Source organism: Elgaria multicarinata, chromosome 23, assembly GCF_023053635.1.
Source record: "Elgaria multicarinata webbii isolate HBS135686 ecotype San Diego chromosome 23, rElgMul1.1.pri, whole genome shotgun sequence".
Lineage (NCBI taxonomy): Eukaryota > Metazoa > Chordata > Lepidosauria > Squamata > Anguidae > Elgaria > Elgaria multicarinata.
The window spans coordinates 8,679,560-8,823,738 of NC_086193.1; the positions used below are offsets into that span (position 1 = coordinate 8,679,560).

The 144,179-nt window shown below is 46.3% G+C and overlaps 2 protein-coding genes across 10 annotated transcripts; one reads left to right on the top strand and one right to left on the bottom strand.

Moving 5' to 3' along the window:
- The first annotated feature begins 3,105 nt into the window (after window positions 1–3,105).
- Window positions 3,106–107,013, top strand: CELF5 (CUGBP Elav-like family member 5). Of its 9 annotated transcripts, XM_063147218.1 has the most exons (13): window positions 3,106–3,361; window positions 43,985–44,067; window positions 63,352–63,406; window positions 69,183–69,209; window positions 75,908–76,036; window positions 77,227–77,306; window positions 86,522–86,668; window positions 93,226–93,367; window positions 95,501–95,647; window positions 97,248–97,310; window positions 99,431–99,514; window positions 101,513–101,595; window positions 106,885–107,013. In XM_063147218.1, exons 1-13 carry the CDS (start codon window positions 3,106–3,108, stop codon window positions 107,011–107,013), a joined length of 1,425 nt encoding a protein of 474 aa, XP_063003288.1. The 9 variants fall into 9 exon arrangements, with proteins under 9 accessions (XP_063003288.1, XP_063003291.1, XP_063003285.1 ...); XM_063147221.1 differs by lacking the exon at window positions 101,513–101,595 and having other exon boundaries at window positions 106,886–107,013; XM_063147215.1 differs by lacking the exon at window positions 69,183–69,209 and having other exon boundaries at window positions 63,352–63,403; window positions 101,513–101,656; window positions 106,886–107,013.
- Window positions 107,014–117,301: 10,288 nt separating this feature from the next.
- LOC134413206 (repulsive guidance molecule A-like) lies at window positions 117,302–134,539 on the bottom strand. Its single transcript, XM_063147336.1, has 4 exons — window positions 134,501–134,539; window positions 126,679–127,158; window positions 118,114–118,681; window positions 117,302–117,333 (listed from the first exon to the last, which is right to left on the bottom strand). The coding sequence occupies exons 1-4, from the start codon at window positions 134,537–134,539 to the stop codon at window positions 117,302–117,304; spliced, it is 1,119 nt and encodes a 372-aa protein (XP_063003406.1).
- Window positions 134,540–144,179: the final 9,640 nt, after the last annotated feature.

The window sequence follows — 144,179 nt, forward strand, 5'->3', positions numbered from 1 at the left end:
AGTATCTTGCATTTACCATTGTGGAAGACAGGGTATTTGATATTAGCACTGGAATTATACCTCTATCCCCGCTGCCTAATTTCCTAAGGGTACAATATTATGAATATTTAGTTGGGGGGGAAAGCCGTACAATTTCCAGCATTCCGCATCCAGCTGTAGGATCTTTCCCGCTGCCTAAACATCCTTAGGATCGTGCCCTAATTCTTCCAGACTTTGGCAAATGTTCTCCAAATGTGTGAACGTTCAGCAGACCTTCATGAAAAACCTGGCCGTGGGTATGTGACTGGGGCAAACAACTGGCGTGCAAGATCCAACTTTCATGAATGGATGGAGGTGAAAACCGAGGACACTGTCTTACACCATGTCAGGACATGAGTCTCAGTTTAGCTCCTGCTCAATGTGCCCCCTCCCTCCACTTTCTCATCATTGCTACCCTTTGCTCAACAGAAAGCTGGTGAGCTGCCTGTGCCAGAACGAGAAGCAGATGAACGAGCAGGTTTTAATGTTGAAAAGGAGCAGCGACTCCAGAGGGTTGTTGTCTGGGGGTCACAGAATCATAGAATAGCAGAGTTGGAAGGGGCCTACAAGGCCATCGAGTCCAACCCCCTGCTCAATGCAGGAATCCACCCTGCATTGGTCCCTGCTGGGAGTGTGAGCCCTTCGCAGGTGCCTGACTATGCCCACCCATGAGTCAAGCCCTGGCTCTAATGCTGTGCCGCCTTCACCTAAAAATAAGTAAGGTTCCAGTCCTCATGGTTTTGAATGAAGGGCTGAACTTAAATAGGAAGATTGGAAGCTGCTTTGACGCAGGGCTCGTCCACACAGGTGCTTTGCGCCTGGATTGCTTCGGAGTGGAGGCACGTGATCTACACGACACAGCCGCTACTCCGAAGGGATCCAGGGGCAAAGCCCAAAGCTCCGCTCTAAAAAAGTTGGGGACTTTCCCTGACTTCTTTAGCTTGGAGCAAGGCTCCGTGCCTCTGCAGAGCCTTGTTAAGAAAAGAAATAAATGGGGTTGGTGGAAATCCCAGTAGGGAGGGAGCACCCTTTCCTCCCCCTTTATTCCCCCACCCAAAACCACCCAGTCCTTCTTTTTAAAAAACAAATCTACCCTTCCAAGAGGGGGCGCCGATGCTCCCAGGCGCCCCCGGACTGGTGGTGTTAGTGCTCGTGTGGGTGAGCGCAGCGGTGGGAAAGCCCAGGCACAGCATTAGCGATGTCATGAAGATGAGGGCGCAGAGACAGGCTACTGGTCTCTTTAATTCAGTAGTAGTCAGTCACTGGCTGTGGCTTCCCAGCATCTCATACGGGAGTCTTTTTCAGCTTGACTGGGAGATGATGGACCAAACTGGGACCTTTTTGTACCATGTGCCTGACAGCTGAACTGCTTGGCCACTCCACTTCATTGCTCCCTAATCAAAACGTTCAAATACTGCTGCCATTAAAAAAGTAAAATCCTGATGCATTTTGGAATCTTCTAGTATTTTCTCTTGAGCTCTATTTGACATGATGGGAGCTAGGACCCCCACCCCAAGGGATGTAACTTCATGGGGTGGGGACGGGGACGGGCAAAGCTGGTAGTAGGCCCAGGCCAGATGGGAAATGTAGGCCCCATTTCAAACTGCTCATTAAGTATTTTTTAATCAGTTCTAAACACATATGAACTAGAACGATTTATAAAAAAGGTAATGGCAAGCGCTTTTATTCAAGATGTATATAAGACATCACTTCTTCACATTCAGAAATGCTTTACGTGCTTTTCTTTGGGCAAATTCATCAACAACAGAAGAATCAAGCAACTTTGCCTTGTCAATGTTAATGTTCAAAACTTTTAATCCATTCAAATGTTCTTGCACCATTGAGAAGACCCCCTCAAAATCATAGGCCCGTGGCAACTGCCCCCCCTTCTGCCCAGCCCTGAGTGGGGAAAATATGGCAGCCAGTGACTTTGCAGCTCCCCACCACCACCACCACACCTCACAAAGAACTGAACAGCTTGTAAATTCTTCCTTTCCCAGGCAGGCACCTGTCCTGCTCCCATTTGCTCCTGAGCCACTGTTTATCTAACATTTTCAATCTTTCTTAGGCCTCCTTCTACATTCCTGGCCCAGGATAATCAGCCACTGCCTTGTGTTTCTCCCCTCCCCCCAGGGTTGCAGGGGGGGGGTGAGGGAAGAGACCCCCTCTACATCCCCACACTTTGCCCTTATGACTACTTGAGACTCTTTTTCGGCTGTGGCAGCAAGCTCAATGAAACCTCTGTGGGCAGTGATTGTAAACCTCAGAACCACCAAGGGGGCAGCCAAACCCCCTTTATGGGCTTCCTGTTTATGTGCTTGAGCTACTTTAGGAACCAAAACACTGCACTAGCTGGACCCTTTATCTGATCCAGCAAAAGTATCCTTATATTCCACACACCCCAACCATCATTTACATATATATAGCTTGTCATGTGCACCACCTGTAGGGTGACCTTATGAAAATGAGGACAGCTGCATAGAAAAGGGAATTTCTGCAGGTGTCATTTGTATGCCTGCAACACCTGGTGGAATCCCTGCTTCATCACAATGGTTAAAGCTGCAGGAGCCCTGTCATCTTTTGTATCTGGTCAAGAGGGCAGGGCTCCTGCAGCTTTTAACTGTTGTGATGAAGAGGGGATTTTACCAGGTGCTACCTGCATACAAAGAACACCTGCAGAAATTCCCTTTTCTACACAACTGTTGAAGATACAGGAGCCCTGTTCTCCTTTCCATATGCTCACCTTAACCACTTGGATATGTTTTTAGTGATGAATACTCGGGTGAATACTTCACCCCTGCCTAGTCCGGAGTCTACTTCCCCTCCCCCCCGCCCCGCACTCGCTCTTCTTTCTTCCTCCCTCCCTCCCCGCCCCCCAGATTCCGCCACACACCCCGAGGCCCCCTCCGCGCGCTCCCTACTTCTGCCCTCATCCCGCAGTTCCCGCTCCTGGCCAGGCGGCGTCGCTGCAGAGCAGCCGCCTTTTGTGGTCCTGATGCTGCGCTCGCCATTTCCCCCCAGCTGCACCTCGCCTTCCTCGCTGCTCAGCATCCCTGCGCCGCTCCGCCTGCGCCGGGGGCTCGGGGGATGGCCAGACTGCCGGCGAACGAGCCCAGGCGGCAGCCACAAGCCCAGCAGCCGCCCCGCGCCTCCCCCATGAGCAGCGGCAGCGGCGGCGGCAGCTCGGAGCCCGAGGGCATGAAGGATCTGGACGCGATCAAGCTTTTTGTGGGCCAGATCCCCCGCAACCTCGAGGAGAAGGATCTGAAGCCCCTCTTCGAGCAGTTCGGCCAAATCTACGAGCTCACGGTGCTCAAAGATCGCTACACCGGCATGCACAAGGGTGAGGCGGCTTCTCTCCCCCACCCCTCGTTTCTACCCATCCTTTGCCCCACCTCCCTCGGAGCCCCATGTCCCCGTCTTCCTCCCTCTCTCCTTGCTCATCCCGCTTTTAGTCCATCTTTCTAAGCATTCTCCCCCGCACCCACCCACCCGCGGCGCCCGTACACACATCCCCTCAGCTATGTTTCCACCCATCTGTCCATTCCTTCATGCCTCTTTCCTGTTATTTTTAATCCCCTCCTCCTCCTCCTCGCATTTCCTCCCTGCCTCCATTTATCACTCCCTTCCCCCATTTTAAACACCTTTCGGGGGGGCTCCCCTTCCCCCCTTCGTTCTTCACGTCCAGCCTATTTCGCACCCCCCCTCCTGCACGCTTCCCTCCAATTTTGCTGCTGTCCAGCCTATCAGCCTATTTTAATTTCATACCCCTGTTCCCTCTCTGCTGCCCCATTAACCGCCCTTCCCTTTCATCATTCCAGCCCCCTTCCCCATCCCCATACGCCCTGGTGGCATGGGGGCAGGGCTGCTCCACCCCCACCCAGGCCCAGGGTACCAATCTTTGCTGCCATCCTCTCCTTGTTCAGGCATCCAAAAAAGACTGGAAGCATGTGAAGAAAACCTCCCGCTATTCTGCTCCACCTCATTTGTAGGTTACAATGTGGGGTGTGAGTGGGTGTTCCAGCCAGGGGTCCTAGAGCTGGTATTGGTTCCCCTTTCTTGCTTTCCATCAGTATTGATTCCTCTGTTTCGGTTCCCTCCGCACCCCATTTTCTGTTTCTCTCCACATTTCCCCCCTTTTTCCTTCCCCCACCCCAGCGCTTCTCAATCCTTTATTTTATTTTTCTGGCCTTCAGCTCATTCTCCCCCCCCCCTCCAATTCATTTTTAAGGCTTTTGACAGAAGCATACATGGCAGATTTCACTCCCTATGAATGTAATTGCATTTTAATATATGTGTATGTATTTAAAAATCTACCAAAGCTAACCAAAATGGCTTTTGACCTGCTTTTCCTGTGTTGAGTGCAATGGCTCCCAGGAGATTTCTAGCCCTTGAGACTCATTTGGAGAAGCCCTGCCTGTGATCTCTGTGTGTGTGTGTGTGTTGGGCTCTTTCAGAGCACTGTTTAAGCGTTAAGTGTGTGTGTGTGTGTGTGTGTAACATGTGTGTAGGACACATACTCAGAAAGATGGCTGTCAGGCAGAGATGGGGCTTCCTGTTGAAGGGACATGCTCAGGTACGTGGCTGCTGTGTGGTGTCCGAAAATAGTCTGTACAGGACTTAAAAACATGCAATGATAGTAGTGGGTGCTTAGCACTACACTCAAAAGGCTGATTTTCTGTCTTTCCCTCCTTAAGAGTGTGTGTGTGTGTGTAAAGAAAGATGACATGGTGAGAACACCAAGGAGGGTTGCAAAGGCAAGATGCTAAAATGAGAGGTCCTGGTTCTCCTCTATTGGGCACTGGTTAGGCCTCAGCTTGAGTACTGTGTCCATTTCTGGGCACCACACTTCAAAAAGGATGCAGACAAGGAGGGCAACTGGGATGATCAAGGGTCTGGAAACAAAGCCCTATGAGGAGAGACTGAAAGAACTGGGCATGTTTAGCCTTGAGAAGGGAAGATTGAGGGGAGACATGAGAGCACTCTTCAAATACTTGAAAGGTTGTGACACAGAGGAGGGCCAGGATCTCTTCTCGATCATCCCAGAGTGCAGGACACAGAATAAGTGGCTCAAGTTACAGGAAGCCAGATTCCGGCTGGACATCAGGAAAAACTTCCTGACTGTCAAAGCAGTACAACAATGGAACCAATTACCTACCTTACCTAGGGAGTTCACACTAGAGGCCTTCAAGAGGCAGCTGGACAACCATCTGTCAGGTATGCTTTAAGGTGGATTCCTGCATTGAGCAGGGGGTTGGACTCGATGGATTTAGAGGCCCCTTCCAACTCTACTATTCTATGATCTTGAATCCTTTTAATAATGTCAGGGATTACCTGTTCAAAGCCTCTCCTGGAAGCACCCAGTGTGCACCTAAATCTGTCCAATGCTATGATGTGTGTCCAATTCTAGGTGCCACACTTTAAGAAGGGTCTATAGACCATTGGAATGGGCTCAGAGGAAGGCAGTGGAGATGGTCCTGGGGTATGGAAAATGAGGCCAATGAAGACAGGTTGCGGTTATGATTAGCCTTGACTAAAGAGACTGGAAGGAGGGACCAGGCGATTGGCTATGTGTGTGTGTGGACATAGTGGACTTCTTCAAAGCCCTGAAGAGGGCAGAGACTAGTCCTATATTGCTACCATGGAGAGCAGCAGATCTAATGGCCTTAAGTTGCAGGAGGGTAGATTTCAGTTGGACAGCAGGAAAAACCTCTTGATGGTAAGAGAAATTGGACAATAGACCCAATTACTGGTGTGGAGTTGAGGTTTCCCTCCTGCCTGAAGATCTTCAAGCAGAGGCTGGTTCCCTGCAGCAAGCAGGGGCTGGACTAGATGGCCTCCAAGTGCCCCCTCCACCTCTGTGATTCTATGTCTTCACTGCTGAGAACTTGAGCTGGTTTTATTGAGGAAAACAACCTGTTTTTCTCATAGATGTTTTGCCTGGAGGTAGAACCCTCAAATCTGCTATTAACCTTTGTTTAACTAAACCCCCAGAGGTGTGTATTTATTTTTAAAAAAAACATGAAACACCTTCATGGGGCTATTTATTCTTTATTGACCATGTTTAGATCCTCCCTACATCTCTGTGAGAACATGCCCAGGGCAGTGAACAGCCATCACAACAAATCATTTGTGATGTTAAAAGAACAGCCTTAAAAAGTGTAAATGTGGTGGGGGAGGGCTGCTTTTCCTACCATGAACCCCCGCCATTCTTAGGTGAACAAAATGAGCCATTTTTGTGTATGGGGGTGGGTGGGGGCACTCAAAGATGCTGCATGTGCAAATACATTTGGAGGACTCTTTCCTGGAATTTCTGTATACGCTCTTAAGAAGTTTACCCCAAACTGTTGGACTGCAATTCCCATCATCCTCAGCAAGGGAATTGTAGTTCAACACATCTGGAAGACACTGGGTTGGGGAAGGCTGTTCGTGAGACATGTCCTAGTTGTTACTGAGAAATGGTGTGTGTGAGTGTGAAATGAGGAAAACTGATGATTAATACAAGCCCAAGGGGCTGGAAGTATATGTAACCCCCTCCTTCTAGGCGTTTTTACACACATGCACACGCCCCTCAACCAGAAATCGTAACTTTTATTTATTGGGTGTTTGAACAGGGTCACCTTAGTAAAGAGGATGGTTCCCTGCCCCAAGCCGCTTCCACAGTTGACAGTGTGAAAGAGATCGTTGCACAAGTTGGAGATACGTGCATCTCGGCTCAAGCTTCCTCGAGTGCCATTTTTACTTAGAAAGGTGGGGTACATATCAAATCAGTTAATCAATAACTGCATAAAAAGTGATCATTAGAACATCAGAGGAGTCCAGCTGGATCAGACCAAAAGCCGCCCGGTCCAGAGTTCTGTTCCCACAGTGGCCAGCCAGCTGCCTCTGTGAAGCCCCGAAGTGGGACACAAGGGCAGCAGAGAACTCCTGTGCTCGTTCCTCAGCCGCTAGTCCTCAGAGGCCGGCAGGCTCCGATTCAGGAGGTAGCGGGTAGCCATTGCAACCCACCATTTGGCAGCTTGCATCCAAGGAAGCTGATTTTTTGGAAGGGCGAATCTCTCCCCTAGCAAATGGTAGGGCAATATGTCCCCTCCCACACCACTGCCAGCAACTGTCTTTCACTGATGGGTAATCAATTTGGCTATGGTCCTTCTCATGAGAAGAACAAGGCTGGCACTGATATGACCAAAAAACCCAGCCACATAAGCCATGTTGGTCCGTTAAAAATTTGAATAAAATCCAAACAGTTTGGGCAATACTGACCAGATGAAAATGCATGAAATCGTGGGCCAGCTTTCATCACCTTCAGATTTCTTCATCATGTAAGATGTTACAAAAAGTGGGTGGGATGGGGGGGTGGAGAGGAGAGGAGAGAGCGAGGGAAAGGGCCGAGTTGATGCCTGGTGTGGAGAATGTGGATAGGGAGACGTGTTTCTCTTAAAATACTAGAACCCACTGGGGTCATCCCATGAAGCTGATTGATGGGAGATCCAGAACAAATAAAAGGAAGGACTTCTTCACACAGCGCAGAGTTAAATTATGGAACTCACTACCACAAGATGTAGTGATGGCCACCAATCTGGATGGCTTCAAAAGGGGGTTGGATCAATTCCTGGAGGCGAAGGCTATCCATGGCTACCAGTCCTGATGGTTATGTGCTACATCCAGTATTCGAGGCAGTAAGCCTGTGTGCACCAGTTGCTGGGGAACATGGGTGGGAGGGTGCTGTTGCACCATGTCCTGCCTTGTTGGTCCCTGGCCAATGGCTGGTTGGCCTCTGTGTGACCAGAGTGCTGGACTAGATGGACTCTTGGTCTGATCCAGCATCAGGGCTCTTATGAATTCTGCCTGGTCAATGTCTTTTAAGATGGAGTGGAGGAAGCTCTCCAGATGTTTTGGACTACAACTCCCATCAGCCCACACCATTGGCTATACTGGGTAGGGATTTCTCAGCCAACAGATCTGGAATGTTACAAGTTGCCCTCCCCCAGCCTTCCCCAACCTGGTGCCCTCCACACATATTGTATTACAACTCCCATCATTCCTCATCCATCATGGCAATTGGACATGATGGGAGTTGTAGTCCAAGACATCTGGAGGACCCTGGATTAGGCTATATAAGGTGTCGTGTGTGATGTTAATATGGAGAATTGATCCAACAGTGCTAGGTGGAACCTGAAATCTGATGATAGATTTTGGAATGATACACCAGTGTCTCTTTATTTTAATTTCTGAAATTTTGGGGTGGGGAAATGTCTCCCCCATGTACTTTCTGATCAAGTCACCATGAACCCCAGTTCTAAAACTGACTACTCACATGTATCCGTCTGTCTCCCCAACATCACCCTACTCCAAAACGTGGTACAGGTGTTGATCTGAGTTGATATGTCAAGTGACAGTAAGAGTGTGTTTGTGGTGGGAGGTCAGGGGAATTGCTAAGTCCTTAAGAGAGCAATCCTACGCATGATTAGATGCAAAAAAGTCCTACAACTCCCAGTATGCCCCAGCCAGCTATGTATGTCTAAACTAGGGATGTGCTTTAAAAGGGGGTTGGATAAATTCCTGGAGGCGAAGGCTATCCATGGCTACCAGCCCTGATGGTTATGTGCTACATCCAGTATTCGAGGCAGTAAGAACCGGAGAAGCAGGAGCGGAGCAGGGGGCTTCGCCTACCCTTAAGGCGGAGGCGAAGAGGATTGGGGGGCCGGCAGAGCATGGCGAAGAAGATCGAGGTGAAGGCGGATCCTTCGCCTCGATCCGGAGCTCCGCCAGAAATGTAAGTGCGGTTTACCGGGCCCTGCCGCTGTTGCTGTCGCCCATGCGGCGACAGCAGCAGGGCCCGGTAAACCCCCCCTCCCTCCTCTCCCTTACCTGCGTCCGACCGCGGTCCATCGGCTTCTTCAATGGAGCCCGCAGCTCAAAAAGGAAGTCTAGGCCGCACGGCCCAGACTTCCTGGTTGAGCCACGGGCTCCATTGAAGAAGCCGAGGGACCGCGGACAGACGCAGGTAAGGCCCCCCTCCCCCTTGGTCTCTGCAGGTAAGGGAGAGGAGGAAGGGGGCCTTACCTGGCACCACTCCCCTCCACTGCGGAGCTCCAATTCGGAGCTGGAGCTCCGCGGCGAAGAGGAGCGGACTATGGGTGGAGCAGCACGGAGCAGAGCGGGCCGATCCAAAATTTTTGGATCGGGCCGCGGGGCGGATCAGGGGGTCCGTGCACACCCCTAGTCTAAACATGTATAGGATTGTGCCCTAAAAGATTCAGGTCCCAGGCCCATAGGTTATAAATCTGCATAAAATTTGCATATGCTGATTTCCATTAATATGCAAATGGTATCAATATGTAAATTGCTAGGATTTATTTAAATGTTGCAGAAGGCAAAGCCTGCCAACTCATTTCTCATCCAAATAATCTCAAAAACAATTCTTTCATTTGCACTCCGACCCAAATCAGTAATTCCTCTTCTGTTACAATCTGCAGGTTTCTTGTGCCTCATCCCCACTTCCCTCTCTCCCCTCCCCACCACTTCTCTGCCTTTACCTCCTCGAGGAATATTGCCCCCACCCCATGCAATGAAGCTTAAAAGAAAATCTTCCATGGGCCTCAGTAAGCATTGGGGCCTTTGGGGAATAGATCTGTGGTGGTGGTGGTGGTGGGTATTCCTCTTCACACACACACACACACACTCTGTTCTATCCTAGATAAGCCTGCCAGTTGCACTAAGCTAGTAACATTTAGCAGTGTTTTATTTGTTTATTATTTGCTTTAATAAGCTCTCTATAAAACAGGTTCTCTAGACATTAGAGAATTATTATTATTATTTTTAAAAAAGGAGCAACCGTAAAATGCAGACAAAAGATCTGGAAATATAACAATGCAAAACCAGCACATTAAAAATACAGTGGCAGAAGCCAACCTGATTTTTTTTAAAAAATGCAATACAAAGTCAACCTGATGAAATACGTTTAAAAAAAAATCTTAAAACTGACCGAGACCTAAAATGTGTGCTAAAACCACCAGCAAATAATGGAGATTAAAGTAGCAAAGATTTTAAAAGATTTTACATGCCCTTGTCATCATTATCACAACTACCCTGTAAGATAGGAATAATAACAATAATAATAATAATAACAATAACAATAACAATAATAATAATAATAATAATAATAATAATAATAATAATTAATGAGAAATATGCACCACTGCTATGGCAACTATGGCAACAGGAAAAGGACACAATTATTCCGTTAGTCACATCAGTCACTGGCATCACATCAAAAAACTATACATAAAACCTTCAGAAACTGGGTCTACCAAGATACATCCACACCAACACCCAGAAAGCATTCATACTTAAAACATGCTCAATTGTCAGGACATTCCTGAATCAGTAAAAGACAGCATGGCTTGGCAAAGCCTGTCATGTCCATCTAGAAAAACTGCCATAAGCGTGAAAGGAGAGATAATAAAAAAACAATTCTTTCTTCTTTTGACTATTCTGCATATTTCCATCACTGCTTCTCCCCCTCCCCACACACACACATACACACTTACCACAAAAAACAATTAAAACCCCCATTAGGGACAGTTAAATAACCCTCACATAACCCTCGATTTGTAATAGGGCTGTGCAAGAGTTATTTAACCCTCAAATAACTCACAGTGGCCAGGTTCATCTGACACGGCAACCCCCACCCACCCCGATTAAGGGTTGTGTATTCGAAACATCACCCGGCACACCCTATGGCTCATCGTGAGCTAAACAACCCCGGATGAGCCGTTGTGTCACGTGATACTATGATACTGCCTCTGAGTATGAAGGCCCCAGTCCTAAGTATTACAACGAATAGCCATTGATGGACATTCTGAATTTTGTTTTCTTCCCCCTACCCCCCCTTTTCCCCTCAATGAGTTGAGAGAGGTATGCTGAATGGTCGCAGACTTGAGATGGTACCAACACCTGTATTCCCCAACCGAATGTGCCTGCTCAATGCAAAGAAATAGGCCTGAGAATATTTGAGATTTAGGAGAACTGAATGACGCTCCACCAGTGGAGGCTGGTGGCTCTGATTTTGGCGGGGGCTGTGCATTCATTATGGGTTTTAGTCAGAACCAGCCAAAACTCTGAAGGAGCTATCCAAAGTGCTGAACCCAATCCCCAAATTAGGTCCAGCACTTTGGAGAGCTCCTTTAGAGTTCTGGCTGGTCATCACTGAAACCCAGACTGGATTCACTGCCCCACCAAAATCAGAGCCACCAGCCTCCACTGCTCTCCCATCCCACCCCCCACTGTACACAGATATACACTCTGTTCCTGAAGGTGTCCAAATAGCAGGTTTATATTTCCCATTTCTTCCCCCACCCCCACCCAGCAAAGAGGAAATGCATTGCCAAAAAAGGGAGGCCATCAATTTGTGTTTGCAAATGTAGAGATGGAAAATTAGGACTAACTATTCTAATTTAAATAGAAATGAAGTGCATCTCATCCATTAGTTTTAAATGTTTTAATCAATTGTGTGTATTTTATGGCGTTTGCATTTGTGTTGTACCCCGCCTCGATCCGGAGGAAGAGGCGGGTAACTATTATTATTATTATTATTATTATTATTATTATTATTATTATTATTATTATTATTATTATTATCCCTAGTGTGACCACATGAGCTGAGCAGAACCTGCTGTCCAGCTGCAAACTAGTGATGGGTATTAGCTCTTATGCTTCCTTATCTTCAACCTGGCCTTTGACAGGAGAGTCCTTCAAATAGAGGACTGCACTCTGTAAAGAAGGCCACCCTACCTCTGTAGTCTTATTTCCCCCTCCATGTGATCCTCACAATAACCTTGTCAGGTAGGCTTGGCTAAGGGGGAGTAACTGGTTTTAGGTCCTCAGTGTGCTTCGGGGCCGAACAGGGATTTGATCAGTGGAGGCTGGTGGTTCTGATATCAATGGGGCAGTGAATCCTGCCTGGGTTTCAGCCAGCACTCTAAAGGAGTCAGCCAATGTGCTGAACCCATTTTGGGGACAGGGTTCAGCACTTTGGATGGCTCCTTCAGAGTTCTGGTTGGTTCTGACTGAAACCCGGGGTGGATTCACTGCCCGACTGGCATAGGAGCCGCCAGCCTCCACTGGATTTGAACATGACTCTTCCCACATCATGGAGTAAGATGCTCTAACTAGAACACCATACTATTGGCAATTATAGCATCTTGTGGCAATAATATATACGTTGGCCCCAAGCATATACTTGGGTGGGGGTGGGGGTAGAGGGATGCTGTTATTCCTAAAGTTGCAGTTTTTATCTGTTACCCCTCCCCTTTAAGTCCTAAATGTATAATACAGTCCTAGCAACCCACCAACTGGAACTGCAACTCTTAGGCAAACCTGTCGCGGATGCTGCCTGCCTGGGATTGGTTGAGCAGCTGGAAAACTGTGATCTGTAGTAAGAGGGTTGAATTTAGTAGGGCTGTGCACCCCCTACCCAAACCACTTTGGAACCTGATCTGGACCCAAACCGGTTCGGGTTGATCTGAACCTGCCCCGATCCGCTCCGGAACCAGATCCGAAACGAGATCCGGAGGTCCAGATTGATATTCGGCCCCCATTTTGCCCCCCCTTCCCCACTTACTTGCCTCTGTGGCGGATGGCGGAGGCAGGTACGTGGGGAAGGGGGACAAAATGGGGGCCGAATAAGCCCCCCTCCCCCCTTACCTGGCTCCGCTGTCCGCCACCCGCCCTCCCCCAACCCCCACTTACCTGGCTCTGAAGCTTCGGAACAGTCCAAATCACTTCAGACCATTCTGAACCACTTCGAGCCGATCCAGATCTCCCCTGATTCGCTCCAGAACCAGGCTTCGGAGGTCCGGATCAGCCTGCTCTGGATCCGGGGATTCGTAACGGAGTGGAGCACACCCTTAGAATTTAGCTCAGAGGAATCCCATGTTCTGCAGGCATGATTGTGGGGATCACATGGGTGTTTCCCCTTTTATGAGTAAATCATGTGTATTTTCTCCTCTATGAGTATTTTCCCCACTATAAGTAAAAGCATGAGTTATCTGTTCCTCAATGAGTAAAGCATGAGTATTCTTCTCTCTCTGAGTAAAGCATGACTATGTAATTTTTCCTCTAACGAATTCCTTTCTACTATTCATAGCTTCTTGTCTTGATTTATGGATGGGAGGCATTCCTGCTGCCTCCTTTCTCACACAAACCTGGGAGGATTTATAAATACAGGGACTGTTTCATGCATGGCTGTACCACCTTGATAGTCTGCTTCTGCTGACATAAATCATAGGATCATAGAATAGTAGTGTTGGAAGGGGCCTATAAAGCCATCGAGTCCAACCCCCTGCTCAATGCAGGAATCCACCCTAAAGCATCCCTGACAGAGGGTTGTCCAGCTGCCTCTTGAAGGCCTCTAGCGTGGGAGAGCCCACAACCTCCCTAGGTCACTGGTTCCATTGTCGTACTGCTCTAACAGTCAGGAAGTTTTTCCTGATGTCCAGGAGAATCTGGCTTCCTGTCACTTGAGCCCATGATTCCATGTCCTGCATTCCATGCAAAATGCGGAGATCCCTCAAGGGAGACCCACAATTTCTACCCCACCCTTTTCTGAGAGGACACGTCTAGCACCAATGAGTGGAAATTGCAGGGAATCAGATTTCAGCTGGACATTAGAAGAAACCTTAAAAGGTCTGGGAATAGGTTACTACTAGAATACTGTCTTCTTCCATTTGATGCTGCCCGTATGCTTAGGTCATCTTCAGGGGTTCTGCTCATTTGCCCACAGGTTAGGGAACCTAGATTGGCAAGTGCAGGAGGCAGGTTTTTCTCAGTGGTGGCCTCCCAATTCGCAAACTCCCTTCTTGTTGCTTTGTGCACCATAGGTGCAGGCTTCCAAGCAGGTGTCAAAAATGTGTTTGTTCAAACTGGTCTTTCCTGAGTAGATCACTAATATGTGAGTATTCTTGGCTCATCAACCTCAAACATGGCTTCATTTCTTCCATTCCAAGAGGGGTGTGGGCGTGTTTGAATAGTTATATGCACTGGTGACCAGCACTTTTATCTGCTTGTAACCTGCTATGTGAGGGTATATCTCTGTAATAAACAAACAAACAAACAAACTCCTAAATGGTAGGAGTTGTTCAACAGTGGAACAGAGTCGCCTCGTTTGGGATGTGGTGGTCTCTCCTTCATTGGAGGACTTCAGCATAGACCGGATTAGGCCTCTCTCATGGATGTTGGAGCAGCAAGATTCCTGCACTGAGCGTGGGTTGGACTAAATGATCCTGTGATTCCAGCTCTGTGATTCTCACATGCTTGAGGCAACAGGGTGGTGCTGACGGTAATGTTATCCTTCCCAATGGCATCTTTGAAGAAAAGGGCAACTAAAATGATCAAGGGGGCTGGAGCATCTCCCCTAGGAAGGGAAGTTACAACAGCTGGGATTGTTTAGCTTGGAGAAGAGGAGGCTGAGGGGAGACCTGATAGAGGTGTGCAAAATTGTGCAGGGTGTGGAGAATGTGGACAGAGAGACATTTTTCTCTGTCTCCCATAATACTAAAACCTGGGGTCATCCCATGAAGTGGATTAGTGGAAGATTCAGGTCAGTTAAAAGGAAGGACTTCTTCACACAGTGCAGTGTTAAACTATGGAATTCACTACCACAAGACGCACTGATGGCCACCAATTTGGGTGGCTTTGACAGATTCCTGGAGGACAAGGCGATTGATGGCCAGTAGTCCTAATTGCTGTATGCTATCACCAGTCAGGGATAGGCAAATTCCCCCTATCCCCGATGTATGGTTGGAGCCCTGCAGTTTCCCCCAGAGCCCTGGCACATACACTGGCATTTTTGGGAGGTCGCTCTCTATTCTTATAAAAGGCACGATAGACTAATGGTAGCTGCCATTAGACTATCAATGAAAAATGACAGCTGTAATTGGCGTATTTTACGTCATTTGCAGCTGTAAAGCTCTTATTTGTACGAAAATCCACCCGCCATTAGCCTATTGTGCCTTTCATAAAGATGGAGAGCTGCTCCACATGAAATCCAAGGACATGCAGATAAGAGGGGGCAGGGGGCTCCACTGCGGATGCTGGAGGTTGGATTCTTCAGAATACAGCCTCCTTGGGGGGCCACCGTGGATGTCTCCAGAACCCAGCATCAGGCACAGTATGCCTATGTACTCCACTTGCTGTACAACTGTATGGGAAACATTGGGGGTAGGGTGCTGTTGCATTGATATCCTGCTTGTGGGTTCCTGGCCAATAGCTGGTTGGCCACTGGTTGGCCACTGGTTGGCCATCTAGCAGGACTAGATGGACCCTTGGTCTGATCCAGCATGGCTATTCTTATGTTCTTTGTAGCCCTCGTACCATACAAGTGATTGGCATATCCATTCACTCTTGTACCTCAACTGCCCTGATCTTTGCCAGGAACCAACTCTGAAAATGCAAAATAGATCTCCTCCTCCTCCATGGGCTCTCCCACACTAGAGGCCTTCAAGATGCAGCTGGACAGCCATCTGTCAGGGATGCTTTAAGGTGGATTTCTGCACTGAGTGGGGGGTTGGACTCGATGGCCTTATAGGCCCCTTCCAACTCTACTATTCTATGATTCTTCTTCTTGGATCTCATTTTGGGGAAGCCTTCTTAAAATCATAGAGTTAGAAGAGATCTTGCAGATAATCTAATCCAGGCATAGGGAACCTTTATTAGACTGAGGGCTGAATGCCAACCTGGGACAGGTTTCAGGGGGCACACTCCATCTGTGGGTAGGTCCAAAGACAAAGCGGGCATGGCCAAAGGTGGCAGGGGGGCAAAATGTGCTTATCCTTTTTTAAGCTTATTCAGAAGTAAGTAGGACAAGACTCCTGCCTGTCTACTCACAAGTAAGCAGGACTGCATCCCTCAGCAGCTTCATGCCCAGGCCCTTCCCAATCTCCCAATCCCAATCCAAGTGTGGCATGACTAATGCAGAATAGAGCAGAACAAATACTTTCTGTGACCTGAGCACTACACTTCTGTGAATGCAGCATTATTAACAGCCTTTTCTGGATGTAACCCCACAACTTTGGTATTGATTTGTTTAAGGGATGTGTCCTCCCATATTACTGAAAGGGTCTCTAAGTTTCTCATGACCTCAATGCAAATTAGAAAAATAACGTTGCCATCCTCCTGAGAGAAGGAACTTCACCAAACTGTATTTTGTTTTTATGTCACTTCTTATCTATCCGTTGCATGTTTTATATTGATTTTGCTGGTCTGCGACCGTAATAAATAACAATTGAATTGCATTCACCCTTTTAGCAGTTGTAACACATTCCTGGCTCATATTCAACCTGTGATCCACAAAGACACTTCAGTCCTTTTCACATATCCTGCTGCCAAGCCAAGTTTCCATCCTTTACTTGTGTCTTTGACTTGTGTGTGTGTGTGTGTATCTAATTCAAAGACTTTACTGTTGACTTTTATCTTGTTAGTTTCAGTGTTCAACCTATCAAGACCTTTTTGAGTCTTGATTCTGCCTTCAACGATGTTGGCTATTCTCCCTGGCTTTGTGATATCTGTAAATGTTGACATGTGCTGCGACAGTTCTTATTCTTCAGGGCCTCCTGTCCTTGCATCACTGCAGCTGGTGCTCACACCCCTCGATGCCTGTGCATCCAGCGAGGTGCAGCTTGACACCTTGCATTCTGCAGCTACTGAGGTTTTTACTTTCAACTCTCAATAATGGATTGTGGGATGGCAATGGTGTTCTCTCTCTAGCAGAACTTTTTTTTTAACCCAGTGAACAAATGCTTTAAGGTGGATTTCTGCACTGAGTGGGGGGTTGGACTCTGTGGAGGACAAGCTGCTGTCGAGGAAATGAATGCAGTGTATAATAGATGGAGGGGCGTCTTCAGCACTCTGATGGCTTGGTGTGGAAGGGCAGCGATCCTTGCTTTGTCAAAGGTGGGGTTTTTTACACATGTGTCCCTATCATGACCAACTCTACCATTAGGTAGAGTGAGGTGGCCACCACAAGTGGTGAATACTGTGGGATTTGACAGTAGTGTGACCACACTTCGAATACTGTGTACAGTTCTGGTCGTCGCACCTAAAGAAAAAATATTGTAGAGATGGGGGTTGGAGGATGAAGAAGAGGGCAACTAAAATGATTGAAGGGTTGGAGCAACTCCCTGTGAAGGAAGGTTACAACAGTTGGGCATCGTTTAGCTTAGAAATAAGGCAAGTAAGAGAAAAACATGATGGAGGTGTACAAAATTATACAACCTGATTCTATAACCTAGTTGAGACCCCTCAGGAATTAGAAGCCCAGATGATGACAGACAGGTGGGAAGCTGATTTGAACCGAGTCTTTCAGAAGGACTGAGACTCGTAATTTTTCCACAGATAAAATTCCCTCAACTGGATGAAACGGAGCCTTGAGTAATTGCTCCCTCTGAGGTAAGAAGCCAAAAGGAAGCTGCCTTAAACTGAATCGTACCAGCCTGCCTAGCTCAGTGTCATCTCCCAGGGCGGCAACAGGACGCCCATGGTCACCAGTGACCCCCAAGCAGCTTCCTTGGCACTCGCCAAATTGCCCTATCACTCCTACTCCCCACTTTTAATTAAGAGCAGATTGGACCACTTTGAAGCAAAGCAAGGGGCTCCAGCTTCATTTCCCATCAATGCCTCTGGGTTACATGAAAAGGGGGGAAATATATTGTAGAGTTGGGAAAAGTGTAGGAAAGAGCAACTAAAATGGTCAAGGGGCTAGAGCCCCTCTGAGGAAAACTGGGACTCTTTAGGTTAGAAAAACTGAGAGAGAGGAGAGAGCTGTACAAAATTATGCATCTTGTGGAGAATGTGGATATAGGGAGACATTTTTCTCCCTCTCCCATAATGCTAACACCCAAAGGGGTCATCCCATGAAGCTGATGGGTGGGAGATTCAGGACAAATAAAAGGAAGGACTTCTTCACACAGTGCAGAGTTAAATTATGGAATTTACTACCATAAGATGTGATTGCTGACAATTTGGATGGCTTTAAACGGAGTTGGATAAATTCATGGAGGATCAGGCTATCAATAGCTACTAGTCCTGATGGCTATGTGCTACCTCCAGTAGTAGAGGCGGTATGCCTATGTACATCAGTTGCTGGGGAACATGGGTAGGAGGCTGCTGTTGCACCCATGTCCTGCTTGTGGGCTTTCTATTGACAACTGTGTGAACAGAATGCTGGACTAGCATTGGTCTGATCAAGCAGGTCTCTTTCCATGACATAAGCTCCCCAACTGCTGGGTATTTTAATAGGGAAGATTATAAAAGCATTGTCATCACATTTGCTGCTTCTTTTTTCTTCTCCTCCCTCCCAATCCCCTTTCCTTTTGTGTCATGTTTTTTAGATTGTAAGCCTGTGTGCAGGGACTGTCTTAAGAAATATTTTTGTAAGCCGCCTTAAGAGCCTTTTTGGCTAAAGGGCGAGATAAAAGTGCTAAAATAAATAAATAAAATGTGTTGCTGTATGTAAAACTGTCATATGCAAAGAAACTATGGATCAGTAGAAAGCCACTGCCTACCATTTAGTATAGGCCAGGTTTCCCCAACTTGGGTTCTCCAAGTGTCATATATCTTGACTTCAGCAAAGCTTTTGACAAAGTACCACATGACATTCTGATCAGCAACTAGTTAAAAATGGGCTAGATGGAACAACTATTAAGTGGATCCACAGTTGGCTACAGAATCAGACTCAAAGAGTACTTATCAATGGAAGCTTCTCAAACTGGGGAGAGGCAATGAGTGGGGTACCGCAGGGCTCAGTCCTGGGCCCAGTGCTCTTCAACAATTTTATTAATGACTTGGATGAGGAGGTGCAGGGAATGCTTATCAGATTTGCACATAACACAAAAGTGGGTGGGATAGCTAATACCCTGGAAGACAGAAGCAAACTTCAAAGTGATCTTGATAGGCTGGAGCGCTAGGCTGAAAACAACAGAATAAAATTTTATAGGGATAGATGCCAAGTTCTACACCTAGGAAAAAGAAACCAAATGCACAGCTACAAGGTGGGGAACACTTGGCTCAATACTACAAGCAAGAAGGATCTTGGAACTGTTGTAGATCACAAGCTGAATATAAGCCAACAATGTGATGTGGCTGCAAAAAAGCAAATGCTATTTTGGGATGCATTAATAGAAGTATAGCTTCCAAATCACGCGAGGTACTGGTTCCCCTCTATTCGGCACTGGTTAGGCCTCATCTTGAGCATTGCGTCCAGTTCTGGGCACCACACTTCAAGAAGGATGCAGACAACTGGAGGGCAACGAGGATGAACAGTGGTCTGAAAACAAAGCCCTATGAGGAGAGACTGAAAGAACTGGGCATGTTTAGCCTTGAGAAGAGAAGACTGAGGGGAGACGTGATAGCACTCTTCAAATTCTTGAAAGGATGCGACACAGAGGAGGGCCGCGATCTCTTCTCAATCATCCCAGAGTGCAGGACACAGACTAATGGGCTCAAGTTACAGGAAGCTGGACATCAGGAAAAACTTCCTGACTGTTAGAGCAGTACAACAATGGAACCAGTTACCTAAGGAGGTTGTGGGCTCTCCCACACTAGAGGCATTCAAGAAGCATCTGTCAGGGATGCTTTAATGTGGATTCCTTATAGGCCCCTTCCAACTCTACTCTTCTTAAATTCTATGAATTGTAACCCAACTCTTTCAGAGAGCACCAGGCTGGGGAAAACTAGATTACATAATACTCCAGTAGGCAGACAAATGTGCAGAAAACATGGGAAGCTCCCTAGCTACTGTGGCCCAAAGTGTATTGGGGAAGAACTCACTGAGATCCAAATGCAAGGGCCCATCTTTTTATTTTTTGAAATTATTTTCAAACGCTTCGCTACCTTCCTGTTATTCAACAGTTCCAGGGTGCTTTATACTCATAAAATGCAATTTTAAAAAGCCATAAATCAATGAAATAGTTTGCTACTGTAATACAACGTGGGTGGAAACGTTGATTTAAAAATTCAATATAAATATTGATAAGGTCTTCAGGACAAAAGTTTCACATCTTGGTGTAAGTTCAGGTTGATGTGGGAGAAGATGTTCCCGCGAGTATCTTGGTCCCAAGCCCTGTAGGGCTTTGGAGTTTGATGGCAGCACTTTGAATTGTGCTCAGAAATACCGCTGAGGCCCTTTAAGCCCTGGCATGATGTATTCCCAATGCCTGGTACCAGTCAGTAGCCAAGCAGCCATCTGTTGCACTAATAGCAGTTTCCAGGCAGACATCAGAGGCAGCCCCACAGTTACTGCCTGGTAGTAGTCGGGCCTGCAGGTTACCAGAGCAATGATAATTATAGTTGTACTATCTCTATGCAACAGAGTGGTGTAGTATTGGCGGGTGTAATTGGGTCATCGACCCGACACTGTTTTGGGAACTGGGTCCCATCCACTTGCCTTGCATTGAGCCAGCAGGGGAGCGAGCGAGCCAGTCACTGGCCCAGCTTTTGTTGTCCTCCCTTGGCACCCCCCCGGCCCGCCCATCCTACCTGCTTGGCCAGCCGGTCCCTTACTTGGACGGGCTTTGCTCCTACTGGCCTAGTCACTGAGCAGATCAGAATGCAGCAATAGCTGCAGCTGCTTGGGAGCACCAAGCATGGCTTCCCTGCCGCTTGAAGATGGTGGCCTCAAGAGCCAGCTTCTGAGGGAGGATGGCGAGATTTTGGGGTAGTGGTTGTAGCCCATCTGGCTAGAAACCTGCTCATCAGTGTGTGGTGGTGGTGGTGGAGGAGATGAAGATGATGGAAAATGAGCCAAGAAGTGCGAAGGAGACTGAATTTCTCAGATGGGTGAGCAATATCACTTTTGGGAGGATGGAGGTTGGAGTGGAGCAAGTGGTAAAAGCAGCACAGTATCACTATAAATTAGTAGTAGTAGTAGTAGTAGTATTCCCAACCGTGTGGAGCCATTGGGCAGAATGAAGTGGTAGACTGAGAGGAGGTGATAGAATTTTTTTTTTGCTTGTCTTCTAAGCTGTGCATTACTTATCTATCCAGAAGTAAGCCCCAATGAATCAATGGGTCTTATTCCCAGGTAAGCGTGTATAAAATTGCAGCTTAAATTCCATTGTTTGCTAGCTCCTTTAAAATGCAGAATAATACAAGGCAATAGTCTTTTGATAGACACTGCTACCCTTTGCAAGCTTGTAAAAACCAGATGAAAAGGGCTTTTCATCATACACCTTTGCATGTGATGTTTAGTTCAGCCCCCGCATTGATAGAAGTTCAGAAATAAGAATGCTGTCCAACATTTTTATTCAGTCCTTTGGCGTATAATTTGGTCTGTTGCTAAAGGGTGTTTTTTTTAAAAAATGATTTTATTATTTCAAACATCATAGATATACATACCTCAAAGTCATTACATAAAATACAAACAGAAATACAAACATAAAATGCACACAGAAATACAATAAAAAAATCTAAGATTAAGGTGTACTTTCAGCTCACTTCATTATCAGAAATGCGAACTATCTTCTCTCATTCCTTAATTACATTTAACACAGAATCAAATTCATTTCTTCTTCCTGTCTTAACTATATCTCATATATCTCAGAGTTTTGGATTCTGGGACCACGGGCTACGCTACTTGGAACATGGACTGCTGACAAGGGATGGGTTGCACCTCACAAGGGCTGGAAAGAATGAGTTCGGCCACAGCATGAAGAACTTCATCAGGAGGGCTTTAAACTGAATCTTACGGGGGTGGGAGACGTAAATTTTGAGGCAACAATGGATGAAGGCCAATGCACCACAGTACAGAGAACAGCTCCAACAGTGCCCCGAAATAGTGTCTGCAACAAGGTAGGAACAAAGCCAGACTATAAAACACATGGTCTTCGATGTCTATATACTAATGCCCAGAGCATGGGAAACAAACAGAATGAACTTGAACTCTTCTTACATGAAGGCAAATACGACTTGATAGGTATAACTGAAACTTGGTGGGATGACTCCCATGACTGGAATATAGCAATTGAAGGATATAACTTGTTCAAAAAGAACAGAAGAAATAGAAAGGGAGGTGGAGTTGCACTATATGTTAACAATACCTATCCCTGCACAGAAATACAGGCGGATGAGATTGGGAGCCCCGTCGAGAGCGTCTGGATTAAAATAAATGGGGCTAGGAATAAAAAGAATATGATAATCGGAGTCTACTACCGATCACCCAATCAAGGAGAAGACGAGGACAAAACTTTTGAGAAACAAATTGCCAGTGTTTCAAGGAAGTGTGATGTAGTAGTGATGGGGGACTTCAATTACCCTGATATCTGTTGGGAGACCATTACTGCCAAAAGCGGCCCTTCCAAGAAATTCCTGACATGTATGGGTGATAACTTTCTCCTACAGAAAGTGGTGGAAGGAACTAGAGGATCGGCAATCCTTGACTTGTTATTGACCAATAAGGATGACTTAGTGGATAAAGTGGCAGTTACGGGAACTCTGGGGGAAAGTGACCATGTCATACTTATTATTATTATTTATTTATATAGCACCATCAGTGTACATGGTGCTGTACAGAGTTGAATTCTTGATTATGAAGGAGACAAAAGTTGAGTGTAGCCATACACGTACTCTGGATTTTAGGAAAGCTGATTTTAATAAACTCAGAACTATAATAAGTAAGGTCCCGTGGCAAGGGAGCCTAATGAGAAAAGGATTGCAGGATGGGTGGGAGTATCTAAAAATGAAATTTTAAAGGCACGGCTACAAACAATTCCAACAAGGAGAAAAGATAGAAGACAACAGAGGAGACCAATGTGGCTCCACAAAAAGCTTAGAGATGACCTGAAAACAAAAAGGGATACATATAGGAAGTGGAAGGAAGGCCAGGCTACAAAAGAAGAGTACAGACAAGTGGCGCAGAAGTGCCGAAATGGCGTCAGGAAGGCTAAAGCTCAGAATGAGCTGAGATTAGCGAGGGATGCTAAAAGCAATAAAAAGGCTTTCTTCAGATACGTGAGTAGTAAAAGACAGAGGAAAGAAATGGTGGTTCAACTGCTTAATGAGGATGGCAAATTGATAACAGACGACAAAGAAAAGGCTGAAGTGCTCAATTCCTACTTTGCCTCGGTCTTCTCCCAAAAGCGGGTCTATGACCCCCCCTGGAAAAAGTGAAGCAGAAGTTGAGGGGGCAGGATTGCAGTTTGAGATTGATAAACAAATGGTCAAAGAACACCTAGGCCATAGCTAGACCTAAGGTTTATCCCTGGATCTTCCAGGGGTCAAACCTGTTCACCTAGGTGACACACAGGGGATCCAATGCTCAGGCAGGGGTGAACCCTGGATGATCCCAGGATAAACCTTAGGTCTAGCTGTGGCCCTAATTTCCTTGAATGAGTTCAAATCTCCAGGGCCCGATGAACTGCATCCAAGAGTAATGAAGGAGCTAGCGGAAGAACTCTCAGAACCTTTGTCTATTATCTTTGCAAAATCATGGAAGACGGGTGAGGTGCCGGACGACTGGAGGAGGGCTAACGTAGTCCCTATCTTCAAAAAGGGCAAAAAGGAGGAACCTGGGAACTACAGACCAGTCAGTCTGACATCCATCCCTGGGAAAATTCTGGAGCAGATTATAAAGAATTCAATCTGTAAACACCTTGAAATCAAAGCAGTGATTACTAGAAGCCAACATGGATTTGTCAGGAACAAATCCTGTCAGACTAATTTGATCTCATTTTTTGATAGGATAACCTCCCTTGTGGACTGTGGGAATGCTGTGGATGTCATATATCTTGACTTCAGCAAAGCTTTTGACAAAGTACCACATGACATTCTGATTAACAAACTAGCTAAAAGTGGGCTAGATGGAACAACTATTAGGTGGATCCACAGTTGGCTACAGAATCGGACTCAAAGAGTACTTATCAATGGAACCTTCTCAAACTGGGGAGAGGCAATGAGTGGGGTGCCGCAGGGCTCAGTCCTGGGCCCAGTGCTCTTCAACATTTTTATTAATGATTTGGACGAGGAGGTGCAGGGAACGCTGATCAGGTTTGCAGATGACACAAAATTGGGTGGGATAGCTAATACCCTGGAAGACAGAAACAAACTTCAAAGTGATCTTGATAGGCTGGTGTGCTGGGCTGAAAACAACAGAATTAAATTTAATAGGGATAAATGCCAAGTTCTACATTTAGGGAATAGAAACCAAATGCACAGTTACAAGATGGGGGACACTTGGCTCAGCAATACTACAAACGAGAAAGATCTTGGAATTGTTGTAGATCACAAGCTGAATATAAGCCAACAGTGCGATATGACTGCAAGAAAGGCAAATGCTATTTTGGGCTGCATTAATAGAAGTATAGCTTCCAAATCACGTGAGGTACTGGTTCCTCTCTATTCGGCCCTGGTTAGGCCTCATCTAGAGTATTGCGTCCAGTTCTGGGCTCCACAATTCAAGAATGACGCAGACAAGCTGGAACGTGTTCAGAAGAGGGCAACCAGGATGATCAGAGGTCTAGAAACAAAGCCCTATGAAGAGAGACTGAAAGAACTGGGCCTGTTTAGCCTGGAGAAGAGAAGATTGAGGGGAGACATGATAGCACTCTTCAAATACTTAAAAGGTTGTCCCACAGAGGAGGGCCAGGATCTCTTCTCGATCCTCCCAGAGTGCAGGACACGGAATAATGGGCTCAAGTTAAAGGAAGCCAGATTCCGGCTGGACATCAGGAAAAACTTCCTGACTGTTAGAGCAGTGCGACGGTGGAATCAGCTACCTAGGGAGGTTGTGGGCTCTCCCACACTAGAGGCCTTCAAGAGGCAGCTGGACAGCCATCTGTCAGGGATGCTTTAGGGTGGCTTCCTGCATTGAGCAGGGGGTTGGACTTGATGGCCTTGTAGGTCCCTTCCAACTCTGCTATTCTATGATTCATCCATTGAATCCACAGCCAAATACATCGTTTCTCTCTGTTCCTTACCAAAAACATTTAACACAATAATCAGATTAATTTCTTCTTTCTGTCTTAACTATATCTCATACATTGAATCCACAGACAAATACATCATTTCTCTCTGTTTCTTGCAAAAATTCTATCAGAGGTTTCCATTCAGATATAAATGTGGATGTTGACCTTTCTCTCATTATCGATGTAAGTTTTGCCATGTCTGCCAATTCCAGCATCTTCAACATCCACTCGTCCATTGTTGGTGTTATTTCATTCTTCCATTTTTGTGCATACAACAGTCCCGCTGCCATTGTCATATACAGAAATAACGTTCCCCCCTTGCTGAAGGGTTTTTTAAATGTTTGACTGCTGTTCTTTTTTATTGCTGTGCTTTTTCTTTGTTTTTTGTTAGTGTATTTGTTTTTATGTTCTGTTTTAATTAATATTTTGATTTTTATTGAGCACCATTTTTTGGCAAAAGGTAGGATATAAATTAAACAATAAATACAATGGGGAGGAAATATACAGGCATTTTATGCTTTAGCAATCTGTGACTAGGTTCAGAAAACACAATAAAGAACGAGGGTTAAATAGTCAACGGTGGGATATCGTGTCATCTGTTGGGACTTTTCCACACCACGGCTGGTTATTCGGCCAAAATAACCAATGCAAATAACCAATGCTGTGCAGAGGTGATTATTTGAACAACTGTTGGTTATCGTTTCATGTGTCAGGCACCATTGACTATTTTGTCACACACTGTTGGTTATTTTCGGTGACTATGGAGCCCCTGGCAAGAGACCAATGCATGCGTAGACAGAAAAGAGCCCAACTCCAAGCACTGGAATTGTAGGACTTTTTTCTGTCTAAAGATGCATAGGAATGTACCCGTACACATCTAAATTAAACAACTCTTGCCTTATCTTCTAGCTGTGATAATTCAAACCTACAGACTGCTCTATTTGCCTTTAATAGTGGTGGGAGGAAGGAGAGTGTTGGCGTGCCAGCCAGCATTACCATTAGGCAGAGTGAAGGAATCACCTCAGGTGGCAGGTGCTGGAAGGCTGGGAAAAGGGCAGAAAAGGGCAACTAAAATAATCAAAAGGGAGAGGCAGATAACAAATAAATATATCATCATCATCATCATCATCACCATCACCATCACCATCACCACCATCAAGGTGACTAGAGCATCTCCCCTATAAAGGAAGGTTACAACAGCTGGGATTGTTCAGCTTGGGAAAAAGAAGGCTAAGGGGAGACCTGATAGAGGTGTACAAAATGATGCATGGTGTGGAGAATGTGGACAGGGAGACCTTTTTCTCCCTCTCTCAAAATACTAGAACCCGGAGTCATCCCACGAAGCTGATTGGTGGGAGATCCAGGACAGATGAAAGGAAGTACTTCTTCACATAGCACATAGTCAAACTATGGAATTCACAACTACAAGTTGTGGTGATGGGCCACCAATTTAGATGGCTTTAAAAGGGGGGTGGATAAGTTCCTGGACGTGGCAGCTATCAATGGTTACTAGTTGTGATGGCTGTGTGCGACCTCCAGTAGCAGAGGCAGTAAGCCTGTACACACCAGTTGCTGGGGAATATGGGTGGGAGGGTGCTGTTGCACCATGTCCTGCTTGTGGGTCCCAGGTTGACAGCTGGTGGGCCACTGTGTGATCAGAGTGTTGGACTAGATGGACCCTTGGTTTGATCCAGCATCAGGGCTCTTCTTATGTTCTTATGTAAGGTGGAAATGAAGTGCTGGAAGAGGTACCTGCGTGCCATGTGGCCTGCTCTGCACTTACTAAGTTAGGCTGCTGCCTTGAGGTGCAATGGAGGATGTTGTCCCACCGTCATAGAATCATAGAATAGCAGAGTTGGAAGGGGCCTACAAGGCCATCAATGGGTCTTATTTCTGAGTAACAGGCATAGGACACTGAAACAGAAGGTGGTGAAGTCACAACTAATTGCACTAACATAATTGGGCAAAATGAAGGCTTAGAGATAAAGTAAGTGACTGAAAGCTCATTTTTTATTGTATAATTTTACAAGGTTGCGCAGTCTCAGGAGGGTTTACGGCCGTGATTATCATGAAGGCTACTCCTGAATTTGACGCCATGCTTCTGATGCAGCAGGGGTCACAGCTAGTGCAGCAGGGCACTGTGGGCCACCGAGCTTTCAGCCATAAGAACGGAGGCTGGGAGCACCCCCAGGTTGCGGACTTGACCCTTTAGCACAGGGCTCTTGAACCTCTTTCAGCCAAGGGCCGCAATTCATTTTGAAGGAGTCTCGGGCCGTATCCCAGTGGTGGGTGGGGCTGGGCTGGGCATGATGGGATGTTGGCTTTGAGTGCCCCACGTCCGCTCCATTTACATATGAAGCCAAGGCTGAGTGGGATCTGATTTGTGTAAGGGAAGGTGCACATGGGTGAGGTGACTGAGTCGTTGCCCATTCCTCCTTTTCTCCCGGTCCAGCACTGATACTGGCAATGAACCACCCTGGGGAGAAACTCTGAATCTATTTGATTATTCTCGCCCCTTCCCTTTTATTCTCATGACAACCCTATGAGTCAGGTAAGGCTGAAAGAAGTTTCACTGGCCCAAAGTGACCTTGTAAGTGTCTCATCCCAAACATGAGATTTCAACCTGAGCCATCTTTTTTAGGCCTAATGTGTAATCCACTCTATAAATAGACTCACTCGTCCTACTTTAAAAACAAAATGGCTATTATGAAAACTTGTGGTAGTGAGTTCCACATGCAATGTATATGCTGGGACAGAAATGTGCATTTTTAAAATTTATTTTTATTTTTTGAAGCCCCAGCCTCTCTTAATCATGTGCAACTTTTTTCTTTTTTGGTCAAAATAAAAATCTTTGTGGGGTAGTCAAGTCAAGGACAACTGTCACTATCACATCAAGTTTTGCTTTTAAGAAAGAAAGAATTCAGGCTTCTGCGTTCATCATTGCTTACCGGTTCCTTCAGACCTACGTTTTGATCCTGGCCTTCCTCCAAGGAGGACACTCTAATCCAGCTTAGTCACACTGGCTGGGAATGATGGTAGTTGCAGTCTAAAACATCTGGAGAGCACTAGGTTGGGGAAGGCTGCTGTAACCACTAGGCCCTGCTGGCTCTCTGGGGCTTCCAACCCAGGGTGCAGCTGGGAAAAGCCTCTCCATTCCCCTCACCAGTAGCCATTTCTCTCCCTGCCTCCTCCCTTGGTTGCCACAGCCTCTCTCAACCATGCCTGTTCCAGCTGGTGAGTGGGCTGCATGCACCACAGATGGTCCTGGGGGGGGGGGGGAATCTTGTTCCATTTCTCATGTCCGCAAACCATCCCTTGTTCAGGAAATGGAAGGTGTGGGAGGAACTGGAGGAATGAAACTGAATCTTACGGGGGTGGGAGACGTAAACCTCGAGGCAACAATGGATGAAGGCCAAGGCACCACAGTACAGAGAACAGCTCCAATAGTGCCCCAAAATAGTGTCCGCAACAATGTAGGAACAAAGCCAGACTATAAAACACATGGTCTTCGATGTCTATATACCAATGCCCAGAGCATGGGAAACAAACAGAATGAACTTGAACTCTTATTACATGAAGGCAAATACGACTTGATAGGTATAACTGAAACTTGGTGGGATGACTCCCATGACTGGAATATAGCAATTGAAGGATATAACTTGTTCAAAAAGAACAGAAGAAATAGAAAGGGAGGTGGAGTTGCACTATATGTTAAAAATACCTATCCCTGCACAGAAATACAGGCGGATCAGACTGGGAGCCCCATCGAGAGCATCTGGATTAAAATAAATGGGGCTAGGAATAAAAAGAATATGATAATCGGAGTCTACTACCGACCACCCAGTCAAGGAGAAGACGAGGATGAAACTTTTCAGAAACAAATTGCCAGTGTTTCAAGGAAATGTGATGTAGTAGTGATGGGGGACTTCAATTACCCTGATATCTGTTGGGAGACCAATACTGCCAAAAGCAGCCCTTCCAAGAAATTCCTGACATGTGTGGGTGATAACTTTCTCCTACAGAAAGCGGTGGAAGGAACTAGAGGATTGGCAATCCTTGACTTGATATTGACCAACAGGGATGACTTAGTGGATAAAGTGGCAGTTACGGGAACTCTGGGGGAAAGTGACCACATCATACTTGAATTCTTGATTATGAAGGAGACAAAAGTTGAGTGTAGCCATACATACTCTGGATTTTAGGAAAGCTGATTTTAATAAACTCAGAACTATGATAAATAAGGTCCCGTGGCAAATGAGCCTAATGAGAAAAGGAGTGCAGGATGGGTGGGAGTATTTAAAAAAGGAAATTTTAAAGGCACAGTTACAAACAATTCCAACAAGGAGAAAAGATAGAAGACAACAGAGGAAACCAATGTGGCTCCACAAAAAGCTTAGAGATGACCTGAAAACAAAAAGGGATACATATAGGAAGTGGAAGGAAGGCCAGGCTACAAAAGAAGAGTACAGACATGTGGCGCAGAAGTGCCGAAATGGCGTCAGGAAGGCTAAAGCTCAGAATGAGCTGAGATTAGCGAGGGATGCTAGGAGCAATAAAAAGGCTTTCTTTAGATATGTGAGTAGTAAAAGACAGAGGAAAGAAATGGTGGTTCAACTGCTTAATGAGGATGGCAAATTGATAACAGATGACAAAGAAAAAGCTGAAGTGCTCAATTCCTACTTTGCCTCAGTCTTCTCCCAAAAGCGGGTCTATGACCCCCCTGGAAAAAGTGAAGCAGAAGTTGAGGGGGCAGGATTAGAGTTTGAGATTGAGAAACAAATGGTCAAAGAACACCTAATTTCCTTGAATGAGTTCAAATCTGCAGGGCCCGATGAACTGCATCCTAGAGTAATGAAGGAGCTAGCGGAAGAACTCTCAGAACCTTTGTCTATTATCTTTGCAAAATCATGGAAGACGGGTGAGGTGCCGGACGACTGGAGGAGGGCTAACGTTGTCCGTATCTTCAAAAAGGGCAAAAAGGAAGAACCTGGGAACTACAGACCAGTCAGTCTGACATCCATCCCTGGGAAAATTTTGGAGTAGATTATAAAGAAGTCAATCTGTAAACACCTTGAAATCAATGCAGTGATCACTAGAAGCCAACATGGATTTGTCAAGAACAAGTCCTGTCAGACAAATTTGATCTCATTTTTTGATAAGGTAACCTCCCTTGTGGACCGTGGGAATGCTGTGGACGTCATATATCTTGACAAAGTGCCCCATGACATTCTGATTAACAAACTAGCTAAAAGTGGGCTAGATGGAACAACTATTAGGTGGATTCACAGTTGGCTACAGAATCGGACTCAAAGAGTACTTATCAATGGAACCTTCTCAAACTGGGGAGAGGCAACGAGTGGGGTACCACAGGGCTCAGTCCTGGGCCCAGTGCTCTTCAACATTTTTATTAATGATTTGGACGAGGAAGTGCAGGGAACGCTGATCAAATTTGCAGATGACACAAAATTGAGTGGGATAGCTAATACCCTGGAAGACAGAAACAAACTTCAAAGTGATCTTGATAGGCTGGAGTGCTGGGCTGAAAACAACAGGATGAAATTTAATAGGGATAAATGCCAAGTCCTACATTTAGGAAATAGAAACCAAAGGCACAGTTACAAGATGGGGGATACTTGGCTCAGCAATACTACAAACGAGAAAGATCTTGGAATTGTTGTAGATTGCAAGCTGAATATGAGCCAACAGTGCGATATGGCTGCAAGAAAGGCAAATGCTATTTTGGGCTGCATTAATAGAAGTATAACTTACAAATCACGTGAGGTACTGGTTCCTCTCTATTCGGCCCTGGTTAGGCCTCATCTAGAGTATTGCGTCCAGTTCTGGGCTCCACAATTCAAGAAGGACGCAGACAAGCTGGAGCGTGTTCAGAGGAGGGCAACCAGGATGATCAGGGGTCTGGAAACAAAGCCCTATGAAGAGAGACTGAAAGAACTGGGCATGTTTAGCCTGGAGAAGAGAAGATTGAGGGGAGACATGATAGCACTCTTCAAATACTTAAAAGGTTGTCCCACAGAGGAGGGCCTGGATCTCTTCTCGACCCTCCCAGAGTGCAGGACACGGAATAATGGACTCAAGTTAAAGGAAGCCAGATTCCAGCTGGACATCAGGAAAAACTTCTTGTTAGAGCATTGCGACAATGGAATCAGTTACCTAAGGAGGTTGTGGGCTCTCCCACACTAGAGGCGTTCAAGAGGCAGCTGGACAACCATCTGTCAGGGCTGCTTTAGGGTGGATTCCTGCATTGAGCAGGAGGTTGGTCTTGATGGCCTTGTAGGCCCCTTCCAACTCTGCTATTCTATGATTCTATGATTCTATGATCTTGGGGGTAATTGGGAGGGGGGATATGAAGCTGGAAAAATTAGAAATTTGGGGGCAGGAGGAAAACCCATCTCTTAAAAAATGCATTGGAATGTGTTCTTCATTAGAATGAGGAGTAAAATACTTTTAAAAAGCAAAAGCAGTGTCTTATCGTAATATTGGGTGAAGCTAATTCATGCTGTTGCAGCTCTCTGTAACAGGGTGGGGCAACTTGTTCTCATGGCCTTATTTCAAAAGGCTTATGCAAATGATCAGCTTGGACCTCTAGCAAGAGCAGCCCGCCCCTCCCTAGGTGGTGGGAGGGGAGAGGGAGAAAAGCAGGAGGGATAGCAGAAGGGATGGGAGAAAAGCGGTGGCAGAAAGAGAGAAAATGAGAAAGAGAGAAAGTATGAGAGAGAGAGAGAATGAAATTGAATAGGGATAAATGCCAAGTTCTACACCTAGGAAAAAGAAACCAAATGCACAGTCTACAAGATGGGGCGACACTTGTCTCAGCAATACTACAAGCGAGAAGGATCTTGGAATTGTTGTAGATCACAAGCTGAATATGAGCCAGCAGTGCGATGTGGCTGCAAAAAAAGCAAATGCTATTTTGGGTGGCATTAATAGAAGTATAGCGTCCAAATCGTGCAAGGCCCTGGTTCCCCTCTATTCAGCCCTGGTTAGGCCTCACCTTGAGTATTGTGTCTAGTTCTGGGCACCACACTTCAAGAATGATGCAGACAAGCTGGAGGGGATTCAGAGGAAACAAAGATGATCAGGGCTCTGGAAACAAAGCCATATGATGAGAGATTGGGCATGTTTAGCCTTGAGAAGAGAGGCTGAGGGGAGACATGACAGCACTCTTCAAATATTCAATCATCCCAGACTGCAGGACACGGAATAATGGGCTCAAATTACAGGAAGCCAGATTCCGGCTGGACATCAGGGAAACTTTCTGTTAGAGCAGTACGAGAATGAAAGCAATGACCTAGGGAGGTCATGGGCTCTCCCACACTAGAGGCCTTCAGAGGCAGCTGGACAGCCATCTGTCAAGGATGCTTTAAGGTGGATTCTTGCATCAAGCAGGGGGTTGGACTTGATGGCCTTATAGACCCCTTCCAACTCTACTATTCTATGAATGTACAAAATGAAGAAATATGTGTGAAATCTACAAAGCTCTAAATAAAGTTCAGAATTTTTACATCAATGTACATTGATGGTGCTATATAAATAAAGAAGAAGAAGAAGCAGCAGCAGCTACAAGTCAGGTCTGCAGCAAAATGTTGTGGCATATCCTTTCCTAATAGGAGTGCTAATTTCCACCATATCAGCCATGTCCTCTTCTAGGAGGCTGTTCCATTCCTGCTCCCATCAGTTTTCCGCTTTTCTTTTCAAACTGATGCTTAATGTTCTGTGGTGACTGAGCATGCTCAGTTCTCATGGAGCCATCTTGGAGGGGGTTACCCCCTTAGATGAAATATATTTTGTTCTTCTGGAAACCCCAGGGTTTCCCGAGTGAGCTTACCAAACCACCCTCTTGTGTCCCAGTGGCCCCATTTTGGCTCCATTTCTGTTGGCCCTGACCAACCAAGTTTAGTATTAGAAGCAATGACGGAACAGGCACCAATTCTGATTGGACAAGTAAACTGTTTTTATTTCCTGGGAGAGAGCAGTTTGCAAAGCAAGGAGTCAAAATTGATCAGTAGTGTACAATAGCACTTCCTGTGTATGAGGGCAGAGTTTTAAAGCGAATTATGAAGTTTAACAATATCCACCATATTCTACATTTTAAGGAAGTTTTGTTTCAGAGGGGATTTTTTTAAGGAGTTTCTCTGTTTCTGCATGAAATACTTGAGATTTACATTATTCTTTGATTCCCAGCTAATTAAAAAAAAGCACCTTTTGTTCAGTGCAACGTTTGTGTTCAATTTATTCCCCCCCTCCCCTTTTCCCAACTGGAGTCTAAGATACGCTCAGGATGGAGCAGCTTACAACTCTATTTCTACATGGGTGTAAGCTTTTATCCTATACTAGCTGATATGCCCGGCGTTGCTCGGGTCCATGAATAATGTTTATAACATTGATAAATAATAAATTTCTCTGCAGCTTATTCATCTTTAGGTTGGTTGGTTTTCTTCAGTTTGGTTGAGTTAGTAAATTTCTACCCAGCATTGCTTGATTCCCAAAGATATATAAGCTTGTGAGGTAATCATCTTAAAGTAGCAGGCCCCTGTGAGTTAACCTTTAAACAAATTAAATTCATTTCTTTTTTCCCTCACAACAACCCTGCAAGGTAGGCCAGTGAGGTAACTTTAAAACAAATTAAATTAGTTTCTTCTCTCTCACACCCTCAACACCTGGCCAGGGCCACCTTGAATTCACGCTGTTGTATGTAATTATGATTTTAAAACCACACATCGCAAGTGGAAGGAGGCACCAGAAATGGATGCAGCTCATTTATGTGGGTTGTTTCCTTTTATGTGGAATTGGGTTGACTGACTTTAGGAATCACAATGGCCACCAAAAGCCAGTAAGTCTGGCCTCCCACCTAAGGCATGCTGGGAGTTCCTCCCAAGGCATGCTGGGAGTTGTAGGCATAAGCCTCATTTTTAAATTAAATTCTTTAAAAATATTTAAAACTCCAAAATTCATGTTTTTAGATTTTTCTGGTACATTGTTCAGCCAGACCTATCAGCGTGCCAAATTTCAAGTTTCTACCCAGTGTTGCTTGGGTCCCCTAAGATGTATATGTTTTTGAAGTAATCATTTTAAAGTAGCAGGCCTGTGCTAGGCCTGTGAGTTAACCTTTAAACAAATTAAATTCATTTCTTCTCCCCCCCTCTCTCCCTCACAACAATCCTGCAAGGTAGGCTAGTCCTAGGCCTGTGAGGTAACTTTAAAACAAATTAAGTGGGTTATTGTTTCCTTTTATGTCGAACTGGGTTGACTGACTTTAGGAATCACAATGGCCCCCAAAGGTCAGTAATTCTGGCCTCCCACCCAAGGCATGCTGGGAGTTCTGCCCAAGGCATGCTGGGAGTTGTAGGCGTAAACCTAGGTTTTTATTAAATTCTTTAAAAATACTTAAAACTCCAAAATTCATGTTTTTAGATTTTTTCTGATCCATGTACACGAAGACCTGTCTGGTGAACAGTATCTGTCAGGGATGCTTTAGGGTGCATTCCTGCATGGAGCAGGGGGTTGGACTCGATGGCCTTGTAGGTCCCTTCCAACTCTGCTATTCTATGATTCTATGATTAAGGCAGTACCATATGTGGGAGTGGGTAAACATTTCTGGACATACGTGACCCACACACACTTTCTGCTTTATAGGTAGAACTCATCCTCCGTGGGCTGATTTTTACATAACCAAACTGGCACCACCCATTGCACATCAGCATTTGTGAGGGAAATCCAATATTTGTAGAAGTACACACCTGCAAAGGGATGGGGCGATTAAACAGCCCAATGGGGACTAACATGAGTCCGTGGCAAGGCTTTTATTGTGCAATCACCCGACTGCAAAGATGGCATTTTATAAGGGGTCCCTTGGCCATTCTCTTTTACTTTACTTTTAAAACATTTCATGGCCGCCTTTCAGGGCAGAAGCCCTCACAAGGTGGCTTACATATAATAAAATACATAAACAGTTTAAAACATTAAAAGCAATAAAAACATACGCAATAAAATAGCAGTTAAAACTATAAAAGCTAACAATAAAATAATCAAGAACAATGGCAAAAGCAGAAACAGTACTCATCATGAGAAGGCCAAGTATTTTCAAGGACTTTTTAAAAGCCTCCAAGGATGATGCGTGGCGGACCTCTGATGGGAGTTTGTTCCAAAGGTGTGGGGCCACTGTAGAGAAGGCCCTCTCCCATGTGGACACCCACCTATTTTCTCTCACAGGTGGGCAAATGAGAAGTGTGAAGGACAAGGGGTGCAAACCTCTGAGTTGTTGCTATGTGATTTTGATGTCGGCCTTCCATGTATGCTCTATTGTGTTCAAAATCTGCTGTGCCACGCTCGGGTGGGAGGAAGGGAGCTGGTGGCTTTTGGCCAAGGTCGTTCCTTTCTAGAGCCTGTGCAACTCCCACCACAGCACTTAGAGGTTATCAGGGCGGTTGGGAAGCTAACTCATTTCAGCCGTGGGAAAAGAAGGTGGGGAGTCCCGGTGGGGAGGGGTCATCAGAAGGCCAGGAAGGGCACTGGTTGGTTAACAAGGGTCATGGGGCTTGGGGGCTAAAGAAGACATAAAAAGCCCCATGAAGAAGACCATCTTCCTTGGTGGTGTGTGCGTAAATCAAGTGGGAAGATCAAGGCAACCAGGAGAGGGTTGCTCGGAGTTAGAGAGGTTTTTTTATGTTTTAAAGTGTGTGGGTATCTTGGAGAAGGCCAGCTGCCGCTGCTGCTGGGTGTGGGGACGTTTGACTGTTTATTGGGGTAATGGCTAGTTGCTAGAACTTTTCCTCACCTTTCTACCTCACTCCCTTTTCCCAATTCCCCTTTCCCTTCTCCCCTTTCCCTTTTAAAGGCTTTTTACTGACCAAGGCCCTACGTGTTAGTTTTTAGTGATGGCAATAAATTTGCTTTGGTACCTAAATGTGTGTCTGTGTGTTATTCCATGAACATCTGGCTCGTCCCGGTTATGGACAGGGCTAGGGAGGTGGGTTGCCTGGGAGTTCAGGACATTTAGTCCAGGAGCCTACCTTGCAGGGCTGTCAGGTGGACCCTGACATCCTCTACAAGAAGGGCCTCTCTTTCTGAACTTAAAGTGTGAGCAGAAGTATGGGTGAAGGCGTTCCTTCAAGTAACTTGGTCCCAAACACTTTGCAACCCTCCTGTGTTTTCCATTGCTTTGCCTGTCTCTTTATTTTTATTTTTTGTTTTTCATACTGCAAAAAATCTGTGAAAGGGGAAAGCTAGAATAGCTCCATGCCATGATGCCTTTTCATTGGTAGTGCTGGTCCATCTGGAAGTGCCCGTGAAAAGGAGGCATAACTATTAACCTGAAAAGGAGCCCTCCATGCTGCAAGATTTTGTTGCATGGCCCCACGGTTACTTCAGTTTTACTTCACCTTGGTAATGGGTTTCTCCCATGGAGTGACAATAGCTTCAAAAGTTGCGTGGAGAAGGAGTTGGCAGACTTTAAAGCTTATGGGATCAGATCCCTGTCACCCACTTACGGTGGTGTGTGCGGATCCAGAATTTCTTTGCCCTGTTTCTTTACCTCCTTAGGGGAGTCCATGCCACGTAAGAATAGGAGGGCAGTGTTGACTGGGAAAGGGGAGAGTTCAGGGCTAGATTTAGGGGCAGACAATGCGGGCGACTGCAAGGTTTATTATATTGGAACTGCAACAAAATTTGTTTTGCTGCTAGAGCCCTCAGATACTCCAAGCGTAAAACAGAAGCCATGAGGATAGAGAGATATACTTAGAATGAAAGAGCAGGTGCCACTGAATGTGTGCTCTACTTTACAGAGGGTAGTCCTCTATTTGAAGCACTGCCTAGTCCTAGTCACGGACTCTAAGAAGGGAGAGCAGAACGTGAGCCTCGGAATAGTCTGTCCTCAGGTAGCAGCACCTGGACAGCAGACTGAACAGGCAGGTTCACCTGGTCACAGTCTTCTCCACGTGGGTAAGACATACTGTATTTCTATTTAAAATCATAGTCATGATTTGCCCATTTGCTTCTAATCATATACTGTAAATTAGCATATGCAAGTGATACACAAATCTGTGTCCTTTTGGGGGGTGGGCAATGCATTTCTTCATATTTGGTGCTGCATCTGTGGCTCGTTACCCCATGGCAAATCCATTTCTGGTTTTCCAGCACGTTCTGCAGCTTCATTTGTGGGGTGGGGAGGAAGTGAGGAGGGCCCTTTTTGTTGATACAGGATGGGAAGCAGGCAGTTTTTCCGATCTGTGAATCAGCCAGAGATCTTCCTGAAGATCAGCCTTCCTTCTGCCCATCCCTGGTGTAGCAGGCCTGGAGTACTCAGAGGAGAGAGAAGAAGCTGCATTCTCTCTCCTGCAGTGTAGCTCTTAGGGAGCTGTGTGGTGCAGTGGTTAGAGTGTCAGTCGAGACCCGGGAAGGCTCGGGTTCAAATTACAGCTCAGACATGAAACTTGCTGGTTGTTGGTGAAGATAAAATGTAGGCAAACTCCATGTTAGGCATTATAAGAAAAGGAATTGAGAATAAAATGGCCAGTATCGTACTGCCTTTATACAAATCGATGGTGTGACCACACTTCGAATACTGTGTACAGTTCTGGTCACCACACCTAAAAAAGGATATTATAGAGCAGGAAAAAGTGCAGAAAAGGGCAACTAAAACGATTAAGGGGCTGGAGCATCTCCCCTACGAGGGAAGGTTACAACAGCTGGGATTGTTTCGCTTGGAAAAAAGGAGGCTAAGGGGAGACATGACAGAAGTGTACAAAATTATGCATGGTATGGAGAATGTGGATAGGAAGACATTTTCTTCCCTCTCTCAAAATACTAGAACCCGGGGTCATCCCATGAAACTGATTGGTGGGAGATCCAGGACAAATAAAAGGAAGTACTTCTTCACACAGCACATAGTTAAATTATGGAACTCACTGCCACAAGATGTAGTGATGGCCACCAATCTGGATGGCTTTAAAAGGGGGTTGGATCAATTCCTGGAGGCAAAGGCTATCCATGGCTACTAGCCCTGATGTTTATGTGCTATCTCCAGTATTCAAGGCAATAAGCTTGTGTACAGCATTTGCTGGGGAACATGGGTGGGAGGGTGCTGTTGCATCATGTCCTGCTTGTTCATCCCTGGCTGATGGCTGGTTGACCACTGTGTGAACAGAGTGCTGGGCTAGACGGACCCTTGGTCTGATCCAGCATTAGGGCACTTTTTATGTTCTTAAGTACAGTCACTCATCATGAGAGTCCCCGAAGCCACACTCCCCAAAAATTCATGCAGTTGTGTTGATCTATATCAACAAACCAAAGCTAATAGGTCTTCATTGCCTATCACAAAATGCATACAACAGGAAAAGTGTATTGTTGTTGGGAAAAGTCAATGCTACTGTGAGGATTGCAGCTAAGCTCAGAAGGAGCAGGGAAAGCCCAGTGCGGTGGCAAATGACATTAGTGTCCCTCCGAAGTGATGTTGCCACCTCCTTGTGGGCCCTGACTCCACGACACCACTGTGTTGATGTATTTCTATTATTTGTGGGGAAATTTGCAACGGTGCTGCCTGCTCAACAAACAGTGTGCAGGCAGGGTGATTGTGATCAGGTCCAGGCATGCAAATCGATAGCCTTCTACGACAAATTCTTGGAGGAGAAAGTAGCGATGGTCACCAATTTGGATGGCTTTAAAAGGGGGTTGAATGAATTCGATGGCTACTAGCCCTGATGGCTAAGTGCTACTGCCAGTATCAGAGACAGTAATTATTATTATTATTATTATTATTATTATTTTATTTGTATCCCGCCTTTTGCCCAATACAGTAAGCCTGTATCCAGCAGTTGCTGGGAAGCATGGGCGGGAGGGTGCTGTTGCACTTGGGTCCTGCTGATGGATTTCCCGTGGGCAGCTGGTTGGTCACGGTGCAAACAGAAAGCTGGACTAGATAGGCCCTTGGTCTGATCTAGCAGGGCTCTTCTGATGTTCATATGTCAGGATGCAATCCATGTGTCACCATTGTGACATGGACTAGAAACGCAATCAAAAGAAAGAAGTGTTCAGAGGTGTTGAAGGGAAATGTCTGGGAAAGAGTAGCCAGATTCTGTATGTATTCAGTAATATATTTAGTACCTTTCTGTTGTTTGCATGCCCCCCCCGCCCCCCGCTTTTCCAAAGGCTAAATATGGGAGTGAGTGAGTGAGATGGCGAATGCTGATTCCACACACACACCCCAACTCTCTGTAGGGTTGCAAATGAAAGCAAATAGTGCTTACAGTAAAAAAGAGCCACCAGTTGCTTCAATGCTCAGTTGCTCCAGGGGTGGGGTGGGGCTATTAATTAGAATTAAAAATTTAAACCAGAGCACCGCCAGCATCTCTGTGGCACGAAGGTTAAATGGATGGCCGTGTACAAGGGGTGTGAGCCCAGCCCGTGCATGAATCAAAGAACTGAAGAGTTGGAAGGAATCTTTGAGGCCATCTAGTCCAACGCCGTGTTCAGTGCAGGGTCTGCATTCTCGGGAACAGCTGCAGAAGACTGCCCCAACCTGATGCTCTCCAGATGTATTGGATGTCAACTGCCAACAGCCTCAGCCAGCATGGTGAATAGTCTGGAACTTTGGGAATTGCAGTTCATAACATTTGGAGGGCATCAGGATAGGGAAAGTTGAGCTACAACATTACTGACAGAGGTTCATCTGGTTTCTGCTTATACACCTCCAGCGAAAGAGAAGCTTGTCACCTCCCAAGTTAGTCTGTTCTGCTATTGAACAACTTGTACATCATCATCATCATCATCATCATCATCGTTATTATTATTATTATTCCGCCTTTTCCCCAATACTGGGACTCAAGGCAGCTTTACAAATTAAAACATGTACAGTTAAAACAGAGATATACAAAAATTAAAGAATAATTAAACATGCTACAATATTAAAACATTTAAAAACATTTAAAATACAATTATTATTATTTTTTTAAAAATCCAATATATAAACAGCACATCAACAGAGGTCCAGACTAGACCCCAAAGGCCAGCTGGAACAGAAAAGTTTTAGCCTGCCTCCGAAACACACCAGGGAGGAAGCCAGTCTGGCTTCCCAGGGGAGGGAGTTCCAGAGCAGCCACTGAGCAGCCACCTAACATTTAGCTGAAATCTCCAATTCTCTGCAATTTTCACCCAGTGGTTCTAGTCTGGAGCCTGGTTCCTGCTTACAATTTTTGTGTGCTGTTGTTGGGGTATTCCAACTTGGGAAATACGGTTTTCATTAAATCTATTCTGTCTGTGTTTCACAGCATCTTTTGTTCCATTGTCTGCTCATTTACGGCATCAGGTTTTTTAAAGGGATGTTTAGTTCCACTTGCAATAATTTGCTCATGCACAAATCTGCCCCCCCCCCCAAGAGTAAAACAAAACAAAACAACAAGCCAGTCTGCTGTGGAATATGCAGTTCGGATTCATAGAAATCGGAATTCATGGTGGAGCTCTCTGACATACCTAATTCTAATCCCCTACTTACAGTTACTAGCTGGAACTGCTAAGAATGGAATTTACATATTTAATCATAGAATCATAGAATAGCAGAGTTGGAAGGGGCCTACAAGGCCATCGAGTCCAACCTCCTGCTCAATGCAGGAATCCACCCTAAAGCATCCCTGACAGATGGCTGTCCAGCTGCCTCTTGAAGGCCTCTAGTGTGGGAGAGCCCACAACCTCCCCAGGTAACTGGTTCCATTGTTGTATTTTTATTTTATTTATTTATTTATTTATTTATTACATTTTTATACCGCCCAATAGCCGAAGCTCTCTGGGCGGTTCACAAAAATTAAAACCATCATAAAACAACCAACAAGTTAAAAATACAAATACAAAATACAATATAAAAAGCACAACCAGGATAAAACCACGCAGCAAAATTGATATAAGGTTAAAATACAGAGTTAAAACAGTATAATTTAAATTTAAATTTAAATTAAGTGTTAAAATACTGAGTGAATAAAAAGGTCTTCAGCTGGCGACGAAAGGAGTACAGTGTAGGCGCCAGGCGGACCTCTCTGGGGAGCTCATTCCACAACCGGGGTGCCACAGTCGTACTGCTCTAACAGTCAGGAAGTTTTTCCTGATGTCCAGCCGGAATCTGGCTTCCTTTAACTTGAGCCCATTATTCCGTGTCCTGCACTCTGGGAGGATCGAGAAGAGATCCTGGCCCTCCTCTGTGGGACAACCTTTTAAGTATTTGAAGAGTGCTATCATGTCTCCCCTCAATCTTCTCTTCTCCAGGCTAAACATGCCCAGTTCTTTCAGTCTCTCTTCATAGGGCTTTGTTTCTAGACCTCTGATCATCCTCGTTGCCCTCTTCTGAACACGCGCCAGCTTGTCTGTGTCCTTCTTGAATTGTGGAGCCCAGAACTGGACACAATACTCTAGATGAGGCCTAACCAGGGCCGAATAGAGAGGAACCAGTACCTCACGTGATTTGGAAGCTATACTTCTATTAATGCAGCCCAAAATAGCATTTGCCTTTCTTGCAGCCATATCGCACTGTTGGCTCATATTCAGCTTGTGATCTACAACAATTCCAAGATCTTTCTCGTTTGTAGTATTGCTGAGCCAAGTGTCCCCCATCTTGTAACTGTGCATTTGGTTTCTATTCCCTAAATGTAGAACTTGGCATTTATCCCTATTAAATTTAATTCTGTTGTTTTCAGCCCAGCACTCCAGCCTATCAAGATCACTTTGAAGTTTGTTTCTGTCTTCCAGGGTATTAGCTATCCCACCCAATTTTGTGTCATCTGCAAATTTGATCAGCGTTCCCTGCACCTCCTCGTCCAAATCATTAATAAAAATGTTGAAGAGCACTGGGCCCAGGACTGAGCCCTGCGGCACCCCACTCGTTGCCTCTCCCCAGTTTGAGAAGGTTCCATTGATAAGTACTCTTTGAGTCCGATTCTGTAGCCAACTGTGGATCCACCTAATAGTTGTTCCATCTAGCCCACTTTTAGCTAGTTTGTTAATCAGAATGTCATGTGGTACTTTGTCAAAAGCTTTGCTGAAGTCAAGATATATGACATCCACAGCATTCCCACAGTCCACAAGGGAGGTTATCCTATCAAAAAATGAGATCAAATTAGTCTGACAGGATTTGTTCCTGACAAATCCATGTTGGCTTCTAGTGATCACTGCATTGATTTCAAGGTGTTTACAGATTGACTTCTTTATAATCTGCTCCAGAATTTTCCCAGGGATGGATGTCAGACTGACTGGTCTGTAGTTCCCAGGTTCCTCCTTTTTGCCCTTTTTGAAGATAGGAACAACGTTAGCCCTCCTCCAGTCGTCCGGCACCTCACCCGGCTTCCATGGTTTTGCAAAGATAATAGACAAAGGTTCTGAGAGTTCTTCCGCTAGCTCCTTCATTACTCTAGGATGCAGTTCATCGGGCCCTGGAGATTTGAACTCATTCAAGGAAATTAGGTGTTCTTTGACCATTTGTTTCTCAATCTCAAACTGCAATCCTGCCCCCTCAACTTCTGCAGTCCACCTGATTATTTAGTGGCAGTCCACCTGATTATTAGAATGTGTGGTGGAGGAAACAACAAAGAATGCTTTGTGTCTGTGGGTGTGTGCAAAAAGTGATGGAATACCAGCGGGCTTGTGTTATTGTTCCTTTTCCCTATCTCTTTTGGCAGCCTTCCCCAACCTGATACCCTAGAGATGTGTTGGATTCCTGACTCCCATCATCTCCAGCTTCATGGGAATGATGGGAGTTGTAGTCCAATTCATCTTGAAGGCCCTGGGTTGGTGGAAGGCTGTTCTAATTGGACAAAAGGATTGGCAAAATTCATGGAGGACAAGAATCATAGAATAGCAGAATTGGAAGGGGCCCATAAGGCCATTGAATCCAAGGCCCTGCTCAATGCAGGAATCCACCTTAAAGCATCCCAGACAAATGGATGTCCAGCTGCCTCTTGAAGGCCTCTAATGTGGGAGAGCCCACCACCTCCCTAGGTAACTTATTCCATTGTTGTACTGCTCTAACAGTCAGGAAGTTTTTCCTGATGTCCAGCTGGAATCTGGCTTCCTGTCACTTGAGCCCATTATTCCGTGTCCTGCATTCTGGAATGACTAAGAAGAGATCCTGGCCCTCCTCTGTGTGACAACCTTTCAAGTATTTGAAGAGTGGTCTCATGTCTCCCCTCAGCCTTCTCTTCTCCAGGCTAAACCTGCCCAGTTCTTTCAGTCTCTCCTCTTAGGGCTTTGTTTCCAGATGCCTGATCATCCTCGTTGCCCTCCTCTGAACCCTTTCAAGCTTGTCTGCATCCTTCTCGAAGTGTGGTGCCCAGTAATGGATAGCAATGTATACTAGGTTCAGGGGCAATCAACCATGGAACTGGTTAATTGTGAACCGCCCAGAGAGCTTCGACTATTGGGTGGTATAGAAATGTAATAAATAAACAAATAAACAAACAAACTCTGCACTCCTTACTTGGAGTTATCCAGCTGGATGCTGGGGGGTTGGGGGCAGATTCTGGACTTGATGGACATTTCTTTGATCTGATCCAGCATGGGCTCCTCTTATGGAGGCCTGTCATGATAGCAAAATGGAACCTCCCCACACAGGCGAAGTCCACCTCAGGTTACTAAATGCTGAGGACATGGAACATGGGAGGGCTGAGTTGCCTTTGTGTCTTGCCTGTGTGGCTCGCCCAGGGGCATCTGGTGAGCTACTATGGGAATGAGGAGGCTGTTGGAGATGGGACTGAGCCTGCAGGGCTTTTCTAATGTTCATAAGTCCTTTCAATCTTCCGTTGCTTGTGTACCTTTTTGGACAGGTGAGGCAAAGGCTTCTTGTCCTTGTGAAATAAGCAAGGAAGCAAAGGTGGTTATTCTGGCAGGTTTGTGTGTGTGAGTGAGTGGGGGCAGGATTGTATAAAGCTGGGTGAGAGTCCTTAATGCAGTTAGAGGAGGTGAAATGCCTTCTGCGCATGCAGGCTTTTATGTCTGATGTGGTTCTATCTCCATTTCAGGTTGTGCCTTCCTTACCTACTGTGCCCGAGATTCCGCCATCAAAGCTCAGATGGCTCTGCATGAACAGAAGACACTTCCGGGGGTAAGTTCCGGGGGTGGTGGTGGTTTGAGACCATTTGGGCTACTCCTACTTTTCTGTTTGTGGAGGGCATCTTCCCCCCACAGTAGGCCTTTTCCTCTCAGGGAAGGGTTGTTCCATACCTTGCACTGAAAATGGGCGAAGCTACATCCTAGAACTGTCTTCCCCAACTGAGTGCTTCTGGAGGTGTTGGACTACACTTCCCATCATCCCCAGTCAGTATGGATATTGTAGTTCAAGACATCTGGAGAGCGCCAGGTTGGAGAAGAGTTGTCAGGGGATGTTCTTCCATGTGTTTTCTTCTGCTTAACTTTGAACTGAAAGAGAGACCAAATGTGCACTTGGCTTTTGAATATGCCTTGGGGGTGATATGGAGGAGGTCTAAAAGCCCAGAGGAACCTCCAGTAATGTGAAATCCTGTGGAGGCTGCTGGGCCCTTCCAGCCAGTGTGCACCTGCAAGTATGCAAGGACATTTCGATTTTAGTTTCTAAAATGTTGGAAGGGGAAGGTCTTCTTGGAACGTAGGGACACATTAAATAGATCTTCCTTTTTTTGCCATTTGCATTTGTGCCTTGGATGCTTCCTGAATTTCTATTCTATTGGGTAACCTTTTCTTTGACGGATGGGGAATGTTAAATCTATAGAGGGGAGAAAATGCAAAACTAAAATGTAATTTTGCAGGAGAAATTAGGAGTCCATCTCCCTTCCAACCTTCTTCCTCTTCCTCCTTTCCACCATTCTGTTTCTTCCAACTGTTATTTGCAACAGTTTGGGGACAAATTGAAAAAACAGCAACACAGATATATTGAAGCACAATGCCCCTCGAATTTCACTTGGTGAGAGATTTTAACTTTGCCCGCGTGTCATCAGGGCTGGCTGTTAATAACCCTCTTCAATGATCGTTTATCGAAAGCAAGAGCTGTTGAGAGATGTCATTGCTACTGCTCAGCTAAAGATAAATGCTGTAGCAGAGACTCTGAAGAATTACGTGGTGGGGGAAGGGGAGAGAAGAGGCCTAGGATGACATATACATCAATAATCTTGGTTTTATGCTACCTATCTTGGATGTACATCATCCCTAGTTTACCCTTTCAAAATGATGGTAGTGGGCATTGCTAGAGTTGTAACTCAATTGACCTTTTACTTCAGTGATAAAAGTTGTGCTGTTCAGTAACATTCTGTGGGTGCCTGTCGACCAGGGACCAACAAAGCCAGACATGGTGCAACAGCACTCCCCCACCCACTTTCCTCAGCATCTGGTTTGTATATAGCACTGCCTGCGATACTGGAAGCAGCACATAGCCATCAGGACTAGCAGTCTTGGATAGCCTTCTCCTCCAGGAATTAATCCAACCCCCTTTTAAAGCCATCCAAATTGGTGGCCATCACTACATCTTGTGGTAGTGAGTTCCATAATTTAACTATGTGCTGTGTGAAGAAGTCCTTCCTTTTATTTGTCCTGATCTCCCACCAATCAGCTTCATGGGATGACCCCGGGTTCTAGTATTTTGAGAGAGGGAGGAAAATGTCTTCCTATCCACATTCTCCACACCATGCATCATTTTGTACACCTCTGTCATGTTTCCCCTTAGCCTCCTTTTTTCCAAGCGAAACAATCCCAGCTGTTGTAACCTTCCCTCGTAGGGGCAATGCTCTAGCCCCTTCATCATTTTAGTTGCCCTTTTCTGCACTTTTTCCAGAACTGTACACAGTATTCTAGGTGTGGTTGCAGTTGTATTCCCAATTCCTTTTCTTATAATGCCTATCTTGGAGTTTGCCTTCTATACAGCTGCTGCACACTGGGTGGACATCTTCATCGAGCTGTCCACCACAAGCCCAAGATCTCTTTCTTGTTCGGTCACTGCCAGCTCAGATCCCATCAGGTTATACTTGAAGTTGGGGTTTTTTTTGCCCCAATGTGTATTGCCTTACACTTGCTTACACTGAACTGCATGTGCCATTTGGATGCCCACTCTCCAAGCTTGGAGTGATCCCTTTAGAGCTCTTCACAATCCTTTTGTGTTTTAACAACCTTAAATAATTTGATGTCATCGGAAAACTTGGCCTCTTCACTGCTGACTCCTAATTCCACATCATTTATGAACAAGTTGAAAAGAATAGGTCCCAATACCAATCCCTGTGGGACCCCACTATTTACTTCCCTCCATCGGGAGAATTGACCATTTATTCCTACTCTCTGCTTTCTGTTCTCTAACCAGTTACTGATCCATAAGAGGACCTCTCCTTTTATACCATGACTGTTAAGTTTGTTCAGGAGTGGGGGACTTTATCAAAGGCCTTTTGGAAGTCCAAGTAAACAATGTCCACCAGATCACCCCTGTCTACATGTTTGTTGACACTCTCAAAGAATTCTAGATTAGTGAGACAGGACTTGCCTTTGCGGAATCTGTGTTGATTCTTCTTCAGCAGGACTTGCCTTCTATATGCTTACTAATTTTGTCTTTAATAATGCTTTCAACCAATTTACCTGGAATGGATGTCAAGCTAACTGGCCTGAAATTTCCTGGATCGCCCATGGATACCCTTTTTAAAAATTGGTAGTACATTGGCCATCTTCCAGTCCTTTGGCACAGAGGCTGGGCTTAGGGACATGTTGCATATTTTTGTGAAGAGGTCCGCAATTTCATATTTGAGTTATTTGGGAACTCTAGGATGAATACCATCCAGGCCTGGTAATTTATTTGCTTTCAATTTGTCAATAAGGTTGAGAACTTCTTCTTTTGTCACCACTATTTGCCGCAGTTCCTCAGATTCCCTTCCTGAAAACATCACTTCAGGCACAGGCATCTGTGCTGTATCTTCTGCAGTGAATTCATTCAGCTTCTCTGCAATCTCCCTGTTCTCATTTAGTATTCCCTCAACTCCATTGTAATCCAACAGTCCAACTGCTTCCCTAGCTGGTTTCCTGCTTCTGATATATTTAAAGAATTCTTTATTGTTGGCCTTTATATTATTAGCGATGTGCTCTTCAAAATGCTTTTTTGAATCTCTTATTGTTTGCTTGCATCACCTTTGTGCCAGCTTGTGCTTCCTTTTATTTTCCTCGCTTGGGCAAGACTTCCATTTTCTGATGGAAGCCCTCTTTTCTACAATGGCTTTCCTTGACACTGCTTATTAACCATGCTGGTGACCTCTTGGACTTGGTGCTGCCTTTCCTAAGCTGTGGAATACATTTTAGTTGAGCTTCTGTTATGGTGCTTTTGAGTTAACTCCATGTATTTTGCAAGGATTTAACCCTCTCGATTCCCCCTTTCAACTCTCTTTTCACCGGTTCCCACATTTTAGAGAAGTTTCCTCTTTTGAAGTCAAATGTGACTGTGTTGGACTTCCTGGGCAATTTCCCACTTAAGTAAATATTGAATCTGATAGCACTGTGGTTACTGTTAAGTGTGTGCATGTGTGTGTGCAAGGGATGTGTCTTCTTTCAAGGGCTTGTGTCGTAAATGCAGCCACGTAAGTGCTTAAAGTTCTCTCTCCTGAAAGAGAGAATATAATTGGTCCACAGGGCATCCAGTGGCCATTAGGTTGACTGGGACTAGATCTACACTACTACTTTATAGCAGTATTGAAGTGCACTGATAACCGTTGGGGCATAAGTAGGGTGACCATATGAAAAGGAGGACAGGGCTCCTGTATCTTTAACAGTTGCATAGAAACGGGAATTTCAGCAGGTGTAATTTGTATAGAGAATCATAGAATCACAGAATAGTAGAGTTGGAAGGGGCCTACAGGCCATTGATTCCAACCCCCTGCTCAGTGCAGGAATCCACCCTAAAGCATCCCTGACAGATGGTTGTCCAGCTGCCTCTTGAATGCCTCTAGTGTGGGAGAGCCCACAACCTCCCTAGGTCACTGGTTCCATTGTTGTACTGTTCTAATAGTCAGGAAGTTTTTCCTGATGTTCAGCTGGAACATATATGGAGAACCTGGTGAAATTCCCTCTTTATCACAACAGTTAAAGTACAGGAGCTATACTAGACTGACCAGATTTAAAAGAGGGCAGGGCACCTACAGCTTTAACTGTTGTGATGAAGAGGGAATTTCACCAGGTTCCTCATATATACAAATGACACCTGCTGAAATTCCCATTTCAATACAACTGTTAAAGATACAGGAGCCCTGTCCTCCTTTTCATGTGGTCACCCTAGCATAAGACACCTGCCATATACTGCTTTCATCATGTTGTTTCCTGCTTTTTATTCCACATTCGTAATGTTTTGTCGCAAGGTGTAGATCTGGCCTCAGTGATTTGAATCATAGGTTGTTATTACAAAGACAAGATGGTGACCCTATGAAAAGGAGGACAGGGATCCTTCTCTTTAACAGTTGCATAGAAAAGGGAATTTCAGCAGGTGTCATTTGTATGCATGCAGCACCTGGTGAAATTCCCTCTTCGTCACAACGGTTAAAGCTGCAGTTAAAGCTACCCTCTTGACCAGACTTCCCTTCCTGTTCCTGAACCTGCCGTTGATCGGCTGTTGAGGGGGCAGGAAAATAACGGGCTCAAGTTAAAGGAAGCCAGATTCCGGCTGGACATCAGGAAAAACTTCCTGACTGTTAGAGCAGTGCGACAGTGGAATCAGCTACCTAGGGAGGTTGTGGGCTCTCCCACACTAGAGGCATTCAAGAGGCAGCTGGACAACCCTCTGTCAGGGATGCTTTAGGGTGGATTCCTGCATTGAGCAGGGGGTTGGACTCGATGGTCTTGTAGGCCCCTTCCAACTCTGCTATTCTATGATTCTATGATTCTAAAGCAAGGCAAAAGGATAGAGGGAAGAGAAAGAGCGAGGCTGGAGGGTAGGAAGGGAGAGAAAGAAGACGGGGTAGGGATGGGGAGAGAAAGAGCAAGGTTAGAGGCTGCGAGTGGAGAAACAGAAAGAGAGAGCAAAGGATCTGTGGGGATCGAAGAATAGGTGGGCTAGAAAGCTTGTTTCCTTTTCTGTCTCCCTCCAGCCTCACTCTCCCCACAATTGACTATATTGGCCCCGACAGCAACCGTTCTGTGACTAGTCACATCTTCCATTGGAGCCATTTTATGGTGGTGCCCACGGTTCCAAAATGGTTGGGGTCCCCTGTGCTTAGGGCATCCTCAACAGAGGCCTCTGCAGCCTCTGCTTGAAGGTCTCCAGCCAGCGAGAGGCCACTGTCCCTCTGAATCATTGGTTCCATTATCAAATTGCTCTTATTATGAAGAAGCGCTTCCTAATGGTCAACTGAAATCTGCCCTCCTGCCATTTAAGCCCATTAGATCTAGTTCTGCTGTCCTCTGCGGTGGCAGCTGAGAATAATATTTTCCCCTAGCATATATTTAATCAAAGGAGCAGGTCCAGGGGGCTCTTGCCCGTGGGTCCCTAGTGGGGTGGGCCCTCAGCAGCTGCCCCCTGCCCATGACACTGGCCCCGACAGAAGCTGATTTTCAGACGTTAGCCAGGAACACGGCGCCAGGGTCTCCGCCGAGCTCGGGAAGCTGGTGGGGAGCGAGGGCCCCATCCACAGCTTAATTACAGTCATTTGATGACGAAGTGGGTCTCTGCTAATTGAATGTTCTTTTGTTGTCAAGGAACGGGTTGGGCGCTCCAGCGCTTCGGCTGTAATGAGACGGCCTTTCTCCGCCCCGGCTTCGGCGGTGTGTAGGCCTTAATTAACTCCACGGTTCCCATGGCAATGCCGCACAGTGCCGTTCGCTTCTCTGTTGAGCCAGAGCTGCTGTCGCTTCTCTTTTGGAACTCTGCAAATGTACAGGACGCTAGAAAGGCAGTGGGTGGAACACGGCGGCCCTCACTCGACAGAACGGTACAGGCCCTGCCTGTGTTTGTAACTGCCGCTTTGGACCACAGAGAACACTGGGCCCATCCAGTGCCAGCCTCGGGTTTCGGAGGGCCTTTGGGGAAGACATGCTCAACGGCCCCCTCCCTGCTTGTTCACCTATGGCCCACTGTTGTCTGGGCCATAGGTGAACAAGCAGGTTGCAATGGAGAAGAGGGGGCTTTTGTCTGTGGGGCCCTGCTGGTGTGTGGACCCTCAGCCGGTGCCTCACCATGCCCACTGTTGATCCTGGCCTCTTGGCTTACACTCAAAGCCAACCTTGTCAGGATAGGGGTTTTGACTGCTTTTTGCAGTGTAGTGGGCATGCATGTCCTCTCATTGCGCTAGGTGGTTCATGAAGGGTGGTGCCTGTATTTTATAGTTACAGTGCCCATGTATTTGCTGTCACAGTTTGGGCTTGTAGACACTGGCAGCACCTGCAGAACTGGCGGTGTTTCAGAGGTGCAACGTGCATGCTTGAGCTGTCATAGCACTGATGTCTGTGCTGAGGCACTACATGGGTGGCGGCTGCTTTTGTGGTGTCTTATGTGCATATGTGCTGCCATAGTATGGACGGGTGCACTAAGGCAATACATGGGGTGGGGACTACGTTTTGCAATGTAGTGCACCTACATGTGTTCTAGTGGTGCTTTGCACATAAAGGCATGTACATGTGCTAATTACTAGGGCTGTGCATGGTTTGCATACAGTGGTTTGTGTGCTAAGGAAGCACATGGGTGCTGGCTGTGCTTTGGAGTGTGGTACACATGCATATGCTGTCATAGCATCACTTGTGCATCACTGCAGAACACGAGGAACTGTAGTTTTGTAGGAGAGCACATGCTCTGCATTCAAGAAGACCCAGGTTCAATCCACGGCCTCCCTAGGTACAGCCTCTGAGGATGGAACACTACCCTGGGCAGGAAGAGTTTGAGTGAGGCATAGAATCACAGAATAGCAGAGTTGGAAGGGGCCTACAAAGCCATCGAGTCCAACCCCCTGCTCAATGCTGGAATCCACCCTAAAGCATCCCTGACAGATGGTTGTCCAGCTGCCTCTTGAAGGCCTCCAGTGTGGAAGAGCCCACAACCTCCCTAGGTAACTGATAGAGAATGAGATTCCATGGCATTTCCAGATAGCATCCAGAATATGAAAAAAAGCACTCTGTACATGTCCAGGGGCACTTTCCTTTTTTTTAGAAAAAAAAATAATGAATTTCCCCTTCATGGAAAAGGAACACTGTGCATCCTCAGAGGCAGCCCTGACTGTTAAGATGTCTTAGATTTATGGCAATGCGGCTAGCACACACTCCTGCAAATGGAGAAACACAACCCTTTACCTTCTGGGTTATGGCGATGCAACAGCCAGAGATGCTTCGATAACAAACAGGGAAATGCTGCCATCATTATTATTAGTAGTAGTATTAGTATTAATATTAGTATTATTTGTTACATTTATATACTGCCCCATTTATATCCTGCCCCATGGCTGAAGCTCCCTAGGAAGTTTACAAAGATTTATTTTATTTTATCTATTACATTTCTATACTGCCCAATAGCCGGAGCAAGATGTCTTCTGTGTCCACCGTCCAGCCAAAGATAGACAGCGAAGAAGAGCCCACCGCCTCCAAAGATAGACTGTTCTTCTGTTAAAAGCTATCACCATCAGAACATTTTCCCTAATGTTTAGCCAAAAACCGCTTCCCTGCAACTTCCAATCATTCTAAGTCCTTCCATCTGGAGTAACACGGAACAACTCTGCTCCATCTTCTGCCTGATAGCCCTTCAGATATTTGAAGGTTGCTATCATGTCTCCCCTTACTCTTCTCTTGTCTAGGGATTTGAGCTGGGAATGTCCTGATGCTTATCTTAATATGGTTCTTCCCAAACTTTCTTCTTCATTTATTCATTTTATTTATATACCACCTTTCCCTCCAAGGAGCTCAAAGAGGTGTACAAGATTATCCCTTCACCCACCTTCCACACACACACACTTTATCCCTGCAACAACCCTGTGGGGTAGGTAAAATTCAAGGCACCTTTTGTTCTTACATCCCCAAAGAGTAAAACTTACTCACAGCGCACTGCATGAGTCAGTTTGAGGTGTGCCTCTATTGGAAGGAGGCCAACCTGGAGCAATGACTCATGCAGATGTGCATTGGGAAGCCTCTTCTGGGGGCAAATGTTTGTGCCGTGTCTCTGCCAGATGAGGAGACATAGCAAAATGACCTTCTCCTTGCAGGGGCAGATTGGATGGAGACAAACCCAGAACAGTGTCACACGCAGAGGCGCAATGGAGAGCTTTTCCTGAGGGCATTTCTGCTATTTCTGTGTGTCAGGAGTGATTTGCTTGATCCAATTTCACTTGAGGAAGAGATATGGAAGAATCATCTTCTTCCAGGGAAGGAAGGAGGCAAGGTCAGATTTATGTGTCTTACAGAGACACTGTGGGCACCTTCTTTTATAGACTGAGCCCTTAAAATGAATTGATTGATTTCTCAAATATGTGGGCACACTATTTGAGAACTGCTTGAATTTCTCAGTCGCTATGCTGCACTCACCCTTTACCATGACTCTTTTTTACTCTCTCTGGAGTGGTAAGGTGGGGGTGCTATTTGGGCCGAACGGCCTCTCGACTCCAACAGCCTTGAGGTAAGAAATAATAAAGGCAATGTGAAAGGACGTCTCCGAGTCCAGGAAGGCCTGCCTGAGAGACCCCTTTGCGCCTGGTGTCCACCAAAGAGTCGCTTTTGTGCGGAGATCCTGTAATTGCTCTGATGGGTTGAGAATCCCCTCCGCCCACCCCACCTTCTCCCTCGCCTTGTGCAGCTGGGTGATGTTAATGTGGTGTAATGGCCTCTGTCATCGTGGAAGGGGTCCTTCTTGAGTGTCACTGGCAATGATGTGGCCGTTTGGGTGCTGTGGTGGTCGGCGAGCAGAGAGGATGCGTCGGTCCGCATGTCAGTGGTGAAGTGAAACGCTGCGCGTACTGAAGGCTGGTGACACAGCTTAGCTTGTGATTGTCACCACCCCTCACTCTTTCCTGCTGATGACTCCCTTGGGCGATACTGCCATTGCCTGCCGCTGGTCTCCTGCCGATATGAGGACAGCCGGCACGTGTCGTCAACGTGCTGCTAAGTTCTGTAGGATTGCCCCTTCTTTCCAAGCCTGGTGCCAGGGATTGGGATGTTTGTGTACCTGCTGAGGCCCATGCACTAGTAGGCCCATGCTGCTACAGACCACCAAAGTCCCCTGGCTGTGTTCCTCCTTGCAATCTATACCAATTCACCTGCCCTCTTCAAATTGACAACCAGCGTCACTACCTATTTACCTTGTCTTCTCCCTCTGTCATCTGCATGGTTTGGTCCAAGAGGTAGAAGACCAGTAAACAGGCTGTGGTGATAGTGGCAAGGAGTGGGAACTTCTGAGAGCATCTTGCAAAAGCAAAAAAAAATCTAGATTGACTTTGCCTCTCTCCTTAGGTTTTTGTTTCAACTGAAACAAATTTGGTGTCCCAAAATTCTCTTCCCGGAATAATATCCTGATTCCCCCACCCCCACCCCCAGAAACCCAGATTTTATTTCGCCAAAATGTGGGAGAGGGCTTTCACCTTCCTGTCCTAGTACTTTCTGCGTTCTTTTTAAAAAAGGAAACCAACAGAACCACAAAGAAGAAAAGTGGAATGTGCTAGGTACATGAATGAAGTGATGAATGCATAATGGGATCAGGAACAGGAAGATGCAGTCTCTCTCTCTCTCTCTCTCTCTCTCTCTCTCTCTCTCTCTCTCTCAGGGAAAACAGTGGCAGTTCCAGAAAAAAAATATGGTTGGGGTGAACAGCATGTTTCAGAGCAGGGGATGGAGCAATGTAATTTTAGTCTTGTAGGTGACATGTTCATGAATATGAATGACAAACGACAACTCTTTAAGCCTGCTTGAAGTGGCAATGCCCACAATGAAAAATGAAACCCATCACTTAGGATTCACACACATGCATTTCGCACCGGGAACATGCCCAGAGGCAGCCTTACACAGTGCAGGCCCAAGACATTTTGCTAGGTGAAGTGAAGCACACAGACACACACACACACAATGCTAGAACCAACACTTTGAAAAAGAGTTTGTTGCAACCATTCGGACACTGCTTCCTGGCTTTCATCTACCCTGCTCCCACCCCCCTGCCCACCCCAATATACTAGCGCTGGCCCGAAATCAGGGCATGAAGGCAACACTCTCCCTGTCGTTTATCCTCAGCATCTCATAAATAGAAATATCCAACTCCTGTACGTTTTATTTATTTTATTATTTATTATTGCATTTATATCCCGCCTTTTTTCCTCCAAGGAACCCAAGGCAGCGTACATAAAATCCTCCTCCTCTCCATTTTATCGTCACAACAACAACCCTGTGAGTTAGATTGGGCTGAGTGTGACTGGCCCAAAGTCGCCCAGTGGGTTTTCATGGCTGAGTGGGGACTAGAACCCGGGTCTCCCAACTCCCAGTCCGACACTTTAGCCACTATGCCACACTGGCTCTGTACATGGAGGTGCCATAGATTCTGCCTGATTTGAATTGGCCTAAATCCGTTGCGTGTAGGGTGACCAACTGTCAGGATTTCCCCGGATTTGTCCTGGTTTTTGTTCTTTCCATGGTGTCAGGGGGGATTTTCTATAATTTTCAATAATGTCCTGAAATGACACACCTTCCTCTTTAAGGCTGCCATTAGCATGGCAGGAGGGAATGACATGCTTTCTTGAGGCACATCATTCCCCCACCCCGAGCTCCAATTGAGGTCTTAAAGGGGAAAGTGGGTCATTCGTGGACATTATAGAAAAGGCCCCAATTGGAGTGGATGGTGGTGGTGCAGAATGAAATCCTTTCCCCTCCTCCACTCCAATCGGGTTCTTTAAGGTGGCGGGGGAATAACATACTTTCTGCAGGACTCAGAAAGCTGCTTCCCCACACACACACACGGTGTCCTCTTTTTTGGTTTCTCAAATATGGTCACCCTAGTACTATGACTGTTGTGGTTGTTTATTATGTTATAAAAAATAAAGAAATGGTTTTATATAAGTGTAAGTTCCTTTTTTAGTATTTAGTATATTATTATAGTAGTTGTGTGCCTTTGCTACTCATTGGTTGCTATCATTTACTTTTTGTGAACCGCCCAGAGAGCTTCGGCTGTTGGGCAGTATAAAAATGTAATAAATAAATAAATGTGACCGAGGCCACGCCCCCTTGGAGCCCGGACATGTTGAGTTGGCTCCGCCTTGGGGGTGGGCATGTTGGGGTGGCCACGCCTCCTGAGGGCAGCCATTTTGTCCTCCTTTTTGGTTTCCAAAATATGGTCACCCTAGTTGCATGGCAAGTTCTAGGACCGCTGTTCTTGAGGCCAAAATCCCCTCCTTACAGCACGCCATGATTTATCAATTTAAATGTTCCAATATCGATAGATGGTCTGATTATAAAGAAAAGGCCTCTAAGTGAAGAGTGTCTCTGCTTGAGGCAGCTACAGGAGTCCAGTCATCGGGGACAGATAGGGAGCACATTGCCCTGTTGCACAGGAAAGGAAGTCAATTCCACATGGGCTGACTTCCGAGGGCTGCACAGGCAGTGGTGCAGCTGGGTAATTTTAGAGCCTGTCCTTAATGGTGCTCTTGGGGGACGGGAGGGATGTGTGTGACGGAGATACCCAGGTGCATTATTTCAGCTGTGAAGAACACAACATTTTTCTTCTCCACACACAGCCCTGCCATTCCCTGCTTTACAACGGCTTCTACATTTCTGATATTTTAGGGAGTGTGGGGGAGAAACTGTTTGCTAACCCCGATAAAAAAGAAAGAAAGAAAGAAATACTCTGGGCACGTTTTAAACTCATTTACCTCAAAACACCATCATGACTACAGGAATAAAACGGAGCTTGCTTCTGCTGTCCTAATGTAAAATAATAATAATAATAATAATAATAATAATAATAATAATAATAATAATAATAATTTATTTCTTACCCGCCTCTCTATCTGGATCAAGGCGGGGAACAACAATAAGTATAAAATACATAAAACTGAATTCAAAACATAGTATACATTATTAAAACATCCTAAAATTCCACTGGGCAGGCCTGCTGGAATAGATCAGTCTTTATAGCTTTCTTAAATGCTAAAAGACTATTAAGTTGATGAGTCTGCTCTGGCAGGCCATTCCACAGTCTGGGAGCAGCAGAAGAGAAGGTCCTCTGGGTAATACCCGTCAGCCTAGTTTTGGCAGACTGAAGTAGATTCTTCCCAGAGGACCTGAGTGTGTGGGGCGGATTGGACGGGAGAAGGCGATCCCACAGGTAGCCTGGACCCAAACCACGTAGGGCTTTAAAGGTAATAACCAACACTTTATACTAGGGTGACCATATTTTGGAAACCAAAAAGGAGGACAATATGGCTGCCCTCAGGAGGCGTGGCCACCCCAACATGTCTGGCCCCCAAGGGGGTGTGGCCTTGGTCAGCATCCATTGTCAGCATCACCATCATTAGCAGCAGCAGCCGCTGTCCTCCCGGTACCTCCGCCGCCGCCCTCTTTCGACGCCTGGCCTGGTCCGCCGCAGTTGTCTGCCGCCTGGGTGGCCTTGGCTGCCGCTGGCTGGGGCAAGGAGCGAACTGACCCGCCCCTTCGGTCTCGTCGCATGTGATGAGGCGGGGCCTCATGTTCGCTCCCTGTTCTGGCCAGCTGGGGCAGGGAGCGAACTGCTGCGCTGACGCAATTGCGTCAGCACAGTAGAAGGGCTAGATCGGCCCTGGGGGGAGGCGGGGGCTGGGAGACGCTGTCGCGGAAGTCCCGGGATGCGTCCTCCAGCTCCTCCCCCTAGGGCCGATTTCATCCTTCTGCTGCGCTGACGCAATCGTACCAGTGCAGCAGAAGGGCTAGATTGTCGCTGGGGGTGGGGGCTGGGAGACGCGTTCCCGGAAGTCTGAGAACACATCTTCCAACTCCTCCCCACCGGGCGATGCAGGCGTTTTCCCCTGTGCTGGCGCAATTGCGCCAGCATAAAGGAGAAGGGCTAGATCGTTGCTGGGGGGTGGGGGCTGGGAGATATGTTCCTGGACGTCAGGGAATGCATCTTCCAGCTCCTCCCCCACCAGGCGATGCAGGCCTTCTCCTTTGTGCTGGTGCAACCGCGCCAACACAGAGGAGAAGGCTAGATTGTTGCTGGGATCGAGGGCTGGGGGACGCGTTCTCAGTACCTGGCATTTTGGCCCTGTCCCTTTTGCCTTTGGCCACACCCACCCCTGGAATGCAGCCCCTGAGAACTTCTTCAAAATGGAAAGAGGTGCAACCTCCCTGGACTGATGCATGCATGGTAAACCGGTGTTTCCAGTATGTGTCCTGGGCAGCCTTGCTTTCTCCAGTGCAGGGGTTCCCCAGTACTGCATGTGAAATGACAGTAAATCTTAGGAGATGCCTTTTAATTATTATCTTTTGCAACATGCTTAGTGGCACCACTGCCAAAAAGTATATTGGGGGAGGGCAAAGAAAATTTCAGGGGAGAGTGCCAAGCAAGCTTCGTCCTATATGTTAAATTTCTGAAACTGAAAAAGCAGTATGTTTCACATTAATGCTAGCATCCTGACCTAAACACTTTCCCTCTGAAATCGGTGTTATTGAATTTCAGTTGGGAGTTAATTGTCAAGCCTGCATGTTTAGAATAGCTACTTTATTTTCATTTCCGGTTGATGCTTCAATTTTTAATTTGCATAGGAATTTTTTTTCCTTTCAAGGTGTCCAGCACTGGTGGGTGGTGGGAGAGCAAGCTATTTGAGTGTGTGTGTGTGTGTGTAGGTAGGTAGATGCAGGTGTGTGGAGTCCCCCCCTCCAACCTCTTCACCAATGTTACCTATGATTTCTGTGGCAGGCCAGCTGGTGTGGAAAGGGGTTCCATAAAGCCCCTCTGTGTTCGGGAAGGGACCGTAGCTCAGTGGCTGAGTCTTGCTTTTCACGCAGAAGTTCCCAATTCCAATCACCAGGTGACTGGAGACCTTATTTCCCTAGGATTTTAACAGTTTATCATCTTAGCCTTTTGACTTTGCTGTTTTAAATCTGTATTTTAAATCTGTATAAATGTCTGCATTGCTGCTTGGTGTTATCCTGGTTGTACTTTTATATTGTGTTTTTATGCCATTGTTTGTTTTATACTTTGATTCGTATTTGATGGTTTTAACTTTTGTAAAATGCCCAGAGAGCTTTGGCTATTGGCCAGCATAGAAATGCAATAAATAACTAAATAAAACAATCAATCACCAACATATTGAGTTTGGAAAAAGACCAGATAACAGGTCATAGACCCTGCCCATCAGCGTAGGTAATACAGGACCCAATGGGTGGATAGTTTGCACTGGCATTAAGCAGCTTCTTTTGTTCCTATTTAAATCAACCCTTTATTCAGAACTATGAGGACTAGAATCATGCTTTGTCTTTAGGGGAGGGAACTTTAGTCATTGGTAGAGCACCTGCTTTGCATGCAAAAGTCCCCCAGGTTCAATGTCTAGCATCTCCAATTTAAAGAAAGGATCAGGTGGAGCAAGTGCAGGCCCTGCAAAGGTAGCCCCCCACTCCCCACCTCAGCTCCTATGTGTACTGTTGGCCCATTCCATATGGCTCATGAGAGCCCCATAGGTCCTTACAGGGGGCTGTGGCACAGCCCCAAATATCACATCTGTCCATGGACCTAAAAGCACTCAGCCTGGCTCTGGTTAGTGCATGACACGGCATAGCTCAGAGGCTTCTGAGGAGAAATAGATGGTGTCAACCAACTTGACACTGCTGGGGGGAGTGGTAGCAAAAGAGGCTATACTGGGGAAGGGGGCTTTTTTATTCCATTTTGCCCTTCCATCTTCCCAAAAGAGCTTCAGCTATGTAGTGGTACAAAATGTTATGAATAATTATATTTCAGCCAAAAGTTCTCACAGGAGATGTTTAAGGATCTTGGAGTTGTGACCTACAAGGATATGAGCCAACAGTGTGATGTGGCTGCAAAAAAGCAAATGCTATTTTGGGATGCATCAATAGAAGTATAGCTTCCAAATCACGCGAGGTACTGGTTCCTCTCTATTCGGCTCTGGTTAGGCCTCATCTTGAGTGTTGCATCCAGTTCTGGGAACCACACTTCAAGAAGGATGCAGACAAGCTCGCACGTGCTCAGAGGAGGGCAACGTGGATGATCAGGGGTCTGGAAACAAAGCCCTATGAGGAGAGACTGAAAGAACTGGGCATGTTGAGCCTGGAGAAGAGAAGATTGAGGGGAGACATGAGAGCACTCTTCAGATACTTGAAAGGTTGTCCCACAGAGGAGGGCCAGGATATGGAATAATGGGCTCAAGTGACAGGAAGCCAAATTCCGGCTGGACATCAAGAAAAACTTCCTGACTGTTAGAGCAGTATGACAATGGAACCAGTGACCTAGGGAGGTTGTGGGCTCTCCCACACTAGAGGCCTTCAAGAGGCAGCTGGACAACCATCTGTCAGGGATGCTTTAAGGTGTATTACTGCATCGAGCAGGAGGTTGGACTAGATGGTCTTAGAGGACCCTTCCAACTCTACTATTCTATGATTCTAAGTCCGGCCCTATCAAACATTCTGGTACCTGGGTTGAGCCTGGAGCTTCTTTCGAGGGCAGAACCTCTTTTATACCTTTTAAAAGCCCACTGAGACAAATAAAACGACTCTGCTTTTCAGTGAAGTGAAGCCTGAAAATTTACAATTAAATATGGTCAGGCAGGCTGATCCTCCCCCTCCCCTGCCCCAGTGGTTGGATGGTTCCCTTTCTAAGCCCACCCTCATCCCCACACGTTCACAACTAGGAAATAGCTTCGCCCACCCCCCACCCCTCCCTGCTGTCTTCTCCAAAATAGAGGAAAAAAACTCTCCAAAAGAAGAGCCAGTTGCTACAGCAATCACAAATGTCAGGTTCCATGTGGCACACAGCCGTTTCCATGGTTACGGTTCTTTTTATTGTTATTTTTGTTATTTTTTTCACCCAAGTAGAGTGACAGTCCTTCTGAGAGAGGAGACAGTGGGGAGGGGGGAAATGAGTGGGGCTCAATGGGGTTTAAGGAAAGAGGAAATTATGAGGAAAGTCAAAATGGTTGCATTGCCCTCAGCCATCCCTGTTTTATGGGGATGGTCTCTTATCTGCTACTGTTGCCTGACAAAATTGCTCTTCTTTCGGTTTGTTTGGTTTGTTCTGTTTTGGGGAGATGTCTTTTTGGAAATTTCTGTTTGTTTATTTATTTGAAAAATGTCTTTACTGTTCCTTCATTGCCAAGGCTAATCCCAGGGAGATGTGTATAAAAGAATAATATTAAAAAGAGCAATATCACAGTAAAATTCAGCAGAGGCATAAAACACTATAAAAATCAGCAAGCAAGCAAAACAACCTCAAATGATCAAAAATCATTCTGGATGGGATGAGATTGACTATTTTCAAATTTCAAGTTTTCAGAAATTATCCTCAAAACAACTGGGCAAACAGGAACATTTTTCATTTGGACTGGAAAAAAACGAGACGGCGCCAGTTGTATTCTCCCTCAGGAGGCTGTTGCAGAGCCGGGGTGCCGTCACAGAGGTTCCGTTGGTGTAACCACAGATGTACTGGAGAATTTAAATCTCTAAAAGAGCTGCCCCCACCCTCCCCTGGCAATTTTTAAAATGTATTTATATAGCACCATCAGTGTACATGGTGCTGTACAGAGTAAAACAATAAAATAGCAAAACCCTGCCGCACAGGCTTACATTCTAATTTTGACTTGAGAGTGCTTGGACATTGGTGTATTCATGCATGAATGCAAAAATGCAGTCATACGGCTTCCTTTCAAGGCCTTCGCACCGACACCTATCCAGATAGTGAATGTGGCAGATACTTATCTGAGCAGCTATTTTGTCATAGCCGCAACCGGATCAAAAGTGAGATTAAATGGCCTTAAAGCAGTGTTTGAATGCATGAATGCTGCTTACAGGAGATAGAGAAGAGGTTTTCAGAAATGTGCAGCTATGGTTGGAATCAGAAGTTACCATTCTTTGTCAGGCAGTGGCGTAACATTAGGGTCACCAACATAGTGCCCATGGGCACCAACAGACACTATGTTGGTGCCCACCAGATTCCTTGCCCCTCCTGATTTTTATTTTATTTCTTAGTTTTTATTTTTAATTAAAAGCTATTTTAAAAAACACACACCAAGCAGCACGGTATGATAAAACCCAAAAGGAAACCAGCAACAGGGCTATAACAGTGTGAAGATGTAAAAAGCACTAAAACCAGCTCCTAAAAATGTCTGAGAAAATAAAAAGGCCTTCACCTGGTGCTGAAAAAACTCCCATAATGTAGGGGCCAGATGAACTTCTGTGGAGACGGCATACCACAGGATGAGGAACCACCACTAAAAAGGCTCACGCCTTAGTAGGCACTTCATTTGGAAGGTCATCCAAAGAGGGGGGGGTTCAGAGGATGACTGTAGGGTCCAGCAGCCTTGGGCAAACCCCCCCTCAAATGGGCTCCCTTCTCACTGCCATTCTCACCAGCTGCTCTTGCTTCTATCTTGTCATTGCTTGCTCGGCAGGCAGAGAACCAGGGATCAAGCACGCTGTGGCATCTGCCGTTCTTCCATCTCACCCCCAGTGTTGTCTGGGCTAGATCAAGAGGCAGGTGAACAAACAGGTTGCAATGGGGAAGAGAAGGAATAGGTCTGGGGGCTACTGTCAGAGGGCTCCTGCTGGGTGTGGGCCCTTCGCAGGCGGCCGACCACACCTACTCTTTATGCCGTCCCCAGGGTCCAGGTAGCTAAATATGGTAGGAGATGCCATAGGGTTAAATAGGGGTGTTCCAAGTGCCATGAATGGGGTGGGTCTGTAGGTCTGAGACAGACCCCCTGCTTTGCATGCAGAAGGTCCCCAGGTACAAAAGTCTCTGAAGACTGTGTCTGAGACTCTAAAGGGCACCTGCCAGTCAGAGCAAATGTTGAGCTGGACAGACAACTCAAGCAGCCTCCTGATTAGTTTAGTCCTCTATTTAGAGCCATGAGGACTGGAATCTTATTCGGTATTTAGGGGAAGGACCATAGCTCAGTGGTACTCAGAAGGTTCAATCTCTGGCATCTCCAGTGAATGGGAAAGACTCCCCTCTGCCTGAGACCCTGCAAAGCGGCTGCCACTCAGCTCAGACAATATAGGGCTAGACCAGGGGTTCCCTGGCCTTTGTGGGCGCATCTGGCAGTTGGAAGAAGTGTCCTGGGCACCACTACAAATTGGCTGCTGTAGGGGGTCAGGTGACAACCACAGAAAGGAACATTGTGTGTGCTTATCTCTGTAGGTGTATGTCCTTCTGTGTGTGTGTGTGTGTGTCTTTCCTGTCTGTCTGTCTTTCTCTCTCTCTCCCCACCTCCCTCTCTGGCTCCTCCCTCCCTCTCTCCCTTTTCCCTCTCTGGCTCTTTCCGCTCCTTCTCTCCCCACCCCTCTTTGGTTCCTCTTTTCCCTTCCTTCCTTCCTCCCTCCCTCCAGCTTTTCTTTCTTCCTAGACAAAGAAATAGTCTGGCCTGGTTTATGGCAGCTTCCTATGTTCGAAAGACTGCTTGGGTTGATGGAATGCTGAAGTGTATGCTCTACGTAAGATCAGTGCTTGAATTATGGTGGTGGTGGGGAAGTAGAAAGGCCTTTAAGGGTTTCTCTCTCCCATGCCCAAGTTTAGCCAAATCCTGGCCACGTGTAAAAAGAAAAGGAGAAAACCCTAAGCCCGGTGTCAGAAAAGGCAGGGGAGGGGGAGCCAGGCCTTCTCTGGCCTCTGTAGTTCCACTGGGCAGTTTCAAAGTGTCCAATCTTCTGCACATCTACTCAGAAGTTAAACCCCATTGTGCTCAATGGGACGAGATCCCAGGTAAGTGTGTATACAAGATTGCAGTACCAACACTTCTCAATTTGGGCATGCGGAAGAGTGAATTTGTGACTTTATTTTATGGTTTGCATGGGTCAGGTGTACCCATTTTGCGCAACGGCATTGTATGTTGTTGTTGTTGTTATTCACACTATTTCCAATGTCCAGAGTGAGTGTTGTTGCTTATATAACCAAAAACGCACCACCCATGCACAAGAGGGAGCTATCAGTAGGCTTGGGGGACCCCTAAAGTTTGCGGAGAAAAATCTTCAGGGGGAAGGACGTTAAAAGACAGCCCACTGAAGATTTAGCATGCTCAGAGGCCATGGAATACTGGCTGAGTATTGGACGGGGGAAATGGAACATGCAATAAATTAACCTGGAAGAAGGAACCCTGGTTGGAACCCTGAGCAGGAGCACTGCAACATTTGTTGCAGGTCCCACTTGTTGTTAAGTGTTATTGACACTAAGCATTTCTGTAGCACTCCAAAACACTTAAAGCTTTGCTAATGTTTGGCCTCTCTCTCTCTCTCTCTCTCTTATTTTCTGCAGATGGCACGTCCAATCCAGGTGAAGCCTGCGGACAGCGAAAGCCGTGGAGGTAGTTGTCATCTCTCCTTGTTAATATTGTCGCTCACTCTGTTGCAAACTCCTCTGTATGGCGTCCCACTTTTGATATGCAAAATATGGGCCCTTGTGAGGGAGCCTAGGAAAGCGGAGCCTGAGCGTCTAACTTGGAAGGTCCAGGGGGTGGGGCCAGGATGCAATGATTGGTGAAGGTTCAATGTGGTGTGATGTGTCAAGTCCCTGCTCAGCCAGCCCCTCTCTCTTAGCCTAACCTACCTTGCAGGGTTGTTATGAAGAACAGATGGAGTTGGGGGAAAGAACATGTATGCCGCCACAAACTTCTTGGTGGAAAAGTGGGATACAATTACTGAGACTAGATGATGATTAAAGTAGCACTTTCAAAATCTAAGTAGACTACATTATCTTCCAGTCATATATGTATATATTGTATATCAGTACAATAATTCATCATACTTTCAGACTAATCTTACTTTTACTGATTACTCTGTAATTTATTCAATTATTTAATAGGAATTCACTAATTGTATCCAATTCATCACACGTAAAGTAGGGTCTTTATTATATTAACAATAAAAACAACAAAAATTGTCTAGACAATTATGGCTGTATTTTGCGGGCCCTCTTGCTCATTATGTTGAGTGGGGCCCTAGTCACCTGCCCTACAGTCTTACCCTAATGGCACCCTGTGGAGGCTGATGGCTCCCATGTCAGTGCAACAGTGAATTTTCTCTGGGTTTCAGTCAGAACTATCCAAGCCTCCACTGATGGCAGCACTGAATAGCCACTGATGGACTTCTGTTTCATCAGTTTGTCTGATACCTCATTGGTTATGAATTCCATACATTTCATATCTGTTATATCCTTTCACTGAACCTTTTTACATAAGGCTTTTTAATTGTGTGCCCCTGATTGCTCATTCACAGGTGATTACTGGTCCTTTAAATGATGTTGTCACCCTCCAGGGCCTCTCATGTTTTGCCGCCATTATTGCGTGTTTTTTTCCCTAATGAGGAGAGTCTGGGTTTTTTTCTTATGACACTATAGAAGCCTCACGTAATTCTGCAGTGCCACCTAATAGTGGAGTAATGGAATGTATAGAAAGGCAGGGAAACACACACACACACACCCTGGAAAAACGCACATGAAAAAGAGCTGATCATAATCCTGCAAAGAATCCGGAAGTAGAAGCCTCAATAAATGTGAAGGATAAAAGCCTCATTTAGAAATGTTTAGTGTCTTGGGCTTTCCGACAGTCAGCCCAACTGGGTGACTAGTAGTGTTCCGAGAGACAGGGAGATTTGGGGAGTGGCCATAGCTGCATGATAGAGCCCCTGTTTTGCATGCAGAGGGTCCCAGGTTCAATCCCAAGCATCTCCAGGTAGAAGGATCAGGTAGCAGGTGCCTGAGAGTGCAGAAAATTGCTGCCAATGTTGGGCTAGATGGACAGAGTCTGACCTAGTGTCAGGCAGCCATGGATCTCTGTGTTCCTATTTTCTCTTTCACCACACTGCTCTTAATTTCATAAAACATATATGTTTAGCCTTGGGGATGATCTACTGCAGCTCCAGGACAGTGCTGTGGTACACAACCCTTTGAGGTATACCACTTTGTGACACCAGTGGACAATGACTGATTGAATGTTCTCCCATGTGTGTCTTTAAATACAAACAAACCACATTGAATAAAGAAAGCTAGGTTATCAGCGTCAAGGGTAGCCTTCCCCCCAATGAACTAGTTGTCTAAATGCAGGGATACTTTTTGTCTTTATTTTGTTATTTTAGCATGTGGGAACATTTAAACCTGTAATTCCTGTCCACATTCCAATCACCTCCCTGCACCCCAACCCTTGAACCACAAGAATTTGGATTTACAGAGCTTGTTCCTCTTTCTTCTCCTGATCCATCTAAACCATGTACCCTCCTTGCTTTCTCCATGTCTCACACTTTAAATTACTAACCCCCATTGTCATCAAGGTATCCTGCCTTTGCCTGTGGAGGTTTCTTCCTTAAGCCACAAAAGATCCTTTCCATCCCCCTCCCTGGTCCAGAAACGATGAAATCTCTCTCTCTTTCGCTCTCTATCTTTGATTGTTGGAGTACCGTTTCTATGGAAACCCATCATTTCCCAGGGGCTGCTGTAACTCATGGCCAGATGGGCAGCTTGGATGTATTTGGGGAAGGAAGAAGGCTGTGTAGTAGCAAAGGATAAGACGATGATGAGATTTATTTCTTCTTTTAAAACACACACGAGAAAAGACATGGCAGCGTTTGTTGTTAAATAAATGAGGTCATGTGGATAATCAGGTGCTGGAATTTCCCCCAACCCTTTTCCTCTGAATCCTCCTCCAGAAACTATAACCAGGCTTAAGCCCATATAATTGCATCTGGAACCTGGAAAGCTGCCTTATACATGAGTTCACCTAGCTCAATATTGACTGGCATCAGTGGCTCTTCTGAGTCTCAGACAGGTGTTTTTCCAGCCCTGCTTGAGGAATTGAATCTGGGACCAGTGCTGGGCTGCAGTCCCTCCTTGCTTCCTGTTATGTTCTCTTCCCTCTCTTCTTCCTCTGCTGTGAAGTGCCTGGCCTGACTTTACATCACGAGTCTGTAAAAGTGATGGTGGGGAGAGAGGAATTTGACACTTGTAGTTTCATCCTTAGATTGTAAGGGCCCAGCAGTCACAGACTCTCTCCCTCTCTCCCCCCCTCTCTCTCTCTCTCTCTCTCTGTGTGGCCAGTAAAACTGTTAAGGACAACGTTCTTCTTGTTGCAGTTACTTACTTTAATTTTTACCCTGTCTTTTTTCTAAGATGCACAGTTCTCTCCTCCAACCTCCATTTTATCCTCAAAACAACCCTATAAAGTAGATTAGGCTACTCAGAGACATTCTTGGAAGCATGGAGATTTGAACCTTGGTCTCCCCAGTCCTAGGTGTGAGGTGAATGGGTTCAGTTGAATTAATGGATTGACAAGCATTGGCTAGATGAGGAGGATAAGACCGTCAATGACTACTAGTCATGATGGCCGTACGTAACCTCCAGTATTTGAGGCAGTAGGCCTCTCTGGGAAGGCCTGGGAAACAAGCCTGGGAAACAGAGCTATTACACACGACTCCTGTTTGTGGGCATCCCATAGCGTTTGGTTGGCCGTTGTGAGAACAGAATGTTGGAAGTGCTTGGCCAGCTGTGGTGAACCTGTGGCCCTCCAGAACTTGTTGACGATTGCCCATGCTGGCAAGGGCTGATGGGAGATAGGTTTCACCCAAGAGACAAAAGTCCTTTGGCTTCACTTGGGACAATTCTTCTTATGTTCTTATGATTAAAAGAAAAAGGGGGGAAAGAGGCTGCCCCTCCCCAATTAATCTGACAGCACACTTACAAAAATTAAGTGCATCCCCTCCCACCTAAAAGAGAAGGGTGGATGCATCTTTTAGCATGATGTTATTTGCTGCAACATACACACACATACTCATAGAATAGTAGAATTGGAAGGGGCCTCTAAGGCCATTGAGTCCAACCCCCTGCTCAATGCAGGGCTCCACCTTAAAGCATCTCTGACCAATGGCTGTCCAGCTGCCTCCTCAAGGCCTCTAGTGTGGGAGAGCCCACAACCTCCCTAGGTCACTGGTTCTGATGTCATCTCCATCATAATCTATATATCTCCATCATAATCTATATATTTATAAAAACCCAGTCTCCTGACTTTGCACTACCCTCTAATGCAGGGTCAGTCTGAAGGTAGATTGGGATCAATTGTTAGATCTCTGGGTGATTTAGAATAGATCGGTTTTTGAACCCCAATAGTTTAACCATAGCAAGGAAAAATGGGGGGGGGAATTAAAAACTGCCACCCATGGCTGGTTTTGTGCTAATTGCTTATCACTTGACTCTACTGTACCTTCACCTGTAAAATGGGAGTAATAATTCATTGTCTTTAACGAGGTATTTGTGCCGCTTTGGTCGTTTTGAGTTAGAATCCCTGATTTTATGGTAACTCAGATATAAATTTGTATGCATATATGGCTCATGGGGTGCAGTAGATAATTGCTTCTGTTGCCACACAAACATCGTTTTGCATCTGGCTGTGATTTATGGATCTTGGGATTCTAGTACCCCCTCCCCAAAGTAGCCTGCTCACTAGGGTGGGGCTATGCAGATCAGAGCAGACTTCCATCTGAGTAGGCTGGATTAAATGGAATTGCCTGGAGCAAAGGGCAGAACTAACCCTGAGCTCAATTGGTTGTCCTTGAATGCACCTTGTACGTCCTCCCATGTCCCATCAACTCATATGGGGGTGGGGGGTCTGCCCCCTATTGACAAGGACTCGGCAGATGAAACTATCTCCATTTTGTGCAAACGGATGTGTTACACTTTCCCTCAGATTCCTGCTCCATACAAACCTTACATCCGTCCACAACGTGCCAATCATAATCGCAGGGATTTTGCTATCAATAAATAATGCACAGGCTGGTGGGGGTGAAGTTGGGAGAGGAGGAGGATCTGCTCCCTCTCCCTGCTCCGAATCTGCGCTTTACGGATATGTGGGTTGCCACGACGACTCTTACTGCGAAAAAGCGTGGCCGTCAAATCTGGTGATGCTCATCGTTTCAGGCAGGCATTGCGCTCGGGGCCACCCGCGTGAGATGCGGAAACAAGATTCCAAAGCATCGGAGAGACTTCAGTGGTTTTGTGTCTGGTGCCTTAGTCATCCCCCTTAGGAAGGGCTCCCCCACCCTGATCCACCCTGCATTTTTTTCTAACGGGTATCAAAAATTGTCATAGTAAGAGAGGGAGAGGATGTTGAACAGCATGGAGTTTTGTACCAATACTATTTATTGGTCACATTTTTAATACCTTGATAACGGGGTTGTTTTCAATGGTGCATCTCCATTTCTAGTTGCAAATTGGGCCCTGAGCTGGGATTTGAACCCTGCTATACCATGCATGAATTTTCTTGATAATTTAGGGCCTAACTATGCATTATATGAAAGGTCCATCTCAGATCTCCCAGCAAAATTTGCTTCTGTGGAAAAACAGCTGCAAGGAAGAGATTTGGATCATGGGCACAGCCGAGATGAAAAGGGGGTCAAATTCTTTCTCCTGTGTCATAATACCAATCCAAATCATACCCCATCCAGCATAAAGCTCCATCACACCTACCCATTTGTTTTCCCTCAAATTATCCCATAGTATATGAAAGCTGTTGTTGAGCTCCATCACACCAGCCTCTGTGCCTCCGCTCTCCTCCGGCGCACACCCCTGGAGGGCTGGGCCAGTCTCCGCAGTGCACGCTTGGGGGCTGCTGAGGGAGGCCCTGCTCCTTGTCTTCCTGCTCCAGCGCACACCCTGGGAGGGCTGGGCCTGCTCTGGGGTGCTTGCTTGGGGGCTGCCGAGGGAGGTGGCTCTGCTCCTCCTCATCCTTCTGCGCGCCCAGTGGCCACTTAGAATTCAAGAAGAATCACACTTTCCGAGGGGCAAAATACATCGCCAAGGTGGGGGGGTGGGAGAGAACCTCAATCACAGCCGGACATAGTTGACATTATCCAAGTCCTTCACCACGATAGCAGACTAAAAGGTGGGCATCATGGGAGTCTTTATCATGAAATTCGCCATGAAAGCACACCATCAGCCTGGTTGTAATGATCCGAGGTGTGGGAGGCAGGAATCTAAGGTTAGGCTGCCAGGACTCAGAAGAGCTAGGTGTAACAAAGCTCCACACCCACAAGGTAATCTGGAAAGGTCTTACTTTAATAACACAAACAAGATATGGCAAGGCAAAGCAACAGTCCTGGAGGAAGCAAGGTTCAGGGCTCCCACTCCAAGCAGTGCCAGAAACTAAGGCAAAATACAGGAACGAGCAGAAGTCAGAGTCCGAAAGCAAACCTGAGTCTGAGCGGGGCTGGAGGCAGGAGACGTGATCTAATGAAGAGCAGGATCCAAGAAAAGCAAGGTTCTAACAGGGCCAGAGGCAAGGGACGTGGTCACAGCAAAGCAATGATCCAGGCAAGGTGCAGCAGGCTACAGCAGATCCAGAAGACCGTGTTGCTGAGGCAAAGGCTAGCACAGAAATGCTGGTCTTATATAGTCCTTACCCTCGCTGCTCCCAGCTGATCCACATTAGCCCACCCTGGAGTGCTGCTGGCAAGGGGCCTAAGTCCTGCGAGCACTCTGCAGCAGAACAGCCCCTGACCATAGACCTGGGTCCTACGAATACTCAGCACCGGCACAGATCCTGACACTGGTGTGATGGAGCTCTTAGAACAGAGGGGAAAACTGTAGGCACAGCTAATTGGAATTCTGAGGAGAGTGTGTGTGTGATTTGAATCAAGGCTACTGGACAATGGGGAAGTATTAGAAATCCCTTCCCCATTGAGCTTGTGCAGTGAGGGAACACCTTCACTTGTGTTCCCCAGCAGCTGGTACACAAAGGCACATTGCCTCTAATACTGGGAGCAGCATATAGCCATTACAACGAGCAGCCACTGATGGCCTTATTTTCCCTGAACCTGCCTACCCCCCTTTTAAAGCTATATTTGGGCACCTGTAGCAGTTTGCCCTCAATACATGGGTATAGTGTGTAAAATTACAAATGACTTGCCCACAGAGATGCTCGCTCACTCTGTTTTTGACTCAGATTTGGAAAGGGACAAGCTGAGAGCACTGAGTGATGCAGAGACACAACCTGAAGTTATTATTATTATTATTATTATTTATTTATATAGCACCATCAATGTACATGGTGCTGTACAGAGTAAAACAGTAAATAGCAAGGCCCTGCTGCATAGGCTTACAATCTGGATACTTCTGCTTACGTTGCTGCATTGCAAATAGGTATAGGCAAATCTGTTGGTTTTAATTTCTCCCACTTCTGATGTTGTTGTTGAAAACTCAAGTTCTTACTCTCCGGAATATGGAGAACTTCGTAAATTTTTGGCAAATGCGTATCAAAGTGGAACTGAAATGAAATTGTCACCCAACCCTAACTGGAAATACCTAAATCATTGGATGTGCAGATTAGGTGGAATTCCCTATTCAGCGGAAGCTGCCCATTGTATGTCTTTATGAGTCCTGGTTCCCCTTCTTGCAATCGTCCTCCGAAGGGAATTCTGCCACATTTTTTCAACAGGTGCTATTGAATCTTGCAATCACTCCCTATTATTTATTTATTTATTTAAAATATTTATATCCTGGCCTATATCACTAAGATAACAGGGTTGTGTACAGATAAAAATATACAGTATAAAACAATAAATATACACAGTTAAAAACAAATTAAACCATAATACAAGTTAAAACAATATATAATTTAAAAGCAATAGATGCAGTTAAAACAGTTTAAACAATGTGCGAGTGAAGTGCCATGAAGTGACGCAGCAGAAATTCCTGCCTTCAGAATAGCCTTCCTGTTGTATCTCTTTATGACTGTTCAGGTTCTGCTAAGGCAAAGCCAAGCAAGGCAAACTCCAGGTTTTAGCAGTCACGACAGTGACTCACTGCCCTGGGCTTGATTTCTTAAAGTTAGGAACATCTCACCACACCAAAACAAGGAATTACCCTCCCTATGAGGAACCCACCTTCTTTCTGTGTGGGTCACTCCAGGTGCAGCTCACATTCAGCAAAGGAGGTACAGTCTGAACAGCGACTTCTACAGAGATCTAATGAGCAGACTCTTCCAAAGCTGTGTGACTCAGCTGCATTTTGGGATTAGTTCAGTTGATCTAATTGCACTCCATGTAGAGACATGCAGATTGGCTCATCTCCTCAGAGAATGCTGATTGGAAGGAGACAAGTTCAGAGCAGAGACTCACACAGAGTTACTACAGTAGTGCTTTAAGAACATAAGAAGAGCCATGCTGGATCAAATTGAGGGTCCATCTATCCAGCACTCTGGTCACACAGTGACCAACCAGCTGTCAGCCAGAGATCAACAAAGCAGGACACAGTGCAATAGCACCCTTCCGTCCATGTTCCCCAGCAACTGGTACATATAGGCTTAGTGCCTTAGATACTGGAGGTAGGACATAGCCATCAGGCTTTGAGCTCACAGGAGCCTCGAAATGGGTTTAGTACACACCCATGCAGACATAGCCCCCGTCTATACAACAACGGGATTGCTCCCGAAAACCAGAATTTTCGTAGATTCAAATCTATGCAAAGTGCGTCACACTGCAGCATCATTTATTGCCTGATTTTTTTTGTAGTGCAGTTATTAATGCACATATGCGCACATATAATGATACGATGGTATGGAGTATAGAGGAAGGAAACTATAAATTTTATCTGTGGAGCTCCACAGATTCATAGAAGAGGAAAACTGAGGGTGGAAAGGAATGAGGCAGCAGAGGAGGATGCAAGAGGGGGACTGAACAGGTCTCCTCTCTGTTGCTGCTTGTTCCCCCTTTTTGTTTTCATTTTAAAAGCTGTATCTGCCCGTTCCCCATATAGGAGGAAAAGTGAGTGGGGAAAGGAACGAGGCAGCAGACAAGGATGTGAGCGGGGGACTGAACACATCTCCTGTCTCTCGCTGCCTGTTCCCTGCTTTTTGTTTTCATTTTAAAAGCTCCATCTTAATTCAACAGGAAAATGGTGGGAAGGAACGAGGAAGCCAGAAAACACGATAGGTGGGAAGCCAGGGGATCACCCAATCACTTTGTCCTACCCTCAAAGCTCCACCCACATGTCAAAATGTGATTTAACTCCCCCAAGGACTCATAACTATGATGCAGTGCAAACTTGGACATTGATCAAACGTCGCAGTAAATCGCAAATGCGAACCTGCGCATTATTGCATTAAAAACCCGGCGCAGCAGCGTCATGTGTCCTGAAATGCGAATCTGCGCATTTACGTCAGGGTAAAGAAGCCATATAGACATCTCCATAAAACACACCAGCGAATCAGAAGGAGACAAACCCAAAGGATCAAATCATGCAGAGGTAGACCAGACACCCTCCTTCGTGGCTGTGTCCTGCCGGGCTCAAGGAAGGCTTTCATTATTTAGCACACTGCACTAGTGGTTCTCTTGCGGCTTGCAATTTGGGATGACCACCCTATGCAGTTGCAATTCATAATCACTTTCCAAAACAAAACGGGGGGGGGGGGATGTTTCCAGGTCATTGCACTCACCAACAGATAGCGCCCCCTTCGCAATTACTCCTGACACACGTCATGTTAAATTGGTTTCTCTTTCCAGCCAAGCCCTCTGATCCTGTCGCTTACAATAAGGGCGCTTTTCGCACAGCTTCTTGGATGCTGCAGCTTGACACGTTCCCAACCTTCGTCACCCCCCCCTCCCCGGCGGGCATTTGTACGACGCCCTGCTGCAGGGAGCGTCACATTTTAATCCTTTTGCCGAGATGACGTTTCAATAAAGCTGGGAGTGAGGGGAAGAAGGAGAGGGAATGGTACACCCCCTGTGGGGCTGTGGTGTGTCCAGAAATCTATCTGAAATCTGGGAACGCTACTTACATTCAGCCTGGTGATATCTGATTGCAGCATCTTCTCTTTTTTTAAGCCCCCAAATGACAGCCCAGAGGCCGTAAAAAGCCACTGTTCTTTGTTAGTACAATGCAGAGGAGGTCTTGCAAGGAGACTGAGAGCTCAGCTCTTGCAAAGCTTTAAGTTGTTATATTTATACATAGTGGTCTTGAAGCAGATGGCGATGGGAGATGTCTGCCCTAAAGCAGGCTACAATCTAAGGGCCAAAATATATATTATGTTGTAACTCCATGTTGGGCACTCCCAATACAGTTTTGATTTAAAACAGTGGTTCCCAAAGTGGGCAGTACCACCCCCTTGGGGGTGGTGGGATTGCATAGGGGGGGCGTTAAGAGGCAAGGGGTGGCAGGGGGGCAGCTAAGAGGCAAAGGGGCGGCAGGGGGGCGCTCGAGGTGGTCTTTTCTGAGAAGCGCCTCTCCAGTAGGTCTTAAGACCCAGGGACATTTTTATGGGAGAAGGTAGTTTGGTCCCAAGCCATGTAGGGGAAGAATCCACACATGTATTAATACTGTTTAAGAAGAGTCCTTTTAACGGTGAATTGAAATGTTTCAAAAGCACCAAAACGCTAATGAAGAGACATAACCTGCTTGGTGTGCCCCGTCATGCTAGTTGCAAAACAGCCATTTGCTCTCTTTTCCCTCCCTCCCTTGGCAAGCCTGCGGCAGGTGCTTCAGATTTTGAATAAATATTCAATTAACTGTTACTGTTTTGAATTTTATTGTTATTATCTTCCTTAGTGGGTCATTGAAAACCACTATTCTGAATAATTATTTTTATAGTGTAGGGTAGGGGGCACTGGGAAGAGTTTGTGGAACTGAGGGGGCGGTTACCTGAAAAACTTTGGGAACCACTGATTTAAAACAACAACCAAAAGTCCCCCAGCCCCTATACCATGTCTTTATTTCAGAATCACACCCTTGGAGAAGCTCTTAGCCACTGAGGGGAAAACTTAAGACTCTTATAGAATCATAGAATAGCAGAGTTGGAAGGGACCCACAAGGCCATCCAGTCCAACCCCCTGCTCAATGCAGGAATCCACCTTAAAGCATCCCTGGCAGATGTTTGTCCAGACGCCTCTTGAAGGCCTCTAGTATGGGACTTCTTGGACTGTGGCCCACCTCCCCCATCCCCCCCCAATGCATTGCTCTATGTACATGACCTGCAATTGTAATCCAGTCAGTGTTTACTCGGAAATAAGTCTCATTGAATTTAATGGGGCTTGCTCCCATGTAAGTACGCATAGGGGGCAGCCTGAGGTTTTGTTTCAGCTGAGGATGTGAGAACGAAGGGGTTAAGTCAAAAACTCTACTGTTCTTTGATGAGGGCTTTTTTGCGGGGTGGGGGGGAGAGAGAGAGGTGCTGTCAACACCACAGTCTTAAAATCCATTTAATTTCCACAGCTCCTCCAGGTGCCCTAGGAGCTGTAATTCCCTGAAGGCACCTGGGATCTCTAATAGCTGTGTTTTAGCACCTTTTCCCAAAGCTCTAGTACTCTGTGCTAAATATATATTTTTAAAAAACATTCTGTGGCAAGGTAATCCACATTCTAGGACAAAGAAAGCTGGATTCTTTGACCTATAATGAATTATAGAAATTATGCCTGTGGGCATGATTTCTCTTGTGTTACATAATTTATTTGTCAGTGTTTACTATTTTACACAATGTATTCCCTTTCTTCTAATGGTGGGAAATGGTACTGAAACATTCCTATACGGTGGAGACTTTATTCAGCCATCGCTCTGGCTTTTGAGATTTAATGAGATCCTGGACCACAGCATATCTTCAAATCGATAAGTACTAGAAATGTCCTCATTTAAAAAAATACACACGAAGATGAACCGGCAGCTAGGGACGCATTCTGTGGTTTTCCAGAATGACAGCTGACACGTAGCACGGGTTGTGTGTTCGTATGGCGCCAACATTAAACTCCGTGCCATTGTCATGGCACCCACAATTCCCACAACTTAGAATCATGGGAACTGCTATTTTCTGGAAGGGATCTCTAACAGAACCTTTGTCCCCTTCAGAAATTATTGGCCTCTCACAGGTGGTATATTACCCCTGTTAGACTGTGCCATATTAATGGCAATATGTCCCCTCTCTGTTGGAGTGGTTGCTCCGTTCCTGGTACTTACAGTCACCTTTGGTGGGAATGTCAACAAGTCAAAACTTTTTGGTCAAGGGTTTTCCAATCCATTACAAACATTATCTGTACGCTGCCATGAGATCTTAATGATATAGGGCAGGATACAAATGTTTTTGTGAACCGCCCAGAGATCTTCAGCTATTGGGCGGTATAAAAATGCAATAAATAAATAAATTTTAAATAAATAAATAATAAATTATTCACCTTGAAGTAGAAACTGATCCAGCACTGGCTCTACTTTCTACTTTTAGGAATGCCAATAGAAACATTATTCCCAAAGCCTTGGTCACCCACTTGCTGGTTGCAGCCAGGTGGGACATTGCCCACTTCTGGAAAAGCCACAGACCTTTTGACCATCAATGCTGGTTTGATAAGATTTGGATACTAGCTTTAAATGATAAGTTGACTCAATGTAGCAGGTTAGCAAGAGGGGAAATAACATCAGATGCATTTTTTTGAAAACTGGTTGGACTTTTTTTCATTTATTAATATGAATCCTGGCGAACCTAGGCCTCCACTGACTCAGGAATCCTTTTGGTCAGAAGGTCTAACTTAACCTGCATCTTTTTCTGTACAAGAAAGTATAGATTTGGTTAAGATTTCTATATTTACTAAGTGCTTATTGAAGATATGAACACCCATGCTTTTTTACAGTGGTGCTGGGGAACATTTGTATTGTTGTTGAGTGTTTTCTTTACTGTGCGTGTTTATTGTATTTGTCCTTACTTGAAAATCAATAAAAATAGTATTCTTTTTTTTTATTATTGGCCTCAAGTCAAGTTCCTTCGGGGATTGGATCACCCCGGTCTGTTTCCTCCCCAGTCTTGAGAGATCCACAGAAAGTTGATGGTTCTGTGTTGTGTGCTTTTTCCCCCCTCCAGGGGACAGGAAGCTCTTTGTGGGCATGTTGAACAAGCAGCAGTCGGAGGAAGACATTCTCCGCCTCTTCGAACCGTTCGGTGTCATCGATGAATGCACGGTGCTCCGAGGGCCCGATGGCAACAGCAAAGGTCTATCCAATGTTTCCTGTCCCTCTAAGGGCTGGGAACAACTCTATCTGTTTTTGTCTACGCTGCAACTTCTATTAATTTTCAAAGCGAGTTAACTCTCAAGGCAGCCTGCAAAGAACTCTGGGAATTGTCACTGCAAATTCTTGGTTGGATATCTACTCATCGTTAACTTATTTTCATATTTCTACCTACTTTCTAACCAAAAGATTCCTACTTTTGACAATTCCCAGGGCTACTTGGCTGGGAGCCTTAGTAAGTTAAGCAGGCCTGAACTTGGTCTGTAGTAGTGCAGATGTATCCTTGGACATGGATGCCTGTGTATGTCCATCTGGTAACCATGAGGACTAGGAAATTGTGGATCTTGCTTTGTGTTTAAACTAGGAGGACCATATGAAAAGGAGGACAGGGCTCCTGTATCTTTAACAGTTGTATTGAAAAGGGAATTTCAGCAGGTGTCATTTGTATATATGGAGAACCTGGTGAAATTCCCTCTTCATCACACCAGTTAAAGCTGCAGGTGCCCTGCCCTCTTTTAAATCTGGTCACTCTAGTATAGCTCCTGCACCTTTAACTGTTGTGATGAAGAGGGAACTTCACCAGGTTCTCCTTATATACAAATGACGCCTACTGAAATTCCCTTTTCTATGCAACTGTTAAAGATACAGGAGCCCTGTCCTCCTTTTCATATGATCACCCTAGTTTAAACAGAGATAATCTGAAATTAGATTTGATTGGCAGGCCAACATTTTAAGACCATTTGTAGTGGTTTCTTTTTCAGCCCTTGTAATAGCAGTAGCAATGTTCTCATACCTTCAGCAAGGTTAGCAACAAAGATCAAAAACTAACCCTGCCTTTAAAAAAAAAAGTAAAAGTGAAAGCAAATAGATTTGTGCTTTTGACACGTGCACCAAATTCACCACACTTTGTCCAAAATGGAGCACCCCTCTGCTCAAAGTGTGCTAAAACAGAACTGGGAAGGGGACATGGGAGGTTCATAGAATAGCTGAGTTGGAAGGGACCTACAAGGCCATCGAGTCCATGTTGAGGCAAGGTACAGAGAGGAGCATGGGATTGTGCTCCTTGGGTTGTGTGTTAACCCCCAGCTTCGTTCTCACTTGCTGCTTTTCTTTCTGCCTGTCCTCTTCCTTTCTCCCTTTCTCTCTCTCTCTCTCCTCTCTGACGCCCTCCAGGCTGTGCCTTTGTTAAATTCTCCTCTCACACGGAGGCCCAAGCAGCGATCCACGCCCTCCATGGCAGCCAAACTATGCCCGTGAGTAAGAATCTGAGGTACTATTACAGTTTGGGAAGGGGGATCAGGTTCCCTGGTGTTTAATCCAGTGTTGTAACTGACTGCTCACCTGGGGCGAATTGAAACCAGGCAGAGGTGACCAGCAACCAAGTAATTAAATGTCCAGTGCTATGGTGGCGCTATTGATCTAGTTCATAGAATCATAGAATAGAAGAGTTGGAAGGGGCCTACAAGGCCATCGAGTCCAACCCCCTGCTCAATGCAGGAATCCACCCTAAAGCATCCCTGACAGATGCTTGTCCAGTTCTTGCTTTTGGCTTTAAAAGAGTGTATAGGATGTCAAGGTACAAGACGGGCAACCCAACCTGCAAGTGCAGATGCATCAGCCCCACCCTGTCCAGAGCTTTGAAGGTAAGGATGTTGCCAGAAGGTCTCTGGTAAGGAGATCTAAGTGGCAACAGGAGAAGGAGAATAGCCAGACCTTGAAATAGCGGGAACCCCATATGTTTAAACTGCATTAAATCTGGGACAGGCAACTAGTGCCCTCCAGATGTTTTGGACTACAACTCCTATCAGCTCCAGCCAACGTGGCCCAATGATCAGGGATTATGGGAGCAGAAGTCCAAAACATCTGGAGGGCATTAGTTTTCCTCTTCTTGCATTAATTTTAATTTTTATGAAGTTACCATGTTAGGAATAAGTGCCAATTGCTTATCAGTTTTCCCAGTGGCCTTGCATTCATTGTTTACAACACTAGAAGGCAGATGATTATGTTCTTAGGTAGGGTGACCATAGGAAAAATAGGACAGGGCTCCTGTATCTTTAACAGTTGCATGGAAAAGGGAATTTCAGCAGTTGTCCTTTGTATGCATGCAGCACCTGGTGAAATTCCCTCTTCATCACAACAGTTAAAGCTGCTGGAGCCCTGCCCTCATTTGTATCTGGTCAAGAGGGCAGGGGTCTTGCAGCTTTAACTGTTGGGATGAAGAGGGAATTTCACCAGGCGCTGCCTGCATATGAAGGATACCTTCTGAAATTCCCCTTCCAAGATGCAGGAGCCCTTTCCTCCTGTTCATAGGGTCGCCCTATCTTAGGGTTGGCTCCAGGTTTTGGGGGAGGGGGGCTTGGCCAAGCTGCCTTCAATGGGCCCCCTCCCTCAGTGAATCTGTTGTCATTGTCACCAGCTGCTCTTGTTGCTTCTCTGTCTTATCATTGCTACCGCTTGCTTGCCAGACAGAAAGAGCACTTGCTGCTCTCCCTTCTCACTACCACTGTTCTCTTGGCCAGAGCAAGAGGAAGGTGAACAAGGAGGGTGCAAGGACGAAGAGGAGGAGCAACTCCAGGGGGCTCCTGCCAGGGGCCCCTGATGATGTGCGGGCCCTGGGAAGGTGCCTGACTTTACCTACCTTTGACACGGGCCCTGTATGTACTTCTTGATGAATCCTTCCCCCATGCTTTCTGCTAGGGATGTGCTCCGCTTCTAATCGGACCGGCAAATTAGAAGCGGAGCGGGGGGCTTCGCCTGCCCTTAAGGCGGAGGCGAAGAGGATTGGGGGGCCGGCGGAGCGTGGCGAAGAGGATCAAAATGAAGGCGGATCCTTCGCCTCGATCCGGAGCTCCGCCGGAAAGTTAAGTGGGGTTTACCGGGCCCTGCCACTGTCGCCCATGCGGCAATAGCGGCAGGGCCCAGTAACACCCCCCCGCCCTCTTCTCCCTTACCTGCCTCCGTCCGTGGTCCGTCGGCGTCTTCAATTGAGCCCGCGGACTTCCTGGTTGAACCGCGGGCTCAATTGAAGACGCCGACGGACCGCGGACGGAGGCAGGTAAGGCCCCCCCTCCCCCTTGGTCCCTTACCGGGCTCTGCCGCCGTCGCCGCACGGGGGGCGATGGCGGCAGGGCCCGGTAAACCTCCCGCCCTCCTCTCCCGGCCTTACCTGGCGCCACTCCCCTCCACTGCGGAGCTCCGATTCGGAGCTGGAGTTCCGCGGCGAAGAGGAGCGGAGTATGGGCGGAGTGGCGCGGAGCGGAGTGGGCCGATCCGAAATTTTCGGAGTGGGGGGTCCGTGCACACCCCTACTTTCTGCTATTTCCACAAACAGAAGGGACTAGAGACTTTCTTTAAAAAACCTAAAACCTAAAAAAGCTGAAAATTCAGGGAAGGCTCCAGGTGTCTCTGAATGGGGGCCGGGACTGTATGGGAAGACCCCCAGCACTCCCTCCTGATGGCTAGAACTGTGCTTTAAGAGTAGAAAATAATAGTGGAATGGCATGTTCTTCTTGGGATGGTTGGGGTTGGAGAAAAGAGGAGAAGCTAAAGCAGCAATGATGAGCAGGGCAAACAGGGCCCCTTAAGCATTATTTGCAAAGATGACTAATATCTCTTAATAAAAACCCTGTGTGTGTATGAGAGAGTCGGAGAGTTTGTAGCATCCTCCGTCATCAGCACTTCATGGTGAAGGAGGACAGGAAAGTTCTGGTTACTATGTATCCAGTTTTGTATCAGGTCACTAGGGAAGGGCTCCTGCAGCTTTAATGGTTGTGATGAAGAGGGAATTTCACCAGGTGTCCTGGTGAAATTCCCTCTTCATCACAACCGTTAAAGCTGCACGAGCCCTGCCCTGTTTTGTGTCTGGTCAAGAGGGCAGTGCTCTTGGAGCTTTAACAGTTGTGATGAAGAGGGGATTTCACCAGGTGCTGCCTGCATGCGAAGGACACCTGCTGAAATCCCCTTTTCTGTAGAACTGTTAAAGATACAGGAGCTCTGTCCTCCTTTACCATAGTTAATCCTAGGAGGAAGGCGCTCTCTCCAAATTTGGCTGGATTCTATTTTGTTTTGTCTGGACGTGCAGGATGATGACGATAAGGGTTGTGATGTCCACACAGCCCTGGGCACAGTGGGCTTGACTAGGAGACCTTTAGATTTGTTTCTGCCCAGGGAGACCCTGGATCGATGCCCTTGGATGCCAGTGTCTGCTCCTCTGACAGTATTTTTAAATCCATCTCTTGCTCCCCAGTCGTCTTCTGCTGCTGCCTTCCTTTCCTTGATGCCTCCCTCTCTCAAGCACTGGGTGCGGGGAGGTGCTTTGATGCTTTGGCCCACTGAATGTGGGGAGGGAGGGGGTGCTTTAGCAAGGAGAAGGCCAGCAGATGAGAAAGCTAGTGGTGGGCCTTGTCTATACGGCTTGTTTACTGTGACCTAAATGCGCATATTTGTGTTTTAGGTTACATGACGCAGCCGTCCATTTGCTGCAGTGCCAGGTTTTTAACCCCATAATGCGCATCTTCGCATTTGTGATTTACCGCGACTTTTAGATCATGTCCAAGTTTGCACCACATTATGGCTAAGTGTCTTTGGGGGCATTAAATTGGATTTTGACATGTGGGTGGAGCTTTGAGGGTAGGCCAATGGGATTGGCCGATTTCCCAATTTCGCACCAATTGGCTGCCTCGTTCGTTTGCGCCGATTTTAGTTTAAAGTCTCTCTGCGGAGCTCTGCAGAGAAAGCTTCTTTTAAAAAATTATTTATTGCATTTCTGTACCGCCCAATATGCGAAGCTCTCTGGGCGGTTCACAAAAATAAAGAGGGGGCAACGGGCAGCCAGATGAAGGAGGCGTGTTCTGCTGCCTCGTTCCTTTCCCTCTGCTGCCTCGTTCCTGCCCCACTCCTGGTTTGTGTGTTATATAAATCTGCGGAGCTCCGCATATAAAATTTATAGCTTTGCTCCTATCTCCTCCGTAGCTTTGTGCACAAGCACTCTGCATGTGCTTGTGTACAAAGCCCTAAACAACTTGGGACCAGGATACCTGAGAGAGCGCCTTCTCCCCTACCAACCTGCCCGGTCACTGAGGTCATCCGAGGGCCTGCTCCTGGTGGTTCCACCTAGATCCATCCTCCGATTGGCATCCACCAGGGGAAGAGCCTTCAGCGTGGTGGCGCCCCTCCTGTGGAATTCCCTGCCTCTGGAGGTCAGGCAGGCTCCAACCTTGTACTCCTTTCGGCACCTCCTGAAAACATCTTTATTCCAGGAAGCCTTTCCTTAATATGCAGTCTTGTATCTCTGTATTTGCTTCTTTTAAAATTTGTTTTAACTGTTTTATTCTGTTTTTATTTTCATTTTATCTTGTACACCACTCTGAAATTTTTCAGTGGGGAGCGGTATATAAATATACCACTATATATATATATAAATTTATATAAATAAATAAATACATTTATAACTCACTATAAAAATAAATAAATTCAAGAAACAAATCAGTTTTGCTTCTGCAGCGTGACGCTCTTTACCTACATTCGAATCAACAAAAAATCAGGTTTATTTTTAATGAGGAGCAATCCTGTTGTTGTATAGATGGGGACCTAGTTATTGCTCCTCCTCACTGCTACTACTACTACTACTACTACTACTGCTTAGTAGTGGCAGCTAGCAACACTCGTAATAGTATTATTATTGTTATTATTATATTTATTTGTATCCCGCCTTTTGCCCAATAATGGGCCTCAAGGCGGTATTACAAAGTTTAAAACATAGGAAAAGAAATGTTAAAAAAAAAAGTTTAAAATTCACAACAAAATTATAAGTCAGTAGGGGAACAAAACAAACAAACTAGTAGTAGTGTAATGCTATTAATACCAATGCTAGTATTTATGATACTACTAGTAGTAAGTACTAGAAGCAGTAGTAAGTAGTGGTGGTAGCAGTATTCAATAGTAAGTGGTAGTAGTAGTAGTAAAGCATTTTTCTGAAAGAAAACCAAAGTAGCATAACAAATTAAAAGACTTAAAAACAAACTATTGGTAGGTAGGGCAGTGTATTTATTTTAAAAGGAAAAGGGGAAACCCCCCACCCCCATGAAAGAATGAGCCCTGCTGTTGCATTTGTTTTAGTTACACAAACAAATGGGAACCTTCTGACACATCGGCATGTCGAAGACCTTGTGGGAGTAGTAGAAAGCTTGAAAATATCATGCCACTCTATGGGAAATGCCCAAGTTTTCCAAAATCAATGGGAAACAAATACGTGGGGATGGCTGTTTCGAAAGTGAATTAACGACTCCTGCATCACTAATGAAATGAGTGAAATTCTATCCACTGAGGAGCGAAAGGTGTGAAACTTTTAGTAATGAAACCAAATGGAGAAATAAAATTATCCTCCTACTGATCTTGCAGACTCTAAACAAATAATACAGTTATTCACTGTTTTTGCCACACATTCATTCACTCACCGATTCGGCAGCAACAGTGATGAGAATGAGAAGGACCCAGCTGGGGCCGAATCCCTGCAGCCACCCAGAAGGAGAAGGCAGGCAAGCTGTTTTAGCAGCTGCTCTTCCTTCTTCCTCTTCCTCACTGTTAACTTGCTTGAACCCCTGGGCCACATAAAGGAGAATATGGGCAAGTGAGTGGTTACATGTTCATTTCTTGTAGTTTTAACATTTATAAAGTGCCCTTCATCCACAAGGGATCCCAGTGCGGTGTAACATACCATCATAAAAAAAACAAATCCAATATAGGAACAGTGATAAAATTGCAAAAGAAGAAGCTTAAAAATGATTCAGCCAGCAAAGAAACAAATCCATTTTTAAAAAATAATAATTTAAAACTCCTGGGCAAAAAGGAACATTTTGATTTGGTGCCAAGAAGGAAAATGACCTTTAGGGTGACCCTATGGAAAGGAGGACAGGGCTCCTCTCTCTATAACAGTTGCATAGAAAAGGGAATTTCAGCAGGAGTCATTTGCATGCATGCAGCACCTGGTGAAACTCCCTCTTCGTCACAATAGTGAAAGCTGCAGGAGCCCTGCCCTCCTGACCAGATTCTCCTTCCTGTTCCTGAACCTTCTGTTGATCGGCTGTTGAGAGGGCAGGAAAATAAAGCAAGGCAAAAGGATAGAGGGAAGAGAAAGAGCGAGGCTGGAGGGTAGGAAGGGAGAGAAAGAAGACGGGGTAGGGATGGGGAGAGAAAGAGCAAGGTTAGAGGCTGCGAGTGGAGAAACAGAAAGAGAGAGCAAAGGATCTGTGGGGATCGAAGAATAGGTGGGCTAGAAAGCTTGTTTCCTTTTCTGTCTCCCTCCAGCCTCACTCTCCCCACAATTGACTATATTGGCCCCGACAGCAACTGTTCTGTGACTAGCCACATCCTCCATTGGAGCCTTTGCTTAGGGCATCCCCCAACAGAGGCCTCTGCAGCCTCTGCTTGAAGGTCTCCAGCCAGCGAGAGCCCACCGTCCCTCTGAGTCATTGGTTCCATTGTCAAATTGCTTTAACAGTTGCATAGAAAAGGGAATTTCAGCAAGTGTCCTTTGTATGCATGCAGCACCTGGTGAAATTAATAATAATAATAATAATAATAATAATAATAATAAAATTATTTCTTACCCACCTCTCCATTTTGATCAAGGCAGGGAACAACAATAAGCGATAAAATAAAATAAAAACTGAATTAAAACATAATATACATCGTTAAAAACTTCCTAAAAAACATCCTAAAACATTCTAAAAACATCTTAAAATTCCACTGAATAGGCCTGCCAGAAGTGATCAGTCTTTATAGCTTTCTTGAATGCTAGTAGACTGTTAAGTTGATGAGTCTCCAGCAGGCCATTCCACAGTCTGGGAGCAGCAGAAGAGAAGGTACTCTGGGTAACAGTTGTTAATCTAGTTTTTGCTAGCTGAAGTAGATTCTTCCCAGAGGACCTGAGTGTGCGGGGCGGATTGTACGGGAGAAGGCGATCCCGCAGGTAGCCTGGATCCAAACCATGTAGGGCTTTATGGGTAAGAACCAACACTTCACTCAGAAACCAATTGATAGCCAGTGAAGAGATTTTAAAAGTGGTGTAATGTGGTCCCCACTAGGTGCACCAGTGTCCAGCCTGGCTGCCGTATTTTGAATTAGTTGAAGTTTACCTTTGTAGAGAAGTCGAGCCTTGAAGTTACCAGTGCGTGCACTACCATCTTTAGGTCTTCTAACTCTAGGAAGGGGTGCAGCTGGCATATCAGCTGAAGCTGATAGTAGGCAATTCCTTCTTCATCACAACAGTTAAAGCTGCAGGAGCTATACTAGAGTGGGCAGGGCTCCAGCAGCTTTAATTGTTGTGATGAAGAGGGAATTTCACCAGGTGCTGCACGCATACAAATGACACCTGCTGAAATACCAATAAAATTGTGTTTGATCAGTAAACACAATTTTCTAATCAAACTTTGACTGTTGATTCAGGCTCTCCAGAGGTTTTGATAACATAATTAGTTTGTTTTGCAAGGTTTTATTCAGTTTTATGGCAGGGCTCCTAAGACAGGCTGCAGAAAGTTTCTTCCTAGTCTGGGAGAACAGAGGGAGCTGGAAGTCTGGGCTGTCCTTAAGAGGACAGAGGACAGATAATTCAATTTTCCTGAATACAACATATCTCCTCTGTATGGAAGCATTTTTCTCTGGGTTGCAATAAACCTCCAGTAATTCAAACCGTCTATTTGGGACTTTCATGTCTGCTTCTGTAATTTTTCCACTGGCAACACACAGACTGCAGCTATCGCTGCCCTTTGGGCATAATGCATGAGCCCTATTTAAAGTGCTGGTTTTAGCCTTTAAAGCCCTGGTTGGTGGAGCTTCACATTGTCTGCACCACCGTCCTCCCCCAACCTGCAGATGTTTTGGACTCCAACTCCAGTCAGCCCCAATCAGCCTGGTCAGGAATGCTGAGAGCTTTTAGTTCAAAACTCCTGGAGGGCACCAGATTGGGGAGGCCCCTCTGCACTGACTGGTGAGGGGCCCAGAGCGTCCTGAAAAGGGTCCTTTAGACACGGGGGATTGAACCTGGGACCTTCTGCATAGAAACTATTGAGCTACATCCGTTGTCTATCAGGCAACGACCAAGAGTGAGACCTGGGAGCTTGGCCACCACTCTTGCCGGAGCTCTACCACTGCGAGCGCTCCATCACTGAACGACAACAATGCCTCTTGCTGTCACATCCTCCCTCTACAAGGTTTTCTTTGTTCTGTCACGGAAATGCAGAAGACCATTGAATGTTGAGGAGTTACTGGTGCATCAGTTCTCCTGCCCATGTTTAGAGTGCCATTCTACCTGTTTGTGGAGCTGATTGGGGGGTAGCTGTACTAGTTTCCAGAGAATCACTAGGCATGGCTAGACCTACCGATGAAGGGAGGAGGATCTCGCAATAGGATGATTGCGGGATCCTCCCCCTCAGTCTACATTCAGCGCGTGACGTCCCAGGAGGACGTCGTACGTCGTGGCAGCCATTTTTAAAATTGCAGACGAGTGCAGGAGCGCTCCTTCGAAAAGGTTTTAAAAAAACAACAACCCCAAACCCTCAGGCTCCCTTTCCCAATGGGCATGGAACTCCTGAAGAGCTTTGTGCCCTGTGCCCGGTTCCTGGCTCCTCGCGTTTACTCGCAAGGAGCTGGGAAGAAACTGGGATAGCTGCCCACACATCTGCAGTCTCGGGACAATCCCAAGACCGCGGGAAAAGCCAGGATTAAAGCCATCCCGGCTATCACAGGGAAAGGGAGGGATCATCCTTTCCTGCCCTTGGGATCCCCTGTGTATCATGTGGACACAGAGGGATGATCCCGGGGCGATCCTCGGGATATTGCCCTGTCTAGACATGCCCAAAGTTTGATGTTGTATTCAGGGCTTATAGCTAAAGCTTTGGCAAAATGTCAAGGCCAGCTGAGAGCAGAGATGGGAGCTGCCTGAGTTGGGCTGCCTGCCTGTTCATTGCTGAAGCTGCTTGCTTCCCAGTCTACAAGAATGAGGAATCATAGAATAGCAGAGTTGGAAGGGGCCTAAAAGGCCATCGAGTCCAATCCCCTGCTCAATGCAGGAATCCACCTCAAAGCATACCTGACAGATGGCTGTCCAGCTGCCTCTTGAAGGCCTCTAGGGTGGGAGAGCCACACACCTATGAAATCCTGGGACCATGTCCAGAATGGGAGGGTTCAGGGGAGTAATATATAATTTTCCTTGGGACACTCCCAGTTCAGAACCTCTCAGCAGACTGATCGTGAACCGGTGCTGCAGTCCAGGCCATTATGGTATTATGTTTGTTCCCAATTTTACATTGATAAGATGTCAGGCTTCGCCATAGCTGAAGGAATGTACATGTTGAATATATTCTCTTCTTTTCTAGCTTATTTGAGCTAATTGCCTCTGAATATCCAAAAACGATCCAAAGCAGCTGGCAAAAACACCACTCCATCTCCCTTCTTTCTTCTCCCCACCCAGGGCGCTTCCTCCAGCCTCGTGGTGAAATTCGCGGACACTGACAAGGAGCGGACGCTGCGCCGTATGCAACAGATGGTGGGGCAGCTGGGCATCCTCACGCCATCCTTCGCCTTGCCCTTCAGCCCGTACAGCGCATACGCTCAGGCGGTGAGTATCACCGGGATTTAGGCCAGCTTTGTCCCAGGTGGTGGCAGGAAGCAATTGCAGGGGATGGGGCAAATTCCGGCCAGCATGGTGTGATCTGCTCGAGGCAGACGCCATGATGTAGTCATTCGCAGACCTAAGCAGTGGATGGATAACAGCCTTGTAGGGCTCACGTATGCTGTGTGGCAGCTTATAGGGCCCGGCCAGAAGGCATTCAAGCAGCCAGACCTTGCAGAAGCTCAGCAAGTCTGGGCCCATTCAGTGATTGATGGGAGACCACCTGCGGACCTGATGTTCCCTGGCACAAAAGCTCCAAGCTAAAGAGGCAGGATATAATTTTTTTAAAAAGAGACTTGTGACAACTTCATTGCAATGTGGAGTGCTCCTGTATGAAGCACTAGCCAGCCACGACCTCTTTTACAATATTCCATTCCAGGGAGGAAAAGCAAACATGGCTGCCCTTATAGCAGTAATCTGTGTAAAAATATCCTGTGAAATGGCAAGATTTGGAGCCACTGAGAAACTAGAGGGAGGTATCATCGCTCAATGGTAGGGCTGTCTGAAACCCTTGAGAGCTGCAACTAGCTGGTGTAGAAAAGGGCTGGGCAATGTGGTGACCGAGAATGTTCAGGTTTTTCCTTCCCCCCATGAATTAACACTTTTTCTAGGATGGCCATGAAATAGGTTTGTGTTGGAGCTGACAAATGTGAGTTCAAAGGAGCTGTTTAGTTTGCTGGGTCTGATTTGGTATAAAATGGGCATGTTAATCCCGGAGAAGAGCAGATTGAGGGGAGACGTGATAGCACTCTTCAAATACTTGAAAGGTCACACGGAGGAGGGCCAGGATCTCTTCTCGATCCTCCCAGAGTGCAGGACACGGAATAATGGGCTCAAGTTACAGGAAGATTCAGGCTGAACATCAGGAAAAACGTCCTGACTGTTAGAGCAGTACAACAATGTAACCAGTTACCTAGGGAGGTTGTGGGCTCTCTCACACTAGAGGCCTTCAAGAGGCAGCTGGACAACCTCTGTCAGGTATGCTTTAAGGTGGATTCCTGCATTGAGCAGGGGGTTGGACTCAATAGCTGTATAGGCCCCTTCCAACTCTGCTATTCTATGATTCTATGTTCTGTTCTTAATAGTTTGGAGGAATTCCGAGTTTTGTAGATGTACAATTGGGGCGGGGGGACTCTTAAAGGGACACATTTCTCCCCCCACTCCCATAGCAGGCCACAGTGGATTGAGCCTGCTCAGTAGTCACCAATACCATTTAAAACAGAAAAGAGGGAAAAAATAGATACTGTATTTCTTCAATTCTAAGACGCACTTTTCCCCCCATATAAACATCTCTAAAAACGGGGTGCGTCTTAGAATCGCGGGTGTGTCTTAGGTTTTTTTTGGTGGTACTGAAATTAGTGTGCGTCTTACAATTGATGGTGTCTACCAATCGAAGAAATACAGTACTTTAAATAAAGAAACGTAATAAATCAATGAATATTGTAATATGTGATTGAGCCAAAGAGGCATGGCGGGGGGGCGGGGCAGGCACTCTCCTCAGAGAGCAGCGCTCTGTCAAACATGTCAGCAAGGGAAGCGTGCTCTGTGCGTGCTCAGAGACACTCCCTTCTTTGTGTCACCTTTTTCACTCATTTTCAGGAATTCAGATCTAGTGTTGGATGAAGGTTCTGGAGCTCTTCCCCACTGGACACGGACCCAAAGAAAGCCTGTGTGTGCGTGTGTGTGTACGCATGCTTTCTTATGAATGATGGATGCAAGCAAATCTTGTCTTTCATACTCGCTTTTCTTGTTTTCCCTGTGTGATATTCTCATTCAACAAATGTGACAGAGGATTGGGGGTGAGGTACAGTTTTGGGCAGGAGGAAGGGCAGGAAGAAGCTGCAATCCCCCCCCCCCCGCCCCCCTGGTAATAGACCTTTGTGGCTGTATGGAATCGGAACTGAGTAATTGAATCTCACACTTCATGGCATCGGCCATTTTTTATTTATTTATTGCTATAGGGTGTGTGTCCGCGCACGCTTGGAATTAATTTCCCCTTTCTGCAATGTTATTTATGATGATCGTTGCCATGGGCTCAGCAGGCCTACAGCCAAAGGAGATTTTGCTTGGTTTTTCGATTTTCCTTGGTACTTGGTCTAAAAAATATATTTATTGATTTGAGATTTACCTTGAGATTTTCCTTGCTTTTTCCCTTTCTGCAGTATTATTTTTGATGATGACCATCAGAGCTGCATCAAAAAGTGAGGATGTATAGTTTAGTGAGATGACCGACTGTGTGTGTGTACGTGTGCGCCTAAGATTAGGGATAGATGGATCAGTCTATTTCTGATCTATGCCCATTTAACACCAGTATATTCCTGAGTCAAATTTATCCCATTTCAGCATCTATTTGGGTTAAAAAAAACCACACACACATTGCACAAAAATTGCATTATTTCAAAAAGTGTTGATTCCAAATATGCCCAAATATTCATATTGCCCCAAATATGCAATTTTGTATACACTTTACCCTCAAACACATTTATGCATTTTCTCCTAAAGTACACATTTTTGTTCACATGTAACCCAAAAATATGTTTTTTATACACCCTTTTCTCTGGTTTTTTTTTTTTTTTTTGCATCACACAATTCAGAGAAGTGCTCAGTCCGAAGGATAACTGTGTCCTGAACTGCATGTTAATCTGGGAAGTGCGAATTCGGTTGATTTGCTGAATAATCTGGATCAAACAAATTCCCTGAGCATCCCTATGTGTGAATGTATAATTTAGGCAGAGTGGCCCCTTGTGAATTACCCCCAAAAAGAGACCAATTTGCATATATTTTGCATATGCTAATTTATCTGTATAGATGCAAATTTAGAAATTGTTATTGTAATTTAAAGAGAAATACAGTTGTCTCACTGTATGGTGGAAGACAGTCACCAGGTGACTTTGTGCCTTGCCCAGTCAGCCGTCCAGGTGGTGTTGAGGGGTAACTTCGAGGCCCAGCTCTTCCATCAGATGTTTCTTTTATCTTTACGCTGGATTTGCACTGGGCATCCCTTCAAATGGAGGATGCTTTCAAAAGATGCATGGCCACCTTAATTAAGGTGGATGTTAATTAGACCCAGTTGCATCACCCTCTTCCCCCACCACTTCCACTAGCTCAGACTTGGTGAAGAATGGCACCCATCAGTGGCTGTGAACAATGAGAACTTAAACAGAGCCTCCATCTTCAGGAGCAGTTTACCTCTGCATGTTGGTTGCTGACAAACAGCAAAGGGAGGACTGTTTCCTTGCTGTTGGGCTTCTCTGAGTGGGCATTGGGTTGGCCACTGTTGGTAACCTGGGTCTAGATCGGGGTGAGCGACCTTTTTTAGCCTGAAGGCTTTTGGAGTTCTCGAGGTCCGCATTCCAGTGGTGGGCTGAGCCACGGGTGAAAGGAACAGGGCCAAAAGTATAAAAAATGCCAACCTATTGTAGTTTATGGCTCTTATGGCCAGTAATGAAGTCTTAAGAGAAGAATTCCAACCTTTTAGAATGGGGAAGACCTGCATAGAAGCCATCCAATGATTGGGCCAGGAAAAGGGGGTGTGGCTATCTGAGAATGTTGAGGGCCAGAGAGGTTCCCAACCGCTGGTCTAGATGGACATTTGGTCTGATCCAGCAGAAATCATCTTACGTTCTTCTTAATTTGGCGTGTCTTGGATGGAGCCTAGCATGATCTGGAGTTAACCGGTATTTTGGAACAGGATAGAAACCCTTACATTGCTGGCCTAGTAAAATACTGGATGTTGAACAACCCAATTTCCTAATGGTTTTTACAATGAAGGCAAACCAGTACTGAACTGATAGCATTGAACTCTACTACGGCTGCTGCCTTCCTGTTTTACGGGAGAGTTGGCTGAGATCCTGCTGCCCACTAGTGCTGCTCTGGAGAATCACATTAACAGGGAATGTTTTCAAAGGCCCAAATGTTAAGCTGTTATAGATTGTGCATGAGATAAAATAAGATGGATCCAAGGGAAATTTGGAAGGGGAAGGTGCCAGGATCTGAAATTCATCTAGAAAAGTTGGAAGCATAGACCAAGATCCAAAGGGCTGCAAATACTCCCATGTGAGTCACAGAATTATGGAGTTGGAGGAGGCTTTAAAGGCCATCGAGTCCAACCCCCTGTTCAGCACAGGATCTTGGAAGTAGAGCACTCCCAACAGATGGCATTCTCCAGCCTACAAGCAGGACATGGTGCAACAGCACCCTTCCACCCATGTTCCGCAGCAGCTGGTGTTTATTTATTTATTGCATTTTTATACTGCCCGATAGCTAAAGCTCTCTAGGCGGTTCACAAAACTTAAAAACATTCAAAGTATAAAACAAACAGTATAAAAGCAAGACATAAAATACAATATAAAAGCACAACCAGGATAAAATCAGGCTTTCTGTGTCTGATACTGGAGGTTGCACTTAGCCATCAGGGCTAGTAGCCATGGATAGCCTTCTTCTCCAGGAATGTCTCCAACCCCCTTTTGAAGCCATCACTACATCTTGTGGTAGTGAGTTCCATAACTTAACTATGCACTGTGTGAAGAAGTCCTTCCTTTTATTTGTCCTGGATCTCCCACCCATCAGTTTCATGGGATGACCCCGGGTTCTAGTATTTTGAGAGAGGGAGAAAAATGTCTCTCTGTCCACATTCTCCACACCAGGCATAATTTCGTCCACCTCTATCATGTCTCCCCTCAGCCTCCTTTTTTCCAAGCTGAACAATCCCAGCTGTTGTAACCTTCCCTTGTAGGGGAGATGCTCCAGCCCTTTGATCATTTTAGTTCCCCCCTTCTTGCACTTTTTATATCATATCAGTATATGTCTGTCTGTCCTACATTTGTTTCCTGCATTGTATCCTATATTTGTAGCCCACCCCCTCTCAGAACTACATATCCCATGATCCTCTGTGGAGAAGAAATGATTTACTGCCTAGAGAAGGTGCTCCAGTCTTCTGATTGCTTTGGTCACCCCTTTGCGGCACTGTTTCTAGCGCTCTGATTTTTCACTTTCAAACTAATATGTGAACTAATAGAGCTTCGGCTATTGAGCGGTATAAAAATGTAATAAATAAATAAATAAATAAAATAAACCAAAACTCAAAATATCCTTCAAAATCCAGACTTTGCTAGGGAGTTCTCCAATAAACAAAATGCATAGGAAAATGCCTATATTCATGAAATTAACATTAAAAATGTATTATAACATGAGAAATGTTTGCAGAAATATGTACGTTAGGCAAAATAGCTTGCTAGCATTAATTGTATTAGGAGAAATGTACATAAAACTGCATACATTTTCCATATGTACTTTAAACAGAGATTTTCAGAGCTCGGGGCAACTTTAAGACTGGAAAAATGAGAAAATGTGAAACTGAAATGGACGGATTTGTCCATCCCTAGCTGTGGGGACCAGAACTGAATCCAGCATTCCAGATGTGGCTGAGATGTTTGCACCCATTGCAGCCGTCAAGGGATGGATGTCTTTTGGTTTTGACTGAAGGGACTGTAGGCAGCATCCTTGTAGAGCTTTAGACCTTGTAGAGCTTGTCTGCATCTTTATTGAAGAGTGGTGCCACTGGGCACCAAACTTCAATAAGGATGCAGACAAGCTGGAGGGGGTTCAGAGGAGGGCAGTGAGGATGATCAGGGGTCTGGAAACAAAGCCCTATGAAGAGAGACTGAAAGAACTGGGCAGGTTTAGCCTGGAGAAGAGAAGACAGAGGTGAGACATGATAGCACTCTTCAAATACTTTAAAAGTTGTCCCACAGAGGAGGGCCAGGATCTCTTCTCGATCATCCCAGAGTGACGGATATGGAATAATGGGCTCAAGTTACAGGAAGCCAGATTCTGGCTGGGCGTCAGGAAAAACGTCCTGACTGTTAGAGCAGTACGACAATGGAACCAGTGATCTAGGGAGGTCGTGGGCTCTGCCACACTAGAGGCCTTCAAGAGGCAGCTGGACAGCCATCTGTCAGGGATGCTTTAGGGTGGATTCCTGCATTGAGCAAGGTGTTGGACTTGATGGCCTTAGAGGCCCCTTCCAACTCTGCTATTTTGTGATTGTACAATGTGTATGAGGGAGGTACATGAACAGCATGCAGGTGCATGAGAGAGTGAAGAGGACATTGACAGCTGAAGAACACCCCAAACAGCCCACGTGTGTGCTTACTCCAGCTTTTGCTTCTTTATAAGTGAAAACTGAGACAAAATGTTGCAATGTGGAACCCTGCTCCCGATCAGGGTTCCAGCCAGCCATGCCTTCTTTCAGGATGCTCCATTACATTCCCCCCCCCCTCCCAACAGATGCTCCGTATTCTTCACCCACTGAGCGTGCTTAGTTCTCATTGCACTGTTTTTGGGGGTGTATTTTTCTGTTGAGATGTTTGTACTTCTGCAAACCTTCGGGGTTTTCCAGGGTCTATTGATATCACTCTCTTGTGTGGCAGCATTCTGGTTACATAAAGAGCAGGACTCGGAGAATGAACTCACTGTGGCTATTTTATTTATTTGTTTTGCAGCTGATGCAGCAGCAAACGGTCCTCTCAGCATCTCATGGCAGCTTCGTCAGCCCTAGCCTCACTTTTTCCCCGTGCCATATCCAGCAAATTGGGACTGTCAGCTTGAACGGCCTGCCAGCCACTCCTATTACGCAAACCTCAGGTGTGTTTCTGATATGTAAAGTAAAGGAACAGGTTGTGTGCGTGCGCACCTGTGCCGATGTGTTTACTTACCTGAGCAGGGAGGCTCCTGATACGCTTTTATACTGGCTGAGATCCATTGGTCCAGCAGGATCTGCTCAGACTGCTCAGACTGGCAGCAGCTTTGCCAGTGGGGTTTTTCCCAGTCTTGGATTGCCATGGGTCTTTCTGCATGCGACCACAACTGAACTATCATTCTTTCCCTAAAAACAAAGAAAGATTCCAGTCTTCATGGGATGATTCAAATAAGAAAATAGGATGTTTTTAGGGGGCTGTCTTAATGGCGCTACTTTGGCACTGCTCCGCCACCAAACTCGTGGTATCGCTGATGCGGGGTGGCGGTGCGGGCTTTCCAGCAGCCATTAGGCTTGCTGGGCCTGCCATCCCTGTCCTCTGCACAGGCAGACAGTGACCAATCAGGGGGCAGCATCCATCTGGCTACACCTCCGCTGAGGTTCTGGAGCAAGGATAGGCGTCAGATGCACCATACTTGCCCCACTCCGGTCTCGCCAATGAGGCCAGCCTGGCACCAGCAGTGTGGCCTTTTTGGTGCCAGGTTAGGGCCTTCCTCATCTCTCAGGCACTTGGCAACATAGGATGAGGTTTGACTCAGATCCTGGATTGTTCTTATTGTCAGTTGTTTAAAATGGTTTAGACATAGGCGTGCCTCTGTGTGTGCTGCCTGCTTTTATGTTCCTGTAAATGGCTTTTTATACTGTGGGTTTATGCTTCGTAAATGGCCCCAAAGAGGTTCAGCTATTGGGCAGTACAGCAATGTGATGAATGAATGAAATGAAATATTTTCTTGCAGCTATTCAAACCTGCCCTTTTCTGGGTCAGGCCATGGAGCTACCAAGAAGCAGGTGTCAGCAGCAAACCTGCAAGGTCTCTGAAGCAACAGAAACAATCAGGGATCTTCCACATGTTAAGGCTGAGCCCTACCACTGAGCCGTGGGGGACACCCCTTTTCCAGGAGCTTTGGAGAGACTTTAAAAAAAAAACCTGGATCATACAACTGGGTACACCCAGCCCAAGACAACCTATGATTCTATGATCTCCTCCAGCACCCCAAGGCGTCGGGCAGAATGTCTTTCCCAGCTCTGCAGTCTAGGACACTTTTAACTCAGGGTGCAAAAACTGCAGCAGCAGCAGGGGGGAAAACGGAGGGGGAGGAAAAACTCTCTAGGAACAGGCTTTATGGTTGCTACTATAGAAGCTTTGTTCCTAGAGTGTCCCTGCAGCATGCTCTACAACAGATGCTCTAGGAATGAGGTTTTTAATTGCAGGAACCATAGAGTCTGTTTCTATAGTGTGTTTTTCTTTTCCCTTGTTTGCGGGGTGGAGTGGGGAGGGGGCTCGCTTCAACACTGCAAGACCAAGATCTGTTGCTGCTAGGATGAGCGTGTGTGTGAATGTATGTGAATGGGGTTTGTGTGTGTGTGCATGCACAAGTGCTTAGTGTGACCATGTGGAAAGGAGGACCGGGCTCCTGTATCTTTAACAGTTGTATAGAAAAGGAAATTTCAGCAGGTGTCATTTGTTTGCATGGTGACATTCCCTCCTCACCCCAACAGTTAAAGCTGCAGGAGCCCTGCCCTCTTTTGTATTCGGCCACTGGCAGCTTTTTTTTCTCAGTTGAATTGTCATGCACAGGGCAATTTTTAAGGGAGGCTGCAGCTGGGGAGAGAAGGGTGAATCCCCCTACCTACATGCTGCAATGCACCCCCTGTCTTTTCTCCAATTAAACTTGGCTGGGGGGGGGGGAAATCTGTCCATTGCTGGCACCGGGAGGCTTTTCCTGAGCTTAGCTGACATGCAGAGGAGGATTTCTAGGAGGATTGCAGTTGGGGCACGAAGGGTTAACCTTCCTTTCTTGTGCACTGTGCTCCCCCTGTGCCCCCTCCATTTGGCAATTAAGCATAGGGCATGGGGGGGGACCTCCCATTGATGCCAATGGACAGATGGGTCCCAAATATTTTAAAGCCCCAGCAAACACCTCTGGATTGAATGAAGTGAGGTTGAGTCCCGTAGCTGTAAAAAAGGAGAAGCTGTCACATTTGCTGCCACCCTTTCGTTTCTTGTCCTCGCTCTGCAGGGCTACATTCGCCTCCTCTCTTGGGCACAGCTGCTGTCCCGGGGCTGGTCACACCCATCGGCAACAGCTTCGCCGGAGTGGTGCCCATCCCAAGCAGCCACCCCACCCTGGAGGCGGTCTATGCGAATGGGCTTGTGCCCTGCACAGGTAAGGCAGGGATCCTCCACTTTGCCACTCCAGAATGGGCTTGGGGTGCTTCCCGACGGAGGGCTCCTCACGCTAACAGTCCAAAGGCGTTGGACGGCTCTTCCGCCTTTTCCATCCTTAATGGGTTTTTTTTTTACGGAAGGAGAAATGACAGGTTTATATTTTAAGTATTTAAATATACTTAAGTATATTTTAAGAATTCATTTAAAGTATTTTCCTCTGCTATTCGCCTCCTTGTTTGCGTGGCTTATTATATAAGTTTATATAAGTTTGAGTGGCTTATATAATCCGTAAAAGAAGATAGTCCCTGCCTGCAGGCTTGCCACCGCCTTCTTCTTCTTCTTCTTCTTCTTCTTCTTCTTCTTCTTCTTCTTCTTCTTCTTCTTCTTCTTCTTCTTCTTTCTTACCCTCCTCTCCATTTTGATCGAGGTGCGGAACAACAGTAAATTTAAAACACATAAAACTGAATTAAGAACATAATATACATTGTAAACACATCCTAAAATTCCACTGGATAGGCCTGCTGGAAGAGTTCAGTCTTGATAGCTTTCTTGAATGCTAAAAGACTGTCAAGTTGATGAGTCTCCTCCGGCAGGCCGTTCCACAGTCTGGGAGCAGCAGAAGAGACGGTCCTCTGGGTAATACCCATCAGCCTAGTTTTCGCTGACTGAAGTAAGTTCTCCCCAGAGGACCTGAGTGTGCGGGGCGGATTGTACTGGAGAAGGCGATCCCGCAGGTAGCCTGGACTCAAACCATGTAGGGCTTTAAAGGTGATAACCAACACTTTATACTTTGCCCGGAAACTAATTGGCAGCCAGTGAAGAGATTTTAAAACTGGTGTAATGTGGTCACCCCTAGGTGTGCCGGTGACTAGCCTGGCTGCCATATTTTTTACTAGTTGAATTTTCCGGACTAGGCACAAAGGTAGCCCTATGTAGAGCGCATTGCAGAAGTTGAGCCTCAAAGAACACGACTTGCAAGGAGAAGGAAAAATCAAGTGTTTCAGGAGGGCTGCTGGAATAACACAGCTCCCTCTCTTCTCATCTCGTTCCATACAACCCCTCAGTCATTGTCAGCTGCCCCCCGCCCTGTAAAATCTCATGAATGAGCCAGGGCAGTTGCACGACCAAAGCCTCACCTGGAAGCATGCTTCGTATTATCTTGTGAGAGCCATATATAGATTTATCTGAGATCCAGGGATCCATATGTGTGCTGAGCTGCACCCGGATCTCTAGAAGGGAGGGGCTGCCCCCTTCACAGCAAGGCAGAAATGGAAATGAATGCAGAGCCATTGGGGGTAGCAGAGACCCCTCCTCCCCAAGGAAACATCACGAGTTGGAGGGTTGGGGTACAAATATACCCAGGAAATATCCAAATGCACTATTATGACCCTTTGTGCCCCACCATTCTCAGAGTTTTGCCTCTGGCAAAAGTTACTTAATTAGAGGTTTGAAGTCACAGGATGGCTTTTCAGAGTAATGGAGTGGAAAGTCACTACAATTCTAGTTCCAGATCCGAACTCACTGGTTTGAAGTCACAGGATTCTGCTCCTCGTCGTTTTTCTCTTCCTCCTTTGAACAAAAATTCTCTCTTGCTTCAGCCCAGAACCCATCGGTAGCAGAGACTCTGCATCCAGCCTTCACCGGAGTCCAGCAGTATGCAGGTACTTTTGCTGAAATAACACTCTTCTTTTGACAATGGCCTGGTTCAGACAACACGCTAAACCCTGCTGCTTAACCACAAAATGGTTAAGGGAATGCATGCATTCCCTTAACCATTTTGTGGTTAAGCAGCAGGGTTTAGCGTGTTGTCTGAACGGGGCCTCTGTTGGAGCTACTTTACATGAACCATTCCGATGTTCGAGTGCCAACAGGACTGGAGCCCAGAACAGGGGCACTGAGAAACAAGAGGGAGCTATCAGCATGCCTGGGAGAAGCTGAGGTTTGCAGAAGTACAATTAGAAAAGAAAAGGGGGGAAATCTAACAGGACAAAAAAAAACACACCCAACACCCCTTAGCCCTATTAGGACTTAGCATGCTCAGTTGCCATTGGAAAAGAAAACAGAAAAAGGGGGATAATGCACTGCTTGAGTTCCTTACAGTTTATTGTCACCTGGCTGGAACTCTAAACAGAACATTCCTACAGGTTGAAGATATGCTGCAACATTTTGTGGCAGTGCCACTTGTTCCCTCTAATAGTGGACGCAGGTGGTTGAGTGCTGACAGATTTCGAGCCGAAATAAGGGCTATGAGATACAAGAGGGAGGTAACCGCATTCACAGGGGAACCCTAAGGTATGTCGAAATACAAAACATAAAAAAACCAAAGGGGGGGAAATGCTACACCCCCACATACCCCCACCCCCCAAGAAAAAGCAGCCCAATGAAGAATGAACATGCTTGGGGACGTCCAAGAGCCACAGAAGGTTACGTGCCTGTTGGAAAAGAAATAAGAACAACAGAGAGGAATAAATTGGCCTCCTTTAGCCCAATACAGTTTATAGTGTCCTGGAGAAAACAATGGCTGGCTTCCTGATTGGCTGGCAACAGCAGCAACCCTTTTGGGAGGGGGGGTTTAAGGATGTACTACAGCATTTTGTTGCAGGGTCCCACTTGTATTTGATTTGCTCATAGTGATTCCCGGCACTATAATGCGTAGCCAGCACCTCCTGTTGTGCGAAGCCGTTATTTGAAGAATAACATCTGTGCAGCCTGACTTCTTATATGGAAACTCTTGATGATGGGGTGTGGGTAGACTGGAGGTGTCCCAGCGAGGGACACCTCGAAACCTCCACCATCCATCCTTGGAGAGAGTTTCTGCATAACAAGCGGGGTTGCACAGATGTCATTGTTCAAAGCCCCTCTTTTTAGTGTCTTCTTTCCACTTGAGGCATACTGTGCGATGTGGGTCCCATTGGTCAGTGGATGGACTTCTATAGTGTCCAAATGGTTGGGTTACTTCCATATAACCTAGAAAGTTGGGATTTGGCCCACAATTCCTGATAACTAGACAGATCTTCAAACACAGACATTAGTCCACAAATTTGGATGGCTTTAAAAGGGGGTTGGATAAATTCCTGGTGGAGAAGGCTATCAATGGCTACTAGCCCTGATGGTTGTGTGCTATCTCCAGTATCCGAGGCAGTAAGCCTTTATAAACTAGTTGTTGGGGAACATGGGTGGGAGGGTGCTGTTGCACCATATCCTGCTTGTGGTTCACTGTGTGAACAGAGTGCTGGGCTAGATGGACCCTTGGTCTGATCCAGTTCTTAGGTTCTTACACAGGTAGGCAACATGGACCCTCCAGATATTTTGGACTACAATTCCAATAATCCCTGACTCTTTGGTAATCTGGCTGGGTCCAAAAAGTTTGGAGGGTGCTTAGCTTCCTGCCAAACTTTAGTGCTTCTCTCCTTTCCAGACACATAGAGCTAGAAAGCTGAAATTGGGTACACACTTAGTATAGATGCCCTTTTACTAAGAAAGTCTGAAAGGGTGACCAGTTTATGAGATCTCCGCTTGTAGAATGGAAGCTGAACTTACTACCAACACTTACTGGGTGTTCCAAATGCCTCACACACCCCGGAAATTTGTACAACAAGGTAGGTCTCTAGTCTCCACAGACTGGGTCTTGAAGTTAGGAGAACAGCAGCAGCTCAGATTACCTCAGTGAGTTTACAGCTATGGTGGGGTTTGAACTGGCGACTTCTGGGGTTGGCAATGCTGCTTCTCAGCCCTGACACTGCTCTAGCTCCCACTGCCTTTCCTTTCTGGCCCCATGCAGCCGTCTACCCAGCCACGACCATCACCCCAGTAGCTCAGGCGATTCCGCAGCCGCTTCCAATAATTCAGCAACAGCAGCGTGAAGGTAAGTCCACTTCTGGGTACAAATGTGTGGCGAGTTGAAGGGAAGGGTGTGTGGGAAAGGGACAAGTCAGTATCCCACTACTGCCACCATGACTGGGTGGCTTAGCTTCAGGTCTTCCCAGGGAGCTACCCAGCAGGCCGGAGGCAAAGCTTTCCTTCCTATATAGCAGGGCTGCTGTCCAGCTAATGCTGGGAGCAGGGCAGGATGAGGTGCCATTCTAGTTAGTCACCAGCTGAGCAGATTGATAGTGGCTCTGCTGACTCGTGGAGTGTTGGCTGGGCCTTAACCTGGAGCATGTGTTGCATCCTCCTGAGCGGGGCTCACAGTTGGGAGGCCTTTTGCTGCTGGACGGGCAGACTTGCCCCCATCTCTGGTCCAGGGTGCCTTGGAGATGATCCTGGAGTGACTGGATCTGGAGCGTGGGTGGGACTGCTCAAGGTGTGCAGTTTCCCCTGAATCGGCACCCTCCCTTAGCAGGGCGTCTTCCTGGATGGCGGCCTTGGGAAAGGTGGCAGTCTGTGTCCCTTGGCTCCCGGTGGGAATTCAGGACAGCGATGAAGGCCTCCTCCTAGGAGATCCTCCCCATCCTGTTCCAGGCTTGTCCTCACTGGGAGCTGGAGCAGCATGACAGCTGGGGCACCTTGTGGAGAAAAGGACCTCCATCCCCAATTATTAAAGCTCCTTGTGGCATTTCTCCACACTTGCCTGCCGCATTGGCTTGGCAGTTCCTGGTGTGTGGGTGTGTCTGGTTGTTTTTTTAACAGCTGATCTTGGTCGTCCATCACTTGGTGGGGCAGTGAATCTCCTCCAGGTTTCACTCAGACCGGTCAGGTGCAGAACAGCTTGGAGAGCTCTGATAGAGTTCTGATGGGTTCTGACTAAAACCTGGAGCGGAATCACACCCACCCCACTGACATCGGAGCCACCAGCCTCCACTGGTAAGGGTTTTACAGGCTTTTGTTCCACCGCAACCCCTGATTTTACACTTTTTATTCTAGCTTTCTCTGAGGAGCTCAGGGCAGTATGCAGGGTTCTATCCCCCCTGCCCTATTCTACCCTCACAACAGTCCTGTGAGGTAGATTGGGTTGAGAGAGAGTGCAATCGACCCATAGTCACCCAGTGAGCTTCATTGCTGACCCGGAATTTGAACCTGGGCTTCCATGGGCCTAGTCTGGCACTCACAGAAGCATAGAATTGGAAGACTCCTCAAAGATCATCTAGTCTAACCCCAGGAAATCCGATGCTACAGCATTCCTGATGGGTGGCCATACAGCTTATGCTTAAAAACCTCTAATCATGGAGAGCCCATCACATTCTGAGGCTGCCTCTGATAAAATATCTTTGCATGTCATCAGCTCATACTGCTGGGAAGTTCTTCGTAGTGTTTAGTTGAAATCTCCTGCCTTGTAATTTGAACCCATTAGTTTGGGCCTTAGAATCATAGAATAGTAGAGTTGGAAGGGGCTTATAAGACCATCAAGTCCAACCCCCCACTCAATGCAGGAATCAACCCTAAAGCATCCCTGACAGATGGTTGTCCAGTTGCCTCTTTAATGCCTCTAGTGTGGGAGAGCCCACCACCTCCCTAGGTCACTGGTTCCTTTGCTGTACTGCTCTAATAGTCAGGAAGTTTTTCCTGATGTCCGGACAGAATCTGGCTTCCTATAATTTGAGCCCATGATTCCATGTCCTGCACTCTGGGATGATCAAGAAGAGATCCTGGCCCTCCTTTGTATGACAACCTTTCAAGGACTTGAAGAGTGCTATCGTATCATCCCCCAGTCATCTCTTCTCAAGGCTAAACATGCCCAGTTCCTTCAGTCTCTCCTCATAGGGCCTTACTGTCTGGAGCAACAGAGAACAAATTTGCTCCATCGTCTCTGTGACAGCCCCACAAATAGTTAAAGATGGATATCATACCTCCCCTTAGTCTTCTCTCCTCCAGGCTAAACATACCCAGCACTAACCATTACACCACACTGCCTCTGTAATTACAGGTCCGGAAGGATGCAATCTCTTTATCTACCATCTCCCTCAAGAGTTTGGTGACAACGAGCTGATGCAAATGTTCCTTCCTTTTGGGAATATCATCTCCTCCAAAGTGTTCATGGACCGGGCCACGAACCAGAGCAAATGTTTTGGTGAGTGAGCCAAGGAGGGTGGGAGGAACACGTGTGTGTTGGGTGGTGGGATGGGAGGTGCAGATTGGCAGACCTGGAAGACGTCCATAAATGCTGTTGTGGGGGCCCATATGGTGCTGCTGTGGGGGCCATATAGAAGCAAAGATGGCTGTTGTGTCTGTGGCTCCGCCCTTTGGGCGCTGATAAAATATCTTTGCACCATCATCAGCGGAAGACATCAAACCCTTCATATAAAGATAGGTTTCTGGAAAACATGGGTTGCATTTCATAATTATATAGACCATCCTTCCCCAACCCAGAGGTTTTGGAGTGTAACTCTCACAGGCCATGGCTAGACCTGCCAATATCCTGGGGATTGCCCCAGGATCATCCCTGTGTGTCCACATGATGCACAGCAGATCCCGGGGGCAGAGAAGGATGATCCCTCCCTTGTCCCGGGATAACGGCAGGCTCTTTTAGCCTGCTTTTTCCTGCTGTCTCGGGATGATCCCGAGACTGCGGGATGTGTGGCCGGGCATCACGGTTTCGTCCTGGCTCTTCTCAAGTAACCGTGAGGAGCCAGGAACTGCGCACGGGGCGCAGAGCTCCTCAGGAGCTCTGTGCCCATTGGGGGTGGTGTGGGGGGAGTGTTAGGGCTTTGTTTTGTTTTTAAAAACCACTTACTTTTTGTGCTGGAGCGCTCCTTCCCCTTTAAACAACAACAACAACAACAACAACAACAAAATGGCGGCCGTGACGTCCTCCTCCCAGGGTGTAAGAGGGGGAAATCTCGCGATCATAAAATCGCGAAATCCTTCCCCCTCCGTTGCGCTAGATTGCTATATCTAGCCACGGCCACAGTTCATGGGAGTGTAGTCCAACTCATCTGGAAGGTGTCCAGTTACGGATGGCCAATACAGATTCTAAAAAGGAGTCATACAGAAGATGGGAAATTTTGATAGCTCTCTTTATTTTGCCCTCAATTTTACTAGACTTTTAAAAAGTTTTCTCTTGTATTGTACTGGCTATGCTGGCTACAGCTGATGGGAGCTGATAACCTCCTGCCTGCCCCTTGCCTTTCAAGATGATTCGGAAACTTCAGCTGGTGCAGAATGCGGCCACACTAGTCTTGGTGGGGGTGAAGCGATTTGGTCACGTAACGCCTACATTGCGCCAGCTGCAGTGGCTTCTGGTGTGTCTCCAAGCTCAATTCAAAATGCTAGTTTTGACCTTTAAAGCTGTAAACGGTTTGGGATGAAATTACTTGGAAAACCACCAGCCTGCCCACACTTTAAGAACGGAACAAGAGGTCCTTCTCATTTGCCTACCCATGAGAGCAATTAGGTGGGTGATCACACGGGAGAGGACCTCCCCTGCAGTGGCCCCTCAGTGGCCCCAGAGAACAAACTCCCATCGGAGGGCTGCCATGCATCGTCCTTGCAGGCTTTTAAAAAGGCCCTGAAAACATTTTATTTTACTGTGGCCTTGTCATGATGTTATTGCTGCTGTTGCCATTGCTGTTCTTGCTGGCTTTTATTGTTTTTAATTGCTGTTTTTTGGTGTTTATGCTTTTATTGCTTTTAATACTTCAACTGTTTTTATGTATTTTATTGTTGAAAGCTGCCCTGTGAGTGTTTCTGCCCTGAAAGGCAGCCAAGAAATGTTTTAAATAAAATAAATAAATAAATAAATAAATAAATAAATATGGGAGCTGTAGGCCACACTGCTGTAGGGTCACAACTTGCTGCATTTCAATGTTTAATATTCAGCAGACTGTATTATTCTGATTTTGTCATCTGCAATTTTAGGGCCGCAGGAGGAGAGGTATCAGCATGTTCTGGGGAACTCAAGGTTCGCATAAGTGCAGCCCCCCCCCAACTTAATTGGATAAGCACACACACACACACACACACCAAAAACATCTCAGTGAAGACTGAACCTGCTCAGTACCAAAGGATGTTGATTATCAGTTGGAAAAGAAAACAGGTCCTATTTATTTTGATGGAATTCACTTTCAAATAAGTGTACTTAGGTCAGCAGTCTTATTTTAATTTCCAGTCTAGAATATGTTTACAACGTGTACATGAACAGTGTCTACAAATGACCACACATGTCCAGGCAGTCTGTGGGCCTGTTCAGATGGCATGCTAAGCCATGGTTAGGCCGCTAACCTTTTGCAGCAAATGGTTAGTGAGCGTGTTTAAACCACCATGCTTAGGAATGGTACACACAACACGCTAAGTCATGATTCACACAACATGCTAAGCCGTAATGTTTAGCTCAAAATGCTTAACCACTGTGGCTTAGCATGTTGTCTGAACAGGGTCCATGTGTTGCTGGCACTATGGGGAGGTGATTGGCCCCTGTTACCTATGAGATTTGTTTATCCCATTCTTCTTCTGGGGTGCTCCAGGAAAGATACAGTCATGTGAAAAAGAAAGTACACCCTCTTGGAATTGTATGATTTTACATATCAGGACATAATAACAATCATCTGTTCCTTAGCAGGTCTAAAAATTAGGTAAATGCAACCTCAGATGAACAACAACACATGACATATTACACCGTGTCATGATTTATTTAACAGAAATAAAGCCAAAATGGAGAAGCCATGTGTGAAAAAGTAAGTACACGTTATGATTCAATAGCTTGTAGAACCACCTTTAGCAGCAATAACTTGAAGTAATCGTTTCCTGTATGACTTTATCAGTCTCTCACATCGTTGTGGAGGAATTTTGGCCCACTCTTCCTTACAACGTTGCTTCAGTTCATTGAGGTTTGAGGGCATTTGTTTATGCACAGCTCTCTTAAGGTCCCGCCACAGCATTTCTATCGGGTTGAGGTCTGGACTTTCACTGGGCCATTGCAACACCTTGATTCTTTTCTTTTTCAGCCATTCTGTTGTAGATTTGCTGGTGTGCTTGGGATCATTGTCCTGTTGCGTGACCCAATTTTGTCCAAGCTTTAGCTGTCGGACAGATGGCCTCACAATTGACTCTAGAATACTTTGGTATACAGAGGAGTTCATGGTTGACTCAATCACTGCAAGGTTCCCAGGTCCTGTGGCTGCAAAACAAGCCCAAATCATCATCCCTCCACCACCATGCTTGACAGTTGGTATGAGGTGTGTGCTGATATGCTGTGTTTGGGTTTCGCCAAAAGTGGCGCTGTGCATTATGGCCAAACATCTCCACTTTGGTCTCGTCTCTCCAAAGGACATCGTTCCAGAAATCTTGTGGTTTTGTTCAGATGCATCTTTGCAATCCTAAGCCGTGCTGCCATGTTCTTTTTAGAGAGAAGAGGCTTTCTCCTGGCAACCCTTCCAAACAAACCATACTTGTTCAGTCTTTTTCTAATTGTACTGTCATGAACTTTAACATTTAACATGTTCACTGAGGCCTGTAGAGTCTGAGATGTAACTCTTGGGGTTTTTGCAATTTCTCTGAGCATTGCACGGTCTGACCTTGGGGTGATTTTGCTGGGACGTCCTCTCCTGGGAAGATTGGCAACAGTCTTGAATGTTTTCCACTTTTGAATCATCTTTCTCACTGTAGAATGATGGACTTTAAATTGTTTGGAAATGGCCTTATAACCCTTCCCAGATTGATGGGCAGCAGCAATTGCTTCTCTAAGATCATTGCTGATGTCTTTCCTCCTTGGCATTGTGTTAACACACACCTGGATGCTCCAGAGCAGCAAACTGAAAAAACTTTGGCTTTTATAGAGGTGGTCATACTTGCTGATGATCAGTTAATCACGGGCATTTGATTAGCAGCACCTGTCTGCTACTTAGCATCTTAATTCCTATGGAAGCAGTAAGGGTGTACTTACTTTTTCACACATGGCTTCTCCATTTTGGCTTTATTTCTGTTAAATAAATCATGACACGGTGTAATATGTCATGCGATGTTGTTCATCTGAGGTTGTATTTACCTAATTTTTAGACCTGCTAAGGAACAGATGATTGTTATTATGTCCTGATATGTAAAATCATACAATTCCAAGAGGGTGTGCTTTCTTTTTCACACGACTGTACATGGCTCTTCCCCTGCCCCCGTACACACATTTTTATCCTTTCCAACGACCCTATGAATTAGGTTAGGCAGAGAGATAGTCAGTGGTTCCCCCTTCCTTTGTAATTTTGCATTGCTGCTGTTTTTATCTGGTTGAGCTTTTATATTGTATTTTATATTTGGTTTTATACTGTTGTTTTATACTTTGAATGGTTTTAATTTTTGTGAACCGCCCAGAGAGCTCCCGCTATTGGGCGGTATAGAAATGTAATAAATAAATAAATAACCTCCCTCAAAGATTTCTTGTATTCTGCAAATTTGGGTTCCCCCCCCCCAATCTAATTGATACCTCCCTCTTGGGTGTAGATGGTGCCATTTCAGCTCTATAAGGATTGGTGCTGAGAATTGTGTTTGCTATCAGTATAGAGGATATTTTAAAAAAGAAGAAGGGGTGAAGTTTCTGTCACTGCTCAATTGCACCAGTTCCAATAATAATAATTTCCAACCATCTTAAAAACCCCCCACTAAAATCTGGCACGATCTAGATAGCATTTGGTGGAACAAAGAAATTCCAGTTTGGAGTAGATTATAGGATCCAAGTTGGATTCTCAAATGCCCAAAAACATTCATTGTGTGTCTGTGTGTCAGTTTTTCTGTCTCAACAGAGGCTCAGCATTCTTATGGGCAGAACACTTAATCCAAAATCCACAGCTGTATTCCTAAAGAGAATTAATTGAAGCAAGACACACAGAGTCTCCCCCCCCCCATGGAAATTAGGCATGGTGTGGAGAATGAGGGTAGAGGGACATTTTTCTCTCTCTCCCATAATACTAGAACCCAAAGTGGTCATCACATGAAACCGATTGGTGGGAGATTCAGGACAAATAAAAGGAAGCACTTCTTCACACAGCGCAGAGTTAAACTATGGAATTCACTACCACGAGATGTAGTGATGGCCACCAATTTGGATGGCTTTAAAAGGGGGTTGGCTAAATTCCCGGAGGAGAAGGCTAGCAATGGCTACTAGTCCTGATGGCTAAATGCAACCTCCAATATCAGACACAGAAATCCTATACACACTAGTTGCTAGGAGGGGGCTGTTGCACCGTGTCCTGCTTTGTTGGTCCCTGGCCGACAGCTGGTTGGCCCCTGTGTGAACAGAGTGCTGGACTAGATGGACCCTCTGTGTGATCCAGCATTGTTATGTTCTTATGGGAAGTTCTCTCCTCTCTTTCAGGTTTTGTGAGTTTTGACAACCCGTCCAGTGCCCAGACAGCCATCCAGGCTATGAACGGATTCCAGATTGGCATGAAAAGGTTGAAGGTGCAGCTGAAGCGGCCCAAGGATGCTAGCCACCCCTACTGACGGGTGCGTATCTGCATTTGCAATGGGAACAGTGCAGTGCAACCTTCCAAATGACTTTCTCTCCTGCTTCCACTGTGCAGAAATGCTTTTAAACAGCTCTGTGATGTTCTAGAGATCCTATCTAAGGCTCTGGCCCTCAGAGGTCGTTGGGTAAGTCACTCAGCCTATCCACAGAGTCCAGATTTCCGTTTAAAATCACCCCGCACATATCTCCCCCTACTCCCCCCAAATATGTCCCATTGATAATCCTGAACCTGAGGACGAACACAATGCTTGGGAAATGTTCGCAGTTTCCTCAACTTGTGATTGTGTTCAAAAGTGCACATTTCTACCCCAAACTCTGGATTTTTTTTTCCCGATTAAAGGAAAAGGACACTCATGTTTGGGAATGTGAATAAGATGAACCAAGGTTTGAAGAGGAATTCAAAGGATTTCAACCAGCTTGAACTTCGCATGTTGGTCCATCCCTACTTCCAACTTCTCTTTCCATGTAGATTCCTGCATTGAGCAGGGGGTTGGACTCAATGGCCTTATAGGCCCCTTCCAGCTCTACTATTCCAGGATTCTATGATTCTAGGTGAAAACAAACACACCTTTCCAGTTAATTTCTTTCTTTTGTTTTAAAGAGACTTCAAGAATGATTTCCCACCTTCTTTGGGTGGACCAGGCGGGAAAGAACCCACCCTAAGAACAGCGCCCCCCGCCACCTTGAACTCCGTCTACTGGAAAAGGATTCAGAGGATATGAAAACAGGGCTCATTCAGCACTGTGGAGAGAGCCTCCCAGCTAAGAACGGAGCGTGTGGACCAGTTCAGACAGCTGTAAGGTCACCTTGGCACCCCCTAAATGCCGGCTTATTAATTTAAAACATATGTATATAGATAGAAAGATATATATATATATATATATATATGATATATAAATATATATATTACACTCTATTTTTTTTAAACGTTAAAAAAATCGCAGGACCAAACTTTTCTTTCTTCTTCGGCGGCCGGCCGAGGGTAAGTAGAAGTGGGACGGTAGACAGTGCCTGATCCTCGAATCAGATGGGGAGCGGAAGCCTTCCTCCACTTGTGCAGTTGCCCGGGGAGGAAACATGTTGTCAGTTCTCCTGGCTGAAAAGAAAACCCTCAGACACAAGACCTCGTTTTGAAAGCTCCGTGGATGGGGAAGAGGTACATGAAGTGCCTTTGCAGCGGTAACATCGTGGCTTCGCCCAAACGGAAAACACGAACGGAAAGTCTCTCCCTTTTTCTCAGCAGCCAAATATTCCTGACCCAAACGGAGGGCTTAACTGCTAGAACCTTTCAGCATTCAAAGAATAGAAAAGAAACCTGACGTTAAGGCTTACAACACTGCCTCCAGAAATGGACTTGAATTCTTCTGACTGTTCCACGGATATCCAACATTTCCAGTGTGTGAGTGTGTGTGTGTGTGTGTGTGTGTCTGTGTGCGCCTGTGTGCGTGTGAACTCGGTAACCCAAGAAGATGCAAGCAAAATGCTATTGCAGGAGAGTTCACTCTTCAATGGACAAATCAACCAGTATGCAACGGATATATGTGTATCTTATCTATACAATGCAGCATAGAGACTCTGCACAGCCAAAGATCCGGCTGGTTCTTTTGAAACTGATATATGAAATGTCAGTAACCATCACAACCTTTCCCTCCATCACAACCATCACAACCTTTCCCTCCAGTAGAACACTGCACCCCCTTCCTATTGCGTCCTTCTCCACCCTGCCATGCCATGCCCCACCCCCACCTGCTTCTTTAGCTTCAGAGTAGCCCCTAGACAGCCCGCCCCTCCAGGACCCATAAGAACTGCACTGCTGGATCAGGCCGAAAATGCCCATCTAGTTGCCAATGGTGCCCAGCCTCTGAGCACTCACAAGCCGAGCGGCATCAAAGGAGATGTCTGCTCCTTGCTTCTCAGCTACTCAGTGGAAGACTTCTGTTCATTCAGGTTGTATTTAGATGTTGTGTCCAATAGCTATTTATAGACATGCCCTTTCCCCATAAATCTGTTCAATCCTTTCTTCTTCTCCTTCTCCTCCTTTCTTCTTTCTCCTGCCTTCCTTTCTCTGACTAGCTCAGTGGTTGAGTGTTGGTTGTTGAAACGTGGATTATTTCATAGAATCATAGAATAGTAGAGCTGGAAGGGGCCTATAAGGCCATCGAGTCCAACCCCCTGCTCAATTTGTTGAACTGTGGCTTAGCGTGTTGCCTTGAACCCAGAATATTTTCTGCAGAGTGGTTTATTTTTCTTGAACAAGCTACCTTGAGAACCATGGTTTGTTGTTGGGTTGTTCAGGATGGTTAACTGGCTACTCTGCATGATTAACAAGCCACCCTGAGGAAAATGTCCTGGGCAGGAACTACACTACTGCTTTATAATGTTTTTGACAACTCTTCAGGCCCAGGACACATTCCATATACCGTTTTCAAAACATTTTCAAAGCGTTATATCCTGCTTGGTGTAGATCTGGCTCCAGGTTCAAACAACATGTTAACCCATGGTTCAACTAACAACCCAGAGTGCAAAAACAACCCACAACATGAGTTAGCATGTTGCGTAAACAGTCCTTTTTTCTCTTTTTCCCTTTCCCTTCCTTAGCCATCTGAGCTAGCAGGCTAACTTAACTGCATCTTAAACCTAAATATGGAGTGGGACCATTCAAAATTGCTTTGCTGGATCAGACTAAGAACTCATCTAACCTTATAGTTAGCTGCCAGCCATCTATATCTACATTTGAAGGCCCTATACTTCGCCTTCACATCCAGGCAGCCTAAGCATTTTTCTCAGCCAGTCCTTTTCATTGGGCTCCATATGAGCCTTCACCCATTCCTGCTCCTGTCCCCCTTCTTCCCCCAGTTTACCCCATTATCCTATCTGCCTGCCCCTTGATCCCTTGGATCACCTTCAGCTACCCCACCCCACACTCCTTGTATTCCCATATCCCCTCTTGTTCAAAGGCCTATCTCAGATTTAAAGCACATTTAAAACACACAATTTAGCTTCTGCAACAGGAGATTCAACAAGCCAAGGGTAGCCGTTGACCAAAAAAAAATGTATCTAAAAAAAGAAGCTACACATAATCTCCTGTGGAGCTAGTCTGAAATATGCCAGAATTTGACTATATACTTAAAACATTCCTGTTATTGTGTGTGTGTGTGTGTGTGTGTGCACGAGAGAGAGAGAGAGCGGGTATGTGAGTGTCAAAAAGCAGCATTCCGAGTGGTGGCGTGTTTCAGGTAGTGTCCCAAGGCAAGGCAGGCCAAGTTCACTGGCAGTGCTGCAAAGCAGGGTTTCTGCAGGCTGCAAATGAGGTGTGTTTATTACAAAGTCACCTTGACACAATGGCTTGGTGAATGTGCAGGACTAGAACCTGGGACCCTTTTGCATTCTGAAAGGGCCAGCTCTAACTTTAAATGCCTTTTGGTACTTAACTTTTCAGCGACAGGGAAAACCCAGGGGCTAGGTTTGCAAGCAGCTGTCGTTTTAATCTCCCAGAATGCCCCTCACATAACATTGCTGCAGGCATTGTGGGGGATTTAAATGGCAAGGGCTCCCGGATCCAGCTGCCCAGCAGTCATTGGGGTGCAAAGAAATTCTAATTCCTGCTGGTATCGAAACAACTTCCTGGGACTGCTGTGTGTTGGTGTGGGAGGCTACTGTCAAAGCATGTGCCCCACCACTGAGCTGTGACACACAGTTCTGATTTGGGGCCAACCAGCCGTAATTTCCTCCTCCTGGCCAATTGTCAGAATGGTGGGTTATAAAGCCAGGGATAAGAAAATGGGGGTTTGGCATTGCTACCCTCTAGCTGTAATGGTGAGACAGGAAGGGCTGTAGCTCAACAGCTTCAATCACGAACCTCTCAAGGTAGGACTGGTGAGCACTGCCTGAAACCCTGGAGCAATGCTGCCAGTCAGTGCATCCTGAGCTAGATGGACCAATGGTCTGATTCAACCCCAGGCAGCTTCCTGTGTTCCTATTTCGATCAGACCTTTATTCAGGATCATGAGGACTGGAATCTTACTTTGTTTTCAGGAGGAAGACTATACCTTAGTGGGTAGAGCCCATTGCTTTGCATGCCAAAGGTCCCAGATTCATTCCCCAGATTTTCTGAGACCCTGGACAGCCAGTATAGACTAGCGCTGGGATACGTGTGGCTCTCCAGATGTTGTTGAATTATAGCTTCCATCATCCCTGACTACGAGCCATGCTGGCTTGAACGGCTGGGAGTTGGAGTCCAAAATTTGGAAATCCACAGATGCCCCACCGATGGTGTAGAGTAGGTGATCCTAACTGAGCTAAATGTACCAATGTAGCCTGCTTGCAGTGCAATCCTATATACGTGTCTACTCAAAAGTAAATCCCATTGAATTAAATGGGGCTTTGCTTGCATCCAAATCTGATACTATCGGCGCAATTCTGTTCCTAAACAGCTGTGTTCCTAATAGGATGGTTTACAACTCGCTTGTCCCAGACAGCGATGTGACCTGTAATCCAATATATCTAGAGGGCCCTAGGTTGTGGAAGGCTGATCTTGAAGGTTATGTGTGTGTTTTTTATCCAGGTAAGAGAAAACATCTGCCAATATATCCAGGCAACTTCCTTTGACATTTCAGGAAATAGGCGTTCTAAAACAAAACAAAACAGAGCAAAAAGCATTAAACAAAGGATCACTGCACCATATCAATGAACAGATGGTTGGTGGGAGAGATGTATTTAACTCGGGAGATTGAAAGCCCCTAGCTTCCGCCTTATTAAAAAAAAAGAAAAAAAGATGCAGTTGCATTTAAGAGGGCAATTGTTCCTTTGACTTTTCAAACAGACACCGGCCAAAAGTAACAGATTGGCAACAGAACTCAGCTTCCTGGGAATCTGATCATTTTATTTTTTTAAAAAATGAGTAAGTTTCTAGCCATTGTGGCAAAGGTATGTTTGGAAATGTGAGGGCAACACCTGCTGAAACGTCGGAAGCCAAAGAGGTGGCCCAAGTAAGTTTCCCATTGTGCGATGGAGAGGGCTGCCTTGCAAAACAATCCTGTGTGTGTTTACTGAGGCTAAAGTCCCACTGTGTTCAGGGGACTTTCCAGTAAGCATGCGTAGGCATTGCAACTTTGGTGTCCTTGCCCATCCCGTGTGGTGGACATCAGAATAGAATTATGCAAAATAGCTTTAAAAACAGCAGAATAACCTATGCAACAAAAGAGTAGAGGGGTGGCGGAATTTCTCCCAGCTCGTGCGATTTCAGCTGCCACGCACCCACCCCCATGAACAGTTTGGGACATTTAGCTCAGGTTACGCCCAGCCCTGCCAAAACCATTGATTTCACTAGGAGGTCACGCTCCTAACATGTTGCTGGATCGGGCCTGGTGTGTAGCGAAGCAGCAAGTCGGCTAAGTGAGGAACCAGGAAGTCCTCAGTTCATATCCAGCTCTGCCACAAACCTAATAGGTGGACTTTGGTTAAGCATTCCTTGCCCAGCCTCAGGGGAGGTATGACAGAGGGGCTCAAGTCACCGCATTCATCCCTTCTCTGCTAGGAACCAAAGCGCAAACTTTGGCAGATACGGTGGGATACTTGACTCCGTTTCTTTGAGCTGCAGCAGCAGGCCCACCCCATCCCATGCCTCCTCGTATCAGAAACCACTTTCTAAAACGCTCCCCCCACCTTTCCAAAGGAGCTTGCTAACTGCACAGCTCGTTTGGATCCTGGCCTGTCTGTAAAACAAGCTCATGGTTTTAAAAGCTGGACTAGCACATTGGCTAAGAGGTGACAGTTGTTATCCTATACACACTTACCTGGAAGTAATTTCTGTGTGCTGTAACTTATGGACCAGAACATTTGTAACAGCACAATCCTATGCACGTATACTCAGAAGCAAGTCCCATTGACTTCAGCGGGACTGACTCCTAGGTAAGGATGTGTAAGATCAGTCATGTATGCATTAGGTAGCCTTAAGGAAGCAGCATTCTCTCAGCCCTACAATATTTGCAGTGGCAGAGTAATTAGCACTGACCTACCTTACAGGGATGTTGTTAAGGATGACATCGGGTTAGATCTAGACTTAGGCATACTTAGAGTAAGTGCGCTGAAATTAAGGTGCCTTAGGCATGACTAACTTAAGTTGCACTGATTTCAACGGGCCTACTCCAAGGGTGACTAAATCTGGTTGCAGCCCATCATGTCCAGGAACTGCTCTGGATGCTCAAAAAAGGAAGAAAGCTCTCAATAAAGTGCTCAACGTTATTAAAGACAGATGCAGTATTCAAAACAGCCACCAATCATCCAGTGAGACTTTGCAAAGCAAATGTTCTGTGCCAAAACGGTGGTGGTTGTCTTTTTACACACCTTAGTGAGGAAAATCTCAGACCGCGTTGAAACACCAAGCTACTAGATCTCACTGAGGATGTTGTTCCCTACGCCCAGTTTCACATCAGCCACACTGTCTACTGCTCCTCTGGAGGCAAGGCTGCATATCTGGCGTGAGAGTTTCTTGGAATAGCAGGCAAAGAAAGAGAGGGAGGCTGTATGAAGCGGTGTGAATGATTTGTGAGGTGTGTATCTTGTTTTTGTTTTTTCTAAAGTCCACGTTTACAGCTGTAAATACAGGTTTTTTTATACTTAACCGTCAATTCTGTACGTGATTTGTACAATGTCGTTCTATTTCTGCTATGGAGTAATTTCATGATGGCTGAACCTTAATTTTGAACTTGAAAAAGAAAAATATATATAAATATATAGATATATATATACCTATAACTCCACCCATCCACCCCCATCTCTCCCTCCACCTTAAAAGGGACATTTGAGATGTTACGTTGAGTGAGACGAAGAGGAAAATAAGCACACTGGATTAAGTCTCTCTCCCCCCCTTCCCTGACACCCCCCACACCACCCCCTCCATTTATTGCTGCCAACGATTTCAAATGTTTGCAGGTGAAATATACCAATAGACATCTGTGTCCAGCTTCTAGCTGTGGTCTTAAGAATCTTATGACTTTTACTGAATAAATCTGAATTTATTTGAATAAACATGGACTGGACTTGAATGTGATCTGATTTACTGGGGTTTAAAGCCAGGGGCCAAATCCAGGCCTCTTAAAGTCCTGTTCCGGCCCTCTAGCCTTCCGCAGAAGGCCTCACTCCTCCCCTTTTCCCACGGATTGTTTGGGGTGTTCTTGGATTTTATGCCCATTTTATGCCCATTACCCCATTCAAAAAGGTTGGGATTCCTCTCCAAAGGTGTAGTTACTGACAGTAAGCTAAAATATGTCAGATTTTTTTTGTATTTTGATCCCAGCCCTTTTGAAGCAACCTCTCATTATCAAAACGGACATTGCTTTAAATCAGTATCTTGCAACTACGTCTTTTTCCCTTCCATTTTTATTCTAGAGTAGATGTGGAGGTGCCGATCTGGACCTTAAATGGCCAAGTGCAGGAGTCCCAATCTAGATTGCCCCCCTTACAGGAGTAAAAACAAAGCAGGGTGGGTTGGAGCCACTGCTGCTAGTCACAGATTTAAAGTAATGTCCGTTTTGGACCCCTTGGGCTGTGACCTACCCTGCTCAGCTAGTGAGAGATAGGGCCTCAGCTTCCACAGAAACTGCCCCTCTTTGCACATGCTCAGAGTCACATAGCACTAGAAGTTGGGGTATTTGCAAAAGGAGGACCAGCTGTAGTGACCTTGGGAGAGGATTTTTAAATGTTTCACCATCTCTATGACGCATAGGCACAGGTAAGTGCTTTGCTCGGGAGCAGAGACCTGAGGCTTAAAGCTGGGGTCCCCAACCTTTTCGTTCCTGTGGACACAGTTGGGAATTTGGGGACGTGCCGTGGACACCCCCACAAAACGCCTAATCTGAGATCACCTTTTGGCATCTGCCTGTTACATCTATAGCTCTTAGGTGGTGTCCTGTTCAGCAAAAAACACTTGTTTCATGTCTATTAGACACAGCAAAGGTCTCTTTAATAAGGGATTGTCAAATGTAGTTAATTGCTGGCGAATGCTTCTTTTAAACTTATGTTTTGGCAACACAACTTATGCTTCTTTGGGCAGGGGGAGGTTATTACACAGATAAATTTTATACTGGAATAGTCCTTAATATTCACTGAGGTACACACATGTTAAAATTATTTACCTGCTTCATGAAAATTAGCAAATGGTGAGTGCAAATGGATTCTCCATTGCCTTTTGACAGCTAAAAGACTGCGAGATAAACGCTCACGTATAATGCAATGGGTTGAGGACCTTACAACTAGGGGTGTGCACGGACCCCCCAATCTGCTTTGGAGCCTGATCCGGACCTTCCTAATCAGGCCCGATCCAGACCTCCCCCGATCCACCTTGGAGCCGGATCCGAGACGAGATTCAGACCTCAGAATCGCGATTCAGATGCTTTTCTCCATATAGTTGCATTGGGAGAAATAAACGCCTATAACTTTTTCATTTTTTAAGATAGCAACTTGAAATTTTGTGAGCTTACAGATGGATTCATGGTTGTCATCTGTGGAAATTTTCAGGATGATCTGTTCACAGGTTTTGTCGCAAATAATTTTTAAATATTGGGTTTTTCAAAGGAACAGTTCAAGCAGTCTCCCTTTGCAAAGAGAGAAGGTCTGTGTATTCAAGAGAACATCAGACACTATGCATTGAAGTGCAAATCTCTTCAGTGTTCTTTTGTGTTGTAAACGCTGGGCTAGCAGAACCTGAGGGTGTTCCCATTCAGACTCCAATTACAATTAGCAGTGAAGGAATGCAAGTTAAGGACTAGTAGACCAGTCACTAATGTGGCTCTAAGGAAGTAAAGCACAAATGTAATATTGGACAACTGGGCAAGGTCACTACACAGTGCAGGGAGGCAGCCACACAGAGATGCAGTCAGAAGCAGCAGTCAGTGATGATGAGAGCAGCAGTCAGTGAGCCCAAGATTGTCTCAATTTTCAGTCATGCAGCCAAAAAAGCAAACCGACCCAGCAAGGTGGGCACAGTGGTTCCAAAATCATTGACAGTTAGAGATGCTTTCACATCCCCTTAATCGGATCCTAGTTGGAAGATTACCCCTTTGGGTTTCTCCCTTCAGAGTTGATTTTCTGAACTCTAACCACGGCCAGTCATACGATGATGATGGAAAATGATGAGCAAAGTCCTGGTACTACTTTCTCATCTTTCAGGAGAGAAGGAGATGGCGATACTCCTCCTACTTCCAGGGCACTGATGCTGCTGTTTCCACCTGCCTCTGCCAACGGGTCACTTTGCCCAGCCTCAAAAAGTGACCTGCACGTTCAATAGTGGCAGAATCAGGCACCTCTGCCTGTTGCTGCTGTCCCAGCCGAGAAGGGCACCTGATAAGTTTCACTGCGGGCGAGACAGCCTGCCTGCCTAGTAGTAGCACTGGTCCCACCACTCCCATCTTGGCCCCTGCCACGCACAGCCTGAATGCGTCTGTTGCCGCTGCGTTTCATTTTCCCTCCTGTGTGTGTGTGTGTTGGTAGGCTGCCTGTGTTACTGAAGCAGCCTGTGTACACAGGCACACACAATTGTGAGGGCAAAGCAGCACATAAAGAACATACGATAAGACTGCCTTATAAAGTCCACTGCAATTGGAGAACACAGTCACAGACAGCGCTGTGGCAATTCCTAATCGGTTAGCCACAGATATCAATATCAATACACACATACGTACACACATGCACAGCAGTGAAAAACAGTTGAATAATTCCAGAGACGTTAGAAGCGCCAATTGGGCACGTCTCCACTCTGATATTACTTGATGGGTTTGAAAGCGGCCAATCTCCTCTCTGAAAGTTCAAATGCTCCGCAGATGTTCGTGGTTACCAGATAATTCTGGGGCGGAGTGCACATCCGTAGAGAGAACAGATTTCAGCTAAACTTTAAGAGAAACTTCCTAATGCTAAGAGTTGTTCAACACTGCCTTAGGAGGTGGCAAGCTCTCCTTTAATAGGCTATTTAAGCAGAGGTTGCACTGAGCAAGGGGGTGGACTAGATGACCTCCCAATTCTATGTGTCAGAGTAGACAGTACTGGTTTAGATCGCTGAACCCCAGAACCAGGAAGCTTCCTATGCCCAGCAAGGGCAGCTGAATGCTTCAGTGTGGCAAACAGATATGGCTGCTTCTGCTTCTTATATGTTGCTGTGAGATGGGGCAAGAAAACACCTTGAAACTCCACTATCCCACAAGTGTAATTCTCATTCAAGCACCTCACGCACAGACCTTTCCTGAGGTTGCCACTACTACGCATAGCAACTTATTGCTCTCTTGGATTGTCAAAACCAGAAGCTGCAATGGTGGAAGAGAAAGGTCCCTTGAGGGAGCACAGCTGTGTTGCCTGCAGAAGGCCCCAGGTTTCATCCCCAGGTTTCCATTTTAGAAGGAAGGAGGGAGCCCAAGGACAATCACAAGCTAGACGAACGATGGTCTGACACTGTATAAGGCAGCTTCCTGGTTAAAATCAGCCCTTTATTCAAAACCATGAGGACTGGAATCTTAATTTTAGTGGAAGAGCCATAGCTTTGCACATAGGAAGTCCCAGGTATTTACAGTTAAAGAACCAGGTAAAACAGCTTTCTGTGTTGCAAAAGCTGCACAATTTGAGGACAAAGAGAAGGTGTATGAAAAATGCAATTTATACAGGTTGCAGAATGAAACATTCTTGGCACAAAATCAGGAGGCAGAATTTTGGGAGACAGACTTTCTTCTTTCCCCTACAAATACTGCCTGAAAGATTCCACTCCAATTATCCTTGTGTTTTACATGCACATAAAGTGACGTCACGTTGATATTTCTGCTCGTTGTTCAAATGGCTTACTGGTGTGGAGATGGCTTCTACGAGAAAACTGCCCCTCCTGGCTTATTCTTCTGTAAAGCAACACAGCCTTCTGCTGAAGGGGGTGGAGTCTGCAGGATCTGAGGGGCGGAGCCACTCTCTCCTCTGATATTCCGCCCAAAGTTCTGCCGTTGCCACGGCACCTCCAGGACCAAACAACTGGGGCTAGACAAGGAGAAGTGAGAAGGCAAGCAGCCAAGACAGGAAAGGCAGTGGTTTCAGCCGGGGCCTACCGCTGGCGGAAGTAAGTGTTTTGGAGACGGACTGCAGTTTGAGCCTGTCGTGGTAGAGAGCTTTCATGTCTTCAAGAGCCCCGTAAGCCGCCATTGAGAACTCCGGATCGCCCGTTGTGAGGAGGTCAAAGACGCAGGACTGGAAGTAGACGTCCTCCACACGCAAGAGACGGCTGCACTGCTGGGCGGCGGATTCGGCCGTGTAGGTCCGCCGGGAGCTAGCCAAGCCCAGGCGGTGCACCCGGATCAGCTCGTTGCGGGGGCAGCCGTGGAGGCAGAGCTGGAGGCCAGAGCTCTCCTCGGAGCCGCCCAGTGTGTCTTCCGGGACCCGGATGGCGAAAGTGAGGTACCGGCCCACCTGCCGGATGATGGCGGTGCTGCCAATGTAGCGGGCCTGGATCTCTACTTGCTTGGCCCCGGGCTTCCCCAAAATGCACAGGCTGCCCGCCCCTTCCTTCAAGCCGCCCGTCCTCGTGCCGTCACTGAAGGCCAACGGCAAGTCCTCAGGAGTTGCCTGGTAGACCTTCTGCTCAGTACAGCCAAGGTAACTCTTGAAAATCAGTGTGATCTACAGTGATAGAAACAGGAGAGAGGTAAACATCTGGAAGACCCTTCCCTTCAACATGGCCGGTACTGCTAGTCCAGGGCCTGGCAGACTTTGAGAATGGCCTTCTCTCACAGATATCTCTTCAGGGCTCCAGATGTGGCCTGGCTTTTTCTATCTGACTAGGACATGGCGGTGGGAATTTTTGGCTGAAGCCTCATACTTATTGGCTGAAGTTCCATATTTGTGTTATCGACCGGAGCTCCATATTCTACCCTAAATTCCTAACCTAAATTTATATATATTACCTCGAAAGAGCCGAGGGTTTTCCGTGACACATTTCCTTCTTCACATTAACCCTGCAACGAGGAGCCACCTGAGGCCATGAGTCCAGGTCTCCCTTGTCCTACTTTGACACTCTAGCCCAAGCATAGGAAGCCAGTATTCCATCTGATATCAACACCAACCCCATCATCCCCGACCATTGGCTGGTGCTGATGGGAGTTGTAGTCCAAAACATCAGAGGGCACCAGGTTGCCTACCCATATTCTAACCACTACGCCATACTGCTTATCTATTTTTTAAATTATTACAGAAGGCTCTTTTTTAAAAGCACGCTTTTAATAAATTACAGAGGAGGCATTAGCTTCACAGCAAGAACAATAGAGTTTTGAGGCACCTTCTAAGTCACACGCATACAGGGTTGCATGTTGATGCTGCTATTTTTAATGTTGTGCCTGTGAGGGGAAAAATGCACCAAATAGCGTGGGTGCAAAAGAGACAAGCTCTGGTGCTTAGAGAATTTGTATATTTTTATTTTATTTGTATCCAAAGGTGCTCAACGTTAAGGTGCCACAAGACTGACCCTTTGACTGGAATTCTAAACGAGCAGCCCGAGGTGCTTGAACCTACCCCCAAAATGGATTTCTGCACCTTGGACAGCTCCAGCATCCTGGCTGCTTCTGATTGAAATCCAGGGTGGAATCACAACCCAACCATAATCGGAGACACTAGCCTTCACTGACATACCTAATTACCCAGCAATTTGTCCCCTTCAACCCAACAGGGCTTACCCCTGAGTATACCTGCACAGCATTGCACAGTTTTGTTGGGTTTTGATATGCGCATTCATTGCAAACTGTATTCCTTGCACTGCACAATTTTGTATAGTTTAAGCTATACAATCTTGTGACCGTATCAGAAAACTGGGCCATTCCCTAGTAAAATGGGGACTACTGGGAATTCTGGGGATGGAATGCTGCAAAAAAATAATAATAACAACATAAACATGCAGTTTTCAGAGCAATCTCAATCTCTTGAGAACAGAGCGGAGAGAAAAACAGCTGGCTTCCTTCCAAATGAGAAACAACTGATCACTAACTGCTTTTAAAAACAACAATCAATGATGCAGAGTAAAAAATCACCCTTGAATATACCGTTAAGTGAACATACTATGTATTTCAAACCACTTTTCCTGATTGCCACAAGGCGGCAGTAGATGCCTGGCTGTAACACTTCCGTTTCCCCTGCCCTCCTCCAAAAGAAATGTCTAGAACGGTGTTGATGGAAGCCCTTCCAGGTATAGCTGCCTGTGCATTGCGCTTCTGTGCATTGCGCTTCTTCTTGCGTACCTCGGATTGTCGTGCTACAAGATATGGCAACGGCCAACAGCTTAGACTGCTCTAAAAGTGGGACAAATTCACAGAGAACAAGGCTTTCCGTGGCTACTGGCACTCCCCACAATGTTTTTTTTAGTATCCTTTGGGGTTCCCGAGAGCCTGCAGCTGTATTCCTCGTGGGGGGGGGGTGGACAGTGCCCTTTCAGCTATATGAAGATCCACGCCTGGAGGATTTGATCAACCATGGCGGCATCATGGACCCTTCCATTTGGGGATGACCCTCAGGCATGACCAAAGAGAGGAAATGCCTCCCTGAAAAGGAGGATGGGTTTGCAAGAAATGTGCGCAGGTGAATTCATAAGGATAGATGCAAATTTAGAAAGAACTACAACACCAACAGAGGTACATCATGCCCTCATGCTTGAGACCAGGCAAGCTGTGTGCCTGCTAGGTCTGCTGCTGTCCACGGACAACTCCAAGCCCCCCCCCCCAACCAGCTCTCCCTTCTTAGGGGGGGTTCTTGTTCTTTAAACTGGACAATCCTTTAAACAAAGCATGCCTTCAAAGAGAAGCCTGTTCTCTGTCACATCAGAAGTGCCCTGATGCTGATCAGACCAAGGGTCCATCTAGTCCAGCACTCTGTTCACACAGTGGCCAACCAGCTGTCAACCAGGGATCAACAAAGCAGGACATGGTGCAACAGCACCCTCCCACCCATGTTCCCCAGCAACTGGTGCACACAGGCTTACTGCCTCAGATCCTGGAGGTAGCACATAACCATCAGGGCTAGTAGCCATGGAGAGCCTTCTCCTCCAGGAATTTTTCCAATCCCCTTTTAAAGCCATCCCAATGGGTGGCTGTCACTACATCTTGTGGGAGTGAGTTCCATAATTTAACCATGCCACCCTAACTCCGGTTTCAGAGATTGTCTCCTACTGAATGCCAGTTACTTGGGAACAACAATAGGAGAGGGCTATTAATCTTCCATTGGCCATACTGGCTGAGGAGCATGGGAATTGTAGTCCAACACATCTGGAGGTTATCTGATTGTGGAAGGCTGGGTTAGTGTCAGAGGAGACCCAGGTTCAAATCCCTACTGAGCCATGAAGCTCACTAGGTGACCCCGGGACAGTCGCTATCTCTCAGCCTAACCTTTCTCACAGGGTCACAGCAAGGATAAAAAGGGGGCAGGAGAACCATGTTCCTGCTGGATGTGTTTTGGTACTTCTAAAAACCTTGGGGTACTCAAGCCTGCCAATACTTCCTTTAGTGACTGGATGGTTGGTGCCATGTGGTCTCTCACTGCTCGAACAGTGGAGACTGAGTATCTTGTTTATGTGTCTGGTGAGTATGGAATGTTAGAACTGAGTGGGTGTGGTTTGTGATGTAATAAGTGGGGTGGGGGGAAGGCGTATATAAAGAGTGACTGAGGGGAGGAGCCGGGGCGGCGGCGGCTGCTGCTGCTGTTGCGGGCAGTGGTGGTGTGTGTTGAGTTGTCGTGTGGGAATTGTTGTGGAGTGAAAGGAGATTAATTGCTAGGGATTTAGGACTGGTGTGGAGAGAGGGAGAGGTGGTTGTGTGTGGGGAGTTTGGATGAGGCAGGATTGGAAGCATTATATTTTCATTTGAAGCCTTTAACGTTACAATAAACTTATTATTGTTTTGTTAGCTACCAATTACCATGTGTCAGCTTGGCATTATTCACCTGCCTCACAGTTATCAAACGCCCTCAGCAGAATATACCCACAGTACATTTAAAAACAGATCCTATATTTAACCTGTTTCCCTCATAGCTAGGGGAAAGGTTTTATTTAACCCTTCCCCTCAGGTTTTCAAGTGGTGGCGCTCGGCCCAAGAAGGGTTTATGCAGCAGGCCTAATATTGGTGTAACGTTGCAGGTGCCAACAGCGTATTCTTTTCGGCACCAGGTGTGAACTTTTAAATTTGTCCAGGTATTTTAAATTTACAATATTGCTTTAGCCGGTTATTTTATTTATTTATTTATTTATTTACATTTATATACCGCCCCCCCAGCCGAAGCTCTCTGGGCGGTTTACAACAATTTTGTTTACAACAATCTAAGCTGGATCGGATTTAAGGGTCCATCTAGTCCAGCATTCTATTCGCCCAGTGACCCACCAGCTGTCCACAGGAAACCCACAAGCAGGACACAGTGCAACAGCACCCTCCCACCCATGTTCCTCAGCACCTGGTGTACATAGGCATACTACCTCTGATACTGGGGGTTGCACATAGCCATCAGGACTAGTAGCCATTGACAGGCTTTTAAAGCCATCCAAATTGACGGCCATCGATACATCTTGTGGTAGCAAATTCCATTTTTCAACTCTGTGCTGCGTATAGATGGGCTTTCTTTTTATCTGCCCTGATTCCTCCCCCACCATTCGGCTTCATGGGGTGACCCAATTGTGGTACTAATAGTATATGAGAGAAAGAGAGGGAGAAAAATGTCTCCCTACCCACTTCCTCCACACCATGCATAATTTTCTGCACCTCGCCTTTTTTCTTAACCTGAACAATCCCAGATGTTGTAACCCTTTCCACATAGAAGAGTCTCTCCAGCCCCTTGATCACTTCCATTCCCACCTTTACCAACCCATGATCCTCTATCTCATCTATTCCATCAGTGAGCCATCAGGTATTTATTGGTCTACTGGCAATTTGAAATGTAGACTGTTTCAACTAGGGCTGTGCTCTGCTTCACTTTGCTTTGTAGAAGCAATAGCAGAGTGGCCTGATTCGCCCCTGACAAAGACGGAGACAGGTCGGGTCAGGGGGGAATCCGGACGCAGGTAAGTGGGGGGGAGGAGGACTCACCTGGCACCGCTGCCGCCACAGTCCATGCAGCGATGGCGATGGCACCAGGTAAGGGGCCAGGTGGGAGGGGGCCTTACCTGTGTCCATTGCAGGCTTCAATTGAGGCCCCAGCTTCAAGCCGGAAGAGGCCTCGGCCTCCTCTTCCGGCTTGAAGCCAGGGCCTCAATTGAAGCCCGCGACAGACACAGGTAAGGGGGCGGGGGAGAGTTTGGCTTACCTGGCTCCGCCGCCCATGCAGTGACGGTGGTGGAGCCAGGTAAGAGGGCAGGGGGGCTTACCTGTGTCAGTCACAGTCCATCGCGGGCTTCAATTGAGGCCCTGGCTTCAAGCCGGAAGAGGCCGTGGCCTCAATTGAAGACTGCAACGGACCATGACGGACAGAGGTAAGGGGGCCGGGGGGGGGAGCTTGGCTTATCGGCCCCCATTTTGTCCCCCCTTCCCCACTTACCTGCCTCCGCCGTCCGCCACGGAGGCAAATAAGTAGGGAAGGAGGGCGCAAAATCTTGATCCGCCCCTCCGGATCCCGCTCTGCAGAGTGGTGCAGGGGAGGGGCGGATCAACCCAAAGAGGTTCGGGGGGTCCGTGCACAGCCCTAGTTTCAACCCAACCCCAAGACCTCAAGAAAATACAGGTTAAGAAACTAAAATAAAAGTAATAAAAAATACACACATTACAGGAGGGCTGGGTAACCAATTTAAACATGGAGGAGCACAATCAAAATGGCCACCACCCTGCAGACTTATTATGGATGCCCACTGCCACAAACAGAAAATGGATCTATGAACAGGGGACACCTTTTTAGCCAATTGTGTTTTGAATCGACTAACCGATTCATGGATTAAAAAGTTTGAAGCGCTAATAAAAACTTCAGCTTAAATATGTAAAAAAAGGTTGAGGCCAAGGCCTGAGAAAACAGGAACGGCTTTGCCGACCTCATACAAAAGCAAAGGGACAGACCTAGGATGTTTCTGCAAGTGAATATGGGTGCATGACCCCAGAAAGTACATTCCTAATCTATGGTAAAAAAGTTGGGGCTTCCATTCCAAAGGCAGCAACCAGATGTTGCTCCAACCACCCAAAACAACAATGTCATCATGATACGCAAATGTACGTGGAGCTTGCTGCAGAAAACCTGTTTGACTTAGGATGACCCTATGGAAAGGAGGACTGGGCTCCTGTATCTTTAACAGGTAGTATTGAAAAGGGAATTTCAGCAGGTGTTATTTGGATGCAGGCAGCACCTGGTGAAATTCCTGCTTCATCACAACAGTTAAAGCTGCAGGAGCCTTGCTCTCCTTTGTATCTGGTCAAGAAGGCAGTGCTCCTGCAGCTTTATCTGTTCTGATGAAGTGGGAATTTCACTTGGTGCTGCATGCATACAAATGACACCTGCTGAAATTCCCCAACTGTTAAAGATACAGGAGCCCTGTCCTCCTTTCCATAGGGTCATCCTAACTTAGTACTTGTGATGACAGGTCATCACAGCACTCCTGAAAGGAAATGATAGGGGAGAGGCTAAGATGACCAAATCCTGTGGATGCTGGCGGGGCTGTGAATCCACTCTGGGTTTCAGTCAGAACTCCAAAGGAGTTCTCTAAGGTGCTGAACCAATACTTTCAACAGCTCTTTTAGAGTTCTGACTGTGACTCAGAGTGGATTCACAGACCCACTGACATCGGAGCCACCAGCCTCAACTGATCAAATCCTTCCAATAGACATTGCTACCTTTCCAAAATACAGGGATATTTTTAGATGGGGCAATCGCCCTTTCAACCTGTCCATGAAAAGCTGCGTACATGATTCTGCTGAATGTATGGACCGGTCACAAAGAGATTTTGTCCCAAATTCAAAGCAAAAGAAAACAGAAGGAGGAGACTCCATCAAATGGTAAGTAGATAGTGCCCCCTTCTGGTCAACCCCAACAGTGACCAAGGTGGTTCCACATATATTGGGAGGGTCCAGTAGATTCAGCCTCGAAGTCCTACTGCAGGGTGCCAGCAGATGCACCGCTGGGCCACTAGGTGGGAGGGAAACAGTCGGCAGGGCTGTGCAGGGACCCCCGATCTGCCTCGGGGCTGCCTCAGGGATTCCAAATCCACCTCAGCGCCAAAGCCGAGGAGAAAACTGGACCCTCTGAGGCGACTTGGTAGTTTTCTGGGTACCAGCTGTGCAGCCAGCACTCAGAAAACGGTCCCCACTTACCTGGTGCCTCCACCGTCCGCTGCCACAGATGGCGGTTGCACTAGGTAAGTCCCTTCCCCTGCTCCACCATCTGCCGCCAACACATAAGACAGGAAATAGGCCCACTTCCCGTCCTATGCGTCAGTGGAAGCCGCCAGACACAAGGGCGGTGGCGGCGGATGGCGAAGACAGGGAAGGAGACTGGGGGGGGGGGCTGCCTCCGAAGCGCAGAGGCGGCCCAAAGCTTCAGAGCCAATTGGCTTCAGCTTCGGGCCGCTTCCGGTTTGGATCCGGTTCGGGAGGGTCCGAATCACCCTGATCTTCTTCAGATTTGGGGTTCGGACCCCAAAGGTGGTGCACAGCCCTAACAGTCAACACGGATCCTTGCTGCTCTACAGCGCCACCTCGATAATGGAGGGAAAGTGTACTGCAAGCTTATCAGCCCAGCTGATGATCACGCTCGGGATATTTAACTGTGGCCCCAGGCCTGTCAAGTCACAGGAATTGTATTACAGAACTCAAGCCACTTTTTTGGAATTTGACCACCTACCTGTGCTGGACTATGTCACCCGCCTCAGGTCGTCACCTTTAGAATTTGACCCATGCCTGTCCTGGATCATGTCACTTGCCTCTGGCCCCTTGGACTGACAACCCGCCATGGACCTAAAAACTAACCAGGGGTGGGTGGGTTGACCCTACTAATCCTGGCAAACAAACTCTAATACAATCATCATCATCAATCAATCATCATCATTTTTCCTACCGCTGCTGCAACAAAATGTTGCAGCTTATCCTCACCTCCCAGAAGGAGCTCTCTTGCTCAGGTTCCAGCCACCCTTGCCCTCCTCCAGGATACTGCAAGAGGCTCAAGCAGGTCATTCTACAGCGCCCATCCCTGGTCAACCATTTTCAAGTATTCTCTTCCAACTGACACACAGCATACTCAATTTTGGTGTGTGTGGGGGTACCCCCTTAGATTAAGAAAAAGCTTTTTTGTACTTTAGCAAGCTGAGGCTTTGCCCCTTATTTCTCAGTGACAAGTTCCACTTCTGTTGGCACTCACCACCAGAGTCTGCTATTAGAAGGAGGTTAACCAGGACTCTGGTGCAGAATCTGTGAACGCCGTGGATGGGGAGGGGCCATCCAGAGTTCAGCCCCTGTGTTGCATGCAGGATGCCCAGGTCCAATCCCCAGTTAGAAGGATAAGATAACAAGCAATGGAAAAGACCCTTCTTCTGCTTTAGGCCCTGGGCGGGCACTTGGAGTCTGAGCTAGAAAGGCAGAGAGTCTGACCTGGAATATAAGGCATCTTCCTACTAACAGTTTCTCCAGGCGAGCATGAATCGTCTCCAGCTCATCACTAAAGGGAGCGAGTTTGTTTACCTTGCTGGTGGCGGTGGCACTGGAACCCAGAACCACGGGGACATTGGTCATCTGGACCGACAGGTACCGATTGTCTATGAGCGGCCAGGCACCTTCCACTTTGCAGGTTTGGAATTCATCCTTAAACGTCCTCAAGTGGGGGTCCCCGAAGAGCCCGCAGTGGGCGAATTTGGCGTGGAAACCAGACCTGGCCTGGTAGTTGCAGGCCTCGGAAACCAGGGGGTCCATGGGGCCGGGGGCCCTGGCGGAAGATGTGGGCCCATCGCTGGAGCAGTTGCGCTGTCCAAAGAGTTCTTTGATCCGGAAGACGGCGGAGTGATACACCAGGTCCCCGCGGCATGACCGGGCCATCCGCCTGGTGCAAAGGGAGTACGCTCGCAGGACGATGCAGTAGTCCACGTGGGGCAACACGTCCTCAGCCACAGGAGAGGTGGCAGCCACGTAGTCGGTGTTGCAGCGCTGGATGCGACACGGCTGGCAGTCCACTGCAGCAAACAGGAGAGACGGAGCGGTTCGCAGTGAGAGCAAGATCTAGGGCGGGTGCAAAACCGCGGGCCCCCAGCTGGCCACACCCCCTTCCCCAACCGTTGTGGGGTTTCCTGGCTTCTGTGCAGTCCCACTTTCCATTCTAAGCCTTGGCTAAAGATCAATTCCTGGCAGTAAAAGCTTTAAGCTGAAGTATGCTGGTATTTTTCCACTGCAACGTGACCCCCCAAGTGCCTCTCTGAAATGGAATTTGGCCCTTGGCCTAAAAGTGTTCAACACCCCTGCTCTAAGAAGTCCATCCCACCTCCCAAGATGCGGCCCACCTCCCCTCTGCTCTGTCCAACCAAGGTGACTCCAACTTGTGCAATTCACGTTCCACCCATGGTAGCCCCTCCTATACCCACAGTGGTTCTAATGAGCTTCCATGTTCAACAGCAGTCTACCTTTCAATGCCAGAAGCTGAGGATCCACACAGCAAGACTGCTGTAGCTCTTGTGCCCCACTCGGAGGCTTTGAAAGACATTTGGCTGGATACCAGGATACTAGACAGGATGAGGCCTTGGCACCACATACATAGCCTGGATCACAACAAACTCCAGCCCCACAGATTGAACATATTATCTACAGGTAGATTGTTTCCCCCACCCCACACTCTTTTCTCCTTCCAAAATAAATAACTCCTCCATTCATTTTCCCCTCTCAAAACTTAATTAACTTCCAGATTCTTAAAACACAGGAAGAGCAGCATAGAACACTTTTTATCAGCTTAGGGTAATACTCTGACTAGGCCCCTAGCTGTAGCTGAGGTACAAGTCATCCACACTCTGGGAACCTCGTGCCTAGATTACCACCATGCATTCTACGCCTTTGAAAAAGGTCTGGAAACTTCAGCTGGTCCAAATTAGGACAGCAAGATTGTTCATGAGTAGTCCTAAATCCAGGAGATAGGGTCCTTGCCTGTTCTGGATGGGGTTGCACTCCCTCTGAATGACCAGGGTCATAGTCTGGAGGTACTCTTAGATCCATTGCTGGAGGCTCAAGTGGCCATGGGGCTTGGAGTGCCTTTTACCAGTTTCAGCTGGTTTGCCAGCTATGGACTCTCCTGGACAGGGACAGCTTGGACACTTTGGTGCAGGGATTAGTAACCTCAAGACTGGGTTACTGCAAGGCGCTCTATGTAGGGCTTCCCCTAAGGCTGCTCCGGAAGCTGAAGCTAGTGCAGAACACAGCAGCTCGGACCCTTTTCAGCATGTAACTCCTTTGCTGATGGAACTGCACAGGCAAGGTTTAAGGTTCTGGTACTAGTGTATGAAGCCCTAAACAACTTGGGACCAGAATTCCTGAGAGAGAGCCTTCTCCCTTACCAACCTGCCTGGTCTCTGAGGTCATCTGAGGAGCAAAGGCTATCCATGGCTACTGGCCCTGATGGTTGTGTGCTATCTCCAGTATTCAAGGCAGTTGGCCTGTGGGCACCAGTTGCTGCGGAACATGGGCGGGAGGGTGCTGTTGTACCATGTCCTGCTTGTTCATCACTGGCTGATGGCTGGTTGGCCACTGTGTGAACAGAGTGCTGGACTAGATGGACCCTTGGTCTGATCCAGCAGGGCACGTCTTATGTTCTTATATTCTTGGTGGTTTCACATGGACCTATGGTCCAACTGGAGTCCACCAGGAGAAGAGCCTTCAGTGGGGTGGTTCCTTTCCTATGGAATTCCCTGCCTTTGGAGGTCAGGCAGGTGCTGTTATATTTGAGGAAGCTTTCCTTGAGCAACTGGCCACAGTTTTATCAGACCTCTGTTTCTTTTAAAAAATATATTTTTAAAAAATATGGTGTTTTCATTCTTTTATCCCATCTGTTGTTCACTTCTCCAAAATCTTTGGATGTGGAGCAATTTATAAATATTGTAAATAAATAAATAAAGGGAACTGGCCGATTGGATATTACACCAGTGCTTTATGATCTGCACTGGCTGCCAGTTTAGTGCTGGTATTAACCTACAAAGCCCTAAACAGTTTGAGACCAGGTTACCTGAAGGATCTTCTTCTCCCATATATGCCTGGACTGGAAAATCGTCTTCATATAGGAGGGGCACCTGGAGGAGGGCCTTCTGCAGTAGCTACTAAGGAGAAGGCCTTTTCAGTGGTGGCACACCAGAAAGGCTCTCCTGGCACCTACATTGTGAAACCCTTTTTTTGTTTTCCCAGGGGTCTTACTCTTTCAGTTTGTTTGTTGTTGTTTTTAAAAAAATGCTTTAGTGCATTTTTAGATTTTTGCATTGCTTCTGATTTCTTCTTTATGTCATGGGTAGGGTGGTTGCTGATGTCACAATGACGGAGGCTGGAATCTCTTTCCAACATGGGGTGGGGGTGGGGAGAGGAGAGAGAACAGCCCTCTAACAAACAAAGCAGTGCTATGCTTCTTGAGTCATCCATTCATCAGATATAAATAATCAAGTGTGACCTAGAGCATGTCCAGAGTGTCACCCCCCCAAGGAACAAGAGCCAACACCCACTCATTAGGGATTAAAAGAGGGAAGGGTGCCCCTTCAATGCAAATTCAACCCCTGCTCTGTCCGTGTGTGTGTGTGTGAAGAAAACGTAACCATTCTAAAGAATGTGTCCCAAGCGGAGAGGTTCCATCAGTCGGGGGACCCTGCTAGTTTAAAGAAATCTTTACTAAAGACGTCCACTAACAAACAAACAATATTATTTAAAAAACCGAGATTCTCCATTTTGCACGTTTGGCAGGAACAGGCTCACCGACTCTTGAGGGAAGGGGGGTGGGCTGTGACCCATAGAGAGGCAGAGAAGGCAGGCCAGCTTGCGGGGCCTCCTGTCTGGCAGGAGGGAGAAAGAGATCTTTGTGTTTTAGGCACATTCGCCTTGTTTTCTTTGGCAGCGACTGGCCAGCTTCCTCTTGGTAGAAAAACAAGCCTCCCCCAGCTGAAGAACGGTCCATCCCTCCAGCGCTCACAGAGAGAGGCCCCAATCAGTATGTGGGGGGTGGGGAGAGGGGGGCACATCACCCAAAAGCCAGGCTTTCTCTGAGCCCCACAGAACATCATTTTGTAAATACAACAGCTCAGCCTCTGGGCAGAGCACAGCGTTCCTGAGAACATGCAGAGTGCCGGTGCACTGGACATCCACTTTTAAATGGACGGACTGAAATGGACGTTTCTGTAGGGTTGGCTTGTCGCGAATAAATCCCCACCTGAAACAAACACCCCTTGCAAATCATCTTCTCTGCCCTCCAAGAAGATTTCAAGCTCTCCCCACTCCACAACATACCTGTCCTCATCGGAAGAGCTTCAAAAGCTAAAAAGAGAAACATCTCTCACACAAGCACAGATGCTCCTTATCTCCCTCTCCAGTTCCAAGGAGCCCTGCTCACAATCCCGGGACCACCTCTGAACCCAGTTCCAAGAAACAATGCTAAAAGTGCCCCCGGATCAAAGCTGTGAGACACCCAGGGGGAAGCAAAAACCCAACTCTTCTGCAACATATACCCCATTCCCCCACCCCAGATCTTTCCCAGAACTATTCCCTACCCCTAAAAATGTGGTGCTGCTTAGGAACCGATTCCCCAACCCCTATAATCTGAATTCTTAGATTTGGCCTGTAAGGTTGCAGTTCAACACACACTTAGGCGTAATTCTGGTTGAAAAATTGTACTCAGTAAAAATGCATTAGACTAGCTGTAAGGCTGCAGTGTTATTGCAACCTCATTAGATTTAATTCCAAGGAGACATGGATAGTAATTTAATTCAAAATCGAAACATGCAAGGCTGCAATTCTATTGAAAGTCTGAGAACTTTCAATAGAATTGAAAGCAATCCTAAAACACTTAATAATGCGGGTTTTGTGGTTGTCAGATGTTCTAATAATAGGGATTAGAAATCGTCAGTTGTCCATGCTCTGGTAGCATCACAACTACTACAAGATGCTCTGCATGGGACTTCCCTTGAAGATGGTCAGGAAGTTAGCAGGAAGCCTATTACACCTATCCTGAAAGCACTACATGGGCTGTCAATGATCTACCAAGCTCAATTTAAGGCCTTGCTTTTTAGCATATAAAGCCCTTAACAGCTTGGGATCCAGATACCCATGGAAGTTACCAGCTGACCAGGCCCCTTAGTTTTACAGGAGATGCCCAGTTCTTTGTCCCTCCTCACAAATAAATGAAGTGAGGAGAGTGGGCACCCGAGACAGGGCATACTCCGTGGTGGCTCCCCATTGTGCAACACTCTCCCAGGAGAGGTGCAATTAGCTCCCAATGTGAAAAAGTAAATTAAAAGTTATGTTAAAGGACTTTTTCATTTATGACAGCATTTGGCTCCTGACTTGTTTGTTCTGGTGCCTCTCGGAGAGATCATAATTGTCACGCTTAACTGGTTTGATCGCGATAGTAGGATACCGTTGTGGTTCCACTGGTATTTGTACTGTCCATCTTTGCAAGCCATAATGTGCTCCTGCTTTGGGGCTTAAGAATGGTGAATAAAGAAATAAATGCACAAGAGCAGCTCTACTGGACTTGCCAAATGGTCCATCTAGTCCAGTAACCCATTTCCACAAAGCAAGAAAGCAAAGGCCCTTTATCTCCAGCATTTGGGATTCAGGGGTAGATTGCTTCTGGACTTGGAGGCTTCATTTAAATACCATACTATGCCCACCAAAAACTGGTCTAATCCCATTCAATAAAATGAGCCCCACTGATCTCAGTCCAAAAGTTCATCCTGCTTCCAACAGCAGCCAGCCAGATGTTAACAAGGCAGCACTTTTCGTCTGCATCCTTGCTTAAGAGGACAAAAGAAGTCTCTTGTTGGATCAGATCTGAAATGGACCTATTCCAGCCTTCTTTTCAAAATCTCCAGCAACCAGCAAGTAGCGGATCTTTCTCTCTCTCCAAAATGTGAAAACATCCAGCAAGATCCTAAACATATTTTCCCAAACGAAATCCCACTCAGTTTAACAAGGCTGTTTCTCCATAGAAATAGACAAAGGATTGCAGTCTTAGAGCGTCTGTCTCCCCCCCCCCCCCACAATTTGTGCCCCCAAAATGGCAAGATAAAGAGACACAGCTTCTCTCCCAGGGCTGCCCTCTCACCTCCAGGGCAAAACTTTTAACCCTCTCACCCCAATATCCCCTAAAAGACCTTTTCTCCAATTCCACTGAAGCATGGCTTCTTCTCTCCCCACTGAAACTAAACCTCACATATAGGTAACTGAATGCATACTGTCCCCCTGTTTAACCTCCTCCTTTTCCTCCTTAACCCCTATGCCCCCCCCCCATGACCTCTTCCCCCTGGGGTGAATTTTTAGACAAAAGTTGAAGTCTGATCTTTGGTTACCCTGTACAGATCTAGCCTGTTGGGGCATGGAGCTTTATTTGTGGCTCCTGCTGTGACACGTCACTGTGCAAAACCAAGAAGGCATCAGGGGCATCTTAGAAGAGGCATTTCTTCTGGGATCATAGAATCATAGAGTTGGAAGGGGCCTATAAGGCCATAGAGTCCAACCCCCTGCTCAATGCAGGAATCCACCCTAAAGTAGGGGGACCATATTAAAAGGAGGACAGGGCTCCTGCAACAGTTGTATTGAAAAGGGAGAGACATGTCGGCGCAGGACACTTCTTCTAAAATTGCACTTGCTGCGACACATGCATGCAGGACCAGGAGGCGTTGGTGCCATTTTAGAAGAGGTAACTCCCCCACACCCACACCCACACCCCGCCTCACAGGTTGTAGAAGAGGCATTCACTCCTGCCCAAACAGGAAGAGGAATGCCTTTTCTAAGATAGCACCAGCACTTCCTGATGCTGCATGCATGCACAGGTGACAGCAAAATCACCTTAGAAGAAAAGTTCCCTTCCCATACCTTTAAAAGAGGCATTTCCTCTTGCGAATATGCCTCTTGTCAGATTAATATTACCAATATTCATTGCCAATATCGAAACATTCAGGTCTCCTCTCCCTCCAAACACACCCACGCCACCCACAGATATCCTAAATCCTTCCCACTCCGCAAAGATTAAAAAAAAGAGTTAATAAAAGAGGGCTTTGTGTAACTAATCCAAACCACGGTATCAAAAACAGGTGCTGGCTTTATCGTTTTAAGAACACCACCGGTTTCCTTTATCGCTATTTCGTATTGTAGGTTCTAAAACACGGGCACCGCCTCATTATTGGGCGGTTTTAAACGATCCCCAGTTCATCGCTTCCGACGTGGTGCGGCTCATCTACGCTCCCACCCACCCCCACTCCCAATACCTGCAAACGGAGGGAGGCAGCAACAGCCCAAAGAGAGGAGCATCACCGCCTGGAGCGCAGGCAGGCGCAGCAGGCCCCGGAGCCGCCTTCGAGCCGCCGTGGGGAGGCTGCCCGGCCCCATAACCCCCCGGCCATCGGCTTCGGGAGCAGCGCTGCCGCCCGCCAGAGCAGCGAGAGAAGCGAGGTTCCAGTTGCGCGTCTCCCCGCTGGGAGGAATAACGTGCTCTCCGTTCCCTTCATCCGCATCGTTCCAAGCGCCGCAGCCAATCCGGTGGCAGGTGGGCAGGGCTGATTTGCATCACTGGAGAGGACTTGGCCAATGGGAATGTAGGAGAAAGAAAACACGCGGGGTCGGGAAGAAGAGGGACTCTCCGCAGCCAATGGAAAGTTGGACTTGAAGAGATGGGAAGAGGGGGGAGATTTATTTGCATGCCGATTACCTTGCCAGCCAATCACGAAGTCGCTCTCAGCATTTCAGCCACTCAGGTTGCACTGAAGGACAGCCCTCCTTCATACACACACACCCTACCCCTGCAAGCCCCTTGATCAATGTGGAGCTTACTTCTGAGTAGACGCGCCTAGAATGGCATTGGCTGCACTGTCCAGAGCAAGCCCATCATTACAGGTCATGATGACGACGACTGATTACTTGATGGTCCTGCTTCTGAGATTTCAAGAGATATTTATTTTTATTTATTTATTTATTGCATTTCTATACTGCCCAATAGCTGAAGCTCTCTGGGCGGTTTACATAGATTATATAATAGATATATTTTGTTATTAGATCAAAATGTAACGAATAGGCTACCATCCTCTACCTCCTTTCCCGAGAGTAAACTCTATTGAAGTCAGTGGGATTAACTTCTGAGTAGACATGTAGATGGCAGTACTTTTGTACAGAATTGCAGTGTTACTGTTTTAATAAGTGATGTGATTATAATGTGCGGCGTGTTTCTTGTTCTAAAAAGTGGCCTCAAAATGCTTAAATTAGATAAATGGGTTAGCAATCCTTATACCCTTGCCTGTGACTAAATCCCAGTCAACTTTATGGGGCTTGTTTCTGAGCAGATATGCTGAGGAAACAGCACAACGACACTTAACAACGTCATGCTAGGCAGGTCTACTCAGAAGCAAGCAGGGAAATGCGTATAGGATTGCAACCTCTTCCGCAAGGCATCTTGATTTCCTGTATTTCACAGGAGTGCTTTTCCTAATTATCTGTGTATGCTGACTGTAAGTGATTTAGCAATCAATGTGGTTAGTTCTGTGTGTGTTATGAGATAATTGTGAGTAGTGGGATGTATTCTTGGAAATGAAAGAAAGCTGACACAAGCGGGTTAGTTAAGTTCAAGAAGCATCGCAGAGACTGTGACTGGGTTCAGACGACACGATAACCAACGGTGGGTTAAATGGTCAATGGTGGATTATTGTGTTGTCTGTTGGGACTTTTTCACACCATGGTTGGTTATTTGGCCAAAATAACCAATGCAAACAACCAATGCTGTACAGCGTTGATTATTGTGCCATCTGTCGTCACACACAATTGGTTATTTTCAGCAACTACAGAGTCTCCTGGCAAGAGCAACGGCTGCCACTCTAGTCCAGCTGTAGAACTCGCAATGGCTGATGGGATACCAGTGGGAGGACAAGGGGGGATGTGTCAATCAAACCCACTGTTAACTAAAAGTCAACTCAACACTGGCCTTAATCCACACCACAGTTGATTATAATCATGTTGTGTGGGGAGGGGTGGATTAAAGTAGAATCAGAGATGTGGGTGGGTGTTTATGCGGGTGAATGGTTTGAGGGGGGATTTAAAAAATTGTTTAAAAAAATCAACCAATGAAGGGATCAATCGTAGCATGCCTAAAGCCCTACTTAAGAGCTATCATGGTGCCAAGTCCCATCTCTTTATCTTTAAAAATGGAGCTGTAAGCATTTTGGTTACATCCATCATGGGCTGATGGATCTGGGATTTTCCGCGGTTACCTACAAATTTGTTGATTGTCTCATTGGGACTTTGGCTCTGAAGAATGGGTGCAGTGATCCTATGATGTTAAGTGTTATTAATTGGGATTGGGAGAGGAGGGAAAGCAACGGTCACGAAAGGGACCAGTGCTTTCCCCGTTAATGAAACGGAGGTCAAAATCGCGGGTGCATACCAGGAATAAAAAGTAGATGTGAAAAGTAGCTTGTGGTGAATCTCAGATACACCTGTTCATGTTTGGGATACAAGCTAGCTGGATGGAGTGGGAAGAAGTTCCCTGTATCATCTACAAGGGCAGAAGTCTGTAAGAAATAGCTATTAACAGAACTTTTGACACCAAAGTCCTGGTACATGGAGCTGTGGCAAATAACCAAGACAGAAAAATGGACATACCAACTTAAATTAGCTAAAAGAAAAGTTAAAACATCTATACAAAATGACACAATTTTATTCAAGTACAAATCAGGGATGTAGCAACATCCATCGTCAGATTATAGAAAAGAGTCTAAGGGTGCAATCGTATGCAGATTTAGAGAGAAAAACAGGCTTCCAACTCCCAGCATGACCCAGCCAGTTGTAGGATTTTTTTTTTGTCTAAACATGCATAGGATTGCATCCTAAATAAATAAAACCCTGCCTGCTCCATTGATGCATGGGGTACAGGGCTGAATACACAAATGCATTAAGCCTTCAGGTCTGGAATCTCAATAAGGCTCCTCTAATTTTGCATGGACAAAGTAGTTGCAGCCAAAACAGTAACGTCAGCCCAGGAATTTTCCTTTGGAGTGTAAGAAGAGGGGGATGGAGTAAAACGGGATTGACTTCCATTCTTCCATGGATTTGTCTGGAGCAAGGGAGTCAGATGCTGGAGAAATCTATTTGCCAGATGTCTGCCTTTCCCCCTCTGGACGCACATGTTGCTCTCACCCCCATGAGCACGACAGGAAGAGAAGCCTTTCTAAACAAATTAATCCCAGTTCTTTGAATTCTCTTTAATCCAACATTTTTGGCTTTCTAGTGGCGAAACAGTTTGCCCATACCCTGCGAAGTTTGTCGCGTAAAACTAGCTACACATGTTTTTGTATTCAATGTTGAGGTTAGGTAATTTTAGACTCTGGACTTAATCGTTTTTGGATGGTACGTCAAATAATCTTATGCAACTGCCCCTCCCCCTCCCCGGTTCTTAGATGTGACATATATTATTATTTCAAAATATGATAAACTGACTTTGCTACATTTGGGAACCTGGGACTGATTTGTTGGCACCACTGTTTGGATTAGGTAATTGAGAGTAATTCTGCCCAATGACTAAACGTAAATACATGCATACAGACACACACAAAACGAGAACTACTGGAGCTGAAACCTGGAGGATAAAATCTGAGTGGGGAACTAACCAGATTCAAAGGGTTAAGGAAAAAGACAATTTTAACAAGGTTTTATCACATAAATACGGTTCAACAACTGTATTAAACAATTAAAGTGCACTGGCATCTACTGTACACATCTGATTGCATTAATGTTATACATGAATACCAAAAGAGAAATTAAAAAAGCAGGTCAAATGCGTTTCGATACTGGGGTGTCTTCTTCAGTGACCCCCTGCAAAGATTGAAACATACAAAAACACTCATTTAAAATACTAGACAAAGGGTGAAGAGAATAGCAGAAAGATATGTAACACAAATTGAGCCAAATATTTTAATGTATTGCATAGTGCCTTGACCTCCCAGGCTTCACAGAGCTCCTGTAAAATGTACGTGTACGGGCTGACTTAATAGAAAACACACACACACCATTAACATTCTGTACCCAGGCAGTCCACATTCTGCACTAAGTAATAGCAAATTCTGTGACTTGGATAAATTATGAAAATTAACAGATTTGCATAATGTATTCTGCCTTTTTAACTATCTGGCATTATTTATTTGTTATTATTGCTTTGCATGGAGAACGACAAGTAGGGAGGGAGGGCACTGAAGTCCCTCTCTCCTGCCGTCATTATCTTTTCCATCATGAGGACTGGAAGCTTGCTTTTTTTAAAAAAAGGGTGGGAGTAGAATTTTGCATATTCTCTACTCACCATGGGTTATTGTGTTGTCTGAATGCAGTGTGTTTTCCACAGGATGGCTTATCATGTTGTTTAAATGCAGTGAGGCTTGTTAACCCTGCAACGTGGCTTATTTTTCTTGGGGAAAAAACACCTTGAGAACCCATGGCTTGTTGTTGGGTTGTTCAGGGTGGTTAGCAAGCCGCACTGCATGGTTAACGAGCAACCCTGCAGAAAACACGCTGTGTTCAGACAACACGATAACCCACCGTTCAACAACAACCCACACTGGGTGGGCTAACGTGTTGTGTGAACCCAGGTATATATGTACCCACCTGCTTGACAGTTTGGCAGTTGAGGAAGCCAGCAAAGAAGATGGAAATATGTATTTTTCAGCTGGATGAAAAGAAGCAACCTTGAGAAGTACATGCTCTTTGCTTTGGGTGTGTGTGTGTGCTTTATAGATGGGCAACTGTAAATAAACAGGTGGTTTTTTAAAAAAACACCTTCAGTTCCTAATTATCTCTCTCCAACTTGTAAAGAGAGGCTGCCTGTCCTGAAACATCTGCCTGCTTTGGGAAGTGAGGAAGACGAAACAATATTTTTTTAAATTTCCCAGGCCTAGCGGCTTTGCTAGGCCTCAGAGCTGCTGCATTAAGTATAATTTCCCCTTTCAAAAGCGCTGCTGCCTTAGTTTAGCCAGGGTCTCTCCGCTGCAGGCACCTTCACCTGGGGGCTTTAACAACAGCCTGTGCAGCCGGCTCTTGCTTCTCAGAGAGTCAGCAACTTCCTAATTCCCCCCACACCCCTCCTGCAGCGCTGGTCCCAGGAAAAAATGAGTTGTTTATGAGGGCCAGAAGCAGGAAGACGACGAAGAGGCCTGCAAATGTTTGGGGCAGGGGCAAGAACTGAATTTCTCCTGGCCTGGATGTAATGCCTACAGGATAAACTGGCGGGAGGGGTGGGGAAGAATCATGCAACCCTTCGAGTTGCAAAGCCATGGAAACAACTCTCAAGAGCAATAGCGAGGGTGGCCTCTTAGGCCCCGTCTTTTTTGCATCACTGAAAAAGAGAGGATATACTTGAATAAAATTTCCAGTGCTGATTTAGATGGAGAGATGGAAATTTGCAAATAATGAGCTCCATCACACCAGCGATTTAGCGCACTCTTGCAATGCCTAGTATGTGTTTTTGCAGTGTGATACTCACGTGACATCATCCCTGTCCTGTACTCATCTCGCCTCTTTTCCTCCCTTTTCTGTCTTATTTTGGAGTGGGGAAAGTCCGTTTCCCCCACCCCTCCATGTGCAAGAAAGCTCCTCCGTCCTGCGTATTGCACTATATCGGACCATCCCATTTTGTGTTGGGTGGTCAACTGCTGAACTGTGAAGGGGGAGGCAGAGAAGGCACCCAAACGCCCTGCGGAGAAGTGAGCGCGGCTGCCACCGCCCATGCCCAGGACTCAGGCCCCTTCAACTCTATGGTTCTTGCTCCTGAGTAGACATGGTCCGGCATCTCCAGGAACGGCTGGGAACGATTCCTTGGACAGTCCCTGACAGGTCGTGTGGGGGCAATACTGGTCTATAGGGCCTGGCTCTGTATAAGCCAGCTTCCTACAATGCCCTAAGCCATGGTGCTCCACTTCCTTTGTCCCAGGGGACTTTACAGAAGCCATGAGAAGCACAGATGCTACTGATCTGTGTAGCTCCACCTTCCTCTTTAGCTCCGCCCCTTCTTTTGCATCGCTCTGGCTAGGGTTGTGCTTCTTCACTGGGTTGCTATGAGGAAAATGGAGAGGGGAAGAGCCTTAATCTTCTTGGAAGGAAGCTGAGATATAAATATAATAAACCAGTGGAGGCTGGTGGCTCCAATGTCAGTGGGGTGGTTTTTGACTGGTTCTGACTGAAACCTGGAGTGGATTCACTGCCCCACTGATATCAGAGCCACCAGCCTCCACTGCAATTAACAGAGAAAACTCCTCTGCCTTTGCACCCACAATGATGCTCTTTGTTTACAAGCATGAGGAACCAGCTCTGTGTCCCACAGTGATATAGGAGACCACCCACCTCTCATGCCTTTGCCGTACTAAAGAGTAACCACCAACTCCAAGATATTATAGGGAAGATCCCCCAGGGAAAAAAGCGCACGTCTTCAAAGTAGGTTCTTAAGCCCTAACAGCACCAATTCTGCACTGCCCCTCCCCAATATTTAATTTGACCCATCCACAGAGTAACAGCACAGCATTCCTAACTACTGTTTAGCTGTTGTGTTTGAGTGCCCTTTTCTTCCCATTTCACAGATGGGGCAAACTGAGGATGGGATGGCATTGCTAGGATTTGGTAAGGCTGTTCTGGAAATAAAGGGCTCCTCTAAATGAACGATTTATTGCATGCTTGTGATTGGCCACTCACAGATGTTTTTGTGTCAATTTCGTGACATCAGCGACAACCAGGATGTCATGGAATCATCTGGAAATCCCAGATAAAAAGACCCATAGTGGCAAGATCTTTTGCCACTAGATGGCGCTGTCTCAGTAGAACTCAATGGAACTGAACAGAGGGGAAGCATTTAATTCAAACCTCTTGTTGCCTCTCTCTTCCCATGTAATGCAGCCCATAACAATTGCACCAAAAAGCACAAACGTAAGTGACACGATTTCCCTTAATGTAGAGACGTTCAAAGGCTTCTAGGGAAAGACCCATCTTTAGCCATCCCACCCTGCCCTGCCCTGCCACCTGGAACTGTCACCCAGCACACGCCCACACAAATTAGTCAATGGGAGTTTTAAGTTAGTCGTAACTCATTCCCCCATTATATTGCTCTCAGTGGGGTACACTGCAGCTGCGCCCTGTCCACGTGGCCACAAATGCAAGTGGCACTGAACTTTAATGTATAAGTATGATAAATAAATAAATAAATAAATAAATAAAAATAATGGCATTGACTCCCAAGTAAGTCCTCCCATGGGAGGACTGCGCACAGCAGCTGCTTCTCTTCCGAGGTCTCTTGTTGCTGTGAGATCTGGAGTCCAGATGCTTGGGCTTCTGAGAGGCAACAAAGACGCTATTGACGATGGGGCCGTAGTGAGAGGTGGAGCGGGGGGAGGGATGAGCTTGTAGTGGGGTGTGAAAGGGGGGTTAATTGAAAAGATGGGTGAGATGGTCCCCCTGGTTTGACCTCTTTCCAAGGAAAGCCAGGCGTTGGTGGCTGTTATTACACCAGTTGCAAACACAAAGGCAAATCTAGTTGGTTTAATTTGACACAAGCTCACTTCAAAGATCTATCCTCCATCCTAAAACTGAGCCATACAATGGCGCTCTCGCTATTTCTGATGTTCAAGCGGTGCGTGCCATTGATTGTGTAGCCAAAACACTCCATCCAAGCCCAAGAGGGAGGTATCTCCAGGTTCTGGGGAGCTGCAGAAATTTGCCGAAATACAGAATTCTTTTTAGGAAAAAAATAAAAACAAACTGGAGGGACAGAACCCACCCAACAGCCTAGCGAGGACTAATTATGCTCAGTAGCTGCAGAATGCTGACTTAAAAGGGCAGCATATTATGAGTTTCGTTCATTCTTAAAACAAAGGTCTAGTTTTACAGTGTCAAAAACCAGCGTTTAAGCAAGGGTGGGGTGCCAACTCCCACCAGGCCCAGCCAGCATGGACAATGGTTAGGGATAGTGGGAGTTGTTGTCCAACACCATGTGGAAGGCAAAAGTTTGGCGTGCTTCATTAGTAGAAGGGTGACGGGTTCAAATTCCCACCCATTGGGTGATGTTGGGCCTCTCTCTCTCTCTCTCTCTCTCTCTCTCACTCAGCTTAACCTACTTTGCCGTTTTGTTATGAGGACAAAAATAGAGGAACCATAAACATTGCCTTGAGCTCCAAAGAGGAAAAGAGGAATATAAATGTAACAAACCAAGGCAGAAACCTCCTTTTGTGATCCCTCCTTTTGATGCAACAATGAGGGCTAGAACTTTGTTCTATTTGAGGGGGGGATTGAAAAGGAAACTTTTGCAGGATCAGGCTTGAAGCCGCATTCATAAGCTTTGCTAATTGCAGACATGTCTCCTTTTTAATAGAACAAAATTCCTTCTTAGTCAAGAGGAATTTCTGGAAGCCAGCAACCATAGCTGCCCATGATAACAGAAGCTGACAGCTTTAATCAGCCTGTGTGAAGCCAAACGAGGCTCCTTCGGTGACCCAGCACGAATCAAACCTGCCTTTTCGGCTGTGCAGGGACGCTGCTGGGCCTGTAATTGGAGCCCCACCTCCCCCCCCCCCAAATCTGTCTCATTCTCTGAGTCCTCCTCTAACCCTTTCACCTCCTTCACACCTGGATTGGGTGGATTGCTGGACTTTTGGGAGCTGCGATACTGGAACAACAGACAAAAGTTTATATCGAAAGCATGTGGACGTTGCTGGTGCAACTTTTCCGAACATAAGGACTAGAAACTTATTAGGTGTTTTTGCTGGTTTTTTTTTTTTTTTTTTTTTTTTACAAAAAGAAAGCTGAGATTCTGAAATCTACTGCAAACCCAGATACCAACACCATCTTAGATTTTCTTTCCTTTTTCTCTGTCCTTTTCTCGACTAGGAGAGGGAAGAAGTGGCTTGATGTGCCTGATCAGCCATGAAGCTCAGTGGGACTGCAACCCTGCACACTCTTAAGTTCACTAATCTTTACTCCCAGATAAGTATGTACAGAATTGCAGCTCAAGTGGGGCTTATTTCTGGCACAGCCGAAACACTTGCTTTGAAAGGGTTACCAGCCTAACCATGGCTTAGCGTGTTCTCTGAACAGGCCTACCGAGTAGCAATGTCCTCTGGTGCTCAATGCCCCCATCTAGGAGCAAAAAAGTAGGGATGGTGCTGAGTGGTGTAGTGGAGTAGGAACAAGAGGGGATGCAGCTCTGGGACCATCTCCAGAGCAAGAGTATCAACATCATCTGCCAGGGCAGATTTGAGGGGTTGTCCATGCTCTGGCATGTGAATGAGGTGATAATGAGATGGCTAACTTATTATGTTGCTTGAGAAAGATTAGCACAGTGGAAGTCATGGAATGAGGAGAGTAATCATGCAGAGGCAGGATACTTCTTTCCTTTCCTTTGATAGCATTCCTACTTCACGCGAGCAGTTTAAATGGGAACACCTCTTTGCAAGATGGGTTGCATTTCTCATTAAAAGCTAAAGGTTGTTTTTTGGCTGGATGTTCAATAATTCAATAAAGTTCAATAATGTTTTTTTAAAAAAATTATAACATGTATCTATGCTGATTGAAGCCAGCACCACTTTGTTCAATGGAGCTTACACGGAGTTGGGTGGTTCATACGTCGACTAAATAATTCCGAAATGTGTAAAAAGTCTGGAGTTTGATCCAACAAACTTCAATGTTTTCATAATTCAAACTGGGATTGATTAAATTAATCTACATTTTCTGTGTAGTCATGCAGACTACATGGCTCAGCATGCACCTTGTTCACGCACATGCACAAAAATGTCGGGATTCTTGAAATGTTCTGTTTTACCTGAAAGTTTGCTTGCACCCTTGCTCACAAATACCTCCTTCCTTAATATGCTGAGATGGTATCACACTTTACTGACAGTGTTTTTAAGGCCGATTCTAAGAGGACTGCCTCTTTTTACACACACTTCTCTCTCTCTCCATATGGTTAAAGGTCGTGTTACAATAGAGGGAAAAGAAAACAGCTGCATTCAAAGCTATTTCCAGCCACCAACTAAAAAGAAGAAGAAAAAAATCCACTCTCTCCTCCAAAGAGGGAATAATTCTGAAAGCGACCTAGTCTTAAGAGGAGATGGTGGCTAAAAAGTCTTTCCCCATTAGCCTTTGGGTGCTCAGTGAACTGTAAACTCGCCTCCTCCTCCTAACAAAAGGAATCTGGGAACAAACGGCAAATGTTTTCCTCAGCTTAGCCCCCTCCCCAACGTCACCCAGTGCCCTTTCCTATTAACCCAAACACCAGACTTGTCATGAGGTTGCAGAAAGGTGTTGGGGGATGGAGGGTGTGTATGTGGAGGGTCTGGAGACGGGGTGGGGGGGAGCCCAGGCTATATGCTTATTTTTTTTGCGGCAGGGAGGTGGTGGCGGTGGGAGGCCAAGCCTTGGTGTTTTCTTTTCTTTTGCCCTCTGCAAAGAATGAGGGTAAAGGAAACACCATCTTGGTTTGCGAAGCGTTTCTTGAACCTTGCTGCACTGGCTTTCACGGGTCACTACATAGCCTTTGTCCAACTGCTTCTCTCAGCTACGCAGCGGAGAGGGAAATAAAAAAAGACCTTCATCCCCCGTCCCTGCTTCCCTCAGATTATCCCCGTAGCGTTTAGCTTTTGCGGTTGTTGTTGGTTTTGCTACCGGGCGACAGCGATCCTTTGCATACCAGGAAGTGAGTTTAAGGGGGGAAATGTAAAAAAAAAATCATAAAAAAATTAATGGATGACCCAATTCAATTCAAATTTGGTATGCTTAAAGCTCTCCCTAATATCTATTAATGTGCCAATTTTGGTATCTTTATCTTTAAAGCTTACGCAGATGTAAGCATTTCTTTAAAATCCTGCTCCTGCACCCCAGCCGCTGCTCAGAAGATATGATGAGAAAGTAGGGGCTAAATATGGCGAATCTTTTGGCTTTGAAGCACAATTAAAGCAGGATGCCTGGGAGTCCTTCACAATCAAAGCAGATTATAAGGTGGAAAACTT

Bases quoted from the DNA above. Each gene is read 5' to 3' on its own strand.
- CELF5 (XM_063147215.1), top strand. From the start codon at position 3,106: ATGGCCAGACTGCCGGCGAACGAGCCCAGGCGGCAGCCACAAGCCCAG. The intron at 93,368-95,500 runs GTGTGTTTCTGA...CTCGCTCTGCAG, and splicing joins TCCTATTACGCAAACCTCAG to GGCTACATTCGCCTCCTCTC. The intron at 101,657-106,885 runs GTGAGTGAGCCA...CCTCTCTTTCAG, and splicing joins GAACCAGAGCAAATGTTTTG to GTTTTGTGAGTTTTGACAAC.
- LOC134413206 (XM_063147336.1), bottom strand. From the start codon at position 134,539: ATGACGTTGTTAAGTGTCGTTGTGCTGTTTCCTCAGCAT. The intron at 127,159-134,500 runs ATCTGCTCAGAA...GCTGCAGTGGAC, and splicing joins TTGTGCTGTTTCCTCAGCAT to TGCCAGCCGTGTCGCATCCA. The intron at 117,334-118,113 runs GTAGGCCCCGGC...CCACCATTGCAG, and splicing joins AACACTTACTTCCGCCAGCG to CTTCTGGTTTTGACAATCCA.